This window comes from Ranitomeya imitator, chromosome 7, assembly GCF_032444005.1.
Source record: "Ranitomeya imitator isolate aRanImi1 chromosome 7, aRanImi1.pri, whole genome shotgun sequence".
In the NCBI taxonomy this organism is placed as follows: Eukaryota; Metazoa; Chordata; class Amphibia; order Anura; family Dendrobatidae; genus Ranitomeya; species Ranitomeya imitator.
The window spans coordinates 157,940,834-158,085,012 of record NC_091288.1 but is presented as its reverse complement, the minus strand read 5'-3'; the positions used below and the strand labels follow the sequence as shown (position 1 = coordinate 158,085,012).

General features: G+C 45.8%; 2 protein-coding genes across 6 annotated transcripts; one reads left to right on the top strand and one right to left on the bottom strand.

Annotated features, from left to right (window-relative positions):
- Positions 1–31,075: 31,075 nt before the first annotated feature.
- Positions 31,076–84,368, top strand: EEF2KMT (eukaryotic elongation factor 2 lysine methyltransferase). 5 transcript variants are annotated; one of them, XM_069733966.1, is made up of 10 exons: positions 45,928–45,983; positions 47,212–47,296; positions 48,683–48,799; positions 50,312–50,368; positions 51,100–51,180; positions 53,196–53,297; positions 64,040–64,173; positions 70,889–71,160; positions 82,809–82,958; positions 83,926–84,368. In XM_069733966.1, exons 3-10 carry the CDS (start codon positions 48,683–48,685, stop codon positions 84,027–84,029), a joined length of 1,017 nt encoding a protein of 338 aa, XP_069590067.1. In that variant the 5' UTR covers positions 45,928–45,983; positions 47,212–47,296; the 3' UTR covers positions 84,030–84,368. The 5 variants fall into 5 exon arrangements, with proteins under 5 accessions (XP_069590071.1, XP_069590067.1, XP_069590070.1 ...); XM_069733967.1 differs by having other exon boundaries at positions 45,981–46,128; XM_069733970.1 differs by lacking the exons at positions 45,928–45,983; positions 47,212–47,296 and adding an exon at positions 31,076–31,180.
- Positions 84,369–84,389: 21 nt separating this feature from the next.
- On the bottom strand, positions 84,390–133,624 carry ALG1 (ALG1 chitobiosyldiphosphodolichol beta-mannosyltransferase). Its single transcript, XM_069733964.1, has 13 exons — positions 133,346–133,624; positions 129,901–129,978; positions 123,014–123,117; positions 121,355–121,503; positions 113,510–113,599; positions 112,738–112,848; positions 108,240–108,361; positions 107,666–107,704; positions 97,035–97,094; positions 94,366–94,476; positions 94,020–94,134; positions 90,781–90,856; positions 84,390–84,816 (listed from the first exon to the last, which is right to left on the bottom strand). Exons 1-13 carry the CDS (start codon positions 133,575–133,577, stop codon positions 84,676–84,678), a joined length of 1,428 nt encoding a protein of 475 aa, XP_069590065.1. The 5' UTR covers positions 133,578–133,624; the 3' UTR covers positions 84,390–84,675.
- Positions 133,625–144,179: the final 10,555 nt, after the last annotated feature.

Genomic DNA, 144,179 nt, shown 5'->3' with positions numbered 1-144,179 from the left:
GAATGGGGTTCCTGCCAGTCCATTACAGCCTGTAGCTTGGCAGGATCCATAGCCAAACCCTGGGCAGAAATGATATATCCAAGGAAAGGCAAGGACTCCTGCTCAAACACACACTTCTCCAACTTAGCGTAGAGGGAGTTTGCCCGTAAGAGGTCGAAGACTTTGCGAACATCTCTCCGATGGGAGTCTATATCTGGAGAGTAGATGAGAATGTCATCCAGATAGACTACGACCGAGGTGGTGAGCATATCCCGAAAGATGTCGTTCACAAAGTCTTGGAAAACGGCTGGGGCATTACAGAGCCCAAAGGGCATCACTAGATATTCATAGTGCCCATCCCTGGTGTTAAAAGCCGTCTTCCATTCATCCCCCTCACGGATGCGAATCAGGTTGTAAGCACCCCGCAGATCTAACTTTGTAAATACCTTTGCTCCCCGTAGCCTATCAAAGAGCTCAGATATCAGGGGTAATGGGTACTTGTTCTTAACGGTAATTGCGTTAAGACCCCTGTAGTCTATGCATGGACGTAAGTCTCCAGTCTTCTTCTGTACGAAGAAGAACCCAGCCCCTGCCGGTGACACTGACTTCCTAATGAATCCTCTTGCCAGATTCTCCTGAATATACTGGGACATTGCCTCCGTCTCCGGGAGAGATAACGGGTAGACTCGACCCCGGGGAGGCTCAGCACCAGGCAAGAGGTCAATAGGACAGTCATAGGGGCGGTGAGGCGGAAGGGTCTCCGCAGCTCTTTTGGAGAACACGTCTGCATGGGACCAATAGTGCTTGGGGAGAGAGGAAAGATCTGCGGGTACCTGTGTAGAAGCAACCTGAACGCACTCCCTCTGACATCTACCCTCACAGGATTTACTCCATCCCAAAATTCTCCCAGAGGACCACTCAATATGAGGAGAATGGTAGCGAAGCCATGGCATCCCCAACAGGACCTCATCAATTCCCTCAGGAATGACTAATAGGGAGATTATCTCCTGATGTGATGGAGACACAGATAGGGTGAAAGGAATGGTTTGGTGAGTAATCTGTGAAGGTAGTGTTGACCCATTTACCACTCGAACGGTCACTGGCTGGGCGAGCATCACCAAGGGTATTGCGTGACGCTGGGCAAAGGCGGAGGACATAAAGTTACCCTCTGCCCCAGAGTCCAAGCATAGCTCGACCGTGAGAGTGGATGGACCTATGGTAATTGTCCCCTTGAAGGACAACTTTGAGGCAAACGTCGCCGTGTCTAGTGTACCTCCTCCAACTGCCACTAGACGCTGACGTTTCCCCGACCGCTGAGGACTCTTGGAGGCAAGACGTCCTGACTGCTGGCGAACATGACGAACCTTATGTGCACGAGCGGACTGAGACTTGGATCCCGCTCGTGTCACCTCCAAGGTCTCATGTGACTCAGATGTCTGGACTGGAGATTTCAAAGGTTTGGCGAAGGTAGGAGCCAGCCGAAACCTCTGCCTACACTGGGCTCGTTCCAACCTCCGCTCGTTAAAACGGAGGTCTATACGAGTAGAAATAGATATTAACTCCTCCAGTGTGGCAGGAATCTCCCTAGTGGCCAGAGCGTCCTTAACATGGTCAGCCAGGCCCCTCCAGAATATGGGGATAAGGGCTTTATCCGACCACTCCAGCTCGGAAGCTAACGTACGGAATCGGACGGAAAAATGGCTGACCAAGGACTCACCCTGAGTTAATGCCAGTAGTTGGAGCGCTGTATCATGGGTGAGTTGAGGTCCTAGAAAGACCTTTTTCAGCGTGCCCAGAAACAACGGAGCACTCTGCACCACATGATCATCACGCTCCCACAGCGGCGTAGCCCACTCCAACGCCCTGTCCGACAACAGCGAGACAATAAATCCCACCTTAGCCCGCTCTGTAGGAAAACGTGCAGCCAGGAGCTCGAGGTGGATAGAGCACTGACTCACGAATCCCCTACAAGTTTTGCAATCTCCAGAAAATTTTTCTGGCAGCGGGAGGCGGGATAATGTCGGAACAGGGGTGGCAGTGGACAAGGTTGCTGCCGCCACGCCAGCAGCCTTTACAGCAACTGCGGTAACATCCACAGCTGAGGTTGAGTTCTCGAGAACCTTCAACCTACCCTCCAACTGCTGGATATACCGCAAAGATTGCTGAATGTCCGCCATACTAGCCAGACCTTGGCGCTAGTATTATGTTAAGGACTGGCGGAACGCACCATGTATAGATGGTACGAAACTAGGTGCGTTCGCAGTCCGAGGTCCACCGTGCAGGTAAAAGACCCTGCAGCTAGCAAGACGGACAATATGGCGGTACACTAAAGGATACACGCGTGGGTTAAACCTCACCCAGCGTGAAGAAAGCGATCCTGTTAATCCACAGGACCGCAGTACCGCACTAGTGCGCAAGCAAGTGGTCAGCGGACTTAACCCCAGAAGGGATTGGAGCCCGATTAGACCCTTGCTGGCGTAACACCGCAACTGGGTGTGTAGAGAACTTTTAGAAGTATAAGTGCACAAGAGTGCGAGCGATGCCGCACTAACGGACGCCACTAACCACCCAGACTCGGGTATGGAAAGCGCAAGGCAGGCGCACGGCGCCGTACTGGCAGGCACAGCTACAGGACGCTGAGATGTGTGTCTAGTGCTGTAGGCTAAGTCGGGCGCTAGGTAGCAGCCATACACCTTCCGCGAACAGACATTCAATAGGGAAGGGATTTCAAAGGACGACTTGCACTCACAACATACACACATCAACAATTGTTAGACAATACTAGCGCATGGCCGTGCGGTCATGCGCAGTTTATATAGGAGCAGCACAGGAAGTGGCCACAGCACTTTTGCCCTTCTAGGACCTGCCAAGAGGACCAATGGAATGTGCTGCAGAGCCTGAGCACATGACCCTCGATCTCCAACGGGAGACCTTACGCTGGGCATGCTCAGTACATGCAGACAAGGACTTAGTCCCAGAGAAGTCCGCTCGCTGCTGACCAGTACTGACTTTAATGGCAGAGACTGGAGAAGCAGCACTAACTCTCTGAACAGAGTGAGAATGAGCAAGACGCTGGGACCGACGTCCTCGCTGAGCAGGCTCCACTGCGGCTGGACAAGAATGGGAGACCGCAGCGGAAGTGGCTCGAGATTCCCCCAGTGCAGAAGCGGGAACTCGACCCCTAACACTCACCTCATGGAAAACTCGCCACATGCAAAACTTGCACACGCGGAAAAATTGCCACATGCACAAAATTTGCAACACATGCAAAAGTTGCCTCACACAAAACTTGCACATACTCAAAAGGCACCAGACATAAAACTCACCACGTGCAAAACTCGCCATGCGCAAAACTTGCTGCACACAACTTGCTACACTAACCTGTCACATGCAACTCAACACACAAAAAGTTGCTACACGCATGTTGCCACACAAAACTCATCTCACAAAAGTCGCTACATGCATGTCGCCACACACAACTCAACACACACAACTTGACAAACGAAACTCACCCTAAAACACACACAAGTCTGGTATTAGCCTTCAAAAATAAAAATCTGATTAATAAGCAGACAAACTACAAGAGCAACAAATGTACCATATAGGAAATACAGCAGCTGTCAGTCACATGACCTGTCTATTATGTGTATGTGTGAGCTAATATACAGTGGGGCAAAAAAGTATTTAGTCAGTCAGCAATAGTGCAAGTTCCACCACTTAAAAAGATGAGAGGCGTCTGTAATTTACATCATAGGTAGACCTCAACTATGGGAGACAAACTGAGAAAAAAAAAATCCAGAAAATCACATTGTCTGTTTTTTTAACATTTTATTTGCATATTATGGTGGAAAATAAGTATTTGGTCAGAAACAAAATTTCATCTCAATACTTTGTAATATATCCTTTGTTGGCAATGACAGAGGTCAAACGTTTTCTGTAAGTCTTCACAAGGTTGCCACACACTGTTGTTGGTATGTTGGCCCATTCCTCCATGCAGATCTCCTCTAGAGCAGTGATGTTTTTGGCTTTTCGCTTGGCAACACGGACTTTCAACTCCCTCCAAAGGTTTTCTATAGGGTTGAGATCTGGAGACTGGCTAGGCCACTCCAGGACCTTGAAATGCTTCTTACGAAGCCACTCCTTCATTGCCCTGGTGGTGTGCTTTGGATCATTGTCATGTTGAAAGACCCAGCCACGTTTCATCTTCAATGCCCTTGCTGATGGAAGGAGGTTTGAACTCAAAATCTCACGATACATGGCCCCATTCATTCTTTCATGTACCCGGATCAGTCGTCCTGGCCCCTTTGCAGAGAAACAGCCCCAAAGCATGATGTTTCCACCACCATGCTTTACAGTAGGTATGGTGTTTGATGGATGCAACTCAGTTTTCTTTTTCCTCCAAACACGACAAGTTGTGTTTCTACCAAACAGTTCCAGTTTGGTTTCATCAGACCATAGGACATTCACCCAAAACTCCTCTGGATCATCCAAATGCTCTCTAGCAAACTTCAGACGGGCCCGGACATGTACTGGCTTACGCAGTGGGACACGTCTGGCACTGCAGGATCTGAGTCCATGGTGGCGCAGTGTGTTACTTATGGTAGGCCTTGTTACATTGGTCCCAGCTCTCTGCAGTTCATTCACTAGGTCCCCCCGCGTGGTTCTGGGATTTTTGCTCACCGTTCTTGTGATCATTCTGACCCCACGGGGTGGGATTTTACGTGGAGCCCCAGATCGAGGGAGATTATCAGTGGTCTTGTATGTCTTCCATTTTCTAATTATTGCTCCCACTGTTGATTTCTTCACTCCAAGCTGGTTGGCTATTGCAGATTCAGTCTTCCCAGCCTGGTGCAGGGCTACAATTTTGTTTCTGGTGTCCTTTGACAGCTCTTTGGTCTTCACCATAGTGGAGTTTGGAGTCAGACTGTTTGAGGGTGTGCACAGGTGTCTTTTTATACTGATAACAAGTTTAAACAGGTGCCATTACTACAGGTAATGAGTGGAGGAAAGAGGAGACTCTTAAAGAAGAAGTTACAGGTCTGTGAGAGCCAGAAATCTTGATTGTTTGTTTCTGACCAAATACTTATTTTCCACCATAATATGCAAAAAAAAGATAAAAAAACAGACAATGTGATTTTCTGGATTTTTTGTTCTCAGTTTGTCTCCCATAGTTGAGGTCTACCTATGATGTAAATTACAGACGCCTCTCATCTTTTTAAGTGGTGGAACTTGCACTATTGCTGACTGACTAAATACTTTTTTGCCCCACTGTATACTGCCAGGGGGAGGGTTTCCTGTTGGCTGGGGATTTATCAGGCTGCCAATTTATCTTACAAATACTGAGGTAAAAATACTGAGCAAATAACGTGTTAACGAGGTCTAATACAGGAGATCACACAGGTATATACTATATACAGGGGAGATGACACACAGATATATACTATATACAGGAGAGATAACACACAGGTATATACTATATAGAGGAGGAGATGACATACAGGTACATACTATATACAGGAGGAGATGACATACAGGTATATACTAAATACAGGAGGAGATGACACACAGGTATATACTATATACAGGAGCAGATTACCTACAGGTATATACTATATACAGGAGGAGATGACATACAGGTATATGCTATATATATAGAAGATGACATACAGGTATATACTATATACAGGAAGAGATGACACACAGATATATACTATATACAGGGGAGATGACACACAGGTATATACTATATACAGGAGGAGATGACATACAGGTATATACTATATATAGAAGGAGATGACATACAGGTATATACTATATATAGGAGGAGATGACATACAGGTATATACTATATATAGGAGGAGATGACATACAGGTATATACTATATATAGGAGGAGATGACATACAGGTATATACTATATACAGCGGAGATGACACACAGCATGTATATACTATATACAGGGGAGATGACATACAGGTATATACTATATACAGGAGATGACATACACGTATATACTATATATAAGGGAGATGACAAACATGTATATACTGAGGTGAAAATGAGAGGTATGAGGTGAAAATGAAAAGGTGTGAGTGCAAAATGAGAGGAGTGAGGGAAAATAGTGTAGTGATCGGAAAATGACAGATGTGAGGTCGAAATGACAAGTGTTAGGGGGGAATGAGAGGAGTGAGGGAGAAAATGAGAGGTGTGAGGGAGAAAATGAGAGATGTGAGGGGGTAAATGAGAGGCGTGATGGGAAAATAAGAGAAGTGACGTGCTATAACTAACCACAGATATTTACTATGCCCAGGCAACGCCAGGCTCTTCAGCTAGTATATATATAAACGATCCATTCCCCTCAATAGGGCTCACAGAAAACCATGGGCCAATATTGTACTTTTGCGTGACTCTGATTTTACGATTTTACCACATGTTCTGTATTTGGTCAGTATTTTACCTCAGTATTTGTAAGCCAATATCAGGGGTGGGTGATAAATGCAGAAGTGGTGCATGTGTTTCTATTATACTTTTCCTCTAATTGTTCCTCACCAGGTTTTGTCTTACAAATACTGAGGTAAAAGTTTGACTAAATAGTAAATGTGTAAACATGGCCTAAAAGCAAGTTCCCACAATGAGCTTTTGGTGCGTTTTTGACACTTCGTACTTTTGTTGCACAAAATCGCAGCTTCTTACAGTTCCAGCACAGTGAATAGGATTTATAGAAATCTCATTCCCGCTTTGTTTTTGTTAATGCAGCATAATGTGACCCGTGCTGCATTTTTGAAATATGTAAAGTCTCTTGCAGGTACACTGAGTTTTATGTGCAGATTTTCTCTATAGATTTCCATTAGAGGTGGAAAATCCACAGGTAAAAAAAAACCACACGTGTTGTTAAGCTACGTTCACATTTGCGTTGTGCGGTGCAGCGTCGGCGATGCAATGCACAACGCAAATGTAAACGCATGCACAAGGCAGCGTTTTGTGACGCATGCGTTCACTTTTGCATGATTTTTGGCGCAGAAAAAACTGCATCATGCAGCATCCTCTACGCCCTGACAGTTGCGCCACAGTGACGCATGCGTCACAAAACGCAAGAGCAACGCATGTCCATGCGCCCCCCCATGTTAAATATAGGGGCGCATGACGCATGCGTCGCCGCAGCTGCCCCCGACGCAACGCTAATGTTAACGTAGCCTTAGTGTGTTACCGCTGAGGAAAGGCACTAACAACACATGAATTCTGCACATTACTGTGTCAATAAAGTTTTGTCAAAGCCAAATACCAATAAGTATAAAAAACAGAGCAAATTTATTTAAACTGTGACAAAAACTGCAGTGTCAGAAACCTGATAAAATTGCATGTTGAAAAAATTAACTCAAATACGCAATGAAAAAACCTAAATTATATAATTTACTTAATAGGTACAGAAATAGTGCAGAAAATCTGCAACATCAAAAACTCACCAAACACTCATCTTGGGAATGTAGACTTCATATGTAAGAAATAGGAATAGTTCAATCATATGCTGAATTACATGGGTATTCTCCCTTAAAGTGATTGTCTGGTGTAAAATGACAAGTCTGCAGTGACTCTGTGTGACTGCAGACTTGCTAATCCTCCCAGAGCACACACTATTCACAGCGAAGATTCGCCGTTCTCTGCCCCAGGTCAGGTATGAGATATGCAAACTCCTGGGCAGAATCCATCTAGTGGGCGCGGCTTCACTCCATACAAGTGTATGGAACAAGGCAGTGCTTCCTCTGGTGGGTGTGATCATCGAGTGGGCCTGGCCACACCAATACGAGTGCATTGAGTGACGACTCGCTCACTAAACAGGTTCTGCCCAGGAGTGTGCATATTGCATACCTGACCGCCGTTCCCAAGGTAGAGAATGGCGAATCTTCGCAGAAGACAGCGCGTGAGCAGGGAGGATTTAAAAGTCTGCGGTCACACAGAATGACTGCAGACTTTTCATTTTAGACCGGACAAGCCCTTTAAAGAGAACCTTCACCAAAGCTTTGCCTTTAGCTGAGATTAAGTACATAGGCACCATATAACATAAGGTTACTAAGTGTGCCACCATTGAGGCTTTGTCCACTAATGCCAATATTAGTGTTGGTAATATAGGGCTGTGTAAAGTCCTCACGGAAACTCGCCGACCCTCTCGGAAAGGAGCCAAATCCACATATGGGTGGGGTTTACGCAAACCACGACCATTATGGCATAAGATAGTTCCAAATGTGCCAGAACAGTATTAAAAAATCAGGACAGGGCTGGCAAATTTCTGACTGTGGCACTTATGGTTCATGGCTTTCTAATGTAAATGAGGCCCAGAGACTCCCATACATATTACATTTAATTTGGTTATAACTGGCAATTTCTAATACATATTGGGGTCTCCTAACATGATATGTCGTGGGAGAACAGAACCAGTAGGTTGAATTTCAATGGATGATTCTTTCCATTCCGCAGGAGATAGGGGGCCACTAGGGGCCACCTGAGGCCATAGTCTCTGATGAGCACAAGTGAACGCTAGGATAAGGAATTGATATAGGCTTGATATGTCTGATACTAGGGTCAGTCTACATACTCCTGGCGTATGCATCGGGATCTTTATCAGTACCTAAGACAAAATGTTGTCTTATACGCCTTCCTATTATTCTACTATTTTTGTATTTTCTCAATGTTTTTAAAGGGAACCTGTCACCCCGTTTTTTCAGTAGGAGATAAAAATACCGTTAAATAGGGCCTGAGCTGTGCTTTACAATAGGGTATTTTTTGTCCCCTGATTCCCTACCTATGCTGCCGAAATACCTTACAAAAGTGGCCTTTTTCGTCTGTCAATCAGGCTGGTCAGGTCGGATAGACGTGGTCACAGCGCTGTTTCTCCCCCACATCTTGCTTATGTTCCCGTTGGTGGCGTAGTGCTTCTCGCATGTGCAAGTGCCGAATGCACTGTGCAGCTGTAGAAAAAGAGCGCTCTCGCCGCTATTCAGCGGTTTCTCGGTGGGCGCAGCCATCTTCCTGAGGCCGCGCGTGCGTAGATGGAGTCTCCTGCTTCCCGGGGCTTCAGGAAAATGGCCGCGGGATGCCGCGTGTGCGCAGATGGACATCGCGGCGGCCATTTTCCTGAAGCCGAGTTCGAATCTCGGCTTCAGGAAAATGGCTGCCGCGATGTCCATCTGCGCACGCGCGGCATCGAGAAACCGCTGAATAGCGGCGAGCGCGCTCTTTTTCTACAGCTGCGCAGTGCATTCGGCACTTGCGCATGCGAGAAGCACTACCCACCAACGGGAACATAAGCAAGATGTGGGGGAGAAACAGCGCTGTGATCACGCCCATCCGACCTGACCAGCCTGATTGACAGGCGAAAAAGGCCACTTTTGTAAGGTATTTCGGCAGCATAGGTAGGGAATCAGGGGACAAAAAATACCCTATTGTAAAGCATAGCTCAGGCCCTATTTAACGGTATTTTTATCTCCTACTGAAAAAACGGGGTGACAGGTTCCCTTTAAGATTTCTGTTTGCTGTTGGTGAGTGACGGAGCCAATTTAGGAAATGCTTGAATAACTGAACTGTCTGGATTTCAGACTGATACATTGTACCAAATATTAGAATGATCTGTGCAGCATCTGCTGTTGTTTAGTTAAGACTCTGTTCACACCTCAGTTGGAGCCTCCGTCGCAGATTCTGGACAAAATAGTGCAAAATATATGCACGAAAATAATCACATGCACATAATGTGCGTCGTCTAACTTAAAGGGACACTGTCACCTGAATTTGGAGGGAACAATCTTCACCCATGGAGGCGGGGTTTTTGGGTGTTTGATTCACCCTTTCCTTACCCGCTGGCTGCATGCTGGCTGCAATATTGGATTGAAATTGTGGCACCCCTAGGGGTATTTGGCACAAAAACAGTTACTGACACTGGATACAAATACTAAAATAGCAAGACTGCACTACCACCTCCGGCCAGAAGGGGGAGCTCCACAGACTCCCCTTGATCCATTCTGGTCTGAGAGAAGAAATGGTAGTTGGGCTAAGGAGCTGAAAGTGAGAGGTCATACAGCTGAATCTCTAACAGCCCTGTGACGGTTTCCAGGCCTAAATCACCGGCCTGAGGAGAAGAGGGACAGAGAAAAAGGACATTGTGAGAACCGGGTAGCATTAATCACTACCCAGAACAGGCGCAAAGACGGATACCGGATCCGTGGCTGTATTCATTATATATAATACAGCAACCGGAAAAACGTGAGGTGATATCAGCTTCACTAGGGTCGGACGCAGCAACAGACACAGAGTTCAGCGGTACTACCGGAGGGGGTAAGCCGATAAAAGGACTCGGGTTGCTCGTCGAACCAGGACCCGGAGGGGACAGATTGGGCCGGCAGCCAGTTCACATACAGCAGCAGGGCCACACAGAAATTGCGTACAAAAAGAGGCGAAGACCCCGGCAGGGTCAAAGTAACTCAGAGTTCCCATACAGACTCCGGTGACAGGACAGGTTGTAAATCCTTTTATGTTAAAGTAAACTGGTTAAACGTTTCAGTGCCTCAGTCTTTCATTTGGACAATAGCCATCTATCCAGGATCGGGATCGTCACCGCTGGGAGAACCTGCTGCTGATCAAGTAAGTGCCTGTCCCCTCACGATACCCCTTACACTGTGCATTGCCTGAGGCCACAGCACCGGGTCAAGCCACCCGTGACATCCCCCTCAAGAGACAGACCCCATTGGCCGGTGCTGGGTATCCCGGTCTCCTGGGCGTCACAATTGGCGTCACGAACAGGATCTAGCCAGCCCATATACCGGGTATTGTGTGCCGTGATTGGAGCCCAAAACTGTGAAAACTTGGATGAAAAATCTTGAAAATTGACTTTATTAAAGAAAAATCCATTCCTCATTGAAAACTATTGAAAGTGACTTTTCCCCACTGGTTATAATGGAGTAAAGATGGCCGCCATCCCCTGAGGTAATCACTTCATAACCGTTAGGCACGAGACTGTTAATTGAGCAATGCCATCACCTGAGCCCCAGTCTAACTGAAAAACTTCAGAATCCGCCATTACAGAGCGCGGTGGGTGGGAGCAGCAGGGGGTGTGTCATTGTGGGCGGCACCAAGCTGAGCGCTCTGACGTCAGAGCAAGGGGAAAACCAATCCTGCTGCACAGCGGAACGAATCTACACTATCCCGACGGAAGCGGAGGACCGGACGGGTCCGGATTAACTAAGGGGGCACAGTATGTCGCAGCACGGAGACGCCGCAGCAACTGGCGACGCTAATGCAGCTGAAAGACAGAGTGTCGATAGAGAGTCCGGTAGCGCAGCGGTGCAAGGAGTGGCGCCCATCATGCCAGTGCTGATGCCATATACCCCGGGTGGCCCATGGCTTCCAATGTATGAAGGTGAGCCTAATACCCTTGATGATTTCAGAGAAAAGATGCTGGCCCATTTTGACATGTTCCCCGCGGGTGAAGTTCAGCGTGTTAGTCTCCTGATGATGCAGTTAAGTGGCCATGCTAAGCGACAAGTCACAGCATGGGCAGCTGATCTAAAAGGCACTGTTGAACGCATATTTGCTGGATTAAAAGCTACATTTGAAACCACTGCCAGCAGCAAAGCTAAAGTACGATTCTTTAGTTGCAAACAAAAAGTTAATGAGGGCGTGAGAGACTTTGCCTTAAACCTGCAGGAAGCCCTTAAATCACTTACACTGGCTGAACCCATTTTTAACACCGGAGCGGATAAACTGCTAAGAGATCAATTTATTGAGGGACTCTACACCCCTTCTCACCGGGGGCATGTGAGCATGCTTGTTTTTAAGAACCCTAAATTGACATTTGCCCAATTAAAGGAGAGCGTTATACGTCTCCAGCTGGCAGAGGCACCTCGGGATCAGGAGCCTGCGCAACTCATGGCAGAGGCTCCTCAACAACATGGAGTACCAGTGACATCAGCTATGTCCGGGGCCATTGCTAAGCCCCTGGGGCCCAGTACTAATGAGGCTCTTCAACAAAAGCTTGACTCTTTAACTGATGTTGTTGCTTCAATGGCTAAAACCATGCAGGAGATGAGAGGACCCAAGATGGAGTTGTCAAACCGTAGGGAAGGTGTTCCATGGATGAGACCCCGGAGATACCCGACATGGAGAGGACCACCCCGCGACCGCTACCAACCGGATGGACAGCCCATTTGCCGCCGTTGCCAGCAGCCAGGCCACTTTGCACGAGATTGTGATTTAAACGGGAATCCCCTGGGAATGCGGGCCGCTTCGCAGGAATGAACTTTCAAGGCCCAACACCCTGGCACGACAGGTACATCGGAGGACGACCCATTATCCCTATCGTGCTGGACGGAATTCCCCTCAACACTTTGCTGGACACAGGTTCCCAGATTTCATCTATACCGTATATCCTTTATAAGAGGTACTGGGCTGATGCAGATATTGATAAAGGGCCCTCTGATGTTGAACTAGATATATGGGCCAGTAATGGTAAGTTGGTACCGAAACTAGGATTCAGGGAGATGACCATAAAGATTGGTAAAGTAGAATTGAAGAAACAGGGTATAATTGTTGTTGATGTTGACCGGCGGAACTGTGAACCAACTGTATTGATAGGAATGAATGTGTTAGAGAACTGCTTTTCCGAAGTCATTTCTGTCTTACAGCAAATTGCTGAAACTGCCCAATCCTGCCAGCAGAGAGTTCTCCGGAGGGAAATAAAAGTATTGATGTTAAGGCAACAGGTAGAAGTTGCAGGTGGAGAAATCGGCAGTGTGAGGGTAAGTGATCCAACGTCTATTGTAATCCCACCAAAAACAAAAATGCTGGTATGGTGTAGAGCAGGCATTGGTACTAAGGGACAAGATTATCAAGCCTTAATAGAACCAGTGTACACCGACAGCAGGCCCACTATACTCACAGCACGAGGGGTAGTCGAGGTACACCGGGGACGAGTGCCGGTACGACTTTTGAACTGTGGAGAGGAAGAGGTCACTTTGCCAAGGTATGCTACAGTGGCAAAGCTATTTACTGTTGACAACAATGCCATCACAACCATTGAGCCCTTAGAACCAACCTGTCAGGTGGAAGTCAACGGCTCAGATGGAGAATTGGAGGATTGGTGCCAACAGCTACACGTGGGCATAAATTCAACACCTACCCATCAAAAACAAGGGGTGTATAGGCTAGTGACGGAATATGAACAAGTCTTCAGTAAACACCCATTGGACTTCGGACGGATAGAAGGGGTAGAACACACAATCCCCACCGCTGACCATCCCCCAATAAAAGAAAGATATAGACCCATACCGCCCGCTCACTATCAATGTGCAAAAGATATGCTGAGGGAGATTAAACAGGCCGGGGTAATAAGAGACAGCTGTAGCCCCTGGGCGGCCCCTCTAGTGATTGTCAAAAAAAGGACGGAACCATGAGAATGTGCGTAGACTACCGGAAGATTAATAACATCACCCATAAAGACGCCTACCCCTTGCCTAGGATAGAAGAGTCCTTAACTGCTTTGAAATCTGCTAATTTTTCCACCTTAGACTTAACAAGCGGGTATTGGCAAGTCCCTGTGGCTGAGAGAGATAAGGAAAAGACGGCATTCACCACACCAATGGGTCTATGTGAATTTAATCGCATGCCGTTCGGACTCTGCAACGCATCCGGTACCTTCCAGCGGCTGATGGAATGCTGCCTCGGACACAAGAACTTCGAGACCGTCCTCCTGTACCTAGATGATGTGATCGTCTACTCAAAGACTTACGAACAACACTTAATAGACCTGGCAGAAGTGTTCGAAGCCTTATCCAGGTATGGCATGAAAGTCAAGCCATCCAAATGTCACCTTCTCAAGCCAAAGGTACAGTACCTGGGACACATCGTGAGTTCGGAGGGAGTAGCACCAGATCCCGAGAAAATAAGCGCCATAAGGGATTGGCCAAGACCTACCAGCGCAAAAGAAGTGAGACAATTCCTGGGATTGGTGGGGTTACTATCGCAGATTTATAAAAGGATTTACCAAGTTGGCAGCACCCTTGCAAGACACCTTGGTAGGGCAGAGGAAGAAACCTTCAAACCGAAACCATCCTTTTCAGTGGAACGACGAAAGGGAAGACTCCTTTGAACAACTAAAGAAGGCACTAACCGGAGAAGAGGTTCTGGCATACCCAGATTACCATCAACCTTTCATCCTCTACACCGATGCCAGTAATGTGGGACTAGGAGCGGTGCTGTCACAAAAGCAAGAAGGTCGGGAGAAAGTCATCGCTTTTGCAAGTAGAAAGCTCCGGCCTACTGAAAGAAATCCAGAAAATTATAGCTCCTTCAAATTGGAACTACTGGCAGTAGTTTGGGCTGTGACTGAACGTTTCAATCACAATCTGGCCGCTGCAGAATTTATTTTCTATACTGACAACAATCCGTTGACCCACCTGGACACAGCCATATTAGGTGCGTTAGAACAGCGATGGATAGCCCGGTTATCTAATTACAACTTCATAATCAAGTATCGAGCAGGTCGCAAGAATGAAAATGCCGATTCCCTATCCCGGATGCCACACTTGAGAGATGTAGAAGAGGAAACGGGGGAGCTTGAAGAAATTGAATTACCAGCCTTCCATCGTCCCAAGGCAAAATATCATCAGTCAAGTACCTATCAGAAACAACAAGAGGTGAATTTTAATCCGTTAGCACACCATAGATGGGCTGACACCCAAGACAGCAATCCGGCTGTGAAGTTGGTGAAGGAACTGCTGACTGAGCAAAGTGCATATCCCGATGGGGATGCCCCAGAAGAGACGCATCAACTCTGGAAAGAGAGAGGCAAAATGTTCCTGTAACAAGGGAAGCTCTGTAGAAGGTACACCAATCCGAAAACACATGAATTGGTTTGGCAAATTATCGTGCCTAAACAAGTTGTCAAGATGGTCCTCGAAGCTTACCATAATGGTGCTGGTCACTTCGGTTGGAAAAAGTTAGAAGTACTTCTAAGAGAAAGATTTTATTGGGTCGGGATGAGAAAATCAATTGAACAGTGGTGCAGAAATTGTGGCCCGTGTAACCTCAGAAGAAACGATCAAAAGAACCAAAGAGCACCACTGCAGCCTATAATCACCAAACAACCACTTGAACTTGTAGCCATGGACCACGTGAAGTTGACACCAAGCCGGTCCGGCTATGTCTATGCCTTGACAATCGTGGACCATTATTCACGCTTCTTGGTAGTAGTACCCGTAAAAGATCTGACAGCAAAAACAGCAGCCAAAGCGTTCCAAACGTACTTTTGTAGACCCCATGGATATCCGGAACAGGTTCTCACCGACCAAGGTACAGCCTTTGAATCAGAGATCTTCAGAGAATTCTGTAATATGTATGGTTGCAAAAAGATCCGGACGACAGCCTATCATCCACAAACAAACGGCTTATGCGAGAAGATGAACCATATTGTAATAGACCTACTAAAGACTTTACCTGAGACAGAAAGGAATCAATGGCCAGAGAAATTGCCTGACTTGGTGGATCTGTATAATCATGTCCCGGTGAGCTCCACCAACTGCACCCCAGCTTACCTTATGCGTGCAAGACCCGGCCAATTACCAATCGATCTAGAAATGGGAATTCTGAAACCAGACGCAGAAGTTCAAGACTCCAATTGGGATATCATACGGCAAAAGCAGTATCGCCAAGTGCAAGAGAGTGTGGAAAGAAGTCTTCAGCAAACTAGAGAAAGACAAGAGCGAACTTTCAACCAGAATGCTCTAGCGACCCCATTAAGACCGGGTGACCAAGTGCTCAAGAGAAACCGTCGAACCAATAAACTAGACAATCAGTGGGAAGCCGTACCCTACACAGTTTTACCAACAAGAATGGATAATCCTAAAATGTGTCTCATTAGCAAAAACGGAGGCTTAACATCTGTACTAGTGTCAAGAGACAATCTTAAATTATGTCCGGAAGCATTGAAAGAGCCAGAAGTTGTCCAGCCAGAACCAGAAGTTATTCAACCCATGCAGGTCCAACCAGTAAAGGAAAAAGAAGAGGAAATGTATCACACCTGTATAGGAGACTTTCCCAAAACCCTACTAACATACCATGGTGCAGTAGTGGTTCCCATGGTGGCCTTTTACCCAACACCGAACCCAATACCAGAAGTCCCAAGACAGGAAGAGGCTGACCCCGTACTACGGGAGGTTCCAGGCCAGGAATAACTGATTCCTGATCAGAGTAATCCCATTCACGGTGGACTTGCCAACTCCATAGTCGTAGAATTATCTTTAGCAGAGCGGGCAGATACTACATCCGCAGTAACAGTAGTACACCACATGAAGAGACACCACTATTACGTAGATCACAGCGTAGTACCCAGGGTCAATTACCGGCCAGGTATGCAGATTACCAACTATAAAGCTCATAATGTGAATTGTATATATGTTATGCCGTATATAGTTAAACAGAAAATGTAGTATAGTCATTGTTATCAGTCTGCAACGTTTAAGCCCAGTGCCTACAGAGACTTGTCTGTATGAACTTCTTGCATATTCTTGAACTTGTTATCAGCCCGGAGGCACTAAATCAAAGCTCCGGAAAGACTGCTTTTTGAACTTTGCTTTTTGCTCTTTTTGAACTTTCTTTAGACTTTATATTGACAACTCCGTTGGAAAAATGGAACTAAATTCCTGGACACAAAGTGCAGTGTCTTTCCTAGTACCTTCAAGGATAGGACTGTATTAATGGACGCTATTTGAAGTGACTTTTTACAGAACTCTATTTTTGTTTCCTTGAGTGATTTTTGTAACTTTTCATTTTTAAGACTCTGTACATATTAATTGTTATGTCAAAATGTTATCGTCCCACAGTCCCGGAGTACTGTTCTTAAATAAGGGGGAATGTGGCACCCCTAGGGGTATTTGCCACAAAAACAGTTACTGACACTGGATACAAATACTAAAATAGCAAGACTGCACTACCACCTCCGGCCAGAAGGGGGAGCTCCACAGACTCCCCTTGATCCATTCTGGTCTGAGAAAAGAAATGGCAGTTGGGCTAAGGAGCTGAAAGTGAGAGGTCATACAGCTGAATCTCTAACAGCCCTGTGACGGTTTCCAGGCCTAAATCACCGGCCTGAGGAGAAGAGGGACAGAGAAAAAGGACATTGTGAGAACCGGGTAGCATTAATCACTACCCAGAACAGGCGCAAAGACGGATACCGGATCCGTGGCTGTATTCATTATATATAATACAGCAACCGGAAAAACGTGAGGTGATATCAGCTTCACTAGGGTCGGACGCAGCAACAGACACAGAGTTCAGCGGTACTACCGGAGGGGGTAAGCCGATAAAAGGACTCGGGTTGCCCGTCGAACCAGGACCCGGAGGGGACAGATTGGGCCGGCAGCCAGTTCACATACAGCAGCAGGGCCACACAGAAATTGCGCACAATAAGAGGCGAAGACCCCGGCAGGGTCAAAGTAACTCAGAGTTCCCATACAGACTCCGGTGACAGGACAGGTTGTAAATCCTTTTATGTTAAAGTAAACTGGTTAAACGTTTCAGTGCCTCAGTCTTTCATTTGGACAATAGCCATCTATCCAGGATTGGGATCGTCACCGCTGGGAGAACCTGCTGCTGATCAAGTAAGTGCCTGTCCCCTCACGATACCCCTTACACTGTGCATTGCCTGAGGCCACAGCACCGGGTCAAGCCACCCGTGACATCCCCCTCAAGAGACAGACCCCATTGGCCGGTGCTGGGTATCCCGGTCTCCTGGGCGTCACAAAATTCATTCTCTGTCCTCCATAGTACACGCCAGCGCAAGGCAAGTTTGCCTTGTGCAGGCATGTACTACGGAGGACAGAGAATGAACTTCAATCCAATATTGCAGCCAGCATGCAGCCAGCGGGTAAGGAAAGGGTGAATTGAACACCCAAAAACCCCGCCTCCATGGCTGAAGATTGTTCCCTCCAAATTCAGGTGACAGTGTGCCTTTAATATATAACAATTTAGCCCTTGCAGCTTTTTTTAAGAAACACTGACATTTACACGAGATTGCAGGGAAAGCTATAAATGAACATTTCTTCTCTTCGCTTCTGGAATATGCATTAGCAGCTATGTAACTAGTTTCTACATACGAGAAATAAATTAATGTTTTCCAACAAAAGATATTCATAAAATAAAAATCACAGAGAAAATAAACTCTGCGCGTTCTGATTACCGAGGCTACATGATTCAGTAGTCAACAATTACCCCAGGCTGCCGCTACTGACATCTGCATAACTTTGTCTGATATTATATTAATTATGGGAAAAAACAAACAAACTGAGCCATAAATTACAAGAAATAACACAAACTTTCTTCTGCCATAGTCGCATTGCATTGATTAACTCTTTTCAGTCATTTTCTAAATGTATTAAAACCAGCCCTCTTCATACCCCTGATAAAGAGATTTGCGCTATGCAGTAACAATGAGAGCACTTTTGTTATTCACCTGTCCCGGCTCCAGTGCTGTACTTTGTTCACTTCTCCTCTGTATTGGTCTGTGCCAGGCTACTCTAGTAACCCATCAGGCATCTCTGACCTCATCATCGAAGACCTGATAAGGATGGCTCAGGCAGCCATGAGTTGCCTGAGTATTCAGGAAGTATAGTTATATTTGCAGGAGTTAGCTTTTTCTTCCTCTTGACTCTGCTCCAATCATGTGGCTTATTATCCTTCCTGCATCTAGTGCCAGAGTTCCTGCTACTTACTGGCTCCAGGGAATCATATTACTATCATATTGCTCTCTTAGCACTGCTGTGCCCAACTACAAATTATAAAAACTCATAAGTTTTGCTGAATCAAGCTAAACATTTCAAACTAATTTCTCATATGGAGGTACTTGATTACATATACATCTTCGCTCTTCCTGTGGTTAACCATACGCTTCTGCAAGATATCTGATTGCATATTTTATCAGCTGTAAATGGCCTCCAGCTGCATGTATAGCTTCTAGTTATACGTGCCTATCTGCAATCCTGCTTATCCATCTGCATATCAACTTTTGAAGAAGGCAAAGAGGGACAAAGGTAGTGGAACCCATTTTGCAGCTAGTTACATCCATATCCACACCCCAACCACACCCATTTAGCACTGCTGATCACACTGTTTCATAAACAATATTTATAAACAGAAAAAAATATGGCCACACAGTGCTCCATACAGTTTAATGGCCACACACGATGATGCTCCATACTGTATAATGGCCACTCAGTGCTCCATATTGTATAATGGTCCCACATGATGCTTAATACTGTATAATGGCCACACAGTGCTCCATACTGCATAATGGCCACACATGATGCTCAATACTGTATAACAGCCACACAGTGCTACATGCTGTATAATGGCCCCACATGATGCTCAATACTGTATGACCTGGTGGTTAGGACAATAATGGACCTGGTGGTTAAGAGCACACGGAATGACCTGATAGTTACTAATAATATAGGATGAGCTCTGAGACGTGGGAACTCTGCTGACCGCAATCCCTAATCCTATCACACCACACTAGAAATAGCCGTGGATTGCTCCTAACACTCCCTATGCAACTCGACACAGCCTATGAAACTAGCTAGCCCTGAAGATAGAAAAATAAAGCCCACCTTGCCTCAGAGAAATTCCCCAAAGGAAAAGGCAGCCCCCCACATATAATGACTGTGAGTAAAGATGAAAATTACAAACACAGAGATGAAATAGATTTAGCAAAATGAGGCCCGACTTACTGAATAGACTGAGGATAGGAAAGGCAACTTTGCGGTCAGCACAAAAAACTACAAAAAGACCACGCAGAGGGTGCAAAAAGACCCTCCGCACCGACTCACGGTGCGGAGGCGCTCCCTCTGCGTCCCAGAGCTTCCAGCAAGCAAGACAAAAATCAAAGTAGCAAGCTGGACAGAAAAACAGCAAACAGAGAAAAACAAGCAGGAACTTAGCTTCTGCTGGGAAGACAGGTCACAAGAACGATCCAGGAGTGAACAAGACCAATACTGGAACATAGACAGGTGGCATGGAGCAATGATCTAAGTGGAGTTAAATAGAGCAGCCAGCTAACGAATTAACCTCGTCACCTGTGGAAGGAAACTCAGAAGCCGCAGCCCCACTCACAACCACCAGAGGAAGCCCATGGACAGAACCAGCCGAAGTACCATTCACGAACACAGGAGGGAGCTTGACAACAGAATTCACAACAGTACCCCCCCTTGAGGAGGGGTCACCGAACCCTCACCAGAGCCCCCAGGCCAACCAGGACGAGCCAAATGAAAGGCACGAACCATATCGGCCGCATGAACATCGGAGGCAAAGACACAGGAATTATCTTCCTGACCATAACCCTTCCACTTGACCAGGTACTGGAGTTTCCGTCTCGAAATACGAGAATCCAAAATCTTCTCCACCACATACTCCAACTCCCCCTCAACCAACATCGGGGCAGGAGGATCAACGGATGGAACCACAGGCGCCACGTATCTCCGCAACAACGACCTATGGAATACATTATGGATGGCAAAAGAAGCTGGAAGGGTCAAACGAAACGACACAGGATTGAGAACCTCAGAAATTTTATACGGACCAATGAAACGAGGCTTAAACTTAGGAGAGGAAACCTTCATAGGAACATAACGAGACGACAACCAAACCAAATCCCCAACACGAAGTCGGGGACCCACACAGCGCCGGCGGTTAGCGAAACGTTGAGCCTTCTCCTGGGACAATGTCAAATTGTCCACCACATGAGTCCAAATCTGCTGCAACCTATCCACCACAGTATCTACACCAGGACAGTCCGAAGACTCAACCTGACCTGAAGAGAAACGAGGATGGAAACCAGAATTGCAGAAAAACGGCGAAACCAAAGTAGCCGAGCTGGCCCGATTATTAAGGGCGAACTCAGCCAAAGGCAAAAAGGACACCCAATCGTCCTGATCAGCAGAAACAAAGCATCTCAGATATGTTTCCGAACTAATCAGACTTTGTTCGGTTTGGCCATTTGTCTGAGGATGGAAAGCCGAGGAAAAAGACAAATCAATGCCCATCCTAGCACAAAAGGCTCGCCAAAACCTCGAAACAAACTGGGAACCTCTGTCCGAAACGATGTTCTCCGGAATGCCATGTAAACGAACCACATGCTGGAAAAACAATGGCACCAAATCAGAGGAGGAAGGCAACTTAGACAAGGGTACCAAATGGACCATCTTAGAGAAGCGATCACAAACCACCCAAATGACCGACATCCTTTGAGAGACAGGGAGATCCGAAATAAAATCCATAGAGATATGCGTCCAGGGCCTCTTCGGGACCGGCAAGGGCAAAAGCAACCCACTGGCACGAGAACAGCAGGGCTTAGCCCGAGCACAAGTCCCACAGGACTGCACAAAAGAACGCACATCCCGCGACAAAGACGGCCACCAAAAGGATCTAGCCACCAAATCTCTGGTACCAAAGATTCCAGGATGACCAGCCAACACCGAACAATGAACCTCAGAGATAACTCTACTAGTCCATTTATCAGGGACAGTTTTCCCGCTGGGCAACGGTCAGGTCTATCAGCCTGAAATTTTTGCAGCACCCGCCGCAAATCAGGGGAGATGACAGACAAAATTACCCCCTCTTTGAGAATACCCGCCGGCTCAGGAACACCCGGAGAGTCGGGCACAAAACTCCTTGACAGGGCATCAGCCTTCACATTCTTAGAGCCTGGAAGGTACGAAACCACAAAATCAAAACGGGAGAAAAATAGCGACCAACGAGCCTGTCTAGGATTCAACCATTTGGCAGACTCGAGATAAGTCAAATTCTTGTGATCCGTCAAGACCACCACGCGATGCTTGGCTCCTTCAAGCCAATGACGCCACTCCACGAATGCCCACTTCATGGCCAACAACTCTTGATTGCCAACATCATAATTGCGCTCAGCAGGCGAAAACTTTCTAGAAAAGAAGGCACATGGTTTCATCACCGAGCCATCAGAACTTCTTTGCGACAAAACAGCCCCTGCTCCAATCTCAGAAGCATCAACCTCGACCTGAAACGGGAGCGAAACATCTGGCTGGCACAACACAGGGGCAGAAGAAAAACGACGCTTCAACTCTTGAAAAGCTTCCACAGCCGCAGAAGACCAATTGACCACATCAGCACCCTTCTTGGTCAAATCAGTCAACGGTTTAGCAACACTAGAAAAATTACTGATGAATCGCCGATAAAAATTAGCAAAGCCCAGGAACTTTTGCAGACTCTTCACAGATGTCGGCTGAGTCCAATCATAAATGGCCTGGACTTTAACAGGGTCCATCTCGATAGTAGAAGGGGAAAAAATGAAATCCAAAAATGAAACCTTCTGAACTCCAAAGAGACACTTTGACCCCTTCACAAACAAAGAATTCGCACGAAGGACCTGGAACACCATTCTGACCTGCTTCACGTGAGACTCCCAATCATCCGAGAAGACCAAAATATCATCCAAATATACAATCAGGAATTTATCCAGGTACTCTCGGAAGATGTCATGCATAAAGGACTGAAATACTGATGGATAGTGTTGAGCATTCCGATACCGCAAGTATCGGGTATCGGCCGATACTTGCGGTATCGGAATTCCGATACCGAGATCCGATACCTTTGTGGTATCGGGTATCGTTATCGGATCAATAGGGATGTGTAAAATAAAGAATTAAAATAAAAAATATTGATATGCTCACCTGTCCGGCGGCCCCTGGACATCACGCTGGTAACCGGCCGGCTTCTTTGTTTAAAATGAGCGCCTTCAGGACCTGCGAATGACGTCGCGGCTTCTGATTGGTCGCGTGCCGCCCATGTGACCGGCACGCGACCAATCAGAAGCCGCGACGTCATTCTCATTCACAAAACTCCTAATTCTAGGAATTAAGGACCTGCGAATGACGTCGCGGCTTCTGATTGGTCGCGTGCCGGTCACATGGGCGGCACGCGACCAATCAGAAGCCGCGACTTCATTCGCAGGTCCTGAAGGCACTCATTTTAAACAAAGAAGCCGGCCGGTTACCAGCGTGATGTCCAGGGGCCGCCGGAGAGGTGAGCATATCAATATTTTTTATTTTAATTCTTTATTTTACACATCCCTATGGATCCCAGGGCCTGAAGGAGAGTTTCCTCTCCTTCAGACCCTGGGAACCATGAGAATACCTTCCCATACTTGATGTCCCATTGACTTGTATTGGTATCGGATATCGGTATCGGCGATATCCGATATTTTTCGGGTATCGGCCGATACTATCCGATACCGATACTTTCAAGTATCGGACGGTATCGCTCAACACTACTGATGGAGCATTGGAAAGCCCGAATGGCATAACCAGGTACTCAAAATGGCCCTCGGGCGTATTAAATGCTGTTTTCCATTCATCGACCTGTTTAATACGCACAAGATTATACGCACCACGAAGATCTATCTTGGTGAACCAACTAGCCCCCTTAATTTGAGCAAATAAATCAGACAGCAGCGGCAAAGGGTACTGAAATTTGACTGTGATCTTATTAAGAAGGCGGTAATCAATGCAAGGTCTCAAAGAACCATCCTTCTTGGCCACAAAAAAGAACCCCGCTCCCAATGGTGACGACAACGGGCGAATATGACCCTTATCCAAGGATTCCTTTACATAACTCCGCATAGTGGCGTGCTCTGGCACAGATAAATTGAACAGTCGGCCCTTAGGAAACTTACTACCAGCAATCAAATTGATAGCACAATCGCAATCCCTATGAGGAGGTAGGGCACTGGATTTGGGCTCATCAAATACATCCCGGTAATCCGACAAAAACTCCGGGACTTCAGAAGGGGTGGATGACGAAATAGACAAAAATGGAACATCACCATGTACCCCCTGACAACCCCAGCTGGACACAGACATAGATTTCCAATCCAATACTGGATTATGGACCTGTAGCCATGGCAACCCCAAAACGACCACATCATGCAGATTATGCAACACCAAAAAGCGAATATCCTCCTGATGTGCAGGAGCCATGCACATGGTCAATTGGGTCCAGTACTGAGGCTTATTCTTGGCCAAAGGCGTAGCATCAATTCCTCTCAATGGAATAGGATACTGCAAGGGCTCCAAGAAAAAACCACAGCGCCTAGCAAACTCCAAGTCCATCAAATTCAGGGCAGCGCCTGAATCCACAAATGCCATAACAGAATAGGATGACAAAGAGCAAATCAGAGTAACGGACAAAAGAAATTTCGACTGTACCGTACCAATGGTGGCAGACCTAGCGAAACGCTTAGTGCGCTTAGGACAATCGGAGATAGCATGAGTGGAATCACCACAGTAAAAACACAGCCCATTCCGACGTCTGTGTTCTTGCCGTTCAGCTCTGGTCAAAGTCCTATCACATTGCATAGGCTCAGGTCTATGCTCAGATAATACCGCCAAATGGTGCACAGCTTTGCGCTCACGCAATCGTCGATCGATCTGAATGGCCAAAGACATAGACTCATTCAGACCAGCAGGCATGGGAAATCCCACCATGACATCCTTAAGGGCTTCAGAGAGACCCTTTCTGAAAATTGCTGCCAGGGCACATTCATTCCACTGAGTGAGTACAGACCACTTCCTAAACTTCTGACAATATATCTCTACCTCATCCTGACCCTGACACAGAGCCAGCAAGATTTTTTCTGCCTGATCCACTGAATTAGGTTCATCATAAAGCAATCCGAGCGCCAGAAAAAACGCATCAACATCACGCAATGCCGGATCTCCTGGCGCAAGGGAAAATGCCCAGTCTTGAGGGTCGCCACGTAACAAAGAAATAATGATTTTCACTTGTTGAACAGGGTCACCTGAGGAGCGAGGTTTCAAAGCAAGAAACAATTTACAATTATTTTTGAAATTCAGAAACTTAGATCTATCCCCAAAAAGCAAATCAGGAATAGGAATCCTAGGCTCTAACATCGGATTCTGAACCAAAAAATCTTGAATGTTTTGTACCCTTGCAGTGAGATTATCCATACAAGAGGACAGACCTTGAATGTCCATATCTACACCTGTATCCTGAACCACCCAGAAGTAAAGGGGAAAAGAGAGACAAAACACACTGCAAAGAAAAAAAAATGGTCTCAGAACTTCTCTTATCCCTCTATTGAGATGCATTAGTACTTTGGGCCACCTGTACTGTTATGACCTGGTGGTTAGGACAATAATGGAGGTTAAGAGCACACGGAATGACCTGATAGTTACTAATAATATAGGACGAGCTCTGAGACGTGGGAACTCTGCTGACCGCAATCCCTAATCCTATCACACACACTAGAAATAGCCGTGGATTGCTCCTAACGCTCCCTATGCAACTCGACACAGCCTAAGAAACTAGCTAGCCCTGAAAATAGAAAAATAAAGCCTACCTTGCCTCAGAGAAATTCCCCAAAGGAAAAGGCAGCCCCCCACATATAATGACTGTGAGTAAAGATGAAAATTACAAACACAGAGATGAAATAGATTTAGACTTACTGAACAGACTGAGGATAGGAAAGGCAACTTTGCGGTCAGCACAAAAAACTACAAAAAGACCACGCAGAGGGCGCAAAAAGACCCTCCGCACCGACTCACGGTGCGGAGGCGCTCCCTCTGCGTCCCAGAGCTTCCAGCAAGCAAGACAAAAATCAAAGTAGCAAGCTGGACAGAAAAACAGCAAACAGAGAAAAACAAGCAGGAACTTAGCTTCTGCTGGGAAGACAGGTCACAAGAACGATCCAGGAGTGAACAAGACCAATACTGGAACATAGACAGGTGGCATGGAGCAATGATCTAAGTGGAGTTAAATAGAGCAGCCAGCTAACGAATTAACCTCGTCACCTGTGGAAGGAAACTCAGAAGCCGCAGCCCCACTCACAACCACCAGAGGAAGCCTATGGACAGATCCAGCCGAAGTACCATTCACGACCACAGGAGGGAGCTTGACAACAGAATTCACAACACAATACTGTATAATGGCCCCACATTGCTCCATACTGTTTAATGGCCACACATTATGCTCAATACTGTATAATGGCCACACAGTGTTCCATACTGTTAATGGTCCCACATGATGCTCCATACTGTATAATGGCCACACTCTGCTCCATACTGTATAATAGCCTCACATGATGCTCCATACTGTATAACAGCCACACAGTGCTACATGCTGTATAATGGCCCCACATGATGCTCCATACTGTATAATGGCCACACATGATGCTCCATACTGTATAATGGCCTCACATCATGCTCCATACTGTATAATGGCCACACATGATGCTCTATACTGTATAATGGCCACACATGATTCTCCATACTGTATAATGGCCACACAGTGCTCCACATTGCCCACTCCATACTCCCCTCCAGTCAGCGCTCACACAGGGTTAATGGCAGCTTTAACAGACCACGTTATGCCGCGGTGTAACGCACTCTGTTATCGCTGCTTATTAACCCTGTGTGACCAACTTTTTACTATTGATGCTGCCTATGCAGCAAGCTGCCAATGAGTGGTGTGGGTGGGTTTACACAGAGCTCAGCATTTAGAGAACTGCTTGATCTGCAGCAGAGAAAAGTAATTTATCAAAACTGCCATAAGCAGCCCAGAAACTGGATACATCACTGGAATCAGTGTCTCAGCTGATAAATATAAATTATATTATTATTATCTTTAATATTATAGCACTCCAGTCAATTATTTATATTATTTTATGCTATACAACCCTTCCAACTGACTACTGCATTAGGTCCTATGCAGACAATCATAATATGGCTTTACATAAGGGCTGAATGTTGAGAGGCAAGAATGTAGTTTGAGATGTCCTGATTTATTCTGGCGGCGTCTTGTCCCGTTCTTGGCATCACATATGCAGTTTCAAAAAAGAGCAAGATAGACACATACCACACAGCTATTTAGAATAGACAGACCAGGTTTGGAACCATCCCTTGAAATATTCAAAAGACATAAAAAGTACGCCAAAAATTGAAAAAAAATCTTCAGGTAGATTCACCTCCATGTAAGAGCACCGTTTTGAGTCTACAACGTTTTTACTCTACAATGAGCCTCTCATTGTACACCCACAATGTAGTGTCTGTACCTCCGGGCCCCAGTGCAGCTGCGCCGGCGGTATGTCCGCGGATGGTGAGTTTATTACATGCTGTTAGGATTGGCATGCTACAGGGCTTCATGTAGTCACTCTATGTCACTGCACGCTTCTGAATTCTCGCAGAGTGTGCACTGCACACTCTTAGGATTCTCTCTTGCCAGTGGCAAGAGTGGACAATCATGTTAGCACAAGTATAAGATGTGTATATTGCTAGCCACATGTCGACTAGACATGTCCAGCCATGCTCATTCCATTTTCATTGATTGAGGCCACACATATCTATTCAGCATGTGACCGCATGTATGCAAATCGCTGGCACCAGTGAATCCTGACAGTGTGCAGTGTACACTGAGAGAATTCAGAAGTCTGCAGTCACATAGAATAGCTGCAGATTCATCACAAACTTGGGCAACGTCTTTAATGCTCCTAATATAAATAAAAACATGAGAATTAGTCAGTATCACAAAAAAAAATTACATTTACCTGATGGAAGACGTTTTCTCTGATTGGAGTCATTCTCTTTCTTTTCTTCTTCATTATGTCTAGACGCCATGATGAGTTTTCTCATCCACAGCTCGTCTCTGCAGACTTCCATCTTCTCCGGTCTTCTGTAGCACATCCCCACTAATGCTCTAAAACAGGGGTGGGGAATCTTTTTTCTGTGAAGGGCCATTTGGATATTTATACCATCCTTCGGGGGCCGTACAAACTCTGCCCATAAAGTACATCCTGACTGGCACTGGTTTCTGTACGTAATCTTTCATTGCATGCCCTTCAATGTTCAGTAGTGAACACTGCATGTGTGTGCTAACAGAGCAAGAAGAAATTAATGAGCTTGTGTCAATCAAATTACAGCTTACTGCCCAAGAATGCGGTCCTGAGAATCTGCTCAGGGGCCTGATAAAAGGTCATCGAGGGCCGTAAATGGCCCTGGGGCCTGAGGTTCCCACCCCTGCTCTAAAAGATAGCAGTGTCATTATAATGGTCCTGAATAAAAATATGTGCCCTACGCTGAGTCCCTGAAAAAATGATTGCCCCTCACAATATTTCCTGCACAAAATATGATTCCAAACTCTCCCTCTTATGGTACAGGCCATCCACACTACCGTCTCCTTTCCATACTGGGCCCACTCTTCACACTGTCCTCTCACACTGCGTGCCTCCTATAGAGTACAGTCTCTATACTGTCCCCTCTCATCACACTCTCCTTCCTTGACATACTGTCCCCGCCTGGCTGTGCCCTTACCCTGCCCCCATATGCTACCCCCCACACTGCTCAATCTTTATTTTGTGCCCACTCACACTTTTCTCCCCTATACTGATTCTTCACACTATTCCCCTCAATAGTCTCTCTCCTCACACATTTCCCGTCCATCCTCATACTGACTCCTCATATATTTACCTCCTCACTCTCCATACTCAATCTCCATGCTGCCTACTCACACATCCCTCGACTCCCTATACTGTGTCTGTGCATATCCCATCACCCTTGCTTCCCATAGTGTGTCTGCATACATCCCCTACTCACCGTACTGTGTCTGCACTCATCCCCTCACATGCTTTCTATACTATGTCTGCATACATTTCCCTCTTTGCTCCCCATACTTCGCTCACACCCATCCTCCCCATTCTGTGTCTGCACCTATTCCCTTCATACATTGTCACGTTCCTCCTCATTCTGTGTCCACACCCGCTCCTCCACTCGTCATACTGTGGCTACACCCATCCCCCACCCACCATACTCTGTGCACACCCATCCCCCACTCATCATCCTGTATATGCACCTATCCCCCATACTGTTTCCTCAAACATGCTCCCCATCTGTCCTCAAATTTCTTCTGCTCCCAATATTGTGTCAGCACCTGTCCCTTCCTTGCTCCCAAAACCTGTTGTCAAATATTCCTCGTTGCACTAATCTCACCCAGCCCATTACACTAAATCTCCCCACCACAGTAAATCTCCTTCACCACAGTAAATCATCCCACATAGTAAGGCTACGTTCACATTTGCGTTGCTGGGTGCAGCGTCGGCGACGCAACGCAACCAACAACGCAAATACACAACGCAGCGTTTTGCGACGCATGCGTTGTCATAGGATCGTACAGAGCAGGAATTTCGGCACAGGAAAAACGCTGCAAGTAGTGTTTTCTGCACCCTCTCTGTGCGTCAATATGACGCATGCGTCGCAAAACGCAATACAACGCATACCGGCACATGTCCATGCGCCCCCCATGTTAAAGATAGGGGCGCATGACGCTGCGCCCAACACCGCAAATGTGAACGTAGCCTAAATCTCCTCTACCACAGTAAATCTACTCCAACACAGTAAATCTAACCTCAATAGTGACAGCGACATCAAGGAGCACTGCACAAGGAAGCAGCTCCCTGTCTGCTCTGATCAACACAACACAGTGCGATCGAGTTGTGCTGATGGTCTCCATGGTGACCCCCCAGCCTCAAGATAGCGGGGTCTTTGGGGAAGGTGGCTTGAGAGCACCTGCTAAGAGCGGGCGCTGACACGCCTCCTCCCTTGCCTGTTGTAACGCTGGTGGGTTGGTACCTTGTTGCTTCGGCGTTACTCTACATGTCTCTGCTTTAACCCTTTGCTCCTCTCCCCCAACTAGCAGGGATACTGTTGTCTGTTACCTGTATGGATGCTGCTCAGTTCCCTGCTCCACTGCGTAGCTGTACATGTGTTGTGATGTCTTTGCTCCGCTGCATGACCATCTTCATGTGCGGTCCCTGGCTGCCACTGTGGAAGCTAGCCACGGTTTTCGAGGTCCTCTGCAGCTCGCGCATGACTTTCCACGTGTGCCCAGGCTTGCAGCCGCTGCCAGGTGCCTTAGGCCGCAGTTCATGTGCTTGCTGTGTTGTACTGGTTTCTGTTTGTGCTTAGGGTGCACGCGGCCACACCTTCCCTGCTTTTATTAGGGTTTGTGTGTGCACCTGAGTTGCTTTCCCCAGCCTATTGCTTAGGGGAAGCTCCTATATAAACTCCCTCTTTCCTGTTAGGAATTGCCAGAGCTTTGCATTAAGTTTCTGAGTCTTGCCATGTGTGTTTGGTGTTCAGCTCCTGTTCTGCCTACATTCAGTTCTACGAAAGATGATGACTGTTCTTCCGCCTGCTCTGGGGGCTGAGTACCCAGATCCACCTTTCCTGGAGGCTGCATATCCAGGCCCGTTTCTGTTGTGTTTTGTGTTCCCGCCTCCCTGAGGACTGCATTCTCAGGCCTGAACCCTTGATCCTGCATCCGTTCCTGTACCTGACCCTGTCTGAACTATGTTCCTGAAGTCCCTCTGTGTCTGGAACCTTGTACCCAGTGACTGTGAACTACCTAGGTTCGTCTTTAAAAGATGGAGTCCAGTGTTTTTGCTGAGCGTTTACTATGCTGTGCTCAGCCTGCTATGTGGTGCTAACTCCGTTCGGACCCGGTGCAACCCGGCAGTGTTTGCACCATCCCGCTTGAGTTCTTTCCTAGGTCTGACACCCAGAGCCTGACGACCGTAGTTTGGAACCTGACCACCGCTGCCTGGTCTTGTGCCATCTGTGTCTCAGCCATTGACCTGAGCTGTCACGCCAGTGTTCCTGGTCCTGTGTCATCCGTGTCCCAACTGATGACCTGGGCTGCCACGCTTGTGTCCTAGATGTCTTTCCGGTGTCCCCGATGTCCTGATGTAACCGATGACCTGGGCTGCCACGCCTGTGTCCAGATGTCCTGCCTGTGTCCTGATGTCCAGCCTGTGTCCCGATGTTCCGCTTGCTCCCCAGGTTCCACCCTGTGATGACGTCTATCCTGGGTCAGTGTCTGATGTTCTCCTGCTGAGCCTGTGCTACGCCTGAGGCCTGAGTTAGAGGCAGTCCTAGTATGCCCGTGCCAGATGACCCTGGACTGCACCAACCCGTGATGACCCCTGCCATCGTCTGACATCTGTCCAAGGTCGTGTCTGATGTTCTCCTGCTGAGCCTGTGCTACGCCTGAGGCCTGAGAGAAAGGTTGTCCTAGTATGCCCATGACAGATACCCCTGGACTGCATCAACCCGTGATGTCCTCCTGCCTTCGTCTGTTATCCTGTGAAGGGTACCCTCCCTTGATGTGCGGAATTGGGAGTCTGGCATCGTTATGTTCTGTTCGTTTATGTACTGTGATTTCGTTTAAGTAAACTTTGTTTCTTCATACCTGAAGTTGTGCGATGTAATCTAGTTCTGCATATCGCCATCTTGTTCACATGCTCAGCAGCCACAGAACCTGCCCGCTGCCCTTTCCTAGTCTAGGTATGTCCAGGTTGCCCTATGTGGTCCAGTGGGTCCACATTCCGTTCCCACCTGCGACGCCCGCCCCACGTTGTCATGGTCTGGCGACGTGGAGGTGTCGGCTGGGCCGCGTCTGTGGTCGCAGTCGTTACACCTGTCAGATGATGCTCTGATGCCCTGCAGTGCAGATGCATTGCAGAGCATCAGATCAGCAATCTGGCAACGTAAAGATGATGTCTCATCCTTGAACAATGTAAAAAAAGTTTTATAAAGTACAGTAATTACAAAGTGCAAAAATATTTGTAAAAATCCCCAAAGAGCAAAAAAAAATATTAATCCAATAAATACATTGATTTACGTAAAAGAAAATAAAAAAACACATTTGTGGCCCGACGTATAAAACTGTCACACTAATTAACCCCTCTTGTGAGCACGGTGAAATGAAAAAGAAAAAAGAGACAAAAAACTATCCTTTATCATCCTACGTAAATAAAAATAGTACCGCTGAAAACTTCATCGCATCCCGCAAAAAACAAGCAATGATAAAGTTCCGTCAGCAGAAAAATAAAAAAGTTATAGCTCTCAGAGTAAAGTGATGCAAAAATAATTATTTTTTCTTTAAAATAGTTTTAATAGTGTAAAAGCACCAAACATAAAAAAGATATAAATGAGGTATTGCTGTAATCGTACTGACCTGAAGAGTAAAGCTGCCTTAACGATTTTAACACACAGGGAACGGTATAAAAAAAAAAAAACAATTCATGAATTGCTGGTTTTTGTTCATTCTGCCTCCCAAAAATTGGAATAGAAAGCGATGAAAAAATGTCAAGAGCCTGAAAATGGTACCAATAAAAAGCATCAACTCATGCTGAAAAAAAACGAGACCTCACATGACTCTGTGGGCCAAAATATGGAAAAATTACACAGCTCTGCAAAAAATAATACACTATGTGCAGAATTATTAGGCAAGTTGTATTTTAGAGGATTATTTTTATTATTGATCAACAACTATGTTCTCAATCAACCCAAAAAACTTATAAATATCAAATCTTAATAGTTTTAGAAGTTGCAGTGTTTTTTTTTAGATTTGGCCTTCTTAGGAGGATATCTGTTTGTGCAGGTAACTATTACTTGTTTATTTTCACCAGGTAAACCAATATGACTGCACAAAACTTAGAGATAAACATTTCTGACATGCAAAAACAAAACCCCAAAAAATTAGTCACCAATATAGCCATCTTTCTTTATGATGACACTCAGCAGCCTCCATCCATAGATTCTGTCAGTTGCTTAATCTGTTTACGATGAACATTGCGAGCAGCAGCCACCACAGCCTCCCAGACACTGTTCTGAGAATCGATCTCCCTGCTCTGCCGCCCGGTGCCAGCAGTGGGCCCCCCACCGACATCGGAAGATCAGCTGTACAGGCATTTAGCCGATACAGCTGATCGCATTAATGGGAGAAGGAGCGCTGCGCTCCTTCTCCCATCATCCCCCTGTCAGTGTCGGTGTCTGACGTTGCCGACACTGACAGTGGGCGCGATGACGTCACTGCCTGGCGCCCGCTGTCAGGAGATCAGCGTGAGCAGCGCAGGAACCAGGAAGAAGAGTATTTATTTTTTATGTTTTTTGGGTGCTGCTGCCTTAATACAGGGTCTGCCTATGGAGGGGGGTCTGCCTATGGGGGCTGCCTTATTACAGGGTCTGACTATGGGGGATGCCTTATTGCAGGGTCTGACTATGGGGGCTGCCTTATTACAGGGTCTGCCTATGGGGGGGGCTGCCTTATTACAGGGACTGCCTATGGGGGCTGCCTTATTACAGTGTCTGCCTATGGGGGCTGCCTTATTACAGGGTCTGCCTATGGGGGGGGCTGCCTTATTACAGGGTCTGACTATGGGGGCTGCCTTATTACAGGGTCTGCCTATGGGGGGCTGCCTTATTACAGGGTCTGCCTATGCGGGGGCTGCCTTATTACAGGGTCTGACTATGGGGGCTGCCTTATTACAGGGTCTGCCTATGGGGTTGCTGCCTTATTACAGGGTCTGCCTATGAGGGGGCTGCCTTATTACAGGGTCTGACTATGGGGGCTGCCTTATTACAGAGTCTGCCTATGGGGGCTGCCTTATTACAGGGTCTGCCTATGGGGGGGCTGCCTTATTACAGGGTCTGACTATGGGGGCTGCCTTATTACAGGGTCTGCCTATGGGGGGCTGCCTTATTACAGGGTCTGCCTATGCGGGGGCTGCCTTATTACAGGGTCTGACTATGGGGGCTGCCTTATTACAGGGTCTGACTATGGGGGCTGCCTTTTTACAGGGTCTGACTATGGGGTTGCTGCCTTATTACAGGGTCTGACTATGGGGGCTGCCTTATTACAGGGTCTGCCTATGGGGTTGCTGCCTTATTAGAGGGTCTGACTATGGGGGCTGCCTTATTACAGAGTCTGACTATGGGGGCTGCCTTATTACAGAGTCTGACTATGGGGGCTGCCTTATTACAGGGTCTGACTATAGGGGTGCTGCCTTATTACAGGGTCTGACTATGGGGGCTGCCTTATTACAGGGTCTGCCTATAGGGGTGCTGCCTTATTACAGAGTCTGGCTATGGGGGTACTGCCTTATTACATGATCTGTCTATATGGGGTGCTGCCTTATTACAGTGTCTGCCTACGGGGGCTGCCTTATGCTATAAAGTCTGCCTATGGGGAGTGCATTATATATATATTGAGGATTATTTGGTGTATTATGCTACTGTGTATGGAGGCTATCTAGGGGACCATGATAGAGTATGGAGATTACAGGGTGGGGGGCATTATACATTGTTGGAGCCATCAAACAGTTTGGGGGCTACTAAGGAGTCAGTATACTATGTGGGTGGTACTATACAGTGAGGGGGCATTATACTGTGTATAAGAGCGTCATGCTGTGTATAGTGGAGCAGTACGGGGGAGACTCGAGACATTAGCAAATGTAAAGTGGGCACTTATCGGTTATAGGGGAACTCAGGTTACTGTGGCTATCAAAGGGGCACACAGGGCATTATTACTTTCTAGGGGGCAAAATATGGGCACTGTTTTCTAGGGCACTTGCACGTGGCATTACTATATTATAGATGGGTGCTTTAGAATTTAGAGGGCACAGAGAACCACACAGCAGGTGCAGTAATAGGGACACATATGGCAGCAGCGGCTCAGTATTGGCATATCAGGGGCAGTAATAGGGACAAATACATCAGCAGCGGCTCAGTATTGGGGTATCAGGGGCAGTAATAGGGGCACATATGGCAGCGGCGGCTCAGTATTGGGGTATCAGGGGTAGTAATAGGGACACATATGGAAGCAGCGGATTAGTATTGAGGTTTCAGGTGCAGTAATAGGGACACATACGGCAGCAGCGGCTCAGTATTGGGGTATCAGGGGCAGTAATAGGGACACATACGGCAGCAGCGGCTCAGTATTGGGGTATCAGGTGCAGTAATAGGGACACATACGGCAGCAGCGGCTCAGTATTGGGGTATCAGGTGGAGTAATAGGGTCACATACGGCAGCAGCGGCTCAGTATTGGGGTATCAGGGGCAGTAATAGAGACACATACAGCAGCAGCGGCTCAGTAATGGGGTATCTGGCAGTAATAGGGACACATACGGCAGCAGCGGCTCAGTATCGGGGTATCAGGTGCAGTAATAGGGACACATGGCAGCAGCAGCTCAGTATTGAAGTATCAGGTGCAGTAATAGGGACACATATGGCAGCAGCGGCTCAGTATTGGGGTATTAGGTGCAGTAATAGGGACACATATGGCAGCAGCGGCTCAGTATTGGGGTATCAGGGGCAGTAATAGGGACACATACGGCAGCAGCGGCTCAGTATTGGGGTATCAGGGGCAGTAATAGAGACACATACGGCAGCAGCGGCTCAGTATTGGGGTATCAGGGGCAGTAATAGGGACACATATGGCAGCAGCGGCTCAGTATTGGGGTATTAGGTGCAGTAATAGGGACACATACGGCAGCAGAGGCTCAGTATTGGGTTATCAGGTGCAGTAATAGGGACACATATGGCAGCAGCGGCTCAGTATTGGGGTATCAGGTGCAGTAATAAGGACACATATGGCAGCAGCGGTGTTGTGAATTCTGTGGCTGAATTCACTCCTGTGGTCACAAGTGGTACTGCAGCTTCTGAGCTCCTCCCTCAGGTGTTCTGGTGAGCTCGTTAACTGCTTCATTACTTAACTCCGCCTGATGCTGCTATCCTTGCTCCTTGTCAATGTTTCAGTGTTGGATCTGAGCTTCTCCTGATTGTTCCTGTGACCTGCTGCTCTGTATAGCTAAGTGCTTTTTGCTTTTTTGTTGCTTTTTTTCTGTCCAGCTTGTCTTTTGTTTTGCTGGAAGCTCTGAGACGCAAAGGGTGTACCGCCGTGCCGTTAGTTCGGCATGGTGGGTTTTTTTTGCCCCCTTTGCGTGGTTTTGCTTTAGGGTTTTTTGTAGACTGCAAAGTTCGCTTTACTGTCCTCGCTCTGTCCTAGAATATCGGGCCCCACTTTGCTGAATCTATTTCATCCCTACGTTTTGTCTTTTCATCTTACTCACAGTCATTATATGTGGGGGGCTGCCTTTTCCTTTGGGGAATTTCTCTGGGGCAAGTCAGGCCTATTTTTCTATCTTCAGGCTAGCTAGTTTCTTAGGCTGTGCCGAGTTGCCTAGGTAGTTGTTAGGCGCAATCCACAGCCGCTTTTAGTTGTGTTTAGGATAGGATCAGGTGTGCAGTCTACAGAGTTTCCACGTCTCAGAGCTCGTTCTTGTATTTTTGGGTATTTGTCAGATCACTGTGTGCGCTCTGATCGCTAAGCACACTGTGTTTCTGGATTGCCTTCATAACACCTGTCATTAGCAAACATAACAGTACAAGGAGCCTTACTAATGATTCTCAATAGAGGGAAAGAAAAAGTTCTGACATCATTTTTTTTTTTTTTCTCAGCTCTGTGTTCACTTTTTTTTTTTCCCCTAGACATTTGGGTGATTCTGGACACAGGTGTGGACATGGATATTCAGGGTCTGTGCTCTTCAATGGATAATCTCGTTAGAAATGTACAAAAAATTCAAGATACTATTGATCAGAAATCTATGTTAGAACCAAGAATTCCTATTCCTGATTTGTTTTTTGGAGATAGAACTAAGTTTCTAAGTTTCAAAAAAAATTGTAAGCTATTTCTGGCCTTGAAACCTCATTCTTCTGGTAATCCTATTCAACAGGTTTTGATTATTATTTCTTTTTTGCGCGGCGACCCTCAAGACTGGGCATTTTCTCTTGCGCCAGGAGACCCTGCATTGAGTAGTGTCGATGCGTTTTTCCTGGCGCTCGGATTGCTGTACGATGAGCCTAATTCAGTGGATCAGGCTGAGAAAAATTTGCTGGCTTTGTGCCAGGGTCAGGATGATATAGAAGTATATTGTCAGAAATTTAGGAAATGGTCAGTACTCACTCAGTGGAATGAATCTGCGCTGGCAGCTTTGTTCAGAAAGGGTCTCTCTGAGGCTCTTAAGGATGTCATGGTGGGATTTCCTATGCCTGCTGGTTTGAATGAGTCTTTGTCTTTGGCCATTCAGATCGGTCGACGCTTGCGCGAGCGTAAATCTGTGCACCATTTGGCGGTACTGCCTGAGGTTAAACCTGAGCCTATGCAGTGCGATAGGACTATGACTAGAGTTGAACGGCAGGAATACAGACGTCTGAATGGTCTGTGTTTCTACTGTGGTGATTCCACTCATGCTATTTCTGATTGTCCTAAGTGCACTAAGCGGTCCGCTAGGTCTGCCGTCATTGGTACTGTACAGTCCAAATTCCTTCTGTCCATTACCTTGATATGCTCTTTGTCGTCGTTTTCTGTCATGGCGTTTGTGGATTCGGGCGCTGCCCTGAATCTGATGGATTTGGATTATGCTAAACGTTGTGGGTTTTTCTTGGAGCCTTTGCGGTGTCCTATTCCATTGAGAGGAATTGATGCTACACCTTTGGCCAAGAATAAACCTCAATACTGGGCCCAGCTGACCATGTGCATGGCTCCTGCACATCAGGAAGTTATTCGCTTTCTGGTGTTGCATAATCTGCATGATGTGGTCGTGTTGGGGTTGCCATGGCTACAAACCCATAATCCAGTATTGGATTGGAATTCCATGTCGGTATCCAGCTGGGGTTGTCAGGGGGTACATGGTGATGTTCCATTTTTGTCGATTTCGTCATCCACCCCTTCTGAGGTCCCAGAGTTCTTGTCTGATTATCAGGATATATTTGAAGAGCCCAAGTCCGATGCTCTACCTCCGCATAGGGATTGTGATTGTGCTATCAATTTGATTCCTGGTAGTAAATTCCCTAAAGGTCGATTATTTAATTTATCCGTGCCCGAACACGCCGCTATGCGCAGTTATGTGAAGGAATCCCTGGAGAAGGGACATATTCGCCCATCGTCATCACCACTGGGAGCAGGGTTCTTCTTTGTAGCCAAGAAGGATGGTTCGCTGAGACCGTGTATTGATTACCGCCTTCTTAATAAGATCACTGTTAAATTTCAGTATCCCTTGCCATTGTTATCTGACTTGTTTGCTCGGATTAAGGGGGCTAGTTGGTTCACTAAGATAGATCTTCGTGGTGCGTATAATCTGGTGAGAATCAGGCAAGGAGATGAATGGAAAACTGCATTCAATACGCCCGAGGGTCATTTTGAGTGTCTAGTGATGCCGTTCGGACTTGCCAATGCTCCATCTGTGTTTCAGTCTTTTATGCATGACATCTTCCGTGAGTATCTGGATAAATTCCTGATTGTTTACTTGGATGACATTTTGATCTTCTCAGATGATTGGGAGTCTCATGTGAAGCAGGTCAGAATGGTTTTTCAGGTCCTGCGTGCTAACTCTTTGTTTGTGAAGGGATCAAAGTGTCTCTTCGGTGTGCAGAAAGTTTCATTTTTGGGGTTCATCTTTACCCCTTCTACTATCGAGATGGATCCAGTTAAGGTCCAAGCCATCCAGGATTGGATTCAGCCGACATCTCTGAAAAGTCTGCAAAAGTTCCTGGGCTTTGCTAATTTTTATCGTCGCTTCATCTGTAATTTTTCTAGCATTGCCAAACCATTGACCGATTTGACCAAGAAGGGTGCTGATTTGGTTAATTGGTCTTCTGCTGCTGTGGAAGCTTTTCAGGAGTTGAAGCGTCGTTTTTGTTCTGCCCCTGTGTTGTGTCAGCCAGATGTTTCTCTTCCGTTCCAGGTCGAGGTTGATGCTTCTGAGATTGGAGCAGGGGCGGTTTTGTCACAGAGAGGTTCTGATTGCTCAGTGATGAAACCATGTGCTTTCTTTTCCAGGAAGTTTTCGCCCGCTGAGCGTAATTATGATGTGGGCAATCGAGAGTTGCTGGCCATGAAGTGGGCATTCGAGGAGTGGCGTCATTGGCTTGAAGGAGCTAAGCATCGCGTGGTGGTATTGACTGATCATAAGAACTTGACTTATCTCGAGTCTGCCAAGCGCTTGAATCCTAGACAGGCCCGTTGGTCGTTATTTTTTGCCCGCTTCGACTTTGTGATTTCGTACCTTCCGGGCTCTAAAAATGTGAAGGCGGATGCTCTGTCTAGGAGTTTTGTGCCCGACTCTCCGGGTTTATCTGAGCCAGCGGGTATCCTCAAGGAAGGAGTCATTGTGTCTGCCATCTCCCCTGATTTGCGGCGGGTGCTGCAAAAATTTCAGGCGAATAAACCTGATCGTTGTCCAGCAGAGAAACTGTTCGTCCCTGATAGGTGGACTAATAAACTTATCTCTGAACTTCATTGTTCGGTGTTGGCTGGTCATCCTGGAATCTTTGGTACCAGAGAGTTAGTGGCTAGATCCTTCTGGTGGCCATCTCTGTCACGGGATGTACGTACTTTTGTGCAGTCCTGTGGGATTTGTGCTAGGGCTAAGCCCTGCTGTTCTCGTGCCAGTGGGTTGCTTTTGCCCTTGCCGGTCCCAAAGAGGCCTTGGACACATATTTCGATGGATTTCATTTCTGACCTTCCCGTTTCTCAAAAGATGTCAGTCATTTGGGTGGTCTGTGATCGCTTTTCTAAAATGGTCCATCTGGTGCCCTTGGCTAAATTGCCTTCCTCCTCTGATTTGGTACCTTTGTTCTTTCAGCATGTGGTTCGGTTGCATGGCATTCCTGAGAATATTGTTTCTGACAGAGGTTCCCAGTTTGTTTCAAGGTTTTGGCGAGCCTTTTGTGGTAGGATGGGCATTGACCTATCCTTTTCCTCGGCTTTCCATCCTCAGACTAATGGCCAGACCGAACGAACCAATCAGACCTTGGAAACATATCTGAGATGTTTTGTTTCTGCAGACCAGGATGATTGGGTGTCCTTTTTGCCGTTGGCTGAGTTCGCCCTTAATAATCGGGCCAGCTCGGCTACCTTGGTTTCTCCATTTTTTTGCAATTCTGGGTTCCATCCTCGTTTCTCTTCAGGACAGGTTGAGTCTTCGGACTGTCCTGGTGTGGATTCTGTGGTGGATAGGTTGCAGCAGATCTGGACTCAGGTAGTGGACAATTTGATCTTGTCCCAGGAGAAAGCTCAACTTTTCGCTAATCGCAGACGCCGTGTGGGTCCCCGACTTCGTGTTGGGGATCTGGTTTGGTTATCTTCTCGTCATATTCCTATGAAGGTTTCCTCTCCTAAATTTAAACCTCGTTTTATTGGTCCGTATAGGATTTCTGAGGTTCTCAATCCTGTGTCTTTTCGTTTGACCCTCCCAGACTCCTTTTCCATACATAATGTATTCCATAGGTCATTGTTGCGGAGATACGTGGCACCTATGGTTCCATCTGTTGAGCCTCCTGCCCCGGTTTTGGTGGAGGGGGAATTGGAGTATATTGTGGAGAAGATTTTGGATTCTCGTGTTTCTAGACGGAAACTCCAGTATCTGGTTAAATGGAAGGGTTATGCTCAGGAAGATAATTCCTGGGTTTTTGCCTCTGATGTTCATGCTTCCGATCTTGTTCGTGCCTTTCATGCGGCTCATCCTGGTCGGCCTGGGGGCTCTGGTGAGGGTTCGGTGACCCCTCCTCAAGGGGGGGGGTACTGTTGTGAATTCTGTGGCTGAATTCACTCCTGTGGTCACAAGTGGTACTGCAGCTTCTGAGCTTCCTCCCTCAGGTGTTCTGGTGAGCTCGTTAACTGCTTCATTACTTAACTCCGCCTGATGCTGCTATCCTTGCTCCTTGTCAATGTTTCAGTGTTGGATCTGAGCTTCTCCTGATTGTTCCTGTGACCTGCTGCTCTGTATAGCTAAGTGCTTTTTGCTTTTTTGTTGCTTTTTTTCTGTCCAGCTTGTCTTTTGTTTTGCTGGAAGCTCTGAGACGCAAAGGGTGTACCGCCGTGCCGTTAGTTCGGCACGGTGGGTTTTTTTTGCCCCCTTTGCGTGGTTTTGCTTTAGGGTTTTTTGTAGACTGCAAAGTTCGCTTTACTGTCCTCGCTCTGTCCTAGAATATCGGGCCCCACTTTGCTGAATCTATTTCATCCCTACGTTTTGTCTTTTCATCTTACTCACAGTCATTATATGTGGGGGGCTGCCTTTTCCTTTGGGGAATTTCTCTGGGGCAAGTCAGGTCTATTTTTCTATCTTCAGGCTAGCTAGTTTCTTAGGCTGTGCCGAGTTGCCTAGGTAGTTGTTAGGCGCAATCCACAGCCGCTTTTAGTTGTGTTTAGGATAGGATCAGGTGTGCAGTCTACAGAGTTTCCACGTCTCAGAGCTCGTTCTTGTATTTTTGGGTATTTGTCAGATCACTGTGTGCGCTCTGATCGCTAAGCACACTGTGTTTCTGGATTGCCTTCATAACACCTGTCATTAGCAAACATAACACAGCGGCTCAGTATTGGGGTATCAGGGGCAGTAATAGGGACACATACGGCAGCAGCGGCTCAGTATTGGGGTATCAGGGGCAGTAATAGGGACACATATGGCAGCAGCGGCTCAGTATTGGGGTATTAGGTGCAGTAATAGGGACACATACGGCAGCAGAGGCTCAGTATTGGGTTATCAGGTGCAGTAATAGGGACACATATGGCAGCAGCAGTTCAGTATTGGGGTATCAGGGGCAGTAATAGGGACACATACGGCAGCAGCGGCTCAGTATTGGGGTATCAGGGGCAGTAATAGGGACACATATGGCAGCAGCGGCTCAGTAATGGGGTATCGGGCAGTAATAGGGACACATACGGCAGCAGCGGCTCAGTATTGGGGTATCAGAGGCAGTAATAGGGACACATACGGCAGCAGCGGCTCAGTAATGGGGTATCGGGCAGTAATAGGGACACATACGGCAGCAGCGGCTCAGTATCGGGGTATCAGGGACAATAATAGGGACACATACGGCAGCAGCGGCTCAGTATTGGGGTATCAGCAGGATGAGGGGATTGTGCAGGTTGGGAATAGATGGTGATGGGGCTGGAATTTGTGAAGTGAAAGGTGTCTGTTTTCTCTGCAGACGAGTTGTAGCTGGAAGAAGTTGTCATGTCGGTCTGGGCCAGATGGAAAATACGGGAAAAATGAGCGATTCCATCATAAAGAATGTCAGCAGTAAGTCATTATCTGTAACTGTGCAGTGATCTCTTATATGTTCTGCAGGGATGGTATCTACCACTGACCATATGGCGGTAATATCTATATTGGTCTTTATATAGAGATTATCTTCAGTAACAGTGCGGTCACCTGCTGAGGTTCTCCTCCACTATTAGGGAGCGTAACCAAGTTGTAATGAAGGTCACCTGGCTAGGGCCCACTCAGAAGCTTCACCCTCCCTGAACCAAAATCCTAGCTACGCCTCTGGGGCTATGTCATTATTTTTTCTTCTTTGAGACCTTTACTGGCCAGCCACGCTGTGGAGTAGTTGGAGGCATGTGATGGAGCATTGTCCTGCATGAAAATCATTTTTTTCTTGAACAATACCGACCTCTTCCTGTACCACTGCTTGAAGAAGTTGTCTTCCAGAAACTGGCAGTAGGTCTGGGAGTTAGGCTTCACTCCATCCTCAACCTGAAAAGGTCCCACAAGTTCATCTTTGATGATACCAGCCCATACCAGTCCCCCACCTCCACCTTGCTGGCGTCTGAGTCGGAGTGGAGCTATCTGCCCTTTACTGATCCAGCCTCTGGCCCATCCATCTGGCCCATCAAGAGTCACTCTCATTTCATCAGTCCATAAAAGCTTTGATGAGTCAGTATTAAGATATTTCTTGGTCCAGTCTTGATGTTTTATCTTATGTTTCTTGTTCAAAGGTGGTCGTTTTTCAGCCTTCTTTACCTTAGCCATGTCCATGAGTATCGTACACCTTGGGCTTTTTGTTACTCCAATAACGTTGCAGCTCTGAAATATGGCAAAACTGGTGGCAAATGGCATCTTGGCAGCTTCATGCTTGATTTTCCTCAATTCATGGGCAGTTATTTTGCGCCTTTTTTGCCCAACAAGCTTCTTGCGACCCTGTTTGCTATTTGCTATGAAACACTTGATTGTTCAGTGATCACGCTTCAAAAGTTTGGCAATTTCAAGACTGCTGCATCCCCCTGCAAGACATCTCACAATTTTGGACTTTTCAGAGCCCGTCAAATCTCTTTTCTGACCCATTTTGCCAAAGGAAGTTGCCTAATAATTAAGCACACCTTATATAGGGTTTTGATGTCATCAGACAACACCCCTCCTCATTACAGAGATGCACATCACCTGATTTACTTAATTGGCAGTTGGCTCTCAAGCCTGAACAGCTTGGAGTAGGACAACATGTATAAAAAGTATCATGTGATCAAAATATAACTTGCCTAATAATTCTGCACACAGTGTATTTCAAGAGCTGTTTTGGTTATTGCACATAATCTTTCTGTTTTTTGGTGCGCTGAATCCGAGAATAACCTCCATTTTATCATAGGACATCAAGTGTCCCGACAATTTAGGTAACTATGTTAAATAAGGCAATACCGTGAAATAAATGGAAATAGATTTACAAAATTAATTTTTTATTACAAATTTTTCATGCAAATTAATTCACTTTTGCAAAGCCATAACGCTAATTTGGGGACACACGGTTGATGAATAAAGTTCTCAAAAACATCAGGACTTTCCATGATGTCACTAACCGCCTGAGACCACTAATCACACAATACTGATGTCAATGGGGACAGACAATAAGCTGCCTGATGATGACTCACTCCAGAGATTATCATAATCATTGCAGGTCCTACAAATAGTCATCACTTTTAGGGCCCCTTTCCACTTGTGTGAGAAAAAAACGGTCCGATTTACGGACCGAAAAAACTGATGTAACGTCTGCAAGTGCCATGCGAGTGTCATGTGAGTGTCATGCGATTTTTTTATCGCAACATCCGTATGACATCCGTATTGCTGTCCGATTTTTACGCACGGGTCTCCTTTGAAAAGCCGGTAATTCAGCGCAGAGTACAGTAAAATCACACTGACAGGTTAGATGAGAGTAGATATATACACATAGAATAGGTATATATACATATATATATATGTCAGGGAGACACCTATATATATATATTTATATTTAATGCAGCGCGAGACAGCTTTAAAGCTGGTAATTCAATTACCGGCTTTTGCTTTCTCCTTCCTAAACCCGACATGATATGAGACATGGTTTACATACAGTAAACCATCTCATATCACCATTTTTTTTTTGCATATTGCAGACTACTAATGTCAGTAGTGTGTATATGCAAAATTTGGCCGTTCTAGCTATTATATTTAAGGGTTAAATGGCGGAAAAAATTGGCGTGGGCTCCCGCGCAATTTTCTCCGCCAGAGTAGTAAAGCCAGTGACTGAGGGCAGATATTAATAGCCTGGAGAGGGTCCATGGTTATTGCCCCCCCCTGGCTAAAAACACCTGCCCCCAGCCACCCCAGAAAAGGCACATCTGGAAGATGCGCCTATTCTGGCACTTGGCCACTCTCTTCCCATTCCCGTGTAGCGGTGGGATATGGGGTAATGAAGGGTTAATGCCACCTTGCTATTGTAAGGTGACATTAAGCCAAATTAATAATGGAGAGGCGTCAATTATGACACCTATCCATTATTAATCCAATTGAATGAAAGGGTTAAAAAAAACACACACACATTATTAAAAATTATTTTAATGAAATAAAAACAAAGGGTGTTGTAATATTTTATTTAACGCCCAATCCACTCAGTGAAGACCCTCGTTCTGTAACAAAAAAAACATAATAAACCAACAATATACTTACCCTCTGCAGATCTGTAAAGTCCAACGATGTAAATCCTTCTGAAGGGGTTAAAATATTTTGCAGCCAGGAGTTCTGCTAATGCAGGCTGCTCCTCGCTGCAAAACCCCGGGGAATGAAGGTAAAGTAGATCAATGACCTATATTTACCTGCATTTGCGGTGAGGCGCCCTCTGCTGGCTGTTCATAGATCGTGGGAGCTTTCCTTGAAAGCTCCAGCTACACTGGAATGGGAAGAGAGTGACCAAGTGCCAGAATAGGCGCATCTTCCAGATGTGCCTTTTCTGGAGTGGCTGGGGGCAGATGTTTTTAGCCGGGGGGGGGGGGGCAATAACCATGGACCCTCTCCAGGCTATTAATATCTGCCCTCAGTTACTGGCTTTACTACTCTGGCGGAGAAAATTGCGCGGGAGCCCACGCCAATTTTTTCCGCCATTTAACCCTTTAATTTACTAGCTACAACGGCCAAATTTTGCATATACACACTACTGACATTAGTAGTGTGGAATATGAAAAAAAAAAGGTGATATGAGATAGTTTACTGTATGTAAACCAGGTCTCATATCATGTCGGGTTTAGGAAGGAGAAAGCAAAAGCCGGCAATTGAATTACCAGCTTTAAAGCTATCTCACGCTGCATTAAATATAAATATATATATAGGTGTCTCCCTGACATATATATGTATATATACCTATTCTATGTGTATATATCTACTCTAATCTAACCTGTCAGTGTGATTTTACTGTACTCTGCGCTGAATTGCCGGTTTTTCTAAGGACACGGGTGCGTAAAAATCGGACAGCACTCGCATGGTGCGAGTGCTGTGCGTTTTTTTTCTCGCACCCATTGACTTGCATTGGCGAGTCTCGTCCGAGAATCGCAGCAATACGCAGCATGCTGCGATTTTTTTCTCAGCCGACACAGATTTTTCTCAGTCCGATTTCGGCTGGGAAAAAAATCGCTAATGGAATGTCACCTATTGATTAACATTGGTCCGAGTGCAATCCGATTTTTTATCGGATTGCACTCATCCGTTTTTCTCACAAGTGGAAAGGGGCCCTTAGAGAAACCCTTTCCCTAGGATTGGGGCATAAGATGAGCGGACTTCTGCCTGCAGGGCTTGGTGTGGGCGCTCCCAGCCGCCATGTCAGGGCCGGTGCAGTGTTGTGGCCACACCGCCGCTATACAGGAGCCTGCACCGTCAGCGCACAGAGAAGAGCGCACCACACCGCTCTGCAGCGCAGCTGGCAGCCCGGCTCCGCCCACACACGTGACTGCTCACGTGCGCATGACGTCAGCGAAGGTCCTTTCACCCCACCAGTGCGTGCTGCTGCAGTGAGGTAGTGTACGGCTGTGTGGCCCCGGGGTGCGCGGGAGAGGGCGGCGCTCATTTTCTCCGCTGTCGGACATGGCTGTGGTGTGGTGCAGTGTGACTGCGCTGTACGCACCGCTCCGCAGGGAGAGTCTCCACAGTGTGTATACACAGTCAGTAGTCGCCGAAGTAGTGTTTAGAGCTGGTGTTCTGTCACTGTGTTCATTACACCGCAGCAAACAGACGGGCAGACTGATGAAGCTGTCTTAAAGAAAAAAAAACAACTGTTTGTTGCCCATATCAACCAATCAGACAGCAGCTTTCATTGTACTAGAGCTGGTTAAAAAATGAGACCAGTGCTCTGATTGGTTACTGTGGGAACGCAGCCATTTCATGCCCCTGCCCCAAGATCCATGCTCTGTGTGTGGTGCCAAGGCTTCTTGCTCCTGGAGGAAACCTGAGACAATGTTGTACAGACTGAAGAATGGGCTGAGGCTTTGGAAGCGCGGCGCTCCTCTCCCCGTTCTTGCACCATGACTGCCGTACGACCTGCGTCAGACATCCAGGCTTGTGTGCATTAGACATTATTGGGGGCCTCCTCATGTTGCCCCCTAGGATATCCATGGGATGGATGGTAACCTAGGTGATGACCGCGGGGGGCTGCACTGATCCGCAGGACTGGGGACTCGGAGCCCCTTTACAAGATGGCGGAGCGGGTCGGACACCTGTCCTCCGCTCCATTCATTTCCTATGGGGGGAAACGCCAAGTCTGCAGCCCCATAGTGAATGAATGGAGCAGCGGTCAGGCCTCCATTCTCCTGATCAGTGTGGACCCCAGCACACGATTAGTTATCGGGTACGCTATAGATGTCCTGTGTATAGGAGATGGCTTATGTTCCATGGACCGCCCCTTTAAGGGTCTCACGCCTGTTCTGTGACCATCATTGTGGCGCTCCCAGTGTGAGCAGAAGCCATGACAGATTTCCCATCAGAGCCTCATTCAGACGCCATTATTTTGTCTCTCCGGATCAGGTTGATCTCCAGGTTTGGCCAATGTCAACATTTATTTTACTAACCTTGTTCCATTTGTTTTTCTCTCAAAAAAAAAAAAAAAAAGCTACATTTCCAACCAAGCCTCTCCTGCCGCCCATTAACCAACCACCCGGGAAAGTTCTCACTTTTCTCCCTTCGTTCCAAGAGCCATAACTTTTATATATTTGTCAATTTGGCCGTACGAGGGCTTGTTTTTTTTGCAGGACGAGTTGTACTTTTTAATGGCACCATCCATTTTACCATCCCGTGTGCAGAAAACGGAACACAAATTCCAAGTGCTGTGAAAAGGTGATGACAAAACATGTTCAGGTTTTTATTTATTTGTTATTTTAGTGGTGAAAACGTTTTGAAATTTGTGAAAAAAAATTGTCAGCCTATTCTGAGATCTGTAACTTTTCTCTCTTTTCTGCTGAATTGACATTTTTACTAATAACATTTTGGGTTCTTATGATGATTTGATCGCTTTTTATAGAATTTTGGGGAAAAGTGCAGCAAATGAAAAGCAGGTTTTGGGGCGTTTAGTTTGCACTTTCAGTAACTTTTTATTTTGATAGAATGGAATTTTTTGGACATGCCGATATCAAATGTGTTTAATTTCTGTGTTTTGAATGCAAAAAAAAAACAGTGAGTTGAGTTTTTTTACTTTTTTTTTATTTTTTTTATTCTACATTATTTTTTTAGGCCTTCTACAGAACTTGAACCCGTGATTGGTCGATCACTTATACTATATATCCCGCACTAATTGCCGTCTCCCATGGAGGTCAGTCTGTGACTGAGCTTCACAGGAAGACCACGATGGCAGATAAAGGCCCAACTGTTGTGGTCCTCCCATCGGTGCCAGCTATTATGTCAGCAGGGGAAGTGGGGGGCGCATTCGATGGAAGCTGGTATGTGATTGAGAATGGCATTTAAATGGTTAAACTTTGGCAATCGGAGCAAGCTCCGACCGCTTCAGTTGCAGGCAGATGCCTGCCGTATAACACAGCCGCCATCTGCCTGGGATGAAGCTCCTGAGCCAGATTCTTGCTTTCCTTAGCAACTTATGATAATAATTTTACGTCGTAGGTCATTAAGCGGTTAAATAGTAAAAAAAAAAATGATTTGAGTGGGTGAGCTTGATCTGTGACATGAATCAACAATGGGCGTTTCCGTTTTTTTTTTCTTCCCAACGGATATTTGGTCCACAAAATAAAACGGATGTGTTACCAGTCTGATAAATAGTGAAATCCACAGGCCTCACATGATTAGCAGACATCTTTAATTAAAGGGCTCTCTATGGGTGAGCTGAGCTCCTTGTCCTATGTGTCTGCGGGGCATCAATCAGTGGTTCCTGGGAAAGGGAGTCACAATGGCTACCACTCTCTGGCCTCTTCTAATATTAGGTGGAATGTAGCTAATGTGGGTACACACTAATAGAAATAGGCAGTAAAAGATATATTCAGAGAGTTGTTGCTCAACAGTGGGTCCAAAGATGAAGCATACAGACCGCTAACCGGGGGTGCTGGTAGCTGTAAGACCATCCTGGTCATCATCGTTCTCACATTACAGTAGTGGGGAACCCCTTTAATAAGGAGATTGGTACAAGACGTAACCATGAAAACTGTGTGTACAATGTGTCAAATCACTGACATTTCTGATAATCACATTTAATTCTGCTCTTTATTTCTCTGCTAGATGGATCTTCAGTTGCCTTGCAGTGACCAGGTTATGGACCCCGATCAAGCAGCATTGTGTGATGCCTTCCAGAGAGACTTTCTTTGTTGCCGGCGTATTGGAACCTTGCCATGGAAGGTGACATTTGACCTGATTGCCTTGTTTGATCAGCAAAGTTAGTGCTCCTTCTTAAGGGGAAGGAGTTTCTTCTCCCTTCCAGAGTGGATAACTATCCACCAGAATCCCCCGCTATCCACCAGAATCCCCCCCGCTATCCACCAGAATCCCCCCCGCTATCCACCAGAATCCCCCCCGCTATCCACCAGAATCCCCCCACTATCCACCAGAATCCCCCCCGCTATCCACCAGAATCCCCCCCGCTATCCACCAGAATCCCCCCCGCTATCCACCAGAATCCCCCCGCTATCCACCAGAATCCCCCCCGCTATCCACCAGAATCCCCCCCGCTATCCACCAGAATCCCCCCCGCTATCCACCAGAATCCCCCCCGCTATCCACCAGAATCCCCCCCGCTATCCACCAGAATCCCCCCCGCTATCCACCAGAATCCCCCCGCTATCCACCAGAATCCCCCCCGCTATCCACCAGAATCCCCCCCCGCTATCCACCAGAATCCCCCCCTCTATCCACCAGAATCCCCCCTCTATCCACCAGATTTCCCCCCCGCTATCCACCAGAATCCCCCCCCGCTATCCACCAGAATCCCCCCCTCTATCCACCAGAATCCCCCCTCTATCCACCAGATTTCCCCCCTCTATCCACCAGATTTCCCCCCTCTATCCACCAGATTTCCCCCCTCTATCCACCAGATTTCCCCCCTCTATCCACCAGATTTCCCCCCTCTATCCACCAGATTTCCCCCCTCTATCCACCAGATTTCCCCCCTCTATCCACCAGATTTCCCCCCTCTATCCTCCCGCTATCCACCAGATCCCCTCTATCCACCAGATCCCCAGCTCTAGGTTACAAGCCTCTTGTTAGTCAGTGGATTGGAAAGATGTTTTTTGTGAGGGGACAGTTACTTCAGTAAGGGCGCATCCACACATCTATTACCTGTTTTTCATCTGTCAAAAACTGGACGTTTCTCTTGCATGTGTTATGCATGTTTTTGTTAATCTGAAGGAGGTAAATGCCAAACTTTTTAGTTGTCACTTAGCAATGCATTGATTGAACATGGATGAAAAACTGATGTAAAACACATCTTCTGTTTTTTTTTAATTTGTATTTAACAAATCTCCATAAGCTTTAATGACAGAGTCTGATCCACAAAAACCAATAAGAATATGACATGTACTGAGTTTAATGGATTGACTACATGAATTCGGATGTGTGTCTATGGGTCATAAAACGGGATGAAACAAGGATGTGAAAAATGGATGTTTGAATGCAGCCTAAAGAGCAAATACTACTGATCGAGTGGTAACGCTGCATCATACTGGGACCCACCTGCCTGGGAAAGGGTTGTTCTCTATTAGTAGTCTTACTAGTAAGAAAGCTGTTATTAAGAGTTAGAATTAGAGCCGGGGATCCGTACATTGCTTATTTGCCCCGGAGCGGGAGCAGAGTACCCAGCAAGTCTCTGCAGTTCTGCCTGTTGATCTGATATTATCCCATGCTTCTCTTCTCTAGGAATTGGACCATCAGTTGAGCCTACAGCCTTCATTTGCTCTCAGTGTTTTGGAAAAGGTAAAACCAATTCCTCTGCTATTGATCATTACCATTGCTGATGTCCTGTACTTTCATGAAACCAGCTTACAGCACTATCTGTGCTTCCGTCTTGATGAAGTGTACATAAATGACTGCTGAACCCGGTGCTTGCATGTTCTATTGATAAAAAATAATCTGTATAAGGCCACATTCGCACGTTCAGTATTTTTCATCAGGAGTGGGTGAAAATTTCAGAATACTGAACGTGTAAACGTGGCCTAAGACTAATTAAAGGGGTTGACCTGGATTTTTAAATAAAAATGGTTCCAATGCAGGGACTTTGATAAAGGAACTAATAATCAGCAGCTTCAGTGGCCCACCGGTTTTTGTGCCAACAGCTGAGGCGGCGGTCCAACGTGGTGGCAGGGAATTCACCAGGTATTAGTTCTCTAGATTTTTTTTTTTTCTGCCTTTTTTTTTTTTATAAATATTGGGAACAACCCTTTCAATGGTAACATAAAGGAGACACTTACTAAGGGGAAGTTTTCTGGTACGTAATCCGAAGTTAGCCTTAGGCAAGTGGGAGCATTTTTAATTCAGGGGGGCATGCTGATCCGTCTAGAAACTAATCACACTATTGGGTAATTGCATCTTATGCAGTCAGGTCATTGTGGAAGTTGTAGTTCCATTGCTGATAAATATAGTACAGTGCTGGTCTGTGGTAGACTATGTATTACTTGGTTGCTAATGCGTGCCTTTCTTCTTCACAGACCATCAATCATCCAGTTTGTCAAAAGTGTCCACCATCATTACAGTACAGAAGACTATTTTTATCCGAGTTAATCAAAAAGGTAAAAAGGTGATCATTCACACTGTACATTTTGGTGAAAGGAGGTTCCCAGCTCAGAAACTGCTGAGACCATGTAGAGACAGATTCCTGCCTACTGTCTGAAAGGGGTTTTCCCACAAAGTTAATTTTAATCAACATTTTGATCAACATATCTTGGAATAATAATAAGTTCCACAATTGGATGTGTTAACAAAAATGTTCCTGTGCTGAGATAATCTTATAAATGTGCCCCTGCTGTGTAATGTCCGTGTCTGACCGTGCAGGAACATGGTCTGATCATACCACAGCTCCTGGGAAGGGGAGGAAGCAAAAGAGAGTAAACAGACATTACAGCACGGGATCACAGCTGATTCTTTCTGTGAGGTAAAACATTGCTTAAAAACAGGCAGGGAAATGTTTTGCCTCACAAAAAGAATCAGCTGTGATCTCATGCTGTCCTGTCTGTATACTCTTTTGCTTCCTCTCCGTTCCCAGGACCTGTGGTATGATCAGACCATGTTCTTGTACGGTCAGACACAGGCATTACACAGTACACAGCAGGGACACATTTATAAGATTATCTCAGCACAGGAACATTTTATTTAATCACATCCAATTGTGGAAGTTACTATTATTCCAAGCTCCGTTGATTAAAGTGTACTTTGTTTGTAGGAACCTGTCAGCAGGTTTGTTCTCAGTAAACTACAGGCGCTGTCAGTTTGGCGCCATTATACTGATTAAAATAATACCTTGGGTGATGAAATCCGTCTTGTGGTTGTTCTTTATTCAGCATTTTCAGTTAATGAGATTCTCGTGCTTCGGGGCGGCCTCTGGGGGCGTCTTTATGTGATGCTCTGCTCGGATATCCATCCTTATGGCCTATGACAGGTTACTGATCCTTCACTGACCTGCCCCCTATTTTATATTACTGTATATCTTATTGTTTAAAAAAATAAAATAAAATCACATTAATCACTCAGGCAGCGGTGCCTGCTCTGTGGCATGATACGATCTATAATATCCATATTTTCATAAATCTAAAACATCGGATCACAGATATCCAGGTATCATTTTATTGAGCTTCCTATGACTTCCATGCCCATGTAGACGGCTTAGGAGGGACAACCCTACTGATGGATTCCCTTTAAGTGATTTATCAGGCTCTCCGAAAACTCTGTATACACATTCGCTCAGGAGGGTGATGTGTGTAAAATGGGGCAGGCCATGAGTGTAAGGGAATCTGTGAGCTGTTTGTTCTGTTATCTGAGATTAGCATGATGATGATAATGTGTGCAAAACTGTAAAGCACTGCGGAATATGTTAGCGCTATATCAAAATAAAGATTATTATTATTATGTAGTGGCAGAGACCCCAATTCCAGGGATGTGTCACTTACTGGGCTATGTGCTGTTTCAATACAATCGGTTTTATCAGGCCTCCTGCACGTGAGACCTAATCTGGCAGTGATAACCTCCAGCTGATAAAACACTAATTGTATTGAGACCACAGCAGACAGCCTAATAAGTGACACATCGCTGCTAACATCTTGCTGATTGAAAGCCAACTCCCCGCTTTCGATCAGCATGACATCGGCAATGACGCCCCATTGACAGAGCAGAGCTTTGTGGATGTGACGCCACCGAAATCCACAGCATTGCCGGCGGGAGCAGTCCGCTTCCACTCTGAGCCAGCAGAGATCGGTGGTGAGCAGAAGAGGCAAGAAGTTAGCAACTGCCTGTCTGCACGTTCTCAGCTCCATCGGGTAAGATTAAGTCCCAGATAACCCTTTAACTTTGTATAATGATTATAGTAAGCTGCTGTGTAAATCTTCTCCGCTGCGCAGCAGATGGATCATTCTTTGTTTTGCTATTTTCTACACGTCGTCTGTGAATAAAAGCCGTACATTTCTCTGTGGGTACAACTGTATTGTTTCTATTTAAATATGAAGCTGCATAGTGAAGACGTATTATGTGCTGAGAATTATACATATTGAAGATGATATTAGGCTCGTAATTCTTCACTCCTCCTTCTCTGCAGCATGAGCGTACAGGAGCAGAACCTCTGGATGATTTATATGGCGTATTGGCGGAAATCTTAAATTCAGAAGACGCTGCAGTTTGCTACAAAAGCTACTGTTTGGTAAGTGTTGGCGGGTACACTAATGAGAGGAATAATAAGGCAGCACTAACCTTACTGGAGCCAAGAGAGACGTCTCGTTCATTTAGCTTTACATGGGTAAGGATTCACACTCTCAGGAAGGCATTAGGTAGCGTTCACACAGGCAATGCGGTTTGGTCCAAACGTGCAGTTTTATTACTTTTCATAAAACTCTAAAGGATTCGAAACCAAAAACGGCCTCTTCTGGGTACAAAGGTATGACCACATGTAAACCGTTCATTCAGCAGGCACATATATCAGTGTGGGCTCATCCTAACCGATTACAGTACTTACTTCCGGAGCAGACTTCATACACAGAAGAGGCCCCGATCCCACCAGTCTCTGTATACCCTTCAGCCCGAGCGTCAGAAGCTTCCAGCTCCAAACAGAAGTGTCCAACGCTGGGCACAGTTTACACTGAACAGGCTGCTGCTTGCACATGATTCTCTGCAGCTCCAACACACATACTTCTCAGCTTTCCTAGCTGACCCATGAAGTCTCCATCCAGTGAGAGACCTGAGCACGTCTATCTCTCAGCTACAGCTCACTGCTTCCGCTCCAGCAATGTGTGCCGTTAGCATAGTAAACTATGGTTTTGTGTCTGCCTTAGGCTACTTTCACACTTGTGTTGTTAGGCGTACGTCGCAATGCATCATTTTGGAGAAAAAAACGCATCCTGCAAAGTTGCCCGCAGGATGCGTTTTTTCTCCATTGACTTGCATTAGCGACACATTGCGACGTATGGCCACACGTCGCATCCGTCGTGCGACGGATTTGTCGTGTTTTTAGCGGACGAGACACACAAAAAAGTTCAATGTAACGTTTTTTGAGCGTCGTGTCGACCATTTTCGACCGCGCATGCGCGGCCGAAACTCCGCCCCCTCCTCCCCGCTCATCGCAATGGGGCAGCAGATGCGTTGTAAAACTGCATCCGCTGCCCACGTTGTGCTACATTTAACACACTGTCCGTCGGTACGACACATGGCGACGACCCCGTACCGACGCCAGTGTGAAAGTAGCCTCAAACAGTCAGGCACTGCCAGAATAAAGGCCTAAATTACTGTGTACCCCCTTATCCTAAATGGCTCCATCAGGGGTTCCACTCAATCCTACTTTCTTGAGATTTAGATGCAAACCCCGATGCCGCCTCTAACTTAGCCTAATATGTACGGTCACTTTAGAAGTGGTTTCTGTTGTGAATGTTTAGTTTTTCCAAATTAATAAAGCAGGTGTCATTCAATGCGAAACGAATAAGCCCCAATGGTTGCCTGCATGATTTTCTTAAAAACCAGCCATCATTTTAATTTTTATTTAATAAATCAATAGTACACATGAAAATATGCAACTTTTTTAATATAGCTTAGTAGATATATTAGATTCTTTCTCCTCCTGGATTGATCTTTCTCTCTCAATACATGGTTAAAATCTAGATTCAGTGAGGACCCCTTTTCCTATCACAGTATAGTAGAGGACTGTTGGTGCTTATAAAACTCTATGGAAGGGGAGGAGCTGCAGTCAAGCCGCAGGCTCAGTTCTCCATAGACCTTTATGGGCACTGTCATCTCCTATATCAGTGATGGGAAAGTCTGTATGCGAAGACAGATTTTACCCGGGCATTGACAATTTTGAAAATCAGCTTTGAGAAAGAAAGATGAAGAGGTGAAAGAGGCAGATTTCTTCTATTACAGAGTTTCTTACTTACACATGTACTATTGGTTTCTGAACAACCAGTCACTTAAAGCTGTATATCAGAAATTGCTGCTGCAATCCTTCCAAACATTCACCTCCTAAGGCTTAATGAGAATTGCCTTCAGAATGCTGAATTCTGTTTTTTGTACACGTGTAAAGAAAATGAGTAGAGAACAGTCAATGCTTGGTTGCCTGACTCTCGGTAACCTAATGGTATGGCTGCAATGCAGTCTAATTAATCAGGCTTTCCACATTGTGCTAATGAGGACAGGCTCTTCCTGATATGAAGATGAGTAATTAAGAGATCCCTTACATGCCGTCCAAACCCCTGAATGCATGCAGTTACATAGAGCTCGGGGCATAACGTCATATGAGCGGCATCCCAAATCACTGACAGTGGGTACATGCTGCCCCATCCACGGGCATCGCGAATAAGACATTGGCTGTATGATTCCAGCCAGGTACAATGCTCAGCATAAATCAGTACACCCCTTTGAAAAGTAAAATGTAAATCAATATCTCGCTGAAAAAAGGAACAATTTCCTACATTTTGACAAGGCTGCGTTTCATAGAACATTTTTTAACCCATAACATGAAAGTTAGGTTAATATTGTAACATGCCAAAATTTTCAGTTTTACGTAAATTGGTTCTTGCAAAAATGAGTACACCCATATCAAAACATACTGCATCTAATATTTTGTAAGACCTTCGTAGATTTTAAAGACAGCTCCAAGTAATCTAGGCATGGAATGAAGAAGTTGGCGACATACTGCAACATCTACAGCAGCTTTCTCGTTCGTCTTATTGGGGGACACAGACCCATGGGAGACAATAAAATAAAGTTGGCTCCTCCCAAGCAGACTATACCCTGCATGCTGGAGCCAGTAGTGATGGGCAGTCCGGCACTTTTTGGTGATCCGGCTCTCATGGCTCCGCTCACTAAAAAGAGCTGGCTAAACGGATCCCCATTGAATGTGTGTTCAGGCGCCCGAAACCATGCCCACCTACAGCAGAAACTCCGCCCACTTGCTAGAAACCAATGAAATTAATGAGTGGCTGGAGTTTTGCTCAGGCGGGCGGGGTTACGCCCACCGAAGTCCAGTATTTTACGCCTAGTGAGAGCCATTCAGGGATTTTAGTGGCTCTCACTGGCGTGCCGGCTCCCATCGTTCACAGCAGGGAGCCGGCTCTTTGTGTCAGATCGTTCGCGAACGACACATCACTAGGAGCCAGGCTTCCTCGGTTTAGGGTAGTGTTGGTTGGAGGCATGGTCTGTCTCAAACCTGTCTTAGGTTAGGCGCTATCCATCTGTTTGATGGACAGAGTGTAATTGTGCACTCGTCCTGGATCCATATCAGTTGGTAATACTAAGGGAGATGATGGATAGTTTTAGGTCGGCAGTGGACACCTCTCTGGGAGTGACAGCTGCGCTGCCTCCTCCCATTACCATAACAGGTTTCTTTAGGAAGGGTAAGCAGTGGCTAGATCCTTTTCCAACCATGTGGAGTTTACTAGTGTGTTACAGAAAGCAATGTGGTGCCAATATTCAAAAAGGGCTCTAAAAGTGAACCTGGAAATTATAGGCCAGTAAGTCTAACCTCTATTGTTGGTAAAATATTTGAAGGGTTTCTGAGGGATGTTATTCTGGATTATCTCAATGAGAATAACTGTTTAACTCCATATCAGCATGGGTTTATGAGAAATCGCTCCTGTCAAACCAATCTAATCAGTTTTTATGAAGAGGTAAGCTATAGACTGGACCACGGTGAGTCATTGGACGTGGTATATCTCGATTTTTCCAAAGCGTTTGATACCGTGCCACACAAGAGGTTGGTACACAAAATGAGAATGCTTGGTCTGGGGGAAAATGTGTGTAAATGGGTTAGTAACTGGCTTAGTGATAGAAAGCAGAGGGTGGTTATAAATGGTATAGTCTCTAACTGGGTTGCTGTGACCAGTGGGGTACCGCAGGGGTCAGTATTGGGACCTGTTCTCTTCAACATATTCATTAATGATCTGGTAGAAGGTTTACACAGTAAAATATCGATATTTGCAGATGATACAAAACTATGTAAAGCAGTTAATACAAGAGAAGATAGTATTCTGCTACAGATGGATCTGGATAAGTTGGAAACTTGGGCTGAAAGGTGGCAGATGAGGTTTAACAATGATAAATGTAAGGTTATACACATGGGAAGAAGGAATCAATGTCACCATTACACACTGAATGGGAAACCACTGGGTAAATCTGACAGGGAGAAGGACTTGGGGATCCTAGTTAATGATAAACTTACCTGGAGCAGCCAGTGCCAGGCAGCAGCTGCCAAGGCAAACAGGATCATGGGGTGCATTAAAAGAGGTCTGGATACACATGATGAGAGCATTATACTGCCTCTGTACAAATCCCTAGTTAGACCGCACATGGAGTACTGTGTCCAGTTTTGGGAACCGGTGCTCAGGAAGGATATAATGGAACTAGAGAGAGTACAAAGGAGGGCAACAAAATTAATAAAGGGGATGGGAGAACTACAATACCCAGATAGATTAGCGAAATTAGGATTATTTAGTCTAGAAAAAAGACGACTGAGGGGCGATCTAATAACCATGTATAAGTATATAAGGGGACAATACAAATATCTCGCTGAGGATCTGTTTATACCAAGGAAGGTGACGGGCACAAGGGGGCATTCTTTGCGTCTGGAGGAGAGAAGGTTTTTCCACCAACATAGAAGAGGATTCTTTACTGTTAGGGCAGTGAGAATCTGGAATTGCTTGCCTGAGGAGGTGGTGATGGCGAACTCAGTCGAGGGGTTCAAGAGAGGCCTGGATGTCTTCCTGGAGCAGAACAATATTGTATCATACAATTATTAGGTTCTGTAGAAGGACGTAGATCTGGGGATTTATTATGATGGAATATAGGCTGAACTGGATGGACAAATGTCTTTTTTTGGCCTTACTAACTATGTTACTATGTTACTATGGGAACAACCCAGACCGATGCTCTCAGAAGCATAGCCGTATGGAGGTTTTATATCCCTTCCCAGCAGAGCTGGTGGCTTCTTGGTCTACTCCCACCGGTGATAGATACTCCGGTATCTCTCTTATCTAAGGTGACCACTCTACCTCTTGTTGAAATTGCGGCGCTTAAGGATTCCTCGGACAGGCATATAAAGTTTTGTGGCGAAGTCCGCTTTTGAGGCAGCCTTTTTTGCCCTTTGTCGAGCCTTTTCTGCTACCTGGGTTTTCAATATGATAAAGGCATGGGCTAGGAATTTATGGCAGTATGTTGGCTGGTTACTTTACTTTACTGTTAGGGCAGTGAGAATCTGGAATTGCTTGCCTGAGGAGGTGGTGATGGCGAACTCAGTCGAGGGGTTCAAGAGAGGCCTGGATGTCTTCCTGGAGCAGAACAATATTGTATCATACAATTATTAGGTTCTGTAGAAGGACGTAGATCTGGGTATTTATTTATTATGATGGAATATAGGCTGAACTGGATGGACAAATGTCTTTTTTCGGCCTTACTAACTATGTTACTATGTTACTATGTTACCAGGATCTGGGATTAGCCAAGATCACTGATCAGATTGCACAGCAGGGAAGTATCTTTGTTCAGCATCTTTAAAAAAAGAAAAAAGGATCTGAAAAACAGCACTTCTGTATGGGACTATATCAGTAGGTAGAGATAACTAAGGAAAAATGTGGAACTCGCACTCTGTAAGGCTATGTTCACATTAGCGTTCCGCTAATGTGCGTCGCTGTTGCGTCGGCGACGCGCCCCTATGTTTAACATGGGGGACGCGTGCGTTTTTTTTGTTGCGTTTTCCGACACGTGCGTCGTTTTCGACGCTAGCGTCGGACGCAAGAAAATGCAACAAGTTAAAAAACACGTCGCAAAACGCACCGGCGCGCAACGCTAATGTGAACGTAGCCTAAGTGGCTTGAAAACAAGTCAGAAACGCAACCAAGTCTTCAATGAATTATAACCTGCCTGCAGCGTTCACCTGGGCGTCTATCTTGACGCCGCAAAGAGAGCATCCGTGGATGAGAAGGAGTGGTCTGCTTAGGTGCAAGTTTTAGCATCATAATTCACCGGAAAGTATGGAGGGCGAACCTTGCTTCAAAGATATCTTTGACGGGTCTACCTTTCTAAGGGTCTCACTTATTTGGGACCAGGTTAGATAAGATATATCGGAGGCAACAGGCATCAGAAGCACTCTTTCCTCATTTCAGGGCCAGCCGCTCTTTTTAAAGGTGTGGGGGACAGTCAGTGATATTTGGGTTAGGGAGGAGATCTCTGCACTTTTTGTTTCTTTATAAGGTAGCTTTCCTTATAAATAACAAAAGACTGACTGGCACTTCCAAGCTAATGTGAATAGGCGCATACTAGGAACAGCCACCTCCATATACAATATACAAAAAAGTTGCACTCTGTCGTGCTAAAGCATGGAATCAATGCAATATGAATAACAATACTGTTCTGGATAGTAAGAAAAAATTAAGACGCTTAGCACATAATTTGATCAATTCATGCATGCACAGCAACCAGCGACAAGGTGTTGGGACCCTATGTGTCTAGCGTGAATAACTCTCTTAGACCGAAGTCTGAATTCCTGGGTCAGACTCTTCTCTGACTGAGCACTCCGCCCTTCATCATGCGGTGGTTTTAATTATAGCAGGATCCTACCTACCCATAAATACAGACTATAGAGAGGTATCCACATTTACCCAGGAATTCAGACTTCAGCCTAAGAGAGTTATTCATACTGGGCATGCGTGAATTGGCCAATTATATGCTAAGGGTCTCAATTTTTTCTTATTATCCAGACCAGTATTGCTATTCATATTTCATTTATTCCATATCTACATGCTTTAGCACGACAGAGTGCAGCTTTCCTTATAGACATCACTTCTATTAGGAGGGTCTCAGAGATTGCGTCTCTGTCTTCATCAGGGTAAGGTAGTGTTGAGGCCAGTTCCGTCTTTTCTCCTGAAAGTGGTATTGAGCTTTCACCTTAATAAAGATGTTGTTTAACTACCGTATATACCCGAGTATAAGCCGACCCCCCCTAACTTTGCCACAAAAAACTGGGAAAACTTATTGACTCGAGTATAAGCCAGGGTAGGAAATGCAGCAGCTACCGGTGAATTTCAAAAATAAAAATAGATGCTCCATACCGTTTATTATGGCCCCATAGATGCTCCATATAAAGCTGTGCCATATATAATGCTCTGCACCGTTGATCATTGCCCCATAGATGCTCCATATAAAGCTGTGCAATATATAATGCTGCTGCTGCTGCAATAAAAAAAAAAAATCACATACTCACCTCTCTCTTGCTCAGGACGCCGGTGCTTTCAATATTTACCTGCTCCTCGTGCGGCTCCGTCTCCAGCACTGACGCTCAGCAGAGGGCGCGCACTGACTACGTCACCGCGCCCTCTGACCTGAGCGTCACAGCAAGAAGACGCTGGAGACGGAGCCGCACCAGAGCGAGGAGCAGGTAAATATCGCACAGCGCTCCCCTCCCCGTAATACTTACCTGCTCCTGGCGCGGTCCCTGCAGTCCCTGCCTCTTCCACCGCTGCATCTTCTTCCTGTATTGAGCGGTTCGCAGTTACCGATCATTGCAGTCATGAATATGCGGCTCCACCTCTACGGGAGGTGGAGCCGCATATTCATGACTGTAATGAGCGGTGCCATGTGACCACTCAATACAGGAAGAAGATGCAGCGCTGGAAGAAGCAGGGACTGCAGGGACCGTGCCAGGAGTAGGTAAATATAACTACACAGCCCCCGCTCCCCCTCCCCTGCCGACCCCCGGGTATATGACTCGAGTATAAGCCGAGATGGGGACTTTCAGCCCAAAAAAATGGGCTGAAAATCTCGGCTTATACTCGAGAATATACGGTATGTTGTGCCTGGCACCATCTCATTCTAGGGAGAAGGCTCTGCCCAGGTTGGATTTTGTTGGAGCCATAAGGTATTTTTTACCAGCCACTGCCTCATTTAGGTGTTATGATTCTTTGTTTATTATACCAGAGGGTCCCCTTAAGGGTCAGTCTACTTCTAAAGCGACAATTGCCCTGTGGATCAAGACTGCTATTATCCAGGCTTATAAGGCTAAGGCCATAGTGTCTCCTTTTAGGATTAGGGCACACTCTACTTGGGCGGTGGGAGCTTCCTTGGCTGTTCGTCATCAGGCATCGGCTTGGCAGCTGTTTAAAGCTGCTACTTGGGCATCGGTGCATGCTTTTTCTATATTTTACAGGGTGCAAGCTTTCACCTCGGCAGATGCAAGCTTTGGTAGGAAGATACTGCAGGCGGTAGTAGCTCAGACTTCCTCTTAGGCTACGGCGGAAAACTATGTGGTAATGGCTTGATATTTAATACTACCCACCCTAGAGACAGCTTTAGGATATCTTGTGGTTTTGTGTCGCCCAATAACATCAACGAGAAAAGATTTTACAGTAAGTATGAAATCTACTTATTTCTTGCAGTTTTCTTTGGGGATACAGCTCCCTCCCATGGTTGCTTGTTTGGGTGTTTAGTTGTTTCTTCTTGCCTTAATTCTTTTCTCTTCCTACTGCTATCCACAAAACTGAGGAAGCCTGCTTCAGCAGGCAGGGTATAGTGTGTTGGGGAGGAGCCAATTCTAATTAATCACAATAATAGTGTCATCCTTCATGTAGAAGCAAACTAACCTGTGGTTCTTTGTCGTCGTCCCCATGAAGACTACGAAGAACAGCTATTACGGTAAGTGAAAAATTAACTTTTTTCCATTCTTCAAGAACTGCCTCTTTTAGAGCATTGGTGCTGAATGGAGAGTGACGCTCAACTTGTGTCTTCAGAATTCACCATAGGTGTTTGGTTGAGTTCAGATCAGGAGACCCACTTGGACACTGAATCAGTTTCACCATGTTCTTCTTCAGAAATTCAACAGTGGTCTTAAATATGTATCTTGGCTCATTGTCATGTTGGAAAAGTGCAAGTCTACCAAGAACATGGAGTGGTGGTAGCATTGTCTTTCAATATAGAGCAGTGCATCTATGAATTTGTGATACCATCAATGAAAAGTAGATCCCCGACATCAGGAGGACTCATGTAGCCCAACATAAGTACAATACCACCACGTTTCACTGTAGGCGTCGTGCATTTTTCTTTGTACTTTTTGACGCCATACAATTTTGAAGCCATTAGATCCAAAAACATTTATTTTGGTCCCATTACTCCAGAGTAGTGATGAGCGATTGTACTAGTTGCTCGGGTGATCTCCGAGTATTTGTAACTGCTCTGGGATTTAGTTTTTGTTGACGCAGCTGCATGATTTACGGCTGCTAGCCAGCCTGAGTACATGTGGGGGTTGCCTGTTTGCTAGGGAAATCCCCACATATATTCAAGCTGTCTATCAGCTGTAAATCATGCAGCTGAGGCACCGAAAACTAAATCTTGAGCACTTAAAAATACTCGGAGATCAACCCGAGCAACGAGTATACTTGCTCATCACTACTCCAGGGTATAGAGTCCCAGTAGTCTTTATATTTTTCAATATGGACAAATTGTTTTGCGCATGGGCTTTAGAAGATGTTTCCTTTGTGGACAACACCCGTGCATGCCAATCCTCTGCAGTGTGCACTGTATTGTGCCATGGGAAAAAACTCACCCCTGTTTGGCTTTCATCTTTTTTAGCTACCTGTATCGAACTTGCATGTCAATTTTCTTCAACCCTTCTTATCGGAAGATGCTCCTGTTTAAGTGTTAACTTCCATGGTTGGCTTGAATGTGTCTGAGATAGTTGCTGTTCCCTCTTTGTTACATTTTTGTATAGCTTTTGCTACAGTATTGCGACTGATAAGTGAAGCTTTGCTGATCTTTTTGAAGCCTTCACCTTTCTTGTGTAGATAAATGTTTTTCATTCAAAGGGCTTGTGGCATTTCTCTACCATGTGGTGCAATTGCTGACTGCATGAAATCGGAAGAGGTTTTCTTTAAGTAGTTCCATTTTATAGTCGGTTGTCTGTTGAACACCTGCTTAATGAATAATTACACTTACCTCTTGTTGAAATCTTGTTAATTAGAATTTTGCAGTCTAACCTTTAGCTTTGCGTCTAAGGCTACTTTCACACTGGCGTTTTTTGCAATACGTCGCAATGCGTCGTTTATGGCAAAAAACGCATCCTGCAAAGTTGTTTGCAGGATGCGTTTTTGCCCCATAGATTAACATTAGCGACGCATTGCCACACGTCGCAACCGTTGTGCGACGGTTGCGCCGTGTTGTGGCGGAGCGCCGGGAGCAAAAAACAAAACTCCGCCCCCACCTCCCCGCACCTCACAATGGGGCAGCGGAAGCGCTGGAAAAATGCGCCGGAAAAATGCATCCGCTGCCTCCGTTGTGCGGCGCATACACCGCTAGCGTCGGAATCTCGGCCCGACGCATTGCGACGGGCCAATTCCGACGCTAGTGTGAAAGTAGCCTAAGGCTTTCATTGGGGTGTACTAATTTTTGCAACATGGTTTTGAATGAATGTTAGTAAAACAAAATGTTTAATTTTTTTTTTTTTTTTTAGTGTGCAAAATAACACATTGTGTTTGCAATCAATGGCCCACATTTGTGGGAGTATTTTGAAGTATGGTATCCCAAAGAAAATGTTGATTCTGATAGGAACCAAGTTTTCTGACAAATTTGTAGCTTATTTATGCTGAACACTGTAGGTTTGACTCGATCACTGTGGCGTTTCAGAGAAAAACATACCTTAAAAGCTGGCAAGGGACCAAGTTGCACTGGTGACTAGTCCCCACCTGTTCCCCTGGAGTGTCAGGTCTCTCTCTGTGTGCATGTGTAGGGAGAGACCTGTCAATCATGGCTGAAATCATGCAGCCATGAATCGGGCAGCATGTATCCACTGTCAGGGTCCCTTTAATGCCAATATCATTTTGTAATTTGTGGTCACAATTGTGACCATTTAGGTTACAGCTGTAGCCTTTGCTGTCGATCATAGAACACCTTTCCAGTGTAATAAACGTTGTTTTTCAGCCTACAGGGGACCTTGTAACGTTAGCTGAAAATGTCGCAATGATCTCAGGAGGAACCACAGGCCTAGTGACATGGGAAGCCGCTCTATCCTTAGCTGAATGGGCAATTGAAAATAATGAAATCTTCAGAAATCGGTAAGCAGTTTTTGTTTATTCCATTCCCTTCACTAAATATCCTCTATATTGCTTTTGCTTAAAATAATTGCCCACTGCCTAAATACTGCGGCTCTTAATTTGCAGTGATTGAGTTAATTAGACCAAATAGTAGAGGAATAGCCAGACAGAGATTTGTGAACTTCTATAGGAGTTTTTTTATTCTACACAGTTGAAGTTATTTCAGGCCTAAATCACAATATATCAGAATAGGCTCACTCTTCCCCAGCTACAAGAAGAATTTGCCCTGATTCCTCATTTACTTTGGTAGAGCTAAAGGCGTCAGGAGCCAAGTGGAACTTTCACCAATTTCTTTCATGTTGAACTATACACAGGATGTAATTGTGGTTGCAGAGTGAAATAAAACTTTTTTTTTTTTTAAATGTTATGCCTTTCATAACATCTGTCGTACCTAATACGTCATGGTTGGGAAGGGGTTCCTGACCAATGACATATAGCTACGTCATGGCGAGCGTGCTTGGTTCAGTAACTGCACCCGCGTGATCGCCGCCGGGAGCTCTGCGTAAGTAATAGCTGTGTTCTGGCTGTCACAGCAAGTGGCGGTGCCTGCACTGCCTCAGGCTGTTTATCCCCCTAAATGCCACGATAAATATCTATCACATCATTTACGGGAGCTCCCTCTCCCTTCTCCCTTCTGATCGGACCCCCAGTGACGTCAACGCAAGGGCCCGATGGTAGTCATGGCAACCCAAGGATGTCATGTCAATCTCCGGGTCTACCAGCTATGGTGGCCTGTTAGTCCATTCTAGGAGCATGGTCTAAGAGGCTCCTGTCCATGTAACACTGACAGGTGTAATGCATTGCAATGGTGGTGCATTGCAATGCATTACACTAGTGATCACAGTAATAAAAAGTTCCATAGAGGGACTAAATAAAGAAATTAAAAAAAAAAAAATTGTAAAAATATGTATAAAAAAAAAAAAATTAGAACGTAATAAAATATAAATGATAAAAATATTCTAAATATGTATATGTATAGAAACAAAAATTAACAAAAAAAAGTACACATACTTAGTATCAATGTGTCGACCTGATCTATAAAACTGTCCCACAAGTTAGCCCCTTCAGTGAACACTGATTTTTCATCTTGCCTGCAGAGAAAAGTAGAATAAAACGCAATAAAAAAGGAGTGTAAAGAAAAAAAAAAAAGTACCACTGAAAACGTCATCTTGTCCTGCAAAAAACAAGCCGTCATATTGCTCTGTCAGCAGCGAAATAAAAAAGTTATAGCTCTTAGAATAAAGCGATGCAGAAGCAATTCTTTTGTCTATAAAATAGTTTTTATTGAATAAAGGCGCCAAAACATAAAAAAATATATAACTGTGGTATCACTGTAATCGTACTGACCGAAGAATAAAACTGCCTTATCAATTTTACCACACGCGGAACAACATAAAAAACAAAACAAAAAAAAAAACAATTCCTTAATTCCTGGTGTTTATTTTTTTCCTACCAAAAATCAGAATAGAAAGCAATCAAAAAAACATTGTGACTGAAAATGGTAGCAATAAAAACGTCAACTCCAATTTCTGGATCATACGTGGGGAGTCAAGGGGTGGCAAAAGTACTTGTGTAATGCATAGGGGACACTAAATTGAATGATATTTTTACCTGGTAACCCAAAAAACTGGTGACAGATTCCCTTTAAAGGGAACCTGTCACCTCCCCTCTGGCGGTTTTAACTAAAAGAGCCACCTTGTGCAGCACTAATGCTGCATTCTGTCAAGGTGGCTCTTTTATTTGGGGTTCCTTCCAACGCTGAAATATTCGTTTTTATAATATGCCTGCCATACCTGTAGTCTGTCCGGGGGAGGTGGGGGGGCATGTCTTTTTCCCCCCGGACACAAACACCTCCCAGCCATCACTCAGCCCCGCCGTGCGCCGCCTCCTCTGCATTCATCTATGTCCCCGGCGCTTGTGCTGTAAGTTTATTTATTTTTTTTGGGGGGGGGGGCATGCGCAGTTTGCGCTGCCCTTCGACTCACATCACATGATGTCTTTGTACACGCGCCTGCGTGTATCCGCGGCCCATGATCCCGCCCCGCAGTCTCTTCTGATTTATTCACACTGCGGGGCAGGATCTTGGGGCGTGGGTACATGTAGGCTCATGTACAAAGACATCATGTGATGTGAGTCGAAAGGCAGTACAAACTGCGCATGCCCGAAAAAAACTTTACAGCGCCGGGGACGTAAATAAATGCAGAGGAGGCGGTGCTCAGAGGAAATGAGTGACGGCTGGGAGGCGTTTGTGTCTGGGGAGGGGGGAAAGACATGCCCCCCGGACAGACTACAGGTATGGCGGGCAAATTATAAAAACGAATATTTCAGCATTGGAAGGGACTCCAAATAAAACAGCCACCTTGACACAATGCAGCATTAGTGCTGAACAAGGTGGCTCTTTTAGTTAAAAAAAAAAAAAAACACCAGGGGGGTGAAAGTTTCCCTTTAAGGCTCAGCTCACATTTATCCTGAGCGCTTAGACTGGGGTTTCCATGTAAATCTCTGAACTACATGATTCAGATGGCACCCCTGACGGAAGATTCCCTATAATAAGGCAATTGGAGGCACTGTGGACACCGTCTGGCCTGTGATCCGGTGGTGTCCGTCTTTTTAAGCAAGCATAAAAGTGCCGTCTGCCACAGTTTTTTGCACTTCTGAAAAGAAGGACAACACTGAACAGAGGCAAGACGGAGTCCAGAGTAACTCTGCTGCATCATTATAATGAATGGATCCTTCGGGGGTTTCATCTGAATCGCGTCTCTCAGAGATTTAGATGGAAACCTCAATGTAAGTGCTCAGCGTAAGCGCCAGATAAATGTGATCCAAAATGTTATGTAAAATATTCTCAATAAAAGTTTCAACTCAATCAACAAAAAATCAAGTCCCCACTCAGGTCCTCCATCATCTGTTAATGGAAATATAAGGGGGTTACACATTACTGGTAGCACAAAGACTCTGGAAAACTCCTGGCTCCTTACCTCCCAAAAGAAATCCAGCGAATTTTGCACTCCCAAATCCAAATGCCCCTCTCCTTTCTGAGCCTCACATTGTGCCTAAACCACATTTAGCGACCTTCTGTATTTCTGTAGCGATAAGAGCTCGTTTAAAGGGAACCTGTCACCCCGATTTTTCAGTACGAGATAAAAATACTGTTAAATAGGGCCTGAGCTGTGCATTACTATAGTGTATTTTGTGTACCCTGATTCCACCCCTAAGCTGCCGAAATAACTTACCAAAGTCGCCGTTTTCGCCTGTCAATCAGGCTGGTCAGGTCAGATGGGCGTGGCGACATCGCTAGTTCTTCCCCCAGATCTTGCATATATTTCCGTTGGTGGCGTAGTGGTTTGCGCATGCCCATCTTCTGAATCCACTGGGTAGGAGAAGAAAAATTTCCCTGGTGATCTGTGCGGGCGGCCATCTTCCTGAGGCCGCGCGTGCGCATATGGAGTCCTCTGCTGCCCGGGGCTTCAGGAAAATGGCCGCGGGATGCCGCGCGTGCGCAGATGGAGATCGCGGCGGCCATTTTCCTGAAGTTGAGATGCGAACTCGGCAGCAGAGGAGTCCATATGCGCACGCGCGGCCTCAGGAAGATGGCCGCCCCCACAGATCATCAGGGAAATTGCGCCGATCGCGTGTTTTTTCTTCTCCTGCCCAGTGGATTCAGAAGATGGGCATGCGCAAACCACTACGCCACCAACGGAAATATATGCAAGATCTGGGGGAAGATACAGCGATGTTGCCACGCCCATCTGACCTGACCAGCCTGATTGACAGGCGAAAACGGCGACTTTGGTAAGTTATTTCAGCAGCTTAGGTGGGGAATCAGGGTACACAAAATACACCATAGTAACGCACAGCTCAGGGTCTATTTAACAGTATTTTTATCTCGTACTGAAAAACCGGGGTGACAGGTTCCCTTTAATTTACAGGTCCATGTCTCCAGAAGCACAAGCAGCGCCAAAGCAACATTTTAGTGGAAATGGTAATTTTCCATTGGGCTGAGTCAATGTTATACAATTCTGTGCATCGCCTGAGGGTTAAAAATGCTCACTACTCCGCTAGATAAATTCCTCTAGAGGTGTAGTTTCCCAAATAGGGGGTTTCTGCTCTTTTGGCATGTCAGGGGCTCTTCAAATGTTACATCCGCAATCTACTCCAGAATTCAATTGGCGCTCCTTCCCTTACAAGCCCTGCCGTACGCCCAAATCATACTTTTCCACGACATATGGGGTATCATTGTACCCAGGAGAAATTGCACAACAAATTGTAACCAACATTTTTGTGGGAAAAATGTTTTAATTTTAACAGCTCAGCGTTATCAAATTCTATGAAGCACCTGTGGGTTTAAGGTGCTCACCACACCTCTATAGATATTTTTCTTGTGTAGTGTAGTTTCCAAAATGCGGTCACTTGCTGAGGATTTCCACTGTTAATATACATCAGGGCTCTGCAAACACATCATGGCGTACGCTATCGATTCCTGCCAATTTTGCGTTTCAAAAGTCAAACGGTGCTCCTTCACTTCCAATCCCTGCCGTGCACTCAAAAAGTAGTTTTCCCCCACATATGGGAAATTGAACAGTACATTGTATGGTCCATTTTCTCCTGATACCCTTATGATGATGTAAAATTTGGGGCTAAAGCAACATTTTTCTGGGGAAAAGTACAATTTTCATTGAAGGGTTAATAAAATTCTGGAATGTGGTTTTGACAACTTTGAGGGGTGCAGTTTTTAAAATGGTGTCATTTTTGAGTATTTTCTGTCATAGGCCCCTTAAAATCATTTCAAATGCCATGTTTTTTCTAAAAGAAATTGGTTTAGTAAATTTTGTTGAAAAAATGAGATCCAGGGGGAAACGTTTCTCCTTGTGGAGAATGACATGCAAAGCCCGCCTTGGCAATGTGAGGAGGCTTTTAAGCTTTGCAATGCTCCTTTGGGAAATTAAATATGCAAATTTCCTCTTCAGAGAGGTAGAGGACTAGAACTCTAGTGCCACCTACTGGAAGTAGCTATCCTAAAAGTCAATATTGACTTTTAAGATTGGCATTTCCAGTAGGTGGCACTAGAGTTTGTCCATTTCCTCGGCCAATTTATGCACTAAGCTTTGTCAATTTTTCATATTTGTAGTGCAGTAATGCAATTCAATTTTCATATTTAATATTTGCATATTTTAATATTTGCATGCTATGGCGCTACAGTGTGCTGCTTTATTTGTTTGATAAATCTGCTTACTGACACACTCAGTAATCAGAAGAATTGATTGTAATGTTGTACAGCTAAACTCAGCTCTTCTACCACCCACTGACTGATGCAGGAGGTTAGACCAGGAGATCAGGGCTGTCTGACATTGCTCAGTGTGTGGGATGTACAATCGTCTCTAACCTATTGTGGTTGGTGTTCTTCTGTGTTGCTGCCTGTTTTATTGGTCAGCATCATACAGGGGAAGAAGTACACGCCCCCAGTGAAAACTGATATCTGCCACCTGCTCAGCAAGTCACTATTACATCCTGTGTCCAGTTAAACATTTGGTGAAAGGTTCTCTTTAGTTCCAAATATAGCAGATTTGTTAAAATAAATTGTATGTGATCACACACTTCAAAGTGTTTCAGCCCAGTTTGGACGTAATCCCTTATGCATAGGATAGGGAATAACTTGCAAACCACTGAGATCCTCATCAATTCCAAGAACAGAGCTCTAAAGAGCAAGTCCCTTGTGGAAGGAGAGGAGATCCTCTTCATTCATTCTTAATGGGAGTGCTGAGGACGAACCATTCCACGATCTTCGGAAGTCTCCTTGAGAACTAATGGAGCTGAGGTGCGCATGCCTGACTGTCACTCTTTTCATCTGGGGCTCTCTAGAGCTCTTGTTCTCAGGATCAACAGGGGTCCTAGTAAGACCCTCAGTGTTTTGGAAATTATCCCTCCACTGATCGCAGTCAGATCCCCACTTGCGATTTTGGGGAAAACCCTTTAGCTGGATGATCATTTCTCCTGATACCACCATAAGCCCGGATGCTCAGCTTGGCTGGGTGTGTATATTTGTGTGACTGGTGAGAGAGAAATCTAGCATGCCCGATCCTGTTTTACCTAGTCATCTACTGTCTTACTTTGTCTTTAGAAAAGTGACAAAGAAATCAGTCAATTCAGCACAACTTTGTCTGTGTACCTACACTCATAGGGCTCATACTCACATGCGAGGGGACGATTTACACAGTCTGAGCCCAAGGGGAAGCATATGGGCTCATACTCACATGCGAGGAACACTGATGAGTCTCGCACGTCAATACCCGGCACTTAGATCGGAGCGTGCGGCCGTATAGCAATACATGAAGCCGCACGCTCCGCTCCTGAGTGCCGGGTATTGACGTGCGAGACTCATCCGAGTTTCTCGCATGTGAGTATGAGCCCATATGCTTCCCCTTGGGCTCAGACTGTGTAAATCGTCCCCTGATTAATATAGGTCAATTTCATTTTTATGTAAACTATCACCTAAAAATTGTGCCCAAGCATTAATGATGATGCAGTTATCCATGCCCCTTGGCACGTGCATGTTGTGACATGGTTTGGCAAAGACCGACCTGCCTACTATATACATACACATGCTGTATATTCTAGTTTACTAGGAAACATGTTGTTTATAGTGCTTGCAGTTTAACTTTGATCCCTGTGTTTTGAGGACGATTCTAGAACTCGGGAGTGGAGTTGGTCTGACTGGACTGGTCATATGCAAGAGCTGTTCTCCTAAGAAATACACATTCAGTGACTGTCACCAGAAAGTCCTTCAGCAGCTGAAGGAAAACATTCGTCTCAATGGCTTTATCCTGAGCGAAGCACCTTCAGTCACCAGCGAAAACCAAAAGACTGTTGTATCAGTAACTGAGCTCGACTGGGAATCTGTTACCGAGCAGCAACTTCTACACCTGGATGCCGACCTGGTTATTGCCTCAGGTACTGTCCACCTTATAACCCAAGGGAGTTTTAAAAAAAAAATTGGAAATTCGACAAGAACAACACCTTAAAAAATTTAGTATAAATGACAAATCTTGAATATTCATGACAATATAAAAACACTTAGCAAAAAAACTGTGCTCCTCGATTCAAACCAGTTATCTTTCACTTGGGAATCCACCTAATAACACACTGAGCTATTAGGGAATGGGAGAAAAGGCTGTATTTTGTAGTATTCAGGAAGAAAAAGATTTCTCCACCACCAGGAGCCAAATGGTAACAATGCAGTGACATGTCAAGAATCTATATAACTAATCACATGCTAAATAGTTACAAGTCAATTTTATGTATGAGATAGCCAAGATGATTGTGTATAAAATGATGGCAGTCTCACGATCAAAGCAGTCGTGGATGGTGGAGCTGAAAGTTAAAAACATTGTTACCCACGTGCTCGAGTGTGTGTGTGTGTATTATATATGAATCTTTGGGAGTAGATTTTGTTTTCTACGTTAATTTTAATGCCACTTTTTTATTTTGCTATACAGCTCTGGCAAAAATTAAGAGATCACTGCAAAATGTTCAATTTGTCTGATTTTTCTCTTTGTAGGTATATTTGAGTAAAATGTAAATTGTTCTTTTAGTCTATAAACTTCTGACAACATGTCTCCGAATTTCCAAGCAATAAATTTAGTACTGAATATACTCGAGTATAAGCCGACCCCCCCCCCCTAATTTTGCCACAAAAAACTGGGAAAACTTAACGACTCGAGTATAAGCCTAAGGTGGGAAACGCAGCAGCTACCAGTAAATGCCAAAAGTAAAAATAGATACCAATAAAAGTAAAATTAATTGAGACATCAGTAGGTTAAGTGTTTTTGAATATCCATATTGAATCAGGAGCCCCATATAATGCTCCATAAAGTTTATGATGGGCCTCATAATATGCCCCATATAATCCTGCATAAAGGTTAATAATGGCCCCATAAGATGCTCCATAGACACATTTGCCCAATATAATGCTGCACAAATGCTGATTATGGCCCCATAAGATGCTCCATAAAGATATTTGCCCCATATAGTGCTGCACAAACCTTGATTATGGCCCTATAAGATGCTCCATACAGACACTTGCCCATATACCGTAATGCTCCACAAACGTTGATTATAGCCCTATACAGACACTTGCCCCATATAGTGCTGCACAAACGTAATGGCCCCATAGATGCTCCATACAGACAACTTGCCCCATTTGCTGTTGCTGCGATAAAAAAAATAAATCACCTCTCCGTCGCTCAGGCCCCCGGCACCTCGTTCCAGCGCCGCTCCATCTTCAGCACTGATGTTCAGGCCGAGGGCGCACACTAACCGCATCTCGTGCCCTCTGACCTGAGCGTCACTGCAGAAGACGTTGCGGCACCGGAATGGGGAGCAGGTGAATATCGCGCAGCGCTGCGCTCCCCCTAGCCACTATACCCACCTGCTCCTGGCGCTGTGCAGTCCGTGCTTCCCCGACGCCGCAGCTTCATCTGCTACTGAGCACCATTACCGCTCATTACAGTAATGAATATGCGGCTCCACCTCTTTGGGAGGTGGAGCCGCATATTCATTACTGTAATGAGCGGTACCATGTGACCGCTCAGTACAGGAAGAAGCTGCCGGGGAAGCAGGGACCTGCAGGGACCATGCCGGGAGCAAGTGAGTATAATTAGACAGCCCCTGCTCTCCCTCCCCTGCCAACCCCTGGGTATGATTCGAGTATAAGCCGAGAGGGGGACTTTCATCCCAAAAAAGTGGGCTGAAAATCTCTGCTTATGCTCGAGTATATACGGTATTTTTTTTTCTGAAAAAGAAAAATGGTCAAAACTTAAATAAAACCCCAGTGCTTTCAGATCTCAAATAATGCAAAGAAAACAAGTTCATAATCATTTAGAAACAACAATACTAATGTTTTACCTCAGGAAGAGTTTAAAAATCATGGTTATTCCACAAAATATTGATTTCTGATCACAGCTTTCATGCCTCTTGGCAGGCTTGCCACCAGTCTTTCACACTGCTGATGGCTTGTGACTATCCATCATCCTCTTGATTACATTCCAGAGGTTTTTAATGGGGTTCAGGTCTGGAGATTGGGCTGTCCATGACAGGGTGTTGAAGTGGTGGTCTCTTCATTTTTGCAAGAGCTGTATTATTAAAGTGTGGGGTCTTGTTGTTGGTAAGGCCTATTGAAAAGCCCATGGGGAAAAACACTATGGCTAGAGTATGCAACTTAAAAAAAAAAAAAAATTATATATATCTCATATGTCTTAAACGCCTGTTTTATAGTAGACTAGCTGAAGAGTCCGGCGTTGCCTGGGCATAGTAAATATCTGTGTTTAGTTATAAATATCTGTGTTTAGTTATAGCACCTCACTTCTCTTATTTTCCCATCACGCCTCTCATTTTCCCCCTCACATCTCTCATTTTCTCCCTTACACCTCTCATTTTCCCCCTCACTCCTCTCATTCCCCCCTAACACTTGTCATTTCGACCTCACATCTGTCATTTTCCGATCACTCCACTATTTTCCCTCACACCCCTCACACCCCTCATTTTCCCCTCAGTATATATTCCAAAGACATACTGATAGGGAATTTAGATTGTGAGCCCCATCGGGGACAGTGATGATAATGTGTGCAAACTGTAAAGCGCTGCGGAATATGTTAGCGCTATATAAAAATAAAGATTATTATTATTATTATTATATACATGTTTGTCATCTCCCTTATATATAGTATATACCTGTATGTCATCTCCCCTGTAAATAGTATATACCTGCTGTATGTCATCTCCTCCTGTATATAGTGTATATACCTGTATGTCATCTCTTCTGTATATGCTATATACCTGTATGTCATCTCCTCAAAATTGTTTGGTGAATTGGAATGCGCGGGGTTAAAATTTTGCCTCACAACATAGCCTATGACGCTCTCGGGGTCCAGACGTGTGACTGTGCAAAATTTTATGGCTGTAGCTGCGACGGTGCAGATGCCAATCCCGGACACACACGCACGCACACGCACGCACACGCACACGCACACACACACACACACACACACATATATTAATCTTTATTTTTTTTTATAATAATCTTTATTTTTTATATAGCGCTAACATATTCCGCAGCGCTTTACAGTTTGCACACATTATCATCGCTGCCCCCGTTAGGGCTCACAATCTAAATTCCCTATCAGGATGTCTTTGGAATGTGGGAGGAAACCGGAGTACCCGGAGGAAACCCACGCAAACACCGAGAGAACATACAAACTCTTTGCAGATGTTGTCCTTAGTGGGGCTTGAGCCCAGGACTCCAGCGCTGCAAGGCTGCTGTGCTATCCACTGCGCCACCGTGCCGCCCATATTAGGTAGAGACAGCATTCCACAGACCGCCTGCTGGTCTCATGATCTGAACTGCATAGCCTCAGCCATATATGAGGCTGTATTAGTGGCCCTGTGACTAGATCAGATGTCACAGTCAATACACTGACATGTTAATGCATCCTAACCCCTAAAACAGCACTAAGACTCAGATTTATTAAGACTGCGTGAGTTGCACAACCATTTTGTGATATTTCAAAGAGTTACTCAAGAATTCTGGCCCAATCTATTTGGTGAATCAGGGGCTTCACCTGCATCTATGTATAGGGAGACATCTATTATTTTAGGGTAGTCGGCAGAGTGAAGTGGCCGGGGACCTGCCTGTGTCCATCTAGTCTTCTCTGTGGCTTGGTCCCCAGCAGTCTTTAACCACTTCCTGATCTGTGACACAGCGTATGCGTCATGAAAGTCGGTGCCAATCCGACCTGTGACGCATATGCTGTGTCACAGAATGATCGCGTCCCTGCAGGTCAGGTGAAAGGGTAACTGTAATTTCACCCGAGATGCAGGGAAAGGGAGAGTGGTAGTTCAGCCCAGGGGGGTGGCTTCGTCCCCCCTCCCTCCCCGTGGCTATGATCGCTCTGATTGACTGACTGTTTCACTTTCAACGGCCAATCAGAGCAATCGTTATATTTTACCAATGAAAATTGGTGAAATATTACAATCCAGCCATGGCCGATTCTGCAATATCATCGGCTATGGCTGGAGCCCACGATCTGCCCCGCCACCGATCTCCTCCCCAGTCCTCCTGTCCGCTCCCCCCGTGCTTTGATCCCACCCCCCATACTTACCGAGCTCCGGTGTCCGTCCGTCTTCTCCATGGGCGCCGCCATCTTCCAAAATGGCGGGCGCATGCACAGTGCGCCTGCCGAATCGGCCCCCCGATTCATTCCAGGTACATTTTGATTACTGTGATAAAACCTATCACAGTGATCAAAATTAAAAAAATAGTAAATTAACCCCCCCTTTATCACCCCCATAGGGAGGGACAATATTAACCCTGCTGTTCTGTTGGTCAAAAATGACCGACTTTGAACTTCAATATTCTTTAAAATATTCAAGATGCGGCTCTGAAACCCGTGGCCGACCGACCCATCCTCATTTAAGTCAATCAACCACAAGTTTCAGAACCGCATCTTGAACACCCCAAAAAATACCAAAGTTCAAAATAGGTCTCCCCAGACCGAACAGAACAGCAGGGTTAAAATAAAGAAAATATATTTACTTTTATTTTTCCACTAGGGTTAGGGTTAGAATTAGGCTATGTGTACATGGTGCGGATTTGGCTGCGGATCCGTAGCAGTTTTCCATCGCATTTACAGTACCTATGGAAAACAAAATCCGCTGTGCCCATGGTGCGGAAAATACAGCACGGAAATGCTGCGTTGTATTTTCCGCAGCATGTCAATTCTTTGTGCGGATTCCACAGTGTTTTACACCTGTTCCTCAATAGGAATCCGCAGGTGAAATCTGCACAAAAAACACTGGAAATCCACGGTAAATCCACTGTTTTACCTGCAGATTTTTCAAAAACAGTGCGTAAACATCTCACACGAATCCGCAACGTGGGCACATAGCCTTAGGGTTAGGGTTGGAATTAGGGTTAGAGTTGGGATTAGGGTTAGGTGTGTTGGGGTTAGGGTTGTGATTAGGGTTATGGCTAGAGTTGGGATTAGGGTTAGGGGTGTGTTGGGGTTAGTGTTGGAGTTAGAATTGAGGGGTTTCCACTGTTTAGGCACATCAGGGGTCTCCAAACGCGACATGGCGCCACCATTGGCTGGAATCAATCTTGCGTTCAAGAAGTCAAATGGTGCTCCCTCCCTTCCGAGCTCCGACGTGCGCCTAAACAGTGGTATACCCAAACATATGGGGCATAAGCGTACTCAGGAAAAATTGCAAAACAACTTTGGGGGTCTAATTTCTCCTTTTACCCTTGAGAAAATAAAAAATAGTGGCTAAAAAATTATTTTTGTGGGAAAAAAATGATTTTTCTCCTTCGCCTCATTGGGGGACACAGGACCATGGGTTATGCTGCTGTCACTAGGAGGCTGACACTAAGCTGAGACAAAAAAAGGTTAGCTCCTCCCCTGCAGTATACACCCTCATGCTGGCTTCCAGAGACCCAGTTCAAGCTTAGTGTCCGCAGGAGGCACACTGATTTTTATTCTCACGGATTTTTTCCTTTTAACTCTCCTATTCCGGACTCCCCCGAACCAGCAACAGGCGAGCACGGGAGTTTCACCTCACCGTATCCTCTCCTGCGACGTGGGAGCCACTGCCTGAGCTGATTTTTTTTTTGGGCGACGGTCTTTTCCCTAAAAGGGCGCCGATCTCCCCACTTTATACAGACGATCACAGGTGTTTTACCTCCAGTATCCTCCTCTGCAGCCAGGCTTTTTATTGCCGGACATCTGCCCTGTCCACCAGGTTTTACCCTCGGCTGTACAGAGGCTCTATTTCCGTGGCGTCCATGCAGACCACACTGCATCACCAATGCCTATGCGTGATTCAGGTGGTGGACAGTTCCTCTCCACCCCCGTCTGGGGCTGGTGGATAGAGGCTTCCCAACCCCTGCACCGTCCCTGCCATTCCAAGGCACCTCTCACCTCCTCGGTAAGTGTCTCGTGGGGGATGGGGGTGGTCGCCGGTTTTGCGGTCCGGAGGGCTCCTCCTAAGTAGCGGCACATCTGTGGGCTGAAGCCGCAGATTCCATGCTCCATTTTTCGGTACTTTGCGGCCGCACGCCGGACCGAAGCCGCAAATTTAGTCCCCGGCTTCGGCCTAGCCGCTGGTCGCTGCCGATAGGCTCCGCCCACCCCTGCGCGTCATCGGCGGCGCCGCCCCCCGGTCCTGGCGCTTCTCGCAGCCTCCGAGATCTCTCTCCTGATCTCGGCGGCCATCTTGGTCCCTCACTGCACGCCGCAGCTCCAGCTCTGCCGCAGCTCCTAGGTGTCACAGCGCCCACGTGCAGCCGGTTTCCCAACTCAGGCAACACAGTTCGTCTTCTCAGGACAGCGGGACACAGGACCTGGGTAAGGAGACCTCGTCAGCCTCTCCTCTGCAGCGTCGCCCTCTGCTTCCCTAGATTATAGACCCTGTGGGCTATTTTTTTGCATTAGAATCATGTCCCAGTCAATGTCTAAAAAATCCTCTAAGGTGCATACAACCTTTTTTTCTGCGTGTACCACCTGCCAGGCCCCACTTCCTAGGCCTCAAAGTTCTCCCCTCTGCTCTGCCTGCGACGCCCCATGTGCCCAGGAGCCCTCCACCGCCACCAACTCCGGCGTACCTAGTCCCCCCCCCCCCCCCGTGGGTCGCTTCGCTTTCGCAGTCCGTGGATTTTTTAGCCAACGCCATCAAATCCATTCAAAATCCTCCCGGGGAACGGGGCAATCCGTTACAGGTGTTAAGAGATCCCTCCATAGCAGTGGAATCATCGGTCAGCAGGGGCCGCTCTCTCCATAAAGAGGCACGGTCATCCAGAAAACGGATCTGCACTACCTCTCCTGAGCGCTCACCTCGCCACTCAGACTCTGGCAGCTCCACCTCTCGCTCACCCTCTTTGGGGGCTCGCAGCGTTCACGACTCTCAGCTTAGTGTCAGCCTCCTAGTGACAGCAGCATAACCCATGGTCCTGTGTCCCCCAATGAGTGGCTCGGAGAAAAGGATTTTACGGTGAGTACACACAAAAATCCCTATTTTATTTTCACGGCTCTTCGTTATAAACTTCTGTGAAGCACTTGGGGGTTCAAAGTTCTCACCACACATCTAGATAAGTTCCTTGGGGGGGTCTAGTTTCCAAAATGGTCACTTGTGGGGGATTTCTACTGTTTAGGCACATCAGGGGCTCTGCAAACGTAACATGATGCCCTCTAACGATTGGAGCTAATTTTTCATTCAAAAAGTCAAATGGCGCTCCTTCCCTTCCGAATCCTGCCGTGTGCCCAAACAGTGGTTTACCCCCACATGTGAGGTATTTGTGTACTCAGGAAAAATTGCTCAATAAATTTTAGGATCCATTTGATCCTGTTGCCCATGTGAAAATGAACAAATTGAGGCTAAAAGATTTTTTTTGTGAAAAAAAAGTACTTTTTCACTTTCACGGATCAATTTGTGAAGCACCAGGGGGTTCAAAGTGCTCACTATGCATCTAGATAAGCTCCTTGGGAGGTCTAGTTTCCAAAATGGGGTCACTTGTGGGGGAGCTCCAATGTTTAGGCACACAGGGGCTCTCCAAACGCGACACGGTGTCTGCTAAAGATTGGAGCCAATTTTTCATTCAAAAGTCAAATGGCGCTCCTTCCCTTCCGAGCCCTGTGGTGCGCCCAAACAGTGGTTCCCCTCAGATATGGGGTATCGGCGTACTCAGGACAAATTGTACAGTAACTTTTGGGGTCCAGTTTCTTCTTTTACCATTGGGAAAATAAGAAAATTGTTGCTTAAATATCATTTTTGTGACTTAAGTTAAATGTTCATTTTTTTCCTTCCATGTTGCTTCTGCTGCTGTGAAGCACCTGAAGGATTAATAAACTTGATTGTGGTTTTGAGCACCTTGAGGGGTGCATTTTTTTAGAATGGTGTCACTTTTGGGTATTTTAAGCCTTATTGACCCCTCAAACTGACTTCAAATATGAGGTGGTCCCTAAAAAAAATGGTTTTGTAAATTTTGCTGTAAAAATAAGAAATCGCTGGTTAAATGTTAACCCTTATAACTTCCTAGCAAAAAAATTGTTTCCAAAATTTTGCTGATGTAAAGTAGACATGTGGGTAATGTTATTTATTAACTATTTTGTGACACATAATTCTGGTTTAACAGAATAAAAATTCAAAACTTAAATTGCGAAATTTTCAAATTTTAGCTAAATTTCCATTTTTTTCACAAATATACGCAAAAATTATCAACCTAAATTTACCACTAACATAAAGCCCAATGTCACGAAAAAACAATCTCAGAACCGCTAGGATCCGTTGAAGCGTTCCTGAATTATCTACTATATAATTGTCTAAGGGTCACTTCCGTCTTTCTTTCTGTCACGGATATTCATTGGTCGCGGCCTCTGTCTGTCATGGAAATCCAAGTCGCTGATTGGTCGTTGCAAAACGCCCACTACTATTGCCACGACCAATCAGCGACGGGTGCAGTCGGGCAGCAACATGGCGCTCCTTACTCCCCGCAGTCAGTGCCCGCTCCGTAATCCACTCCAGTCAGCCCTCACACAGGGTTAATGCCAGCATTACCGGAGCGCGGCGTAACGCACTCCAGTTACGCAGCTATTAACCCTGTGTGACCAACTTTTTACTATTGATGATGCGTATGCAGCATCAATAGTAAAAAGATCTACTGTTACAAATAATAATAATTTAAAAAAAACGTTATTCTCGCCCTCCGCCGTGTCGTCCTGTCCTCGGCAGTGCAAGCGGCAGGTTCCGGTGCTAAGGATGCTAAGCGACAAGGACCTGCCATGATGTCACGGTCATGTGACCGTGACGTCATCGCAGGTCCTGCACTCATACCAACCAAGGGACCGGAAGCTGCCGCGTGCACCGCACACAGGCGCCAGGACTACAAGGGGCCCTTCAGAAGGTGAGTATGTTTATTTTTTAACCTGTTACATACGTGGCAGGGCAATATACTACGTGGACATGCTTATTCTAGAATACCCGATGCGTTAGAATCGAGCCACCATCTAGTTACCTCATAAAGGGACACTGGTCAGAATTTCAAAAAATGGCCAGGTCATTAAGGTCAAAATAGGCTGGGTCATGAAGGGGTTAAAGTATGTCTTGCTCTAAAATTATAAAAGTATACATACCCCGGCAGAATTTTTGCTTTCTTGGCCTTTTTTCAGAGAATATGAATGATAAAACCAAAACTTTTTCTCCACTCATGGTTAGTGGTTGGGTGAAGCCATTTATTGTCAAACTACTGTGTTTTCTCTTTTTAAATCATAATGACAACCCAAAACATCCAAATGAGTGAGTTTCTGGGATCCAGATAGACTCTTGCATCCAGCCACAGACATTTCTGGATTGTGACATTTCAAAAACCTGACCGGCACATCCAAACATAGACTAAGTGTGAACAGGTGCTGAACCTAGAGTCGCCAACTCGTATATAGTTAAGTAAATAAGGCAGCACACTGCAGCGCTGTAGCGACTCTAGGTTCAGCACCTGTTCACACTTAGTCTATGTTTGGATGTGCCGGTCAGGTTTTTGAAATGTATTCTTTAGCCTTCTGATCGTGCACTCCGCCTCCTAGCCACAGGTGTTTTAATTACAGCAGGTCCAATACCCCTCCATAGAGAGAGAGAATTTGAGTCTAGGAAGAGGTTTCACATGTACCCATTCAGATGGAGACGTTTATTCTCAGTGAGGTAAGGCAAGTGTAGGACCTGGTATAAGAGAGATGCCGTAAAGGGGCTACCAGGTACACATAAAATTGGCCATTTTAATGCGCTAAACGCTCTCATTTTTCATATTTCCGGTGCAGTAATGCAGTTCAAATTTCGTATTTCAAGTTTCTATGTTCTAGCGCTGCAGTGTGCTGCCTTATTTACTTAACTAATTTCTGGATTGTGAGTCATGGGGAAAGCAAAAGAATTGTCAACGGATCTACGGGAAAAAAGGTAGTTGAACTGTATAAAACAGGAAAGGGATACAAAAAGATATCCAAGGAATTGATAATGCCAGTCAGCAGCGTTCAAACTGTGATTAACAAATGGAAAATCAGGGGCTCTGTAAAAACAAAACCACGGTCAGGTAGACCAATACAAATTTAGTCCACAACTGCTAGGAAAATTGTTCGGGATGCAAAGAAAAACTCACAAATAACATCAGCTGAAACACAGGACTCTCTGAAAACTAGCGGTGTGGCTGTTTCAATATACACAATAAGGAGGCACTTGAAGAAAAATTGGCTGCATGGTTGAGTTGCCAGAAGACAGCCATTACTGCGCAAATGCCACAAAGTAGCTCTCCTACAATCCAGAAAACAGCACAGAGACAAGCCTCAAACTTCTAGAACAGTGGTCCCCAACTCCAGGCCTCGAGGGCCGCCAACAGTGCAGGTTTTCAGGATTTCTTTAGTATTGCATTGGTGGTAATGTGATCATCTGCACAGGTGATGATTCCAACCCCTGTGCAATACTAAGGAAATCCTGAAAACCTGCACTGTTGGCGGCCCTCGAGGGTTGGAGTTGGGGACCACTGTTCTAGAACAAGGTAATTTGGAGTGATTAGACCAAAATTGAGATTTTGGCCACAACCATTTGGAGAGAGGTCAACAAGGCCTATGATGAAAGGAATACCATTCATACTGTAAAGCATGTAGGTGGATCGCTGATGTTTTGGGGATGTGTAAGCTACAGCACAGGAAACTTGGTCAAAGTTGAAGGAAAGATGAATGCAGCACACTATCAGCAAATATCATCCCGGAAGCTGCGCATGGGACATACTTGGACGTTCCAACATGACAACGATCCAAAACAAAAGGACAAGTTGACCTGTCATTCGCCACAGCAGAACAAAGTGAAGGTTCTGGAGTAGTCATCTCAGTCTCTTGACCTCAGTATCATTGAGCCACTCTGGGGAGATCTCAAGTGCGCAGTTCATGCTAGACAACCCAGGAATTTACAGGAACGGGAGTCTTTTTGCTAATCTGAGAAAATAAAGAACCTCATCCACAAGTACCACAAAAGACTTCAAGCTGGCATTGATGTTATAGGGGGCAATACACAGTATTAAGAAATGGGGTATGTGAACTTTTGATCAGGGCCATTTGATGTTTTGTGTTGTCATTATGATTTAAAAAGAAACACAGTAGTTAGGCAATAAATAGTTTCACCCAACACTAACCATGAGTGGAGAAAACATTTTGGTGTTATTTATGAATGAATGAAGAAAGGCCAAGAAGCAAGAATTCTGCTGGCGTGTGTAAACTTTTAAGCCCAACTGTACATGGCAGATTTCATACAGCCAGTGTCTAATGCATACTTTGAACAGGTAAAGCCATTGAAGTAAATGTGCTAGTTGTGTGATATATGAACTGACCTGATCCGTTACAGACTATGGCTGAGGAATGATAGTCCTGGAGAGGAACCCCATTTATTTACTCTAAATTCCCAGACAAGTGCGCTAACCCTTTTGATAATTACATGGAGAGGCATTTCTGCTTGGGGATTTTATCATGTGCATGACTGAAGTCCATGTTACCAATATGTTTTACGGTTTCTAGATGTTGTGTATGATCCAGAACTCGTGACGTCATTTTCAAGAGTATTGAAGAAGCTGTTCCATTGTACAAAAGCTGGAGATAAGTCAGACGTTTATGTAGCATCCACTATTCGTAATCCTGAGACCTACAGATTGTTCCAGACGACGTTAGGTAAGAGATTCCGGTGTCTTACTGAAACAATTGGCTGCAGTTACTCTGTGTCGGAGATGAGAGCAATTCATTTTGCACTAGCCTGGTCCAGCATCTAGTCTCGTCGTCTGTGGCAGCCGGTCTTCACCGTAAGCACCAGAGAGGCCCAGGAGTGTAGATCGGATGCCACGGAGGACTGGCGTAGACGCCTGACCATCGAAGTCCGGATCAAATAGCTCATTATTGCTCTGTATGTATAAAGTACTGTTATAACCATTTCTAATTAAAACTCAGCACTATGGTGAAAATAAGTAATGGGCATTTTGAGATTACCTGCATCAGGTTATGGCTAATTACTGGGTCCGTTACAATACAAATTAAAGAAAAACAGGTGGCTGATTAACGGGTCAGTTTTCCATAGGCTTCAACGTTAAAAAAATGGATCCAGAAAAGATCAATGTTTAAAAAAAAAAAAAAAACGGACTAAAGTTGCGTCTGCTCAACTTTTACCAACGTATCCATTCCAATGGATGATTGCAGGACATGTGAGGCTTGCGCAGCAACTATGGACACATGACTATCAAAGCTGTGAGTCGGCATAAAGCGCTGACAGCTCACAAGTTACAATGGAATCAAATCACTGTGTGGCTTGTGAACAAAAACACCAGTAATGTTGGATCTTTTGCAATAGCCTCAGTAGTTTGTGGGTTTTCATTTGCCCTCACTGGCTGCACATATTGCCATGTAGTGCTAGCACTAGCGAGAGTCTGTCACTTAAATGCTATTTTTCCTGTACATTTGGAACAATTTGAGAGTCACATGACAAATCTATTCAGCGCGATGTCCATGATGGTGCCAATGCGGCATTGAAGCATTTCTCTGCACTGTTCCTCATTGCGTGTGATGCCACTTGGGTGCTCAATCCTAGGGTTATAGGTGATGTTGGTCCTCTGTGCAATTTACAATAAAGTCTTTTCTCTCCCATTAGATCACACTGGGCTAAGCTGGCAAGTGCTCCCGCATCACAGGAGGAATATATTTGCATATGATAAAACCTGCGTAGTGCAAATTCTGAAACTGACGTTAATGTAAATATGAAAATGAGACATATGAAATTGAATGGTCTAACCAGGTCTCATTGGGCTCCACTGTACGGATCCTCGCATCTCTGGGACAGTTTTCCCGTAATTCTCAGTGTTACTCAAATAAATACAAGCTGCTGCTGGTTGGCTGCACTATGACTATGGAGGAGACACGTGCGGAATGACGAGGACATGCTGGCTGGAACAACGCACACATTACCACCATGGATGGTCTGAGAACAATGAGCGACAGTATTAGGGTTACACATGAAATTGCCACCAAGCATGTTTCCTTAATGTTACTGTGATGCAAGTCTCTGAATGTATTAAAGTTTTATGCTCTCGAAAATCTTGGAAACCAATTCATGAATGTATGTTGCATGGGTAGTCACCAAAATGATCTTTAATCTTACCAACCAGTCAGCCATTAACTCCAAACAAAGATATGATACTGTAAGAAATCCCACCCACATGCAGCTCCACCTAGAAGTGTCCTCTGCAGGGCATCAACCATAAGTTCAGGTGTTTGCCCTTTGGTCCTTTTTTATTGTAACAGGTTTAGAAGTACAGAATGGATCCAAAAACTGGAGTGAAAACAGTTTCTCTTTCCCAGTAGGAATTGCTGATATGCATGTCCTTAGAGAAAGGATTCCGTCTTATGGTTTGCAGTTGTCTCTAAGTACCGGCAGGACGGTCTGATCCCAGCTTTCATCCCATCTCATTTGTTTTGATTCACAAAGATTTTGGCGAAACTGTTGCAGCTTGCTTCCATTGCTTGTAAAGGCCATAAATAACATCTGTGAAAACGATAATAGAATTTGAAAATGCATCTCTACATTATTTCATTCTAATACCTGCATGTTCGTGTATCAATCTTGAATCACAGAGCAACTCCAATACTGCAGTCATGTATGTTTCTCCCTGAAGCATTTCAGAGAAAACATAGTGGGGGAGAATGGAGAGGTCTGTAATTGTTATCATAGGTACACTTCAACTGTGAGAGAGAATCTAAAAATAAAACCCAGAAAATCACATTATTTAAAAATCATACAATTAAATTGCATTTTATTGCATGAAATAAGTATTTGATCACCTACCAAGCAGCAAGAATTCTGGCTCTCACTGACCTGTTAGTTTTCCTTTAGGAATCCCTCTTGCCCTGCACTCATTACCTGTATTAATTGTACCTGTTGAAACTCGTTACCTGTGTAACAGACATATGTCCACACACAATCACACTCCACCATAGCAAAGACCAAAGAGCTATCTAAGGACATTAGGGACAATATTGTAGACCTGCACAAGGATGGGATGGGCTACAGGACAATAGGCAAGCAGCTTGATGAGAAAGCAACAACTGTTGGTGTAATTATTTAAAAAAAATGGAAGATACACAAGATGACTGTCAATTTTCCTCAGTCTGAGCCTCCATGCAAGATCTTACCTCATGGGGTAAGGAATCAGCCCAGAACTTGATGGGAGGACCTGGTCAATGACCTGAAGAGAGCTGGGACCATAGCCTCAAACATTACCATTAGTAACACACTACACCATCATTGATTAAAATCCTGCTGGGTAAAAAAGGTCCAAAAAAAGACTGGTCATGATTAAGGGAGCCTAGTCTCCAGAAACGCGTTGATTCTTACCCATATGGTTGTGCTGAAGTCTGTGTCCTCCATGTTTGAAGTTTGTGAATAAAGAAAACGCTTTTTTACGGACCCGGTGAAGCTGGACATTTCTTTCTTTTTTTGGATCTTGCACGCCTGGACACAGCGGGTCCGTGCTCCCGAGGTTTGGTTGCTGAATCACGGGTGAGCTGGTTTATGTTCCTTCTTACTGGGTAAAAAAGGCCCCCTCCTCACGTCAGCACATGTCCAGGCCCGTTTGAAGTTCGCCAATGACTATATGGATGATTCAGAGGAGGCATGGGAGAAGGTTATGTGGTCAGATGAGAACAAAATAGAACTTTTTGGTATTAACTTCACTCGCCGTGTTTGGAGGAAGGTTGAGTAGAACCCCAAAAACACCATCCCAACCAAGAAGATTGGTGGGGGAAACATCATACTTTGGGGGTGCTTTCTACAAAGGGGAGAGGATAACTGCCCCATATTGAAGGAAGGATAGATGGGGTCATGTATCACTAGATTTTGGCTAACAATCTCCTTCCCTCAATAAGAGTATTGAAGATGGGTCGTGGCTGGGTCTTCCTGCATGACACTGCCCAGAAACACACAGTGTCTCGGAAAGAAGCATTTCAAGGTCCTGGAGTGGCCTACCTAGTCTCCGGACCAGAACCCAAAAGAAAATCTTTGGAGGGAGGTGAAACTCAATGTTACCCAGCGACAGCCCCACAACCTGAAAGACCTGGAGAAGATCTGTATGGAGGAGTGCGCCAAAATCCCTGCTGCAGTGTGTGCAAACTTGGTCAGTCACTACAGGAAACGTCTGACCTCTGTAATTGCAAACAAAGCTTTCTGTACCAAATATTCTGTTTTTCTATTGTTTAAAATACTTACTGCATGCAATAAAATGCAAATTAATTCTGTAAAAAAAAAATCATACAATGTGATTTTCTGGAATTTTTTTTTAAGAGTCTTTCACAGTTGAAGTGCACCCAAGATGAAAATTACAGATCTTTCCCTTTGTAGGTGGGAAAACTTGCAAAATCGGCAGTGTTATCAAATACTTATTTTCCACACTGTACTTTGAAAAGGCTGATTCACAAGGCTTTCAACATGCATTATCCCAAAGAGAGCAGCCTCCATTCTCATGGAAAGAGAGTTTTCTCTATGTGCACACACACGGAGAGACCTGTCAATCCAGTGGAACCCACCGAGAAGAAGCCACCGGAGCACTGCCTCTTGGAGTAGTCATCTCATCTTTTCAAAGACTTATCTCTATAAGAGTGTTTTCACGGGGCGTAATCTCTGTGCTTTGGGTGCAGCGAATACCCAGCGTCACCCCGTTGTACGCGCAGTGATTCCGGATGTGTTCATTGAACACATGTGGAATCACCGCATTGTATTCATAGACTGGGTTATTTATCTTGCGGAGATTGTGCATCTCCGCAATATAAATAGACATGCTGCGGTCTGGAAAGACACGCCGCATGTCCGGTTACGCAGGGATGCTCGATGCGGCCCTGCACGTATAGTGGAGATAGGATTTCATAAAATCCCCTCCACTATGCTGTAAAATCTAGATGCTGCGGCTGTACGCAGCGTCCAATTCGCAGCAAATCCTGAACAAATCCTTAACGTGGAAACATAGCCTAACTACCACTTTTCCAAATAAATATATGCGGCTGCAATAACACTTGATTTCTGATTCATGCTGCCCTTGTTTTTGGACAGCCTGACTTAGGTTCCCTTTAAAGGGAACTTGTTGGCTGTCAGCAGTATTGTGCCAAGTAACCTCCAGAGTGTCAGGTCGGCGCCGTTATACTGATTAAAATGATACCTTGCATGATGAAATCCATCTCGTGGTTGTCGTTTAATCTGTATGTTCAGTTTTGCATTAATGATATGCTCGTGCTCCGGGGCGGCCTGCTGACAGGTTACTGATCCCTGACTAACCTGCCCCCTAGTGTACATAATGAATATATATACATACTTAAAAAAAAAAACCCTTCTGCAGGCATGTGTCACCTGCGTTGCAGCATAATCTCATGATTAATGCTCACTTAATCTCTATATACACTTATGGCTGCTACCGCGTGGGCGCCATTTTAAAATGGATTTTTTTTATTCTCAGGATAACCTCAAACACATTTATTAACTACACATTAAACATGCGATTATGCTGCATCGCAGGTGACGCGGCCGGCACCTGCCTGCAGAAGGGTTTTTTTTTCCCCTCAGTATGTACAGGTATTCATTATGCAAACTAGGGGGCGGGTCACTGATGGAGCAGTGACCTGTCAGCAGTCTGTTTTATGAATGTATAATCAGAGCACACCTGAAGACCCCCACAGGCCGCCCCGGAGCACGAGCATATCATTAACTCAAAACTGAAAATACAGATTAAACAACAACCACAAGACGGATTTTATCAACCAAGGTGTCATTTTCATCAGTATAACTGCGCCGACCTGACACTGTGTAGATTACTTCGCACAATCCTGCTGACAGGTTCCCTTTAAGTGACTAGCTTGTGTTACTTGTTGGGCCTTGTCTATTAAAACAAGCTACATCCATGCAAAGTGTCACATTGACATGCATACAATATAGGACACTCACCAAACGATGAAATATACAGTGGTTTGCAGAAGTATTCACCCCCTTGACATTTTTTGTGTTTTGCTACCACATAAGCTGGAATTTCACTTTTGCTTTCAGGGTTACCTTTGGTCTCTGTGCTGCCTCTCTGTTTAATTCCCTCCTTACCTGGGCTGGGAGTTTTGGTGAACGACCCTCTCTTGGCAGGTTGTGGTGCCATGTTCTTTCTATTTGATTTGATGGTGCTATGGGGATCATCAGAGATCTGGATTTGCCCAACTGCGGGCCGAAAAGCATTAGGGCGCATACGCAGCCGCAATATGTCCCGGAACACAGCGAAATACTTTCGGGACATAGTGCTGCTGCGCATGCGCACTAATGCTTTTCGGCTTTGCCCGCAGTTGGGCACAGCATAATGTGCGTGCGCAAGGCAAGATTGCATTGCGCACGCATGAACTACGGAGGAAATAGACTCATTCAAGATAATACTGCGGCCAGCGGGAAAGGAAGGGGTGAATGAAAGGAGAGAAAACACCGCCCATCGGACCGGACAGAGAGCCCGCCAAATTCAGGTGACAGAGTCCCTTGAAGTCGCGGTGATCACATTAAAATTCCGACGCCATCTTACCTTACGGAAGATGGCCTCGGCATCTTGGGGTATGGTGCCGTCCCCCCGATCGCTGTGATTGGCTGTTCAATTCTGAACCCAGGCTAGGATCGAGTACCGATGCAACGCCAGGCATCGGCCAAAACCCCCAGGATTGGTGCAATCGACGATCACATCAATCGCGCCAATCGCAGGGCACAGCGGCGGTGTTACCACGCTGTGCCCTGCCTGTAACTTCCTGGATCGGTGCTGTAACAGCACCGATCCTACCCCAGAGCCTGCACTACCCGGAGCCTGCAGCTACTGATTGGCGCGATTGATGTGTCACACCGCTGCTGTGCCCTGATGGTGACCTGCCTATGATCGGAGCTGTGAGCTCCAATCATAGGCTGGTGCCTAGCAACACCGGCGTCACCAGGGCCTCCTCTGATTGGTGGGATCGATGTGATCATTCGATCCCACCAATGGCAGGCCACAGCAGTGGTATGACCGCTCTGTGACCTGTCTCACCTCTCCCTGACCTGTTTGACGGCTCTGCAGGAATCCTCACACTTTGTGGGGAAAAAAATAGAATTTTTTATTTTCACACCGGGAGTCAAACTTTAGTGAAGCACTTGGGGGGGGTTCAAAATTCTCACCATACACCTAGATAAGTTCCTTAGGGGGTCAAGTTTCCAAAATGAGGTCACTTGTGGGGAGTTCCTACTGTTTAGGTACATCAGGGGCTCACCAAATGGAACACGATGCCCGCAGACCATTCCATCAAAGTCTGCATTCCAAAATGTCACTACTTCCCTTCCGAGCTCCGAAGTGTGTCCAAACAGTAGTTTTCTACCACATATGGGGTACCAGCGTACTCAGGACAAATTGGACAACAACTTTTGGGGTCCAATTTCTCCTGTTACCCGTGGGAAAATAACAAATTGGGGACTGAATCATTTTTGTGGGAAAAAAACTGAATTTTTTATTTTCACGCCCGGGCGTTATAAACTTCTGTGAAGCACTTGGGGGTTCAAAGTGCTCACACACCTAGAAAAGTTCCTTAGGGGGTCTAGTTTGCAAAATGGGGTCACTTGTGGGGTGTTTCCACTGTTTAGGCACATCAGGGGCTCGCCAAACGCGACATGGCATCCGATCTCAATTCCAGCCAATTTTAGCTTGAAAATGTAAAATTGCGCTCCTTTCCTTCTGAGTCGTGCGCCCAAAAAGTGGTTCCCTCTCATGTGGGGTATTAGCGTACTCAGGACAAATTGGACAACTTTTGAGGTCCAGTTTCTCTTTTTACCCTTGGGAAAATAAAAAAAATTATTGCTGAAAGATCATTTTTGTGACTAAAAAGTAAAATGTTCATTTTTTTCCTTCCATGTTGCTTCTGCTGCTGTGAAACACCTGAAGGGTTAATAAACTTCTTGAATGTGGTTTTGAGCACCTTGAGGGGTGCAGTTTTCAGAATGGTGACACTTTTGGGTATTTTCTGCCATATAGACCCCTCAAAGTGACTTCAAATGTGAGGTGGTCCCTAAAAAAAAAATGTTTCCAAAATTGTGCTGATGTAAAGTAGACATGTGGGAAATGTTATTTATTAACTATTTTATGTCACATAACTCTCTGGTTTAACAGAATAAAAATTAGAAAATTGTGAAATTGGCAAACTTTTCGACAAATTTCCTTTTTTTTTTTTTTTTTTTACAAATAAACGCAAGTTATATCGAAGAAATTTTACCACTCATGAAGTACAATGTGTCACAAGAAAATCTCAATCGCCAAGATCCGTTGAAGCGTTCCAAAGTTATAAACAAAGAGACCGTAGTCAGAAATTTAAAAATTGGGGGTAAAGGGGTTAAATGTAGTATGGGGCTTTTTTACTTGAAAACACATACAGCAGCTACGTTCCCTTTAACCCTCAGAGATATAATATGATGAGACAGAATGAATACCTTTAGCTGAGCAGCAAGTTCTTTGGAATCTTCAAATGTCAAACCGTTTTCATTGTGTTTTACAAGCTCGTGCAAGCTGTAAAGAAAGTAATCATGCTTATTATTTCTGCGTTTTTGCAGCAATACATTGTGTGCTGCTGAGTAACGACCCACCGAGCCCCTCGTAAATAGCAACATTTGGTTTGTCGGTGAAGCTACAGTGCGGACTGAAGAAAAGTGATGCTGCAGGTAACTCCGCATTGGATGGGGACGCAGCACAGCTCAGTGGCGAGTGCTCGATTCTACAAAATCTGCATTTCCCAGTCTACAGCACCAAGCCGAAATCTGCCTACAGACATGTGCACGGATGCAGCAGAAGTACTGCAGAGATGTGCAGTGGGTGGTCTCTGCGGCCGAACGTGGTACATGGATATTTGTCAGTTTCCTACAAATTCCCTGGTAGAGCACCATTGTTTATCTGGGTTTAGGTCATCAGAAGAATACCATTCCCAACTTCAGGTGCCTCTTTAAGAGTTTCCTATAGAAGGGGGCAGTATCCCCACCGAATGCAATGCAGAAAATAGATAAAGGCCTCACATCCCTCATCTCATCTTTTGGAAGTGTATAACTGATGTCACTTCATCTTGGAGATCTCAGAAGTGTACTGACTGTATGTACCAGATCAACGGCAGGATTCAACAGGCCAGCTCCCACCGCAACTGCCACGATCAGGGAACCTCAGTCCCAGCACTACCCACAAACTGCTAGAGATCTCTCTCTAGTATGGTTTCCAGACAACCCCTTTAAAACTAGTGAGAACTTACATGACCAAAATAAATTGTAAGCAGGCAGACAGGAAATCTGGTGCTCAAGATGAGCAGGTCATGAGCAACATATAGAAGGTTGCTCAATTATGTGTTATTCTGTGAGGTGCCTGTCCATACAAATGAATGTCTTTCTATGGCCAATGAACATTAAATACACCTTTTTGTTGGATTCAGTCATCCATTAATTACACGGATGACCCTTCATCTAGATCAGGCCTGCACATGTGGTCCAAGCAGCTGTACGGGAGACGCAGCTCCCTTCTTCCTGCATCTTTAGATGCAAATACATTTGAACACCAGGGTAGAGCAGCATGCGTCAGTCTCGGACCTGACATGCAGCGGCGTGAGGAGGTCATCACACTGCTGCCGGAGCCGCGTGCCCAACTAGACATCGGGCACTGGTAAGCGCTCCATGGTGGAGCTGAAGAATGTGCTTTCATTTTAGATGATGGGGCCAGGGGGAGACAATTGGAGAACAGCATGGGGTACATTATGAGACAACAGAGGACATAGTATAGTGAGGGGCAGTGGGGACAATATACAGAAACGCAATGTAGGAGAAATAGGGAAAGGGGAAGTTTGGGGCGATATCGAGAGGGGGCAGTGTAGGGGCTTTAGTATGGAGAGGTTCATTGTGGGGGTATATTGTGGAGAGGGGCTGTGAGGGGGTATTTTATGCAGAGAGGCTGTGAGAGTGGACATTATGGAGTGAGGCAATGTGGGATATTAGAGAGGGGCAGTATGGGGGGATCTTTTGTGCAGGAAGCACAATGAGGGGCAATTTATTCAGGGGCACAGCATAGGATATATTTACATTTATGGGGCAGTATACTGATACTTTATTTTTAGGGTACCGTGTCAGGATGTGGTGCTGAAGACAGAGAAGAGGGAAGTCCACAAAGATGAGCTTTGGGCATGAAATCTCATCATGGCATCTGGACACAATGGAGAAGAAACGAAGAACGACTTCAATCAAAACAGATATCCATAAAAGGTATCTGGATGCAAATATTTGTGATACTGCCTGCGTCTCATCAGTACTGTGGTTCCTGTATGATTCGCAGTCTGATAATGACTGGTAACAGCAACACCCAGCATCTTCTTATCATTTGTTAAGGACATACTGGGAGTTGTAGATTCATGACAGTGGTTCTGGTCCTACATTCATGTACTGACAGTGGTTCTCGTGCTATCGGTGGTTCTGGCTCTGCATTCATGTATTGACTGTGGTTCTCGTGGTGACTGTTCTGATCTTGTACGCATGTAGCAATCCATATTATGCTTCATGGCTATCGTAAAACATAAAAAATCCTCAAACGTTAAGAGATTTCAGATTATGAGAAGGATTTGGTGAGTTTCTGCTCCAAAAACTCTGTTTAAGTAAGTCACACCAAATTATTTTCTTAGCAGAAATTCTCCAAATCCTCTAATACTCAAAACTTTGTTCTGGTGATGTATTAATATACTAACAGTGATTCTGGTCAGATTTATTCATGTATTTACCCATTTGCATGTTATTGTGGCCCTTGAAATGAAAAATACTGTGCATCCCTGATCTAAATGGCCACCTTGTAATACTGCCTTCCAGTAGGATGTGCTGATAACTTTGTTTCACAAAATTAGGCTGCAGTGGTGGAGTCTTCCCTTCATTTCAAGAGTTTTTTTGCAGTAAGACAAGCCATCTTCACGGTTACCAACCCACGCTGTGAAAAGAAACACAAAGCTTTTGCAGAAATGCCGGGTTGTGTTTCTGATATTGTTAATGCTTCATGATGTGCATTTTCATTTTGGTGATCTAGGACATACAGTCAATACACTTATGAGATCCGCGGCAGGAACATGGCTGGACTCAACAGCCCAGCTCTTTCTTGGTTTGCAGACATAGAATGGCAAACATAGCAATACTCACCCTTCCCAGGTCCAAAGCAATTTTCAGCTGAAGCTTTGGTTTTTGTTGAGACTGTAGCACTGAAGTCACAGTTACAAAGCTTATGACTAATGCAGCCAACCATTTAGCTCAGTGTTGATGCCAAAGTAGACAGCACGAACCGCTGAGTCCAGTGATAGGATGCAGCAGTGGTGATACCAGGACTACAGTGCATGTGCCAGCTGCAGCCAATCAATGAAGACTGTGGGTGTGTTGCAAAAAGGTAGTGCTGGACCTGGGGAGAGCAAGTATTGCAGCGTTTATTCTCCATGTCTTTAAGCCTACAATAAAAAAGGAAATAATTCCTAGGCAACACGTAATGGCTCACTAAAAAGATGACAAATAATCAGCTTTCTTCTAGATTACTTAATATTGTAGAACCAGGTTTGATAAAGAAACCCCAGTAGTCTTGAGAACGGGAACTGACTTTTTTCAATCTGCTGGCTGACTGTACAAAGACATTTTTCTGTAACACATCTAGACATGTATTTCATCATAAAATTTACCATTGAAAGTTAACAGCACACACAGGGAGACAGCAGCCGAACATATCAACCACCTTCATGGGAAGGTCCAAACCGCTAGATGACTTGTGAAGACAGACTCCTAGGTCAGCTGAACCTAAAACAAAGGCTTCTGGTTAACACACGTCTATAGGTTGTACAAACATGGCCGCTTTTCATTATTGTATCTGATATTGCTGTACCCACGTCAATAAGTACTGTACGGTTTAGAGAAGAAAGCAGACATTTCTCCAATGTTGGACCACTTCTTTTAAAATAAGTTTAATTGCTGAAATACGAAATGTGCAGTGAAAAAAAAAAAACAACCCCTCAGTGATTATTTCCCTACCTAGTAATACAGGATAGTCTTCAGCTTCCAGCCAAGGAGTGCAGATTTGTATGTTCTCCAGTTGTAACTCTTCAATCAGCTTACAGTAGTACTCCTTCAGGGGCCCCTTACCTAAAAATGGCGCAGGCACAAAAACACCATCAGTACATACATACTAGAATTCCTTTCAAAAGAATATTAAAGGGAACCTGTCACCCCCAAAATCGAAGATGAGCTAAGCACACCGGCATCAGGGGCTTATCTATAGCATTCTGGAATGCTGTAGATAAGCCCCCAATGTATCCTTAAAGATGAGAAAAGGAGGTTAGATTATACTCACCCAGGGGTGGTCCGATCCGAATGGCGTCGCGGTCCGGGGCCTCCTATCTTCTTACGATGACGTCCTCTTCTTGTCTTCACACTGCGGCGCAGGCATACTGATTTGCCCTGTTGAGGGCAGAGCAAAGTACTGCAGTGCGCAGGTGCTGGGCCTCTCTGACCTTTCCCGGCGCCTGCGCACTGCAGTACTTTGCTCTGTCCTCAACAGGGCAGACAAAGTACGCCTGCGCCGCAGCGTGAAGACAAGAAGAGGACGTCATCGTAAGAAGATAGGAGGCCCCGGACCGCGACGCCATTCGGATCGGACCACCCCTGGGTGAGTATAATCTAACCTCCTTTTCTCATCTTTAAGGATACATTGGGGGCTTATCTACAGCATTCCAGAATGCTGTAGATAAGCCCCTGATGCTGGTGGGCTTAGCTCATCTTCGATTTTGGGGGTGAAAGGTTCCCTTTAAAGGGATCCTCTCGCCAGGTTTGACTGATATGGGATGCAGCCACAACCTTTCAGGCCTGATATACAGCATTCTATAATGCTGTATTTCTGCCCCCAACCCAACCTGCAGGAGAAGAGCTTCTACTATTCTCACTAGTAGGGCGATCCGGTCCGATGGGTGTCACTTGCCTTCTTCTTGCTAAGTGTGGATGCTGCGTCCCTATGCCAGGGGGCAGTCGTACTTCTCTGCCCTTACGAGGGCAGAGCAAAGTACTGCAGTGTGCAGGTGTCAGGAAAGGTCAAAGAGCCCCGACACCAGCGCACTGCAGTACTTTACTCTGCCCTGGTCAGGGCAGACAAGTACGCCTGTGTAGGAGCGCGATGTCGGGGAAACTGTGTAGATGATGCAGAGATGAGTCATCCACACTAATCAAGAAGATGGACGGCACAAGACCAAGATCATAGACCCCCCTCAGTCCGGATCACCCCGCAGGTGAGTATAATAAAAAGTATTTTTCCTAGTCTTGCAGGTCAGGCTGAAGGCAGATATACAGCATTATATAATGCTGTATATCAGGCCTGAAAGGTGATGGTGTCATCTCATGTCAGTCAAATCTGGTGACAGGTTCCCTTTAAGTATCATGTAATATGGTCCATTGTTGGAAGACGGGCAGTGTGGCGAATCAATAAAAGCCGATACGTTACAGCTCATTCACACATGACCGCATTTTTGGTGCAAGTGCTGCCCATAAAAAAAAAAACACCACTCATATCAATGTTACTCAACGCGGCAGTGCAAATCAGCAATTTTTTTTTTTCACTGACCGAATCTGCGTGAAAAAAGGGGAATAAAAAATAAATAATAATATTGCAGCATGCACTAGTTTCTTCCGTAAATCGGAGGAGACTCAAGTTTATGGGTGCAAATAAAAAACAAAATAAATGGCACAAGGAGGCACAGTATACAATGTTTTTTATGAATACATTGAAATTCTGTAACATCGGAAACTGTAAATGGTTTTGTGAATGATTAATAACATCTGCAGTAAAAAATGGATTTTATACGGGCTGCACACAAATGACAAAATGGTCTTGAGTTTTCTGGATAAAACGAATGATTTCTTATAAACTCGTGAACCTGCCCGTACAGTGAGGGTGGCTGGCTTAGCTACTGCTATGTGTAGTCACCCAGCCCGGTCACACATAGCACTCTACTGCATTAGTGCGGTTTCACATTGGGTTCAGGCACCCGCTCAGTGGCTTCATCAGAGTTTATGTCCGAACCCTCCGCAAAACGGGATTTAGACATATGTGCCGACGGGGTCATAGACTACTATAGTGCCGACAGAGCAAACGTGCCCGGCCGTGCCTCATTTCCGGGTGTGTACACCTACTGGAGGCAAACACTCAAGACGTAGTACAGTGCACCTAGGTGTCCGCCTCCAGTAGGGGTATACGTGCGACAATGATTCACGACAGGGCACACATTTGCTCTGTCGGCACCGCTATGACTATAGACTATGGCCCCGTCCAAATCCTGATTTGCGGGGGGTTCGGATGTAGCCCTCATGGTTCCACTGAACGAGTACCTAATTGCAATGTGAAGTAAAAGCCAGAAAAAGACTGCCGGGAGTGGAGTTGATGTCTTCAGACGGGGCACACTGCAGTCCAATAAGTTGTAGAACTTTTGTTTAAAGCACAAATTTAAAGTAGAACATTTTGCACCTGGACAACCCCATCAACATATAATCTATACTGTATGGTGACACCCATAAGAATAAATCTCAAAATACAATGACAAAATGGTCATTTTTATGAACCATTTTTTTTAAACTATAGATATAATATTATGGAAGAAAATCAAATTGATTACAGTATATGTAAAAAAAAAAAAAAAAAAAACACGTTCCTTTACCTGTTATAACACATACTAGAGAAGGAAGCTTGGATCCATTTATGATAAACGAATCATAATCTGAAGAGAAAAAAACAAAAAGTACAAATGTAGTACTGTGTTAACAATAAAACATATTGGTGAAGCCATTAGAAAAATCCACAATTTCATTTAGGAGGAGAAATCAGAAAAAAAATATTCGTGATATTGTTTTACCCATGCTGAGATCCCACGCATTTTGGATTCGTTCATAATAATAATACACAAGTTTAAAGGGAACAAGTTACAAGTGTTGGAAGGCACTATCATTGTATTTACACTGATCGCAGGATTGGAACAAAGCTTTGAAGGTCCAACTTTATGATTCTAGGTTTTATAAAATCTCTTCTGTTTATCATGTGTAAAAGTCAGGGCAAGTTGAGGAGTGGGCATCAATTCCCACATTCTAATCCTGGTTAGGATTCTCTAATAACGTGGTTCATTAGCTCCAGTTCTAGCAAACAGTTATGAAGAGCACATCTGAAAATGGTGAATTTTGTTAGCAGCCCTGCACAGAAGATCTGGATGCACATATACTGGCCTTAGGGGTTTTGAGATGATTTAAGTATGGTACGCTGGAGACAAGATACCACCTGTCAGAGGAGGTGTTTGAAGTTGGATGTAACAGTGTCTTGGGAGTGCTTTATAGGAGAATACTGAATGGGGGTATTGTAGGAACCCCTGGATCTTTGTATACTGCTTTGGGATGATTGATTTTTGTGGAAAAGCTTTGCTTACCATTATTGTGAGGGGCAAGAGCTGAATGTGGCTCGCGACCCTATCTCAAGGCTGGATGTGGCTCGCGACCCTCTCTCAGAGCTGAATGTGGCTCTCAAGGTCAGAAACGTTGGGGACCTCTGCATTAGAGTGAGGACCACCATATGGTTATTTAAAAACAGCAGTATAGACCAATACCACATGCTTCCTTAGGCCCCAGGGCCATTTACAGCCCTCAATGACCTTTTATGAGGCCCCCAAGGAAATTCTCAGGGACCGCATTCTTGGGCAAGGATCTGTATTTTGATTGCCACCAGCTCATTAATTTCTTCTTGCTCAGTTAGCACACACATGCAGTGTTCACTACTGAGCACTGAAGGGCATGCAATGAAAGATTACGTCCCGACACCAGTGCCAGAGTCAGGATGCACTTTGTGTGTGGAGTTTGTACGGCCCCCGAAGGAAGGTATAAATATCCGAATGGCCCTTCGCAAAAAAAAAAAAAAAAAGATTCCCCATCCCTGTTTCAAGCACTAAGTGACCTTACATCAAAAATAAAACAGTGTTTACCCATACAAGTGATGGGAGGAAATATAAGGGTGCTGTCATGGGCTCTGCAAAATCAGATTACTGGTAAGTAATTACGTCTTTTTCCCTCACCCATAACAGCACCATGGAGACAATTACAGAGAAATAAGTATTCAGGGAGGGACACAGCCTGCAGAACCCTTCTCTCAAAAGTGAGATCAGAAGAGGATGTCAAATACAGCCTATATTATCTATAAAAAAGTAGAAGGTGAGGACCATGCCTTACAAATCTGTTCAATGGAGCAGGGTAGAAATCAGGTTAGGAGAAAAACCCCTGTCTCTTAACAGCAACCTCTAAAGTTCCATACTATCAAATATAGAATGGCTGCTTGAGGATGCCATACCGGCCCTGGGACAGAAGATCTGGAACTTCCGGTAGCACCCGTGGTTTGATGACTGACATTCCCAACCTTGAAGACCACGGCCTCTTGGGCTAGGAGGGTGATATCAGGAGGACTTCCCTGATTTTCCTCAGGACTGCTGAAATGGCATACAGGTCCTTCTCAAAAAATTAACATATAGTGTTAAATTTCATTATTTACCATAATGTAATGATTACAATTAAACTTTCATATATTATAGATTCATTATCCACCAACTGAAATTTGTCAGGTCTTTTATTGTTTTAATACTGATGATTTTGGCATACAACTCCTGATAACCCAAAAAACCGGTCTCAATAAATTAGCATATTTCACCCATCCAATCAAATAAAAGTGTTTTTTAAAAACAAACAAAAAAACCATCAAATAATAATGTTCAGTTATGCACTCAATACTTGGTCGGGAATCCTTTGGCAGAAATGACTGCTTCAATGCGGCGTGGCATGGAGGGAATCAGCCTGTGACACTGCTGAGATGTTATGGAGGCCCAGGATGCTTCAATAGCGGCCTTAAGCTCATCCAGAGTGTTAGGTCTTGCGTCTCTCAACTTTCTCTTCACAATATCCCACAGATTCTCTATGGGGTTCAGGTCAGGAGAGTTGGCAGGCCAATTGAGCACAGTAATACCATGGTCAGTAAACCATTTACCAGTGGTTTTGGCACTGTGAGCAGGTGCCAGGTCGTGCTGAAAAATGAAATCTTCATCTCCATAAAGCATTTCAGCCGATGGAAGCATGAAGTGCTCCAAAATCTCCTGATAGCTAGCTGCATTGACCCTGCCCTTGATGAAACACAGTGGACCAACACCAGCAGCTGACATGGCACCCCACACCATCACTGACTGTGGGTACTTGACACTGGACTTCAGGCATTTTGGCATTTCCTTCTCCCCAGTCTTCCTCCAGACTCTGGCACCTTGATTTCCGAATGACATGCAAAATTTGCTTTCATCAGAAAAAAGTACTTGGGACCACTTAGCAACAGTCCAGTGCTGCTTCTCTGTAGCCCAGGTCAGGCGCCTCTGCCGCTATTTATGGTTCAAAAGTGGCTTTACCTGGGGAATGCGGCACCTGTAGCCCATTTCCTGCACACGCCTGTGCACGGTGGCTCTGGATGTTTCCACACCAGACTCAGTCCACTGCTTCCTCAGGTTCCCCAAGGTCTGGAATCGGTCCTTCTCCACAATCTTCCTCAGGGTCCGGTCTCCTCTTCTCGTTGTACAGCGTTTTCTGCCACATTGTTTCCTTCCAACAGACTTAAGGTACCGTCACACTAGACGATATCGCTAGCGATCCGTGACGTTGCAGCGTCCTCGCTAGCGATATCGTCCAGTGTGACACGCAGCAGCGATCAGGCCCCTGCTGTGCTGTCGCTGGTCGGGGAAGAAAGTCCAGAACTTTATTTCGTCGCTGGACTCCCCGCAGACATCGCTGAATCGGTGTGTGTGACACCGATTCAGCGATGTCTTCACTGGTAACCAGGGTAAACATCGGGTAACTAAGCGCAGGGCCGCGCTTAGTAACCCGATGTTTACCCTGGTTACCATCGTAAAAAAACAAACAGTACATACTTACATTCAGCTGTCTGTCCCTTGCCGTCTGTTTGCTGCACTGACTGCTGGCCGCAAAGTGAAAGTGAAAGCACAGCACAGCGGTGAGTCACACAGCGGTGAGTCACCGCTGTGGCTGTGCTGTGCTTTCACTTTGCGGCCAGCAGTCAGTGCAGCAAACAGACGGCAAGGGACAGACAGCTGAATGTAAGTATGTACTGTTTGTTTTTTTTACGATGGTAACCAGGGTAAACATCGGGTTACTAAGCGCGGCCCTGCGCTTAGTTACCCGATGTTTACCCTGGTTACCGGGGACCTCGGGATCGTTGGTCGCTGGAGAGCGGTCTGTGTGACAGCTCTCCAGCGACCAAACAGCGACGCTGCAGCGATCCGGATCGTTGTCGGTATCGCTGCAGCGTCGCTAAGTGTGACGGTACCTTTACCATTGAGGTGCCTTGATACAGCACTCTGGGAACAGCCTATTTGTTGAGAAATTTCTTTCTGGGTCTTACCCTCTTGCTTGAGGGTGTCAATGATGGCCTTCTTGACATCTGTCAGGTCGCTAGTCTTACCAATGATGGGGGTTTTGAGTAATGAACCAGGCAGGGAGTTTATAAAAGCCTCAGGTATCTTTTGCATGTGTTTAGAATTAATTAGTTGATTCAGAAGATTAGGGTAATAGGTCGTTTAGAGAACCTTTTCTTGATATGCTAATTTATTGAGACAGGTTTTTTGGGTTATCAGGAGTTGTATGCCAAAATCATCAGTATTAAAACAATAAAAGACCTGACAAATTTCAGTTGGTGGATAATGAATCTATAATATATGAAAGTTTAATTGTAATCATTACATTATGGTAAATAATGAAATTTAACACTATATGCTAATTTTTTGAGAAGGACCTGTATATGCTAGATCGTAATTCCATCTGCTCAGAAAGGCGTCCAGTACCTCAGGATTCTCCCTGGGATTCAGAGAACAAAATTGTTCCACCTTTCTGTTTTGTCTGCTTGCAAATAAGTCTATCTCCAACTGGCCCCACATGTTCACAATCTCATGGAAAATTGATTGGTTGAATGCCCATTCTCCCTGCTTTAGCTGATTGCAGCTTAAAAGTCTGCCTTGAGGTTCTTTTTTCATTTTATATGTAGAGCTCTTAAAGAGATGGTTCTCTACCATTTGTCAAGGAATTGGACAGAGTTCCTCCCTAATGATTTACATAGGCCACTGTAAAGGTACCGTCACACTCAGCGACGCTGCAGAGATATAGACAACGAGCCGATCGCTGGAGCGTCGCTGTTTAGGTCACTGTAGAGACGTCAAACACAGCAACTCCAGAACGAGGCAGGAGCGATCCAGTGACGTAACGGCAACTCACTTCTCGTTCTCGCTGGTTGTTAGCTCCATGTGAAACAGCCGGAGTGTACCGATCCGACACACATCTAGGGGCCCTATGCTCGTTGCTGGCGTCGTTGCTTTTGATGCCAAACATGACGATACATGCCGACCTGGCGACTAAATAAAGTTCTGGACTTCTAGCTCTGACCAGCGATGGCACAGCGGGAAACACAACGAGATCGCTATCTAGGACGCTGCAACTTCACGGATTGTTGTCGTTCTCTTTGCAAAGTTGCTGAGTGTGACGGTACCTTTACCAGATTGTCTGAAAGGAATCTTACATGATGAACCTGCACGGAGAATAGGAGCTTCCTTATGGCATATTCTACCGCTAGTAACTCCTTCATGTTGAAAGAAAATTACTTTTCGTCTCCTGTCCAGACTTCCTGGACCAGGTAATCCCCTAAATGGACTCCCCATCCCTTGCGGCTTTCATCTGTGCTAATAATCCTCGAAACATGCTTTACCCAAGGAACTCCTCTGGCGAGATTTTTTTTTTTTTAGATGCAAGAGCCAACCTACGTTTTTCAAGGTAGTGCTGACTTCTTCCAGCTGAACTTGCAGTGATGAACTGAATTGCCTATAATTAGGAACTCGTCCAGATATGGGACTACTAGCAAATCTTTCTCCTGAAGGTGAGCCATCACTTCCGCTATTATTTTTGTAAAGACCCGAGGGGCCACTGCCAGTCTAAACGGAAGGGTTCTGTACTGGAAGTGTTTGATGTATTCTTTTATGGTTAAGGCCACTCTGGGGAATTTCTGGCATTCCACATTTATCGGCACGTGATAATACGCATCCTTCAGATCTAGGACAGCCATATAACAAACCATAAAGATGCTTTTTCTGGATTATCTTCCAGACTCCATCCATCTTGAACATCTGAACTTTCATGACAATAGTCAACTTAAAGGGCCTGAACAAATTGCTGAAAGTCCTTTTTTTTTTTTTTAAATCAAAAAGGGGATTAAAATCATTCCCTCTCTTCTTGTAAAGGGGCCTCCAAGAGGACGAACTTCTTTATCAGATCTAGCACCTCCTATTCTAAAGGTACCGTCACACTTAGCGACGCTGCAGCGATACCGACAACGATCCGGATCGCTGCAGCGTCGCTGTTTGGTCGCTGGAGAGCTGTCACACAGACCGCTCTCCAGCGACCAACGATCCCGAGGTCCCCGGTAACCAGGGTAAACATCGGGTAACTAAGCGCAGGGCCGCGCTTAGTAACCCGATGTTTACCCTGGTTACCATCGTAAAAAAACAAACAGTACATACTTACATTCAGCTGTCTGTCCCTTGCCGTCTGTTTGCTGCACTGACTGCTGGCCGCAAAGTGAAAGCAGAGCACAGCCACAGCGGTGAGTCACCGCTGTGTGACTCACCGCTGTGCTGTGCTTTCACTTTCACTTTGCGGCCAGCAGTCAGTGCAGGAAATAGACGGCAAGGGACAGACAGCTGAATGTAAGTATGTACTGTTTGTTTTTTTACGATGGTAACCAGGGTAAACATCGGGTTACTAAGCGCGGCCCTGCGCTTAGTTACCCGATGTTTACCCTGGTTACCAGTGAAGACATCGCTGAATCGGTGTCACACACGCCGATTCAGCGATGTCTGCGGGGAGTCCAGCGACGAAATAAAGTTCTGGACTTTCTTCCCCGACCAGCGATCTCCCAGCAGGGGCCTGATCGTTGGTCGCTGTCACACTGGACGATATCGCTAGCGAGGACGCTGCAACGTCACGGATCGCTAGCGATATCGTCTAGTGTGACGGTACCTTAAGGCTAGCTGTTCCCTCGGAGAAGCCGTGGAGATGTAAGAGTAAACTTCTGCGGAGGAACAGCTTAAAACTCCAGCCTTTGGCCGGATCTCACTAGGTTGAAAATCCAGGCTGCTTGAGAATTTTTTTTCCCAGGCAGCGAAAAAGAGGGAGAGCATTCCCCCACCTGGACATAGGAGTCACTGGGAGGATTTTTTTCCTTCACAAGAGGGACCCCCAAACATAAAACTGGTCATCCCATCTATCTTGATCCTTTGGGGATATTCTCCTGTTGCACCTTCTTTTTCAAAAGGATCTTCTATAAGCTGGGAAGGGCAAATTAGGAAATAATTTTTTGCCATCTCCTGCTTTTTCCAAAATGTCATCCAAGACTGTCCCAAATCGGTATTCCCCTTCACACGGGATACAGCATAGCTTTGACTTGAATATCCCCCCAGCCAGCATTTCAACCAGAGAGCTCTACAGGCCGCATTAGAAAGTGCCCCTGATCTAGCTGCCAGCTTTGCAGAATTCGCCGATGCTTCAAATAGAAACACTGCAGCTCCCTACATGAATGGAATTGTGGCCCAAATACTGTCCCTAACCACCTTATTCCTTCAGCTAACCTTCCAGATGATCCAGCCAAACCATTAAAGATCTGGCGGTACATGTTGCTCAAATGGTTTGTTTCAGAACTCCAGCTGAGGATTCCCAAGTACCCTTAAAAAAACCTATCCATCTTTCCTTTTCAGGGCATCATTAAGCATCCCCAAATCTTCAAAGGGTAAAGTGAAACTTTTGGATACTTTTGAGACCGCTACATCTAGTTTCGGGCCTTTATCCTAAGATGATGTCTAGCCCTCATCAAAAGGATATTTCCTCTTAAACGATAAAGGAAAGAAACGTCTTTTCTCGTTGTTTCTTCCATTTTCTTCTGATGAGGGTTTGGATCTTTTCATTACCAGGGAAAGTCTGAAGCTTCTTTGTTCTAGGCCCCCCAAACTTGATAACCTGGACAGATTTTTGGTCTTTCTGCTAAACAATACCCATTGTGGATCTTACCGACTTTACTAATTTTATCCGTATCGTCTACAAGAAAGCATAGATGCCACCCTGTACAGCCATCCGATGACGAAGTAGAAGAGGAATCTAAGACACGTATTCACCCTCTGACCTGTCTTATTTGCCCGACAATGAAGATGATCTCCTAGACTTCCTATCTTTACTACCCCTTTCTTCCTCCCCATGAGATAATGACTTTAGGGAATTCTTGGTGTCTGCCATAATGATGGATCTTAATTCTGAGGCAAAGTTACGGGATTCTTCACAAACTGTTTGTTCAATACAGGATTGACAAAAGTCTTTTCTTTCGAGAACTGGGCAACCCTTTACAGAGTGCACATTCCATGTGATTAGACTTCATTATATTTACTTCTTACTTTCTCTGACAATAAAATGACAAGAGAAGCACTCTTATAAAGTAAACGGAAATGAAAATCACTTATTGCCCAGAAGTTATCAAGGTTACCGGATTCGGAGAAGGAATTATATCACCGGACTGATACCCTCTAGAGCAGTGGTGGGGAACCTTTTTCTAGCCGGGGGCCATTTGGAAATTTCAACCATCGTTCCGAGGCCACACAAAAATGATCACCTTGAAAATTACCCAGGTATATTAAGTCAAACAATTACGGTAACTCACCCTTAATGTGATGGCTGGCGCTGCTTCTCTTCGGTGCAGCTGTGATGTTAGGTGATACTGATCATGTTGCTTATCACAGCTGCTTTTCCAGGTTTGTGTCAGCCAGGAGAGCAGTCAACTTTTTGTCGTAAGTTTTGTAAATCATATACACCACATAGGAGAAGCTGACACAGCTGTATATACACCACATAGGAGACAATGGGACCGCTTTACAAGCATCACATAGGAGACACGGTGACTGCTGTCTAAACATCACATAGGAAACGCTGAGACAGCTGTGTATACACCACACATAGGAGACGATGGGACTGCTGTACATACATAACATAGGAAACATTTAGACTGCTGTATATGCATCACAGGAGACTCTGGGGTCATATAACTAACAGGAGGGTCTGGGGGGGGCATAGAACTCACAGGAGATGCTGAGACATTCATCACCGGGGAAGCATAGACAGCACTGGGGGTATATATGTCACTGGGGGGCGAATATACATCACTGGTGGGGTCACATGCATCACTGGGGGCTATATACACATCACAGGTAGGGGGATATACAGGACTCAGTGGGATATACAGCACTCTGCGGCAAATGTATCACTGGGGAATATACATATTACTTGGGGCACATACAGCCCTGGGGGGGGCGCAGAAATCACAGGGGGGCGCAAAAATCACAGGGGGGGCGCAGAAATCACAGGGGGGCAGAGAGATCACAGCGGGGGGCACATAGTGGGGGCCACAGAGATCACAGGTAGGGGCACATAGATCACAGGGTGGCACATAGCTGCGAGCATATAAAATCACAGGGGGCACATAGCTAGGGGCACAGAGATCACAACGGGGCATATATTTGGGGGGCACATAGCTGGGGGCCACATAGATCACATGGGGCACATAGCTGGGAGGCATAGAAATCACAGGGGGCACATAGCTGGGGGCCACAGCGATCACAGGAGGCACAGAGATCACATGGGGCACATAGCTGAGAGGCACAGAGATCACATGGAGGCATATAGTTGGGTGGGCACAGAGATCATATTAGGGCACATAGCTGGAGGGGCACATAGCTGAGAGGCACCGAAATCACCAGCAGACAGGCACAGAGCTGCCGACATGCACAGAGATCACTCTGGGCTCTATGGCAGCAGCTCCTCTTACGGGACAGGAGGACCGGAGTGCATTGGGCACTAACCCCGCCCACCCGGACACTAACCCCACCCACCCTCATGATGCCACCATTCATGTGTAGGCAGGCAGAATTCTGTAATGAACGCTGCGTACCATGCACTTGGGAGTTAAAGGGCCGGCAGCTGACAGGATACGGCAGCCGCCCGACGAATGCAGACTCCGGGGACATGCCAGGGGGCCGCGTAAAAAGTCACCCCTGCTCTACAGGCTTTGGATTCATCCATTCTGTCAAGATCTACCTTACTGTAGCTGTGGCTTTGCTGTCTGGCCCTATTTTTACTCCTGTTGCCACGCTTCCCACCGGAGTGATTACCAGTGCAGCTGCCATGCAGCTGCTGATGTTGCTGCAACTGCTGAACATGCTGGTCCAGAGGTTCCCGATGCTGCTCCATTATTGCTGGAGGGATTGCCGAAGGATAGAACCTGCGCATGTGCAGACTCGGGATGCATGGTACACAGCCGACCATCGGGAATGGCACCTTTATTCGCATCTGCACACCAGTCAAGTCCCCCTTGGCCCATTGTGGCACTTCCAGGACCCCTGCACTGGCCGAGCAGACAGGACGCCTGCTGCCTGAATCAGTTGGCCAGACATGGGTAAGTCTTCTCAACTTCATCCAGTACCGCAGATCCAAAGAAGGTTTCCCAGTCAAGGACAGGAAACCAACTGATGCGCGAGAGAAGTACTGGCCTTTTATACAGTAAGTTTCCTGTCCTTGAGGGGCGGATCCCATCTCTGTGGTGCGGTCATGGGTAAGAGAAAAAATACGGTATTTAGGTACTGACAACGATTTTCTCATTCTCACTAGCAGGAATGACTAACATCTCATTCACACATTGCACTTAAATCGTGTTTTTTAGCGTTTTTTTTCTGTCAGAGGTTTGTCTTTAGGTCATGAGAATATCTGAATATATTGGTCTAGATTTATTACCTAGTTTACAACTAGTGGAACACATAGCTGCAAAATCAGAAAAAGTAGTTGTGGTCTCCAAAGACGACGCAGGTGCAAAATCTAGCCCAAATTAAAAGAAAGCTGCCATTTTGGCATAAAGCTATACCCGCTTTTAATGTTTTCACCATCAGATGACAAATTTCTACACCTGTTAAGTTTGGTACAAATTACTTTGACTCCTTTTCATACTTCAGCTGGTGTAAAATGAACACCCTTAGTGAGTTCGGGTCACACTTTCTGGGTTTAGAGTTTCGTTGTTAATCAGTGTAATACATGAGGGAAGTGATAGAGCAGCAGAGTCTCAGCAAACCCTTCTACCGGTCACAACCGGGGTCTGACGGGAAAGTAGAGATCATACAGAACATTACATACGGACCTTGCAGAGCACTGAGCAATACACTGAAGTCTTCATCCTCTGCAGAGACAAAAGAGTGCACTGGGATAAAGCAGATGGTAATTACATGCATACAGCAATATGTACAAAATCAAGGAACCCGCGAGTCCTAGCCTTATGCTGAATTTGGGCCACAGTTACAGATCTGTTGTAGCACACAGATGCAGCTTTTTTGATACATACATCCATGTGTCTGATCCACCAGACTCCAGAGCATGTTCTATTCTCATAATACTAGATTGTCTGGTGTTGGACCCTACCATCAGCTCCAGCGCAGGTCACAATAGAGGCTGGGCTGCAGTACCTTGAAAAGGCCACTGCATGGTGTAACGAGCCACAAACGTCCACCTATGTAAACAGTTTACATCTGACCACAGGAACGAATATGTGATCAGAGGTGGCGTCGATCCCCATGGATCAAATATTAATGACCTCTCCTATGGCCCTAAAACATCTCTCTAGCCTTTATAGAAAGTGTTTTAGGGTCATTAAATTGGTAACTTCAATACTAAACGTTAAGCTGGTATTTATAGCTGAAAAGAGGAAACCACAATACCTGTCCAGCTTGTACTGCTGATCAGTAGGGCAGGTCGTCCCTCACGGGATCTAACAGTACCCGATGTAAGGTTTTTCTCTGTAAATGCAGATCTTTCAATGTGGGCGTCATTGCTCTGTAATCTGGAAAAAAAAAAAATACGGTCCTTTTAAAGCATAGTGAACGTGACTTGACATTTTCTAGCTGATAGAACTGTTCTGAAAGGAGTTTTTCTGTACATACAGATAAAGGAACCATTCATCACATCCCCCACCACAGTACTGATCAAACAGGGAGAGCAATGGATAAAGAACATTAGGAGGTGTGTCTATTGGGCCTGCACACAACCTGCTGACAGGGGAAAATCCATATATATAGTTCTGAGCATTTTAAGTGTATAGACCAGGACTGTCCAAGTAAGGCTACATGGGAGACTGACTGTTGTGGTGAGCCGGACCAATAGGCTGAAATTAATTCTGTTTAATATTAATATTCACTACAATTAATATTAAATTATTATGTCACTTAATATTCAGCAGAATTAAGTATTTCGACATCCTCCTATATACCGATTGAGCCCACACACAGCCCGCTATATACCGTAAGAACCACCACATAGCCTCCTATATATAGCATGAGCCCCACACAGCCTCCTATATATAGCATGAGCCCCACACAGCCTCCTATATATAGCATGAGCCCCACACAGCCTCCCTATATACAGCATGAGCCCCACACAGCCTCCTATATACAGCATGAGCCCCACACAGCCTCCCTATATACAGCATGAGCCCACACACAGCCCGCTATATACAGCATGAGCCCCACACAGCCTCCCTATATACAGCATGAGCCCCACACAGCCTCCCTATATACAGCATGAGCCCCACACAGCCTCCTATATACAGCATGAGCCCCACACAGCCTCCTATATACAGCATGAGCCCCACACAGCCTCCTATATACAGCATGAGCCCCACACAGCCTCCTATATACAGCATGAGCCCCACACAGCCTCCTATATACAGCATGAGCCCCACACAGCCTCCTATATACAGCATGAGCCCCACACTGCCTCCTATATACAGCATGAGCCCCACACAGCCTCCTATATACAGCATGAGCCCCACACAGCCTCCTATATACAGCATGAGCCCCACACTGCCTCCTATATACAGCATGAGCCCCACACAGCCTCCCTATATACAGCATGAGCCCCACACAGCCTCCTATATATAGCATGAGCCCCACACAGCCTCCTATATACAGCATGAGCCCCACACTGCCTCCTATATACAGCATGAGCCCCACACAGCCTCCTATATACAGCATGAGCCCCACACTGCCTCCTATATACAGCATGAGCCCCACACAGCCTCCTATATACAGCATGAGCCCCACACTGCCTCCTATATACAGCATGAGCCCCACACTGCCTCCTATATACAGCATGAGCCCCACACAGCCTCCTATATACCGATTGAGCCCACACACAGCCCGCTATATACCGTAAGAACCACCACATAGCCTCCTATATATAGCATGAGCCCCACACAGCCTCCTATATACAGCATGAGCCCCACACTGCCTCCTATATACAGCATGAGCCCCACACTGCCTCCTATATACAGCATGAGCCCCACACTGCCTCCTATATACCGATTGAGCCCACACACAGCCCGCTATATACCGTAAGAACCACCACATAGCCTCCTATATATAGCATGAGCCCCACACAGCCTCCTATATACAGCATGAGCCCCACACAGCCTCCTATATACAGCATGAGCCCCACACAGCCTCCTATATACAGCATGAGCCCCACACAGCCTCCTATATACAGCATGAGCCCCACACTGCCTCCTATATACAGCATGAGCCCCACACTGCCTCCTATATACAGCATGAGCCCCACACAGCCTCCTATATACAGCATGAGCCCCACACAGCCTCCTATATACAGCATGAGCCCCACACAGCCTCCTATATACAGCATGAGCCCCACACAGCCTCCTATATACAGCATGAGCCCCACACTGCCTCCTATATACAGCATGAGCCCCACACTGCCTCCTATATACAGCATGAGCCCCACACAGCCTCCTATATACAGCATGAGCCCCACACTGCCTCCTATATACAGCATGAGCCCCACACTGCCTCCTATATACAGCATGAGCCCCACACAGCCTCCTATATACAGCATGAGCCCCACACAGCCTCCCTATATACAGCATGAGCCCCACACAGCCTCCCTATATACAGCATGAGCCCCACACAGCCTCCTATATACAGCATGAGCCCCACACTGCCTCCTATATACAGCATGAGCCCCACACAGCCTCCTATATATAGCATGAGCCCCACACAGCCTCCTATATATAGCATGAGCCCCACACAGCCTCCTATATACAGCATGAGCCCCACACTGCCTCCTATATACAGCATGAGCCCCACACAGCCTCCTATATACAGCATGAGCCCCACACTGCCTCCTATATACAGCATGAGCCCCACACAGCCTCCCTATTTACAGCGTGAGCCCCACACAGCCTCCCTATATACAGCATGAGCCCCACACTGCCTCCTATATACAGCATGAGCCCCACACAGCCTCCCTATATACAGCATGAGCCCCACACAGCCTCCCTATATACAGCATGAGCCCCACACAGCCTCCCTATATACAGCATGAGCCCCACACAGCCTCCTATATACAGCATGAGCCCCACACAGCCTCCCTATATACAGCATGAGCCCCACACAGCCTCCCTATATACAGCATGAGCCCCACACAGCCTCCCTATATACAGCATGAGCCCCACACAGCCTCCTATATACAGCATGAGCCCCACACAGCCTCCTATATACAGCATGAGCCCCACACAGCCTCCTATATACAGCATGAGCCCCACACAGCCTCCTATATACAGCATGAGCCCCACACAGCCTCCCTATATACAGCATGAGCCCCACACAGCCTCCTATATACAGCATGAGCCCCACACAGCCTCCCTATATACAGCATGAGCCCCACACAGCCTCCCTATATACAGCATGAGCCCCACACAGCCTCCCTATATACAGCATGAGCCCCACACAGCCTCCCTATATACAGCATGAGCCCCACACAGCCTCCCTATATACAGCATGAGCCCCACACAGCCTCCCTATATACAGCATGAGCCCCACACAGCCTCCCTATATACAGCATGAGCCCCACACAGCCTCCCTATATACAGCATGAGCCCCACACAGCCTCCCTATATACAGCATGAGCCCCACACAGCCTCCCTATATACAGCATGAGCCCCACACAGCCTCCTATATACAGCATGAGCCCCACACAGCCTCCTATATACAGCATGAGCCCCACACAGCCTCCCTATATACAGCATGAGCCCCACACAGCCTCCCTATATACAGCATGAGCCCCACACAGCCTCCCTATATACAGCATGAGCCCCACACAGCCTCCCTATATACAGCATGAGCCCCACACAGCCTCCTATATATAGCATGAGCCCCACACAGCCTCCCTATATACAGCATGAGCCCCACACAGCCTCCCTATATACAGCATGAGCCCCACACAGCCTCCCTATATACAGCATGAGCCCCACACAGCCTCCCTATATACAGCATGAGCCCCATATAGCCTCCCTATATACAGCATGAGCCCCACACAGCCTCCCTATATACAGCATGAGCCCCACACAGCCTCCCTATATACAGCATGAGCCCCACACTGCCTCCTATATACAGCATGAGCCCCACACAGCCTCCCTATATACAGCATGAGCCCCACACAGCCTCCTATATATAGCATGAGCCCCATATAGCCTCCCTATATACAGCATGAGCACCACACAGCCTCCCCATATATAGCATGAGCCCCATATAGCCTCCCTATATACTGCATGAGCTCCACACAGCCTCCCCATGACCAGCATCAGACCCCCATGGCCTCCCCATGCCCAGCATGAGACCCTCCATGGCCTCCCCATGCCCAGCATGAGACCCCTATAGCCTCCCCATGCCCAGCATGAGACCCCCATGGCCTCCCCATGCCCAGCATGAGACCCCCATGGCCTCCCCATGCCCAACATGAGACCCCCATGGCCTCCCCATGCCCAACATGAGACCCCCATGGCCTCCCCATGCCCAACATGAGACCCCCATGGCCTCCCCATGCCCAGCATGAGACCCCCCATGACCTCCCCATGCCCAGCATGAGACCCCATAGCCTACCTATTTCCGGCATGAGACCCAATAGAGTACCAATTTGCGGCATGAGACCCCCATAGCCTCCCCATGTCCAGTATAACTTCCCATACACAAAAAAAAAAAAACCCTCGCTCCTGTTCCCCTGGCGCTCTGCCTTTGTCTCTGGTTGATGGTTTGCAGGGGAGGGCCACTGTTTTAAGCCCCTCCGACGTCAGACGGGAACAGCCAGAGGGCTCTAAAAGTTAAGCCAGTCTTGGTAAATCTAAAGTAAAAAGAATCTTGAAAACTGTACCGAGCTCTGAAAGGAGCGTAATCCACAGCGAGCTTCATGAAGAGCAGATGCTGGAGCTCCACTGCCGTCTCTTTAAATATGGCTGCTGGCTTATCATGCAGAGTGATGGCCCTGCAATGGGAAAGAAATGGACGCAGTGATACAAGGGAGCAGAAAACACATCAACCAGTTCTCTGCATGCACACATCTATTTCCAGTAGAATGAAAAAACAGCGTGATTTACCCCATAAAAGCCTTTTCTTGTCCCATTCATTGGGGAGGCCTAAGGACCATGCAATATGGCTGATGCTACTAGGAGGCGGACATAAAGTAGTTACCGTAAGCTTTTCCCACGCCCCTTCAGTGAATACCGCTTGTGCAGGCACAATACAGGACAACACATATATGGGTACACGTACCATATGGGTACCACAAGTAAGATCTACTGGGAAAACAATGCTCCCATTATATGGGTTCTTTCCTTTTAGATAATATCCTATCCCTGCTGCAATGTGTTAAAACAAAATGATGATACGACCCATTATCTCTGTGGCCCCTAATGACACAGGGTGGGGGGGGAATAGACAAAAAAATGAAAAATTGAGAATATTGCAGATTCCCGACATGTCACCGAGGACGTGCGTACAGTATTTCTCATCAGATGTAATGGTGGAGCAGAGCTCATCACACTTTGCCAGCTTTAGCATGCCGCAGCTTTTACACTATTAGACTAGTTTAATAATCTTAGGCACAGATACATCACGTTTGTGGGTCACACTGCATGCAGTCTTACTTTATTCTCCAGTTTTGCAGCAAGTCTTCCTTCATGGCATTTGTTACACAGAAATTATAACTTGACAGTCTGCCGAATAATTTTTCATACCTGCAAAAAGGAGAATATAGATAGATAGATAGATAGATAGATAGAGATAAATAGAAATTGTAGAGAATTACAAATATATTTTCAAGAAAAATTAAGCAAGAGGTAAATAGAGGGGACTAGAAAATAGACTTCAGAAAGGTTGAGGTGCCCACAACATCTCACAGCTGTGGTCATCATTATACACACCACTGAATATTATAAAAGATACCTTCCGAAAGAAGAGGGTCTGAACCAATTGTGCAGCATTAGAATATTTTAATAAAAGAAATAAAGAAGGAACGTAGCATATGTCAAGGATGTGATTAAAGTTGTCATGCCCCATTAGTTGGTTGCTTCAATGGTTTTTTGTAGCCATCTTTGAGCTTCTGGTGGCCGGCTGCTGGAGGTTTCCTCCACTGAAATGCACTGAAATTCTACCAAGCCATCAATTTTCCCATTAGCAAATGTCATCTCTCTCCAAAGATGTATAGTTATATTCAGATCAGGGCTCTGATGACTTGGGACAAAGCATGGACTACGTGAGATCACCACGAAGGGGAGTAGGATCAGGACCTGCACCCGCACCACACATGGCAGGTCCCGGCACAGCTGGCAACAACACTGACTGGAGCTAGCTGGCTGCCATCTTAGAACTCCTTGGTATGGCAGCATATAGAACAAGTGATCAAATGACCAAGGTTCAAACGCAAAAAAAAAAAAAAAAAAACACACAATATAAAGTAATCAAAAGTAGGGATAAGCAGACTCGTTCAAGTTCATCTGAATTTTATTCCAACGTTCGATTTGGGTACCAGAACTTTACCCAAACTTGAACCAGAACCACAAAGAAGTCAATGAGGAACTCTATCTCTCAAAGACCAAAATGGACTTCTGGCACATGAAAGTAGGAAATGAAAAGAAAAAACAAAATGTAAAAATAAATAGGGGAAGTGTCTTAAAAAAAAAAATATTACATTTATTCCTTTTTAACCATTCTGGAGTGCTATTGGATGTGTACTTTGGGTCGTTCTCCTGCTGAGGGCCCATTTTGTTAAACTCAAATCTAGCTTTCTGACATTTGGGAGCATTTCACTCACATATTCACCAACAGTCCTCAGATGTCATTCTACCTGTAACACGTTTAGGGCCTCCAGTCCCAGAGATGGCAAACAGCCCCACAGAATTATGGACCCACCACAATTTATGGTAGGTCAGGTGTGCTGATACTTATTGACCTCGTTTAGTCAAGGAGATCTAGTTTGGTTTCAATCGTCCATAGAAAACGTCCCCAATCACTTTTTAGGTTTTTCTTTAAGCAGTCTTCACCAGTGGCGCCCTGCTTTCTTCAGTGTGCAGTGAGCCTGAAGTTCTTTGGAGGTTGCATGCAGGGTTTTTGACATTTTTTAACCAACTTTTGTAGGGCTCTCATTAAATTTCCTCTTTCCACCATGGAAAGTAGCAAACTTCTTCAAAGTCTACATTGTCAGGATCTCTGGAACAGGTTGAACACCTTCCAAGGTCTCAATCCATTTTATCACCCCAGGTAACGCAGAATGGCTAGTAGAAGCCAGGTAGTGAAGCTGTGTTTGGTCTCCAAGTGTAACGGGGCCTGGCCAGATCAGATGGCGCCAGAACTGCCATGACTTCCTGTTGGGAAGTTATGATCTTTCATAGGTTTTGGGAGTTTTAGACCAGGGGAGGGGGATAAGGATCATCTTGGGGGCAGAACACGGAGTAACCGATGAATGGGTTAAATGGTTGTACAAGGTCATATTGCTTGCTCTCTCTTTGTCATGCCTGTTGTTCACTTTTAAAGGGGGGGGCACATTGAGTAACAATCTGAAAGGATCGGGAACCAGCTGGTAGCCCTATGCCCCCATGCGGCCCAGCACATGGTCAAGAATAAAATAGGTAACTGCTTCTATCTTTTGTACTTAACCTGTATTTGCATATTTGAATATCGTATATGTATATCCATTGTATACAAAAACCTATTATGGGGGTGTAAGGAAGTGTATATACAGGTTCAGTGCAAGAATAATTGAAATCATATAAGAAAAAAGTATTAGCAAAAACCAGAGTACTAAAAGTAAAAAAAACTTTACTAAAATAACAATGAGACATGATGTAAAAAAACATAAAAAATAACAGGGAAATGACAGTGGTAAACCAAGTTGGTGGAACCACAGTTAGCAGGCAGGGAAACCAAACCACAGGCCAAATAGACAATTGTAAACAAAAGGGTCAGCTCAAAAGTGCAAGTACATTGTGCTAAAAGATAAGCCAGTGTAATATATATGGAAAGTATATCCAAAAGTGAGTCCACACTGAGAGCACAAGGAGGATCCCAAAGGCAGACCACCACAATAGGAGACAAAAGCGCAGTGCAAAGACCATCAAAGTAAAAAACATGTGCCTGAGGGATTACCTGAGACCCTGTAGTTCCACCCACCCCAACGCGCGTTTCGGCGTGGTGCCTTCTTTTCTTATACGATTTCTATGTATATCCATTGTGTACATAGGGTTTTGTCTAGTGTGGCCTTAAGGTGATTAAATATACAATTGAATCTTGGGATGCTCTTATCTCGATCCACCAGTCCGTGGTCTCCGTTTTAACTTCACATGCTACTGGGGCTGGTTTCTAGCTCGATATAATCCTGTTAACGGACCGGGCTTATATCTAACGAGGAACTGGTGGCAGTCCTACCAGGCTGGCAACGCTTTGTTTCACTGGTGCTAGTGAAAGGGGCCTCTCAGCCTGTCAGGGTTGTGAGCAAGTGTGGTGCCATATCAGAGGCTGCGTGGACAACCTTCTGTCACTCGCTGTGCCTCCCTGGGCCAGTGTGGACAGGGGGTTTCTGTGTAAAACTCTGACAAACTGATCTTACGTGTCTCCATGGGGTACGGAACATCATATTAGTGCAAGTGAGGAGATCATACAGTGTGATCCCTCCGATGTAACAGTGAAGTCGGGTGGGGTGGCGAGGTGAGGGGCTGTGGGAGAGGAAGATTTTTATCACTGAACCTCTCCCCTTGGTTGATAGAGTGCAATACTGGGGAAGATACATTGATGATATTGTGTTCATTTGGCAGGGTTCTTCTGATGAACTACAGATTGAATGACAACAACTTGAACTTACGTCTGACATATAAAGCAGGAAGATCTAATATGGAGTTTTTGGACATTCTGATGGGAGTTGATGAACTTGGATTTATACACACAGATGTGTTCCGGAAACCGACTTCTACCAATAGTCTTCTTCACTTTTCTTCATCACATCAACAAAGCCTTATTAAAGGCATACCCGTGGGACAGTTTCTGCGAATGCGACGTATATGTTCAGATGAACTTTCTTTTGAAAAACAGAGTAGAGACTTGAGTGCAAGATTTGCTGAGAGAGGATACTCGTCACAATGCATTAAACGGGCATATTGGCGAGCAAAATGTACTGATCGTTCTCAGGCACTGAACAAGCAGAGATTGGAAAATGAGATTGATGACAAGGTACGGTATATCCAGACTTTCAATTGTAGATGGTATGAGGTGAGGGATATACAGTGGGGCAAAAAAGTATTTAGTCAGTCAGCAATAGTGCAAGTTCCACCACTTAAAAAGATGAGAGGCGTCTGTAATTTACATCATAGGTAGACCTCAACTATGGGAGACAAACTGAGAAAAAAAAATCCAGAAAATCACATTGTCTGTTTTTTAATCATTTTATTTGCATATTATGGTGGAAAATAAGTATTTGGTCAGAAACAAACAATCAAGATTTCTGGCTCTCACAGACCTGTAACTTCTTCTTTAAGAGTCTCCTCTTTCCTCCACTCATTACCTGTAGTAATGGCACCTGTTTAAACTTGTTATCAGTATAAAAAGACACCTGTGCACACCCTCAAACAGTCTGACTCCAAACTCCACTATGGTGAAGACCAAAGATCTGTCAAAGGACACCAGAAACAAAATTGTAGCCCTGCACCAGGCTGGGAAGACTGAATCTGCAATAGCCAACCAGCTTGGAGTGAAGAAATCAACAGTGGGAGCAATAATTAGAAAATGGAAGACATACAAGACGACTGATAATCTCCCTCGATCTGGGGCTCCACGCAAAATCCCACCCCGTGGGGTCAGAATGATCACAAGAACGGTGAGCAAAAATCCCAGAACCACGCGGGGGGACCTAGTGAATGAACTGCAGAGAGCTGGGACCAATGTAACAAGGCCTACCATAAGTAACACACTACGCCACCATGGACTCAGATCCTGCAGTGCCAGACGTGTCCCACTGCTTAAGCCAGTACATGTCCGGGCCCGTCTGAAGTTTGCTAGAGAGCATTTGGATGATCCAGAGGAGTTTTGGGAGAATGTCCTATGGTCTGATGAAACCAAACTGGAACTGTTTGGTAGAAACACAACTTGTCGTGTTTGGAGGAAAAAGAATACCGAGTTGCATCCATCAAACACCATACCTACTGTAAAGCATGGTGGTGGAAACATCATGCTTTGCGGCTGTTTCTCTGCAAAGGGGCCAGGACGACTGATCCGGGTACATGAAAGAATGAATGGGGCCATGTATCGTGAGATTTTGAGTGCAAACCTCCTTCCATCAGCAAGGGCATTGAAGATGAAACGTGGCTGGGTCTTTCAACATGACAATGATCCAAAGCACACCGCCAGGGCAACGAAGGAGTGGCTTCGTAAGAAGCATTTCAAGGTCCTGGAGTGGCCTAGCCAGTCTCCAGATCTCAACCCTATAGAAAACCTTTGGAGGGAGTTGAAAGTCCGTGTTGCCAAGCGAAAAGCCAAAAACATCACTGATCTAGAGAAGATCTGCATGGAGGAATGGGCCAACATACCAACAACAGTGTGTGGCAACCTTGTGAAGACTTACAGAAAACGTTTGACCTCTGTCATTGCCAACAAAGGATATATTACAAAGTATTGAGATGAAATTTTGTTTCTGACCAAATACTTATTTTCCACCATAATATGCAAATAAAATGTTAAAAAAACAGACAATGTGATTTTCTGGATTTTTTTTTCTCAGTTTGTCTCCCATAGTTGAGGTCTACCTATGATGTAAATTACAGACGCCTCTCATCTTTTTAAGTGGTGGAACTTGCACTATTGCTGACTGACTAAATACTTTTTTGCCCCACTGTATTATCTAAACACTGGAAGGTTTTACAGTTGGATCCTACCCTTGCACAATATCTGCCATCCAAACCATCCGTTACTTACAGAAGGTCACCAAATATAAAGGATGCGTTAGTACATAGTCATTATGTGAATAAAAAGAATGACAATCCTTTTGGTTCACGGGGCCCTAAATGGGGCTGTCGCCCTTGTGGCTCCTGTGTAGCGTGCCCTAATGTCGAAAGATGTACTGTATTCTCCAATGCTGATGGGAATAAAATATACATCCTTTATCCCATCACGTGTACGACCACTGCTGTTATTTACTGCGCCAGCTGTCCCTGTGAACTCAAGTACATCGGTCTAACCTCCAGGGAATTTAGAAGAAGAGTCAGGGAGCATGTGTTAGATATCAAAGCAGCTCAAATGGCTATTGACATTGAATCTCTCAAAACTCTGCCTAAGCATTTTAGGTTGCATCATCAGTGCGATAGTTCTTTATTGAGGGTGAGAGGGATTGACCATATTCTATTGAACACGAGAGGTGGTGACATTAAGAAAAGGTTGGCCCAAATTGAAGCCAAGTGGATTTACAGGTTGAATACCCTGGCACCCCATGGCCTTAATGAACAGATGTCTTTTAGTGCTTATTTGTAGTTTTTAATTATTTTTTCTCTTTCTGTTTTTAATCCTTAGGTCTTTTTCAGTATCTATATCAGGCTGGGACATTGGATGGAATCATTATGCTGTTTTTGTCTTTTAAATAAAATATGACCTTTTTTCTATTTTTTATTCACTCGTTCGCACGCGTGTTTCACTGCACTGTTTATATTTATTTATTTATTTTTATTATTATTTTTATTATTTTTCTGTAGGGGGGTAGTTATTTTATTACATTATGTTAGGTACAGATTCTGTTGACGGTTCACTAGCGGTCTGATGGTTCCGCTTGTGGGCTTGATCAAATATGAATCCAGTATTTATATTGTTGTGTCTTGTTTGATTAATTGATTATTGCCCCTTTTTTCACTTACCTTCTTTATATTAGTGATTTTTTAATCAGGGCACTGTATTGTGGGAGGGTCCATAGCGCTCTGTCACCTTCGGGGGGGCGGGTCATACTTACGGTGTGCGCTCCTCCTTAGGTTGCCAGGTTACCGCATTATGCCTTATGTGATCGCGCCAGCTCCGCTGTGTTTATGTGCACAGCGGAACGTCACTTCCGGTTTGGCGGTCGCTACCCGGGGTCTGTGTGTCACTTGCGGGTTCGTGGCGCTGTGCCCCTCTATTGGATCGGCAGCATTTAGTCTATATTTCTCGCTGCTTTATGATATTTTTTCCACCACTGTTTACATATGGTAATTGATGTATGATATGTCACTTCCGGTTTTCGCTGTATGACGCGCTCTAGTGTTTTGTTATCTTATTATATTTATAGCGCTGCACTGTCTAATGCGATCGGTTGTTTTTGATTACATATTTGCTCTTATATGTAAAGTCTGTGGTTATATGTTTATTTATGTTAATTTCTATTAAGATATGTCACTTCCGGTTCTGCCGCATATTGTGCCTTGTTTTTATCTAATTTCATGATGTACTATGTGTATATTGTTCTAGGATGGCCACGAATGAGTGAAACATTATATTCCATATGTTTTTAGTAAGGATTATTAAGTTTTTTCAATCTATATTGCTCACATGATCCCCTTTACACCATCTGATTGGTGTGGGCTATGTATAAAACACACTCCATTTCCACTTCCTCTTCACTCCTTGAAAAAGCAACTTAGGCGAAACGTACGTTGGAGTCGGAGTCCTTGAGGGTCACAGATCATCTTCACACTGGCACTAGTATTGCTCCAGAGGTTTTATGCACTTTTTGTCTAGATTAGACTATTTATTATAAAAGCATATGCACTTTACTGAGATGGATTGTCCATTTGTTTTGTCATCCATTTTTTGCACCTTGGAGGGTTATATATTATTTTTCTAGTATATATATTTTTTATATGGATCTGGTCTCCTCATTCGGTATATCCTTTATATGCTGTAGTATTACTGGTTGTTTTCTTTTTCTTTTTTTGTATTTTTTTGTTATATTTTCTGTAATAAAATTATATTTTTATACTTTATTGTGATTATTGCCTTATGTTCACTTTTGACATTGGTTTTATATTTGATGGTGGACATTAATTCACTTGGGTGAATTTGTTTATTTACAGGGGGTTTCTGTGTAAAACTCTGACAAACTGATCTTACGTGTCTCCGTGGGGTACGGAACATCATATTAGTGCAAGTGAGGAGATCATACAGTGTGATCCCTCCGATGTAACAGTGAAGTCGGGTGGGGTGGCGAGGTGAGGGGTCATCACAGTATTAATCTAAACACTATATCAGGAGACATTTCACATGGTGTACCCAATATTCAAAGGTGACAATATTTTTTGACTACAACTGTGTTGGTGAAGATCCCGCCACTGGCCTATACCTCTTCTTTGATATTTTGCCTGGATGAGACAGATGGTGGCTGCTTCATCAGGTGAGATGGCCTAGCCTATAACAAATGCACTGTAATATCCAGGACATAAGTATTCCCAATATAGCTCATTTTTAGTATTAAATCTTACACATATACGAACCATTTTGCAACGCGTACAACTGGATGTCTAGGTCCACTGGTGAGACTCATAATAGAGTATCCATAGTTATGCCAGTCAATTATCAGGTGACATCTTCTCAGAAGACAAAAGAGCCATGTTACTGCTATGGCTGGTAATCCTGGAGGATTCTACCTTAAAGAAGACAAACAAAAGTCTCAGATTTTACAAACAGAAAAAGAATGAACCCATATAGAAAGTACCAAGTCATGTCACCGTCCTTGTTAGTTGTGTTCAGACAATCCCTTTTAATTAGACGTATCCTGCAATTTTAATCTGATCACAGTGTGTCTGACTGTGCCCCCCAATTACAAGCTGTAATCTGGCAGGAATCCACTGCTGCGCCATCACTGGGAATAGGAAGATGTGACATCCGTGAGCTTCGTGTACTAGTTGGTGGGACAGAGCGAGGAGATGTTTGTAGCCACTGTTAGCTCTGCTTGATACTTGAACCCCTTAATAAGCTGAAGCTTTCAGACGCCTGCACACCCGCCGGCTTTTCTCTGGTGAAGCCGTTTCAGGAAAATGCGAGCGTTTCTTTGCCATCGTCCGCTATCTTTTTTTTTTCTCTTGTATAATGCTCCCGGCTTATGATTGGTCAACATCCTGCAGGAGAAAAGAGATAAAAAAACACTCCCAGAGATGAGCGTCTGCTAACGCTCCTAGGATTGAAGGGGAAATGATCATAGAAGCATTACTATTAATGATGACAGCAAGTGCTCGTTACTCCCGTTTGCATGGAGTATCGCGGGTGCTCGAGTGACATGTTCGAGTCCCCGCGCCGCATGTTTTGCGCTGTTAGCCACAAAACATGCCGCGTTTCCCAGACAATCCCAGCATGTTTTGTACTGTCTAACAGCCGCTAAACATGCGGCAGCGGGGACTTGAACATGTCACTCGAGCACCCGCGATACTCAGTGCATACCCAAGCTCCATAGGCAAACGAATAAATAGCTCTTGCGCTCGTCAGTAATTACTATCTAAGAAATGAAGCAATAAAAACGCTTTACTCTCTGCAGCTACTATTTCATGATTTCGCCAGTTTAACATGATCATTCCTATGACAGGTCCCTTTTAAAGGGATTCTGTCACCAGGTTTTTGCTATGTAGTCTGAGAGAAGTGTGATGTAGGAGCAGAGAGCCTGATTCCAGTGATACATCATTTACTGGGATGTTCGCTGCTGTTTCAATAAAATTAGTGTTTAATCAACAGGAGATTATCACTACAGGATTGAGTGTCTCATGACTCCTGGTCAACTGCTCTGTATAACTCCGCCCCCAAGACTGATTAGCAGCTGTCAATGTACAGTTTACACAGAAATCTGCCAATCAGTGGTGGGGGCGGGGTTATACAGAGCAGTGGACTAGTAGGCACAAGACACCTAGTACTGTAGCGAATCTCCTGCAAAGTACTAACTTTATTGAAAAAGCATCACAGCCCAGTAATTAATGCATTACTAGAATCAAGGTCTCTGCCCCTACATAATGCTACTCTCTTACTACATAGCAAATGTCTGCAGACAGAATCCCTGCGTTGGATGTGTTATTCTCATCCATTTGACCTCTCCTACAGTCTGTAGTCCAGAAAGACAGGAGTGAAAAAATTCCAAACATTCCAGCTAAATGTATTCCCCTCCATACCTGAAGAAGGATAAAGTATGGGGCATCCATCTTCAAAAGCTCCCAAAAGAGCTGAACCGCCTGCACAGTAACCTTGAGGACATATCGAAGTAGTCTTGGTCCAACTGAAGAAAAATGGAAAATGTATTTTAATTTACTCTGTTTAAGATTTGACTAAAAAAATAAAGGGAACACTAAAACAACAGAACATAACTCCAAGTAAATCAAACTTCTGTGAAATCACACTGTCCACTTAGGAAGCAACACTGTTTGACAATCAATTTCACATGCTGTTATGCAAATAGAATGGACAACAGATGGAAATTATCTGCAATTATCAAGACACACTCAATAAAGGAGTGGTTCTGCAGGTGGGGACCACAGACCACATCTCAGTACCAATGCTTTCTGGCTGATGTTTTGGTCACTTTTGAATGTTGGTTGTGCTTTCACACTCGTGGTAGTACGAGACGGACTCTACAAGCCACACAAGTGGTTCAGGTAGTGCAGTTCATCCAGGATGGCACATCAATGCGAGCTGTGGCAACAAGGTTTGCTGTGTCTGCCAGCGTAGTGTCCAGAGGCTGGAGGCACTACCAGGAGACAGGCCAGTACACCAGGAGACATGGAGGGGGCCGTAGGAGGGCAACCCAGCAGCAGGACCGCTACCTCAGCCTTTGTGCAAGGAGAAATAGGAGAAGCACTGCCAGAGCCCTGCAAAATGACCTCCAGGAGGCCACAAATGTGCATGTGTCTGCACAAACGCTTAGAAAACGACTCCATGAGGTTGTCGCACAGCGGTGATACATGCAGCCGCAGGGACTCGAACATATTATTCGAGCAAGCCACAAACACTCGGTCAGCAGATGAGCATGCTGAGATAACACCTCATCAGAGCACGTCTGATATATATATATATATATATATATATATATATATATATATATATATATATATATATATATATATATATATCGTATATACTCGAATGTAAGCCGAGATTTTCAGCCCATTTGTTTAGGCTGAAAGTCCCCCTCTCGGCTTATACTCTAGTCATACCCAGGGGTCGGCAGGGGAGGGGGTGCGAGGGCTGTCTAATTATACTCACCTGCTCCTGGCATGGTGCCTGCAGGTCCCTGGCTCCCCGACGCCCCAGCTTCTTCCTGTGCTGAGCGGTCACATGGTACTGCTCATTACAGTAATAAATATGCGGCTCCTCCTCCCATAGGGGCGGAGCCACATATTCATTACTGTAATGAGCGGTAACGGTGACCGCTCAATACAGGAAGAAGCTGCAGCGCCGGGGAACAGACGTGCAGGGACTGCACCGCGCCAGGTGAGTATAATGGGGAGGGGGAGCGCTGCGTAACCTGTGACGCTCAGGTCAGAGGGTGCGGTGACGTGGTTAGTGCACGCCCTCTACCTGAACGTCAGTGCAAAAGATGCTGAAGATGGGGCGGCGCCGGAACGTGGAGCAGGTGAATATTGAAAGTGTCGGGGGTCTGAGCGACGGAGAGGGGAGTATGTGATTTTTTTTTTTTTTTTTTAATCGCAGCAACAGCAAATGGGGCAAGTGTCTGTATGGAGCATCTTATGGGGCCATTATTAACCTTTATGCAGGATTATATGGGGCATATTTTAATATGGAGCATCTTATGGGGCCCATCATAAACTTTATGGAGCATTATATGGGGCTCCTGATTCAATATGGATATTCAAAAACACAACCTACTGATGTCTCAATTAATTTTACTTTTATTGGTATCTATTTTTACTTTTGACATTTACCGGTAGCTGCTGCATTTCCCACCCTAGGCTTATACTCGAGTCATTAAGTTTTCCCAGTTTTTTGTGGCAGATGGAGAGAGGGAGAGAGATGCCTATGCAGCATCAATAGTAAAAAGATCTAATGTTAAAGATAATTAAAAAAAATATATATAAAAATCATTATATTCTCACCTTCTGGCGCCTTTCCCGCTCCTCGCGATGCTCCGGTCCCAGTAATGTATTGCGCCAATGACAGGAGATGACTTCGTAGTCTTGCGAGACCGCTACATCATCAAGCAGGACATTGAGGCATTATCCAGCCGGCCTCATATGGGTGTTAATCTTACCAACCAAGAGCGTAAGGCTCTTTATGGCCTGCGAGATAATCAGGACTTTATAATCAGAGAGGCGGATAAGGGGGGTAACATCATTCTATGGCCCCACCAGATGTATGTGGAGGAGGCTCGTAGACAGCTGGAGAATGTGCGCTTTTATCGTAGGTTGCCTTCGGATCCGACAGGGGTCTATTCCAGCAAATTGAGAGCATTGCTGGACAGAACCTTTGAGCTGGGTATCATAAATGTACATGAGCGGAATTTCATTTGGGTAGATCAACCTATTACGCCGACTTTTTATATGCTACCCAAAGTTCATAAATGCACCAGCAAGCCTCCAGGTCGCCCAATAGTTTCCAGCATTGGGAGTCTATGTGAAAAGGCATGTTCTTATATAGACTTCTTTCTACAGCCTTTGGTCACCACACTCCCTTCATATATCAGGGATTCTTCTCACTTCATCAGTATGCACAAAGGGGTTCGGCTGAATCCGGGTGACCTTTTGGTCACATGCGACGTTGAGTCGTTATATTCCAATATTGATCATGACGACGGCATGCAAGCGGTTCTATTCTTTCTGGATCTACAGGTAAACTCCGATAGATTACATGATTCCTTCATTATTGATTTACTTGATTTTGCGTTAAGGCACAATTTTTTCTTATTTGATAGGGTATATTATTTACAGACATCTGGTGTGGCGATGGGGGCACGATGTGCCCCCTCGTTCGCAAATCTTTTTTTAGGGTGGTGGGAGGCTACTATTGTTTTTGCTTCTGATTACTTTAGGAATAGGGTGCGACAGTGGTCACGCTTCATTGATGATGTTTTTTTCATTTGGTCAGGTTCATCTGAGGAGCTATGTCAATTTATGGACCTTCTTAATAACAATTCCATCAATGTTTTTTTGACCTATCAATTTTCTTCCATTTCAGTCAATTTTCTGGATTTGGAGATTGGGTGTCAAGATGGCACACTCTCAACATGTCTTTACCGCAAGCCCACTGCGGCTAATGGACTTTTGGATTATCGGAGTTTTCACCCTGGGCACACGAGGAATGGAGTGCCGACTGGCCAATTTCTCAGAGCCAGGTGTAATTGCACTCGGGATGTGGATTTTAGGAGAGAGGCTCAGGATCTTACGAGCAGATTCAAGAACAGGAATTATCCCAAGAAGTGTATATCTCGTGCATTCCAGAGGGCTAATCAACAGTCGCAGGATTCACTATTGGTTGCTAGGAAAAGGAAACCTGATGGCCTTATACGATTTATTACGGGCTATCATACCCGTTGGTCTGAGGTGAGTAGGATTCTCAACAATCATTGGAGAATTTTAACTTCTGACACACAAACATCTCAAGTCATCAGTACTCGGCCATTAATCACGGCCAGGAGGGCACCAAACTTTAAGGACATACTCACGCAGAGCCACTATAGGAGGCCAACACAGAGATTAAATCGCGGGGTAATTATCAGGGGGTCCTTTCCGTGTGGTGACTGTAGCATTTGCCAGTTTATGCATCCTACGCGTGATGTTTTTTGTGACCCGGTTGATCAAACACAACATAAATTGAAGGCCTACATAAACTGCAAAACGACCAATGTTGTCTATGCCTTGATTTGTCCATGTCCTTGCATCTACGTAGGCCAGACTTCGCAAGAACTACGACGCAGGATTCAAAGTCATCTTTCTACCATCAATACGGCAGCAGTGGACAAACGGAAGGGCAAGACGCTCAGCACGGTCGCCTCTCACTTTCTTCTACAACATAGGGGCAGTTGTGCTAACATCAAGATAATTGGTTTGGAACATATCAGGAACTCGGGCAGAGGTGGTTCTCTACACAAAAGACTGCTACAAACTGAATCAAGGTGGATTTATTCCCTTCATTCCACAGCACCTCAGGGGATAAATGAGGACTTGCTATTTACGGGCTTCCTGGGCTAAATTGTTGTTGTTTTTTCTGGGGGGTTTATATAAAAAATTTTTTTTATTGGAGTTGCTTTTCGTTTCCATCAGGGGGTCTGGATACTGGATCATAGATTACTGTAGGATGAGGAATTGGACCCATGCCTTCATGACTCAGTGGGTGCTCCATCCTAAAACAGCGGACATGACAAGAGCGGTCAAGATATTCATTGTATCAGCGGCTAAATCCCTACTTTGGGATAGCTAGCCCTATCTGAGTATGTGTGTTGTCAGTTATTATGTTTTATTATTAATTTTATTATTTTTTTTTTTTTTTTTTTTTTTTGTTAATATATTTATGTGTGTTATTATTCTTAGTTTCTGTGTGCTTGGATGGAGGCAATTGGTCCGCTGTTCTAGTTATGTCTTTGCGATATAATATCTGTGTGTCCCTCTACTGTGACCCTGACAGCCCCTTGCCCCTGCTCTGGCATCGCTTTCCCTTTGGAGGTTAATGCGGACCGCCGGCTACATTACCGGGGTGTGCGCATCTTCCTCCTTGGTTTCTAATGCGGACCGCTGGCTCGTTTGCCGGCGCGTGCGCATTCGATCCAATTGGGCAGAGACGTCTGCCCACTTCATGCTCACTAGGTCTATCGCGCAGCTGCGTTCTGCTCTGCGCTTGTATATACCGGTCTTCCGGTTTCCGGTCTGTGGCGGTGCACACGCCGGCGTCTGGTGACAGCTGCAGGTTACTATAAAAGGAGTACACTTGTGAAGGTAAGCATTTCCCCTGACGAAGCGGCCTCTTCTTGCCGCGATACGCGTTGGGCTCAGCTGCCTCCCGGGCCTGTGACATTGCCTGGTTGCTATTTTTAACCCTCTCCATTTCAGGTGACTATTGGGTGTCTGGGCCGTACTTTGCCTTGTCTGGGATATCTTTCTTCATGGTAGTGCTTGGGGCTTTTGCCTCTTTATAGAGGTGATATGGGTGGCTTCATCTTTATTATGCTTTGATCCTTAATGTGTGCCTACCTCCTGGCTAAACGGGGTTACTAAGGACCATTTATTTATCATCTCTATTACATTGTGACGTTCCTTGTTTGTGGATGTACCCTTGCCCAGTAGCAGGTTCGGACTTTGTGCATTGTATCCCAGTACATATATATTGTGTATAATTCTCCATCAGTTTGGCGCCAGGTCTGCAGTATTTGCAGTTATGTTTAGGCTTTATATATGGGTGGAGGCAGCTGTTGTTTGCACTGGTTTTAACTGTTTTTAATTATGCTTTCAATAAAGTTGTTCCTTTTTGATATGTATTACTGGTGGTGTGCGAATATGTTCTAGTGGCTTCTTTTTTCTTTTCTTTTTTTGTACCGCTACATCATCACGTGTTATTGCCGCAATGCATTCTTGGGACCGGAGCGTCGCGAGGAGCATCGCTAAAGGCCTGGGCTGGATCCAGAGGGCCGCCAGAAGGTGAGTATATAACTATTTTTTATTTTAATTTTTTTTTTTTTAACAGGGATATGGTGCCCACATTGCTATACACTGCGTGGGCTGTGCTATATACTGCGTGGGCTGTGCTATATAGTGCGTGGGCTGTGCTATATACCGTATTTTTCGGACTACAAGACGCACTTTTTCCCCCAAAAAAGTGAGGAAAATGGGGGGTGCGTCTTATAGTCATAATGCAGGCTTACCGGCAGTGGAGTGGTGGCAGCGGCAGAGGTGCGGGGATGATGAGCGGTATGGCGTGAGCAGGGTCCTTTCCACAGGTGAGGTGACGCAGCGTCCCGGGATCCAATGTGAGCAGCAGAGCCGGGTTAATTACCGATGTCTTGGTGGCGGCGGCAATCTTCCTGAGGCCGCGCATGCGCAGATGGAGTGCTCTGCTTCCTGGGGCTTCAGGAAAATGGCCGCGGGAGGCCGTGCGTGTGCAGATGGAGATCGCGGCGGCCATTTTCCTGAAGCCGATTTTGCATATTTAGATCTCGGCTTCAGGAAAATGTCCACCGCGATCTCCATCTGCGCACGCGCGGCCTCCCGTGGCCATTTTCCTGAAGCCCCGGGAAGCAGAGTAGGAAAATGGCCGCCGCCACCGTGAAACCGGTATTTAACCCGGCTCTGCTGCTCACATTGGATACCGGGCCGCTGCGTCACCTCACCTCACCTGTGGAAGGGACCCTGCTCACACCATACCGCTCATTATCCCCGCACCTCTACCGTCGCCACACCACTGCTGCAACCCCCCCCATGGACACCAGGCCGTGGCGTTGCCCACCTAAGCAGAAAGGGACCCTGCTCAGGTGCACGCTGTACCGCATCACCCCACCTCTGCCGACACCATGCATCCTGTGACCCTGCTCTGCCACCGCCAGCCCTCAGGTAAGATACTGTAAATTCGGACAATAAGACGGACCCCCATCTTATAAAAAAAAAAAAATCTTTTTTTCTGCAATTTCCACCCCAAATTTGGGGTGCGTCTTATGGTCTGATGCGTCTTATAGTCCGAAAAATACGGTACTACATATTCTACAATACCCGATGCGTTAGAATCGGGCCACCATCTAGTAATAATAATAATATCAAAATAGCTGCTAATGGAGGAGCATGTGACCAGAGCAGTCCAGCAGTATCCTCCAATAGATGCTTTCTTATTGGAGCAGGCTGATGGTCCGGTCTGGTCACAAGCTCCTCCATCAGGAGCCATTTTTACAACAGGAGCTGTGTACAGTGAGGAGCGGTCACACTTCCATACTGCCGCAGCGTCATGTTCCCGACACATTGGTTAAAATGAAGATAACATGGACAGTCCCATTAAACCCAACGGAAACAATAATGAAACACCGAAGCGCGAATGAAGCCAAATAAATGAAACCTCCGACGACACTGACCTCTTAGCACCTTGAAGTCGGTCAGCTGATGAATTTTTATTTTCGGATTGTTCAAGACGTCTCTGTGAGGCTCGGTTTCTATCAAAATAGAGAAGGGAAAAAATGACCATCCTGATACCTACAACGTGCACAGTGTATTCCGCCTGCAGTTACTGTAAATGTTCACCTGGACCCGGTACGGACCAGTAGACATGAGCGAATATCATCGGCTCCCTCCTTATTCAGCTAGCTATAGCGCTTACCGAAGCAGCTGCAGCGGGATCCCGGATACATGGAGCGCGACGCATGCAGCTGTGGCGGTGGACACCTGATTATCGGGAGCGCGCCAGGTAGCCGGGTTCCCGCTGCAGCTTCTTCAGTAAGCGCTATGGCTTGCCGGACAACGAGGGAGGCGACAACATTCACTCATCTCTACTGACCACGACCATTGAGGTCTTACACTTTATAGCTGGGTCTGCTCCGCTCTACAAGCATCAGCCACCTCGCTCCATACTCACAGGTACATTCTAGGGTATCAGGGTCCCGTCTCATCCTCTCACGAGGTTTATCATTAGGACTTATTGTGCCTGTATGGTCTATAACCTCACACATATGACGCTTGACATTATGGCATCTACGATTCCTCATGAGTTTTTGTAGAGTTCATCTATAGATCGATCTATGGAATATTTTTTTCTGCACATGCATTCTTCTACTACAGCGCTAGCCTTATTTGCTGCGGACTATATGGGTGTCATATATACAATTGTTTTTTTAGGCATGTGTGAATGTGGCCTTAAAGGGACTCTAAGCACAGAATGACTGCTCCTACCAAGCAAAGGCGCCTCATGGCAGAGCCAATCATTTATCTATACCTTCCCATCTGCTTGGTTTTCATCCATCTGCGGCCCTATGAAGCCAGATCTGTCAAAGAAGAGGGGGATGGATATTGAGGGAAAACAGTAAGGTGGGAAGGTGAATTTAAGTGACTGGTCCCATCATGACTCCACAGAGCGGCGGTACTTAGTTTGGACAGTTATCCCATGCTGACAGTCCCTCTTATCACTCTCCCTGCACCTGGATAGACATATCGCTCTGCAGCACATGAGCAGAGCAAGCTGTCAATCAATGTTCAGGGGAGTGATTACCGCGCAGAGACTACAGTGAGCGGAGACCCTAACAGCTCCCTGGCAGTGAGTGGCTGCAGGGAGAATATTACTTTATTTTCTACCTGTGGCTGCTGAACCAGTAAGACTGCTGGATCCACGGTGGGAGGGGGTGTTAGACTGCTGGATCCGGGGCGCGAGGGGGGAGGGGGTGTCAGACTGCTGGGGGGGGGGTTCAGACTGCTGGTTCTGGGGCGGGAGGGGGGGGGGGGGGTCAGACTGCTGGATCTGGGGCGGGAGGGGGGGTCAGACTGCTGGATCTGGGGCGGGAGGGGGGGGGGGGAGGTCAGACTGCTGGATCTGGGGCGGGAGGGGGGGTCAGACTGCTGGATCTGGGGCGGGAGGGGGGGGTCAGACTGCTGGATCTGGGGCGGGAGGGGGGTCAGACTGCTGGATCTGGGGCGGGAGGGGGGGTCAGACTGCTGGATCTGGGGCGGGAGGGGGGGGTCAGACTGCTGGATCTGGGGCGGGAGGGGGGGGTCAGACTGCTGGATCTGGAGCGGGAGGGGGGGGTCAGACTGCTGGATCTGGGGCGGGAGGGGGGGGTCAGACTGCTGGATCTGGGGCGGGAGGGGGGGTAAGACTGCTGGATCTGGGGCGGGAGGGGGGGTAAGACTGCTGGATCTGGGGCGGGAGGGGGGGTCAGACTGCTGGATCTGGGGCGGGAGGGGGGGGTCAGACTGCTGGATCTGGGGCGGGAGGGGGGGGGTGTCAGACTGCTGGATCTGGGGCGGGGGGGGGGTGTCAGACTGCTGGATCTGGGGCGGGAGGGGGGGTCAGACTGCTGGATCTGGGGCGGGAGGGGGGGTCAGACTGCTGGATCTGGGGCGGGAGGGGGGGGTCAGACTGCTGGATCTGGAGGCGGGAGGGGGGGTCAGACTGCTGGATCTGGAGGCGGGAGGGGGGGGTCAGACTGCTGGATCTGGGGCGGGAGGGGGGGTCAGACTGCTGGATCTGGAGGCGGGAGGGGGGGTCAGACTGCTGGACCTGGGGCGGGAGGGGGGGGGTCAGACTGCTGGACCTGGGGCGGGAGGGGGGGGGTCAGACTGCTGGATCTGGGGCGGGAGGGGGGGGTCAAACTGCTGGATCCGGTGCGGGAGGGGTGTCAGACTGTTGGATCCGTGGCGGGAAGGAGCATGTCATTTATTTGTGCCGTTCTGCAGCATATTTGTACCCATTCCATTATAGAAATACGCAGGGGTAAAAACGCATGAAATCTGCACCTGTGTTTTCTGCCAAGAGAAGCAGAATCCGCACACAAAAAATTCCAGAGGCAAATCCGCAACGTGTGCACATAGCCTGAGTGTTCCTTTAGGGTAGGGGTCCCCAACTCCAGTCCTCAAGGCCCACCAACAGGTCATGTTTTCAGGATTTCCTTAGTCTTGCCCAGGTAATAATTGCATCACCTGTGCAATGCAAAGGAAATCCTGAAAACATGACCTGTTGGTGGGCCTTGAGGACTGGAGTTGGGGACCCCTGGTTTAGGGTATGTACACACGTTGCAGATTTCCTGCAGGTCTGCAGTGTCTTTTTCTGCACAGAAACGCTGCAGATCTCGGAAAAATCCGCACGGAAAACGCAGCAGATTCAAAAAAGGACATCAATTCTTTGTGCAGATCTGCTGCGTTTCTGCACCCATTCCATAATAGAAATCAGCTGGGGTAAGGCTGTGTGCACACGTTGCGTTTTTTTCGCGGTTTTTCCCGATAAAACCGCTATAAAACCGCAAAAAAAACGCATACAATGAGCATCCCATCATTTAGAATGAATTCCGCATGTTTTGCGCATATGATGCGTTTTTTTCCGCGAAAAAAACACATCGCGGCAAAAAAGGCAGCATGTTCATTAATTTTCCGGATTTCCCACTCCAAAATGCATTGGGAAGTGTCCGGAAAAAAACGCGGCAAAAACGCATGCGGTTTTCTTGCAGAAAATATCCGGAATTCTCAGGAATTTTCTGCAAGAAATCCTGAACGTGTGCACATAGCCTAAAAAAAAAAAAAAAAGGAAGAAATCCGCACAAAAATCTGTAACTTGTGCACATGCCAAAAAAAGGCGCAGATCCTGACCTGCGTTTTCTGCCAAGAAATGCAGAATCTGCACAAAAAATTCCAGTCAAATCTGCAACGTGTGCACATAGCCCTAGCTGTGATTCTAGTGCACTATGACCCAGACCTCCACCACGTGACAGCTTAGGGTGCCCCTGTGTGCAGGGACCTGTCACCCCGTAGTACAGGCAGGCACGTGACACGCCGGGTCATCACTACAACACAAGCGGAAGCGCAGCTCAGCTGTCTCACCACGGAAGCCGGCGAGGGTCACAGTGAAGCCGTTTCTGACCAGTGACAGGGCATGATACGTCATCCGCGGGCTGCGGCCCAGGTCTCCCAGCACCAGCACACACACATGGGACGGACTGGCGGGAAACAGGACGGCGACACACAGCAGAGCGCCCACCAGCGTCACCGCGGACAGGAGCAGAGCCGCCGCAACCGTGCACCCCGCCACTAGCGCAGCGCTCAGCCCAGCCATCCTCTGCACAGCACGGACTACTGCCAGCCGGCATAGCCACACCCCCTCCTGCTGATTGGCCACTCTCGCCGCGTCCGTATCCGCCCTCTTCCTGAGCCGCAGTCTACAGTGCGGCAGCGCCGGTCACCTCAGCCCCTGTGTACTGTGTGTAGCGCGGAGGCTCCGGTGAGGACCGCACTACGGACGCTCCCTGCCTCAGTACTGTGGAGCTGCTGAACGCCGGCACAGAGCGTGCAGTGAGGCGGAGGAGCACGTTACATTAAATTAGATGATAAAACTCAGCTATTATATAGAATATTTACAGAGTGATCGATTTCAGGCGCAGATGGCAGCGTGGGAGACACAAGAGCGATTCCATAAAAACGCAATAAAAAGCCGACTCAATTGAAGACAATGGGTGAAAATGCTAAAAATCCGCACAAGGAATTGACATGCAGGAAAAAAAAACAGCAAAAAGAAGAAAACAAATTTCCACCTTCTGGGAAAATTTTCAGAATAATCTTTATTCCATTGAAAAAACAAATGGTGAACAGGAGCAAGTGACGCGTTTCTAACACGGTTGTTCTTTATCTTGCACAGTAGCAGCTCTCGGAGGTCGCCAACAGCTGCTATTGTGCGTGGTCGGTGTCATCGTGGTGGAGGACATTTTTTTTCGACAATTTTGTTAAAAAATATATATCAATCATAAAAAATGAATAGAGATGGATGGCACTAGAGCGACACAATATAATCAGGACTTAAACGGAATCCCAAGTTGTCAGGTGTCACGCATGCTAGGGGTAGTGGTGCTCTGCACGCCGGTAATGAATAAACAGTTCATATGAACGGTAAAGAAAAAATCTGCGGCACTCACCCCAATGTAGCAGTGAAGACGTGAGCTTTAACCCCTTAGCGACTGCCGATACGCCTTTTAACGGCGGCCGCTAAGGGTACTTAAACCACAGCGCTGTTAACTAACGGTGCTGTGGAAAAAGTCCATAGCGCCCCCCAGAGTCGGATTTTCTCCGGGGTCTCGGCTGCCGGGGGTAGCCGAGACCCCAGAGAACATGATTCGGGGGGTTTTTAACCGACCCCGCATTTGCGATCGCCGGTAATTAACCGTTTACCGGCGATCGCAAAAAAAAAAAAAAACGCGATCTCTTTTTAATTTCTCTATCCTCCGATGTGATCGCACATCGGAGGATAGAGAAAAGGGGTCCCAGGTAGCCCCCCAATACTTACCTGTCTCCCCCGGTGCTCCTCGTGTCTCCCGGTGGGCGCCGCCATCTTCAAAATGGCGGGCGCATGCGCAGTGCGCCGGCCGGCACCGGGAGAATCTTTGGGGTCTCGGCTGCCGGGGGTAGCCGAGACCCCAAAGAACATGATCGGGGTTGGTTTTACCGACCCCTGTTTTGCGATCGCCGGTAATTACCTTTTTCCCGGCAACCACAAAAAAAAAAAAAGTAAAGTGTAATTCTCTGTCCTCTGATGTGATCGCACATCAAAGGACAGAGAAATAGGGGGATTCGGGGACCCTATCATACTCACCTGTGTCCCTGGGTCCTCTTGCTGCTCCTCCTGGCTGCCGGGGAAAAGAAAATGGCGGGCGCAGTGCGCCCGCCATCTGTCTCCATCTGCTGGCCGGCAGGAGAACAGCAGTTGGGGCTAAAATTAGGGGTAGGGTTAGGGCTAAGGTTAGGGCTAAATTTAGGGTTGGGGCTAAATTTAGGGTTAGGCTTCTTTCACACTTACGTCGGTATGGGCCATCGCAATGCGTCGGCCCGACATACCGACGCACGTTGTGAAAATTGTGCACAACGTGGGCAGCGGATGTAGTTTTTCAACGCAGCCGCTGCCCAATCTATGTCCTGGGGAGGAGGGGGCGGAGATACGGCAACGCATGCGCGGTCAGAAATGGCGGATGCGACGTACAAAAAAACGTTTCATTGGACTTTTTTTGTGCCGACGGTCCGCCAAAACACAACTGATCCAGTGCACGACGGACGCGACGTGTGGCCATCCGTCACGATCCGTCGGCAATACAAGTCTATGGGCAAAAAACGCATCCTGCGGGCACATTTGCAGGATCCGTTTCTTGTCCAAAACTACGGATTGCGACGGATGCCAAACGACGCAAGTGTGAAAGTAGCCTTAGGGCTAGGGTTAGGGTTGGGGCTAAAGTTAGGGCTAGGGTTGGGGCTAAAGTTAGGGTTAGAGTTTGGATTAGGGTTAGGGTTTGGATTAGGGTTGGTATTAGGGTTAGGGTTGGCATTAGGGTTACGCTTGGGATTAGGGTTAGGTTTGGGATTAGGGTTAAGGTTAGGGTTGTGATTAGGAGTGTATTGGGATTAGGGTTAGGTTTGAGGTTAGGGTTGAGATTAGGATTAGGGGTGTGTTGGATTTAGGGTTTTGATTAGGGTTATGGTTAGGGTTGACATTAGGGTTGTTTTGGTGTAAGGGTTGTGATTATCGTTAGGGTTAGTGATTAGGATTATGGATCAGGTTGGGATGAGGGTTAGGGGTGTGTTGGGGTTAGGGTTGGAGCTAGAATTGGGGGGTTTCCACTGTTTAGGTACATCAGGGGGTCTCCAAACACGACAGCCAATTTTGCGCTCAAAAAGTCAAATGGTGCTCCCTCCCTTCTGAGCTCTGCCGTGCGCCCAAACAGTGGGTTACCCCCACATATGGGGCATCAGCGTACTCGGGATAAATTGGACAACAACTTCTGGGGTCCAATTTCTCTTGTTACCCTTGTGAAAATAAAAACTTGGGGGCTACAAAATCTTTTTTGTGGAAAAATATATATATATATTTTTTTATGACTCCTCATTATAAACTTCTGTGAAGCACTTGGGCATTCAAAGTTCTCACCACACATCTAGATAAGTTCCTTGGGGGGTCTAGTTTCCAAAATGGGGTCACTTGTGGGGGGTTACTACTGTTTAGGTACATCAGGGGCTCTGCAATCGCAACATAATGCCCACAGACCATTCTATCAAAGTCTGCATTCCAAAACGATGCTCCTTCCTTTCCGAGCTCTGCCGTGCGCCCAGTGGTTTGCCCCCACATATGGTGCATCAGCGTACTCGGGATAAATTGGACAACAACTATTGCAGTCCAATTTCTCCTGTTACCCTTGTGAAAATAAAAACTTGGGGGCTACAATATCTTTTTTGTGAAAAAAAAATATTTTTTATTTTCACGACTCTGCATTCTAAACTGTGAAGCACTTGGGCATTCAAAGTTCTCACCACACATCTAGACAAGTTCCTTGGGGGGTCTAGTTTCCAAAATGGGGTCACTTGTGGGGGGTTTCTACTGGTTAGGTACATCAGGGGCTCTGCAAACGCAACATAATGCTCGCAGACCATTCTATGAAAGTCTGCATTCCAAAACGGCGCTCCTTCCTTCCGAGCTCTGCCGGGCGCCTAAACAGTGGTTTACCCCCACATATGGGGTACCAGCATACTCAGGACAAATTGGACAACAACTTTTGGGGTCCAATTTTTCTTGTTACCCTTGTGAAAATAAAAACTTGGGGGCTAAAAAATCTTTTTTGTGGAAAAAAAAAAATATTTTTTATTTTCACGACTCTGCATTATAAACTTCTGTGAAGCACTTGGGCATTCAAAGTTCTCACCACACATCTAGATAAGTTCCATGGGGGGTCTAGTTTCCAAAATGGGGTCACTTGTGGGGGATTTCTACTGTTTAGGCACATCAGGGGCTCTGCAAACGCGACATAGCGTCCGATCTTAATTCCAGCCAATTCTACATTGAAAAAGTAAAACGGCACTCTTTCTCTTCCAAGCTCTGCGGTGCGCCCAAACAGTGGTTTACCTCCACATATTGGGTATCGACGTACTCAGGAGAAATTGCACAACAACTTTAGTGGTCTAATTTCTCCTGTTACCCTTGTGAAAATAAAAATTTGTGGGCAAAAATATCATATTTGTAGAAAAAATGCGATTTATTTTTTCACGGCTCTACGTTATAAACTTCTGTGAAGCACATGGGGGTTCAAAGTGCTCACCACATATCTAGATAAGTTCCTTAAGGGGTCTAGTTTCCAAAATGGTGTCACTTGTGGGGGGTTTCCACTGCTTAGGCACACCAGGGGCTCTGCAAACGCAACATGGTGTCCGATCTCAATTCCAGCCAATTCTACATTGAAAAAGTAAAACGGCACTCCTTCTCTTCCAAGCTCTGCGGTGCACCTAAACAGTGGTTTACCCCCACATATTGGGTATCGACGTACTCAGGAGAAATTGCACAACAACTTTTGTGGTCTAATTTCTCCTGTTACCCTTGTGAAAATTAAAATTTGTGGGCAAAAAGATCATTTTTGTAGAAAAAATGCGATTTTTTTTTTCAGGGCTCTACGTTATAAACTTCTGTGAAGCACATGGGGGTTCAAAGTGCTCACCACACATCTAGATATGTTCCTTAAGGGGTCTAGTTTCCAAAATGGTTTCACTTGTGGGGGGTTTCCACTGTTTAGGCACATCAGGGGCTCTCCAAACGCGACATGGCGTCCCATCTCAATTCCAGCCAATTCTGCATTGAAAAAGTCAAACGGCGCTCCTTCACTTCTAAGTTCTGCGGTGCGTCCAAAAAGTGGTTTACCCCCACATATGGGGTATTGGCGTATTCAGGAGAAATTGCATAACAAAATTTATGGTTACATTTCTGTTTTTACACATGTGAAAATAAAGAAAATGGTTCTGAATTAAGATTTTTGCAAAAAAAAGTTAAATGTTCATTTTTTCCTTCCACATTTTTTCAGTTCCTGTGAAGCACGTAAAGGGTTAATAAACTTCTTGAATGTGGTTTTGAGAACCTTGAGGGGTGTAGTTTTTAGAATGGTGTCACACTTGGGTATTTTCTATCATATAGACCCCCCAAAATGACTTCAAATGTGATGTGGTCCCTAAAAAAAAATGGTGTTGTAAAAATGAGAAATTGCTGGTCAACTTTTAACCCTTATAACTCCCTAACAAAAAAAAAATTTTGTTTCCAAAATTGTGCTGATGTAAAGTAGACATGTGGTAAATGTTATTTATTAACTATTTTGTGTGACATATCTCTCTGATTTAAGGGCATAAAAATACAAAGTTTGAAAATTGCAAAATTTAAAAAATTTTCGCCATATTTCCATTTTTTTCATAAATAATCGCAAGTAATATCGAAGAAATGTTACCACTAACATGAAGTACAATATGTCACGAAAAAACAATCTTAGAATCAGCGGGATCCGTTGAAGCGTTCCAGAGTTATAACCTCATAAAGTGACAGTGGTCAGAATTGCAAAAATTGGCTCGGTCATTAAGTACCAAATTGGCTCTGTCACTAAGGGGTTAATGGAGAAAAAATATATATATACGTTAATATAAGCCGAGATTTTCAGCATTTTGTTTTGTGCTGAGAACACCCCCCTCGGCTTATACACTCCAGTCCCACTGCCACCCTCTGTTACCCTCCCTTCCTATGAGGTGCAGTCTGTACGCATCTACTCCCCCTTTAACCTCCCACTGGTTGTCACCACCCCCCAGGGCCAGCCACCACCTTCTTTGACCACTTCACCACCTGGCTACTTCATTTCCTCTCCGCTGACATCCTCACTATCATCTTGGGCGACTTCAACATCCCCATTGACACTTCCCTCACAGCTGCCACTAAAATTCTATCTCACTTCCTCCTTCGGCCTAAATCAATGGTCTTCTGCAGCCACTTACATACATGGCCACACACTGGACCTCATCTTCACCCGCCTCTGCTCCCTCTCTAACTCACCTCTTTCTGACCACAACCTACTTATGTTCTCTTCCCTCTCCCCTCCAGGTCCACAATCCCCACTCCACAAATTTGCACACCTTCGCAGAAATCGTAAACACCTCAATCTTTACTCACTGAATCCCTGCTCCCTCTTGCAGACATAAGTTTCCTACACAATGTGGACGGCGAAACCAAAGTAGCCGAGCTGGCCCGATTATTAAGGGCGAACTCAGCCAAAGGCAAAAAGGACACCCAATCATCCTGATCAGCAGAAACAAAACATCTCAGATATGTTTCCAAGGTCTGATTGGTTCGTTCAGTCTGGCCATTTGTCTGAGGATGGAAAGCCGAGGAAAAGGACAAATCAATGCCCATCCTAGCACAAAAGGCTCGCCAAAACCTCGAAACAAACTGGGAACCTCTGTCAGAAACGATGTTCTCTGGAATGCCATGTAAACGAACCACATGCTGGAAAAACAACGGCACCAAATCAGAGGAGGAAGGCAATTTAGACAAGGGCACCAAATGGACCATCTTAGAGAAGCGATCACAAACCACCCAAATGACCGACATTCTTTGAGAGACGGGGAGATCCGAAATAAAATCCATAGAGATATGTGTCCAAGGCCTCTTCGGGACCGGCAAGGGCAAAAGCAACCCACTGGCACGAGAACAGCAGGGCTTAGCCCGAGCACAAATCCCACAGGACTGCACAAAAGAACGCACATCCCGCGACAGAGACGGCCACCAAAAGGATCTAGCCACCAAATCTCTGGTACCAAAGATTCCAGGATGACCAGCCAACACCGAACAATGAACCTATCAGGGACAAACAGTTTCTCCGCTGGGCAACGGTCAGGTCTATTAGCCTGAAATTTTAGCAGCACCCGCCGCAAATCAGGGGAGATGGCAGACAAAATTACCCCCTCTTTGAGAATACCCGTCGGCTCAGGCAAACCTGGAGAATCGGGCACAAAACTCCTAGACAGGGCATCCGCCTTCACATTTTTAGAGCCCGGAAGGTACGAAACCACAAAGTCAAAACGGGAGAAAAACAGCGACCAACGAGCCTGTCTAGGATTCAACCGTTTGGCAGACTCGAGATAAGTCAAGTTTTTGTGATCAGTCAAGACCACCACGCGATGCTTAGCTCCTTCAAGCCAATGACGCCACTCCTCGAATGCCCACTTCATGGCTAGCAACTCTCGATTGCCAACATCATAATTTCGCTCAGCAGGCGAAAATTTCCTGGAAAAGAAGGCGCATGGTTTCATCACCGAGCAATCAGAACTTCTCTGCGACAAAACAGCCCCTGCTCCAATTTCGGAAGCATCAACCTCGACCTGGAACGGAAGCGAAACATCTAGTTGGCACAACACAGGGGCAGAAGAAAAACGACGCTTCAACTCCTGAAAAGCTTCCACAGCAGCAGAAGACCAATTGACCACATCAGCACCCTTCTTGGTTAAATCAGTCAACGGTTTAGCAATGCTAGAAAAATTAGCGATGAAGCGACGATAAAAATTAGCAAAGCCCAGGAACTTCTGCAGACTCTTCAGAGATGTTGGCTGAGTCCAATCATAAATGGCCTGAACTTTAACAGGGTCCATCTCGATAGTAGAAGGAGAAAAAATGAACCCCAAAAATGAAATCTTCTGAACACCAAAGAGACACTTTGACCCCTTCACAAACAAAGAATTAGCACGCAGGACCTGGAACACCATTCTTTTTTTTTTTTTTTTTTATTTTCAAATTTTCAAAATACATGAAAAAACTAATGAATCAGAGACATAACGTTACAATCTTCTGAATATAATGAGTTATACCATACAGATGCAAATTGTTCATTGAAGGTAACATAGCTTTGGTAATTTATATAAAATGCTTTGGCGAGTTTAGGTCACAATTTGGGTTTTGTGACCCGAAACGCTCAAAAGAAAATGGAGAACACCGAAACATGTGAGCCGAGAGAACAAAAAACTGTAAAATCTGTAAAAGAAGGGGAAGGGGGGGAGGGGGGGGGAAAGGCACCGGAGGGAAAAGGTGATCGAAGTAGCAATTTCTAACTAGAAGACCTTCGTCTGAGGAGTACGGTTATAATTAGACTTTAAAACAGTAGGGATTAGAACAGGAAATTTCTACCAACTGTAAAAGAGTACTATGGAAAATATTACTTAAACACTAGTATAGTCAGGTGAGTAAGTAGTGTCCGGGTCCATCACAGTGCATCCTCAATAATTTTAATGAGTTCACGGGGGAACAAAATTGTTTTAGTTAAGAAGAAAGGCTAGTGGAAGGCGGTGAGGAAGGGTTATTTAACATTTGCCATGGCAACCATGTCCGAAAGAATTTATCGTGTGAGTGAGAATCCCAGCTGGACAATTCTTCCATCCTACAGATGTCTTGGACTTTTTTGGTCCATTCATCGTTTTGAGGGGGATTCTTTTGTCTCCAGTGCAAGGAGATTAAGTGTTTTGCTGCAGCTATTAGGAGAGGAAGAAGGTCATGTTTTTTCGGCTTGTATGACTTCGTGGGAAGTGACAATAGAGCTTCTTGGGGTGTTAGGTTGTGAGTTATTAGTCCCAGCCTGCGAAGTCGGTCAAAGATGTAAAATACTGAATGTCACCACCACACTTATCCCATCCCTAACCCACCTCTTCAACCTATCACTAACTTCTGGCACCTTCCCCTCTGCGTTCAAACATGCCACAATCACGCCTATCCTTAAAAAGCCAACCCTCGATCCAACTGCTATCGCCAAATTTCGCTGCTCCCATTTGCTTCCAAACTCCTGGAGCAGCACGTCCATGCTGAACTCTCCTCCCACCTCTCATCTAACTTGTTGTACGACAATCTACAATCTGGTTTCCGCCCCCATCACTCAACTGAGACTGCCCTGACCAAAATCACTAACGACCTACTTACCGCCAAAGCTACTGGACAATACTCTGTACTCCTCCTTCTAGACCTGTCCTCTGCTTTCGAAACAGTTGACCACTGCCTCCTACTGCAGATGCTCTCCTCCTTTGGCATCAAAGACCTCGCCCTATCCTGGATCGCCTCCTACCTTTCCAACTGCACATTCAGCGTCTCCCACTCCCATACTACCTCCTCATCCCACCCTCTCTCTGTTGGAGTCCCCCAAGGCTCTGTTCTAGGACCCCTACTCTTCTCAATCTATACACTTGGCTTGGGACAACTCATAAAGTCCCATGGATTCCAGTACCACCTCTATGCTGATGACACTCAGATCTACCTCTCTGGCCCAGACGTCACCGCTCTGCTGTCCAGAATCCCAGAGTGCCTATCAGCCATATCCTCCTTCTTCTCCTCTCGCTTCCTCAAACTCAATGTGGACAAATCTGAACTCATCATCTTTCCTCCATCCCACAAATCTTCCTTACCTGACCTATCTATCGCAGTCAATGACATCATGCTTTCCCCTGTACCCGAAGTCCGCTGCCTCGGAGTAACCTTCGATTCTGCCCTGTCCTTCAAACCACACATCCAAGCTCTTTCCACCTCCTGTCGCCTCCAGCTCAAAAATATCTCCAGGATCTGTCCTTTCCTCAACCCCCAATCTACTAAAATGCTTGTGCACGCCCTCATCATTTCCCGCCTTGACTACTGCAACATCCTTTTCTGTGGCCTCCCTGCTAACACCCTTGCACCTCTCCAGTCCATCCTTAACTCTGCTGCCCGACTAATCCATCTCTCTCCTCGCTACTCCTCCGCTTCCCCCCTCTGCAAATCTCTTCACTGGCTCCCTTTCCCTCAGCGTATCCAGTTCAAATTGCTAATACTGACCTACAAAGCCATCCACAACCTGTCTCCTCCATATATCGCTGAACTAATCTCTCGATATCTTCCCTCACGTGATCTCCGGTCCTCCCAAGACCTCCTTCTCTCCTCCACACTTATTCGCTCCTCATCCAATCGCCTCCAAGACTTCTCCCGAATATCCCCCATCCTCTGGAACTCTCTGCCCCAACACGTCCGACTATCAACCACAGTTGGATCCTTCAGACGGAACCTGAAAACTCATCTCTTCAGGAAAGCCTACAGCCTGCACTGACACCGCTGCTGCCTCATCACTATCGAAGCTACCGCCTCACCAACACCGGAGCTACCGCCTCACCAACACCGGAGCTACCGCCTCACCAACACCGGAGCTACCGCCTCACCAACACCGGAGCTACCGGATCACCAACACCGGAGCTCCTGCAACCCTCAACCTACTGTCTCCTTCCCCATAATCCTGTAGAATGTAAGCCCGCAAGGGCAGGGTCCTCACCCCTCTGTATCAGTCCGTCATTGCTAGTTTGTTTACTGTATGTGATATTTGTAACTTGTATGTAACCCCTTCTCATGTACAGCACCATGGAATCAATGGTGCTATATAAATAAATAATAATAATAATAATAATAATAAAAGACGTCTTCCCAGAAATTTGTGATAGATGGGCATGACCAGAATATGTGTGATAGTGAGCCCTTTGACTCCATACACCTCCAGCAAAGAGGGGAGTCTGAGAGGCCTAGGTGATAGAGTGACTCGGGGGTTCTATACCATCTGGAAAGGACTTTAAATGCATTCTCCTGTAACAGGACACGCCTTGAGAACCCATGTGAGTGCCCTAGTACTTGATCTGATTCCCTATTGGTGAGAGATATGTTCAACTCAGACTCCCAAGAGGATAGGTATAAGGGTTTAAAATTAGTGTTTGGGGAAATTAGGTTGTGGTATAGTTTGGATATTAACTTAGGGGGTGTGGGGTTGAGTTTTAGTATAAGCTCAAGCCAGAGCCAATCTGGTTTATTTTGGATGTTTGACCTCAGTTTGGATAT

What these genes read in the sequence shown, in the direction of transcription:
- EEF2KMT (XM_069733970.1), top strand. Translation starts at nt 48,683, where the DNA reads ATGGATCTTCAGTTGCCTTGCAGTGACCAGGTTATGGACCCCGATCAA. An exon ending in GCTACAAAAGCTACTGTTTG is followed by an intron (nt 53,298 to 64,039) that starts GTAAGTGTTGGC and finishes GTTGTTTTTCAG; the next exon opens with CCTACAGGGGACCTTGTAAC. An exon ending in ATTGTTCCAGACGACGTTAG is followed by an intron (nt 82,959 to 83,925) that starts GTAAGAGATTCC and finishes CTCTCCCATTAG; the next exon opens with ATCACACTGGGCTAAGCTGG.
- ALG1 (XM_069733964.1), bottom strand. Translation starts at nt 133,577, where the DNA reads ATGGCTGGGCTGAGCGCTGCGCTAGTGGCGGGGTGCACGGTTGCGGCG. An exon ending in GTTGTACGCGTTGCAAAATG is followed by an intron (nt 113,600 to 121,354) that starts GTTCGTATATGT and finishes TCCTTTTTGCAG; the next exon opens with GTATGAAAAATTATTCGGCA. An exon ending in TCTAGTATGTGTTATAACAG is followed by an intron (nt 94,477 to 97,034) that starts GTAAAGGAACGT and finishes CGCCATTTTTAG; the next exon opens with GTAAGGGGCCCCTGAAGGAG.